General features: G+C 45.9%; 6 protein-coding genes and 1 long non-coding RNA gene across 7 annotated transcripts; 5 read left to right on the top strand and 2 right to left on the bottom strand.

Moving 5' to 3' along the window:
- The first annotated feature begins 4,378 nt into the window (after positions 1-4,378).
- LOC134144281 (G-protein coupled receptor 35-like) lies at positions 4,379-8,977 on the top strand. The gene is made up of 3 exons (XM_062583078.1): positions 4,379-5,309; positions 8,136-8,248; positions 8,570-8,977. Exons 1-3 carry the CDS (start codon positions 4,379-4,381, stop codon positions 8,975-8,977), a joined length of 1,452 nt encoding a protein of 483 aa, XP_062439062.1.
- Positions 8,978-11,753: 2,776 nt separating this feature from the next.
- On the top strand, positions 11,754-12,748 carry LOC134144310 (G-protein coupled receptor 35-like). The gene has a single exon (XM_062583111.1). The coding sequence runs from the start codon at positions 11,754-11,756 to the stop codon at positions 12,699-12,701; it is 948 nt and encodes a 315-aa protein (XP_062439095.1). The 3' UTR covers positions 12,702-12,748.
- Positions 12,749-23,174: 10,426 nt separating this feature from the next.
- On the top strand, positions 23,175-25,924 carry LOC134144280 (G-protein coupled receptor 35-like). The gene is given in 3 exon segments (XM_062583077.1): positions 23,175-23,201; positions 23,203-23,257; positions 24,963-25,924. Coding segments are annotated over 3 exon segments (1,044 nt in total).
- A 4,735-nt stretch (positions 25,925-30,659) lies between these two features.
- LOC134144358 (uncharacterized) lies at positions 30,660-79,551 on the bottom strand. Its single transcript, XR_009959336.1, has 3 exons — positions 79,474-79,551; positions 48,619-48,803; positions 30,660-30,796 (listed from the first exon to the last, which is right to left on the bottom strand). It is a non-coding gene; the product is annotated as an uncharacterized LOC134144358 (long non-coding RNA).
- On the top strand, positions 56,260-57,249 carry LOC134144224 (G-protein coupled receptor 55-like). Its single transcript, XM_062582998.1, has one exon. The coding sequence runs from the start codon at positions 56,260-56,262 to the stop codon at positions 57,247-57,249; it is 990 nt and encodes a 329-aa protein (XP_062438982.1).
- Positions 79,552-79,597: 46 nt separating the features above from the next.
- On the top strand, positions 79,598-82,037 carry LOC134144209 (G-protein coupled receptor 55-like). Its single transcript, XM_062582978.1, has 2 exons — positions 79,598-79,635; positions 80,417-82,037. The coding sequence occupies exon 2, from the start codon at positions 80,430-80,432 to the stop codon at positions 81,345-81,347; it is 918 nt and encodes a 305-aa protein (XP_062438962.1). The 5' UTR covers positions 79,598-79,635; positions 80,417-80,429; the 3' UTR covers positions 81,348-82,037.
- Positions 82,038-94,298: 12,261 nt separating this feature from the next.
- Positions 94,299-116,636, bottom strand: ITM2C (integral membrane protein 2C). Its single transcript, XM_062583016.1, has 6 exons — positions 116,522-116,636; positions 104,384-104,521; positions 102,312-102,500; positions 101,128-101,238; positions 98,332-98,482; positions 94,299-96,777 (listed from the first exon to the last, which is right to left on the bottom strand). The coding sequence occupies exons 1-6, from the start codon at positions 116,603-116,605 to the stop codon at positions 96,686-96,688; spliced, it is 765 nt and encodes a 254-aa protein (XP_062439000.1). The 5' UTR covers positions 116,606-116,636; the 3' UTR covers positions 94,299-96,685.
- Between the last annotated feature and the right edge of the window lie 16,271 nt (positions 116,637-132,907).

The following is a 132,907-nucleotide window of genomic DNA, read 5'->3' as shown; positions in this document are numbered from 1 at the left end:
CCTTCCTTCTTCATTCCTTCCTTCCTTACTTCCTTCCTTCCTTCCTTCCTTCCTTCTTCCTTCCTTCCTTCCTTTCCTTTCCTTCTTCTTCCTTCCTTCTTCTTCCTTCCTTCCTTCCTTCCTCCTTCACTTCCTTCTTCCTTCTTCCTTCCTTCTTCCTTCTTCTCTTCCTTCCTTCTCCTTCTTCCTTCTTCTCTTCCTTCCTTCCTTCCTTCCTTCCTTCCTTCATTCCTTCCTTCCTTCTCCTTCCTTCTCTTCCTTCCTCCTTCCTTCCTTCTCTTCCTTCCTTCCTTCCTTTCCTCTTCCTTCCTTCCTTCCTTCCTTCCTTCTTCCTTCCTTCCTTCCTTACTTCTTCTTCTTCCTTCCTTCCTTCCATCTTCCTTCCTTCCTTCCTTCCTCCTTCATCCTTCTTCCTTCCTTTCCTTCCTTCCTTCCTTCTCTTCCTTCTTCCTCCTTCCTTCCTTCCTTCACTTCCCTTCCTTCCTTACTTCCTTCCTTCCTTCCTTCCCTTCTTCCTTCTCTCTTCCTTCCTTCCTTCCTTCTTCCTTCTTCCTTCCTTCCTTTTCCTTCCTTCCTTCCTTCCTTCCTCCTTTCCTTACTTCCTTCCTTCCATTCATTCTTCTTCACTTCCTTTCCTTTCCTTCTCTTCCTTCCACTGACCACTGCACTACCTCCACAGCACTCTCCCACTCCCTCCACCACATGACCTCTCTTCTAACTGTGCAGCCACAGAGCATCTGCACAGAGGAAGCTCAAGTCCTGCAGAGCTGTCAGCAAGGGGCATCACATTTCCTCTGTGGCATTAACAAAACAGGTAACCTCATTTTGTTTTTTTCTCACTCGCTGAGCAGATAGCTGGTACAGGAGATGAGGCTTTGGCATCTTCTTTTCTTTAAGCCAGGGAGGATGCGTGGTACAGACATTTATTAATTAGCACGTTACCTCTAAACTGTTCAGCTTCTGCTCTTACACCAAGGCATTCTCAGCCATCCAATCTGCAAGAATACAGCATAGCACTGTACCAGATCCTGAGAGCTGGAAACCAAGGTCAGTGGAGATCAAATTTTACTGGTTCTGTACTTGTCTATGTTAAGCCTTACTGTTCCCTTTTACTCTCTTTCAAAGGAATCCCCCATTCAGAGTGACTGCATTTCCCTGTTCCTTGGCTTCGCTTACCTTTCACCTCTTCCTTTCTTCAACAGATTGAAGCTTTTCATAAGCAGTTAGTCAGTCACTGACCAAACAGGGTGGGGGCAGAAGAGGGGACCTATTTTTCTGTCTTGGCAGGAGGCAGCAGAAATATTCTAAATAATGTTTCCAGAGTACAGTAAAGCTTTTCTCACCTACTGCTAGCAGCTGCAGCTGACTACACAGCCCTTAAGGTTTATTTGCAGGGTTATTCTTGCAGGGCAAACTATGTATTTCAGCATGTCCTTCCAAGGCTAGCAGTCACAAGCCCTACCCTTCAGTATTAACAAACTGATGTAGTGGTAGAGAAGCCTGAATTAAGTTAGAATCAGAAATTGCTGTGCTTTAAGGACATTGGCCTTCAAAGAGCTGCCACTTGCAATTAAGAACTGAACAGCAGCAAGTTCAGATTGGGCGGTGCCCGGACCGATTTTTTTATGCTACCTCGAAGCACACCGAGGGCCTCAATTTCTGTGCTGTGGCTAAGCTCTCACCTCAGTACTCCCCCTCTGAAACATGCGTGGATGAGCTACCTCTGGTCTGGACACACTTCTCTCCCACTTTTACCAGCCACCTGGAGCCTAAGTAAAGAACCGAGATGTCGGCTTAACATCCGGACGGTCAGCTGTAGGGATACTGCCTTCCTAGCCAGAGCAGCGGACTACACTGACCAAGTGTGCTCGCTCCTGTGCGGGCAGATTCCCTGACCAGCTGGATGGGGCTTGGTCAAATCCATGGTGCTGCTCTGGAGGCGGCTGTGTTTGTTCGTATCCCCTTCTCCCACCAGCGCAAGGCACAGAAGATGACATGCTGCACTCTCTCCTTCGCTTCCCATGGTTCATCTCTCTCCCTTTACTCAGCTCCAAATCCCTTTCTGAGTCACCCTCACAAACCACCGTGGCTCCTGTGCTGTCCTTGGCCATTTCATCCATCACGTTCCTCCCTCCGTTCTCTGCCTCCTCCTGCAAGGAGCTGCCTTCCAGGCAGGAAGGGGATTTCCCAGGCCAGGCTCTCCCTTCGGCACAGGGCTGCACGCACCTTCTTCCGTGCGGGCGCTCGTGCGGATTGCCGGATTCCCCCGTGGCCGACCTGCTGGGAAACACACGGGTTTATTTGCCGCCACCATGCTACAGTAGCAAGCTGTCTCTTCAGCACCCCATCTGATTTCTCTTCCTTTTAACCGTCTGGAAGGAGCTTGCTATATCTTGAGCTGCAGGAGGAAAGTAAGCATAGCCCTGACCTGCCCAACCACCTGGAAGGGCTCCCGCTTCCCACCATGAGGAACAGCTGCTCATCAGCTTTCCTCACGCTACCACAGGGGCATAGTATGTTCCACAGTTGCCCTTCAAGCTCCTGCCTGCCCCGATTCCTTCGGAAGGAGGAAGGTACCGTTTCATAGCCATCACCCATCTTTTCTTCGCATACTTCTAACTCTGCTGCCTACCTAGCCCCTCTGCAGCCATTTCATCACCTTGAGCACTCACAGCAGCCACAGATACGCTAGCTTATCAAACGGCTTCTCTGAAGACGTTTGGGGCTCAGCATATCCTATCTATCATCTGCAGCGTGGCCAGCTTTGAAACCCTCCGCTCGTTTCCTCTCCCCTCATCTTTGATCCTGCCTGGAGTCCTGAAGCTTTTGCAAGCCCTGAGCTGCAGGCCGAGTCCCACCGCCGGGCAGACCGCTGATGCTGGGAAACTGATTTGGGCCGTGCCTTCGGCCCCAGAGCCGGCACGGGCTGGAGCCGAGAGCTGTTTTGCGCTGCTAAGTACGCTGGCGCGCTTCGCTGCCTCTGCTTGCACACGGAGGGTGCCGCTGGCATCGCGGAGCCGCCTCGTCAGGGGAGGAGCAGTAAACCTCTGCCCAGAGTCCTGCAGATGCGAGACTCAAAGAAGGGCTCTGCACAGCAGCTGTGAGCATCAACCGATCACTAAGGCAACACTTGCATGCCCCATCCCCTCCCCCATAACTAACAGACATAACAGACAAATCAAGAATAACTTGATGTACTTCACAACAAAGGTATTATTGCTTTTGTAGTTCATTCCTCTCGGCTGCAACAGCTGCATGTTTACTAGATCCTTCACCGCATTACAGTGCTAAATAACTTGTTCTAAATTAAATTTAACAAGTTACAAAATTCTTTCCAAAATTCAATGATATATTCTCGGAATCGTCCCTTCAGAGAATTCTCCCCCATGTGTACATTACATGAAAATACCCTCCACAGGATGTAGCCTTTTAAAGGCTGATTTTAATCATCCCATAGGTTTTTACCCCTCACACAGTCAATGCTCACATGAAACACCTAGTAGCTGGTACCACAGAGGCTCAGTACCTACTTCCTATGTTTTACGGGTTTCACAGGGTGGCAGGATGCCTACCTTGAGCAGGAACCATCTAAAGCAGCCCTTAGGCAGCTTCAGCCCTTGTTTGGCACGCATTTTCCCTTTATCAGGCCTTTCTTTCTGCTTTACATCTGCAAGCTTTAAGCCCGCTATTCCAAGACAGAATAAGAGATCAGTTTACTACATACACCCCAAAAAAGGGCAGAGAGCAGCACACCTCTGATTCACACCCTCGCTTCGGATTTTGAGCACGCCTAACAAGCTGCAGGAACTCAGGCTCAGATCCCTTCTCCTCAGCTTGGAGGAGGTCCCCAAGGCATCCCACAGACTCCAACAGCCCTGGCCTGACTCAGGCACCAGGACTATGCCCTTACAGCCCTCCATAGATCTACTCCCACAACTCCCAAGCCATCGCAAGTATCAGTTTTTGCTCATTGACTGTGCTGGGCTTTTAGTCGCCGAAATTCTTGCCTGGCTCAAAATTGAGCTCATTTTACCTAACTGGTGGAGACTGACTTCTGGAACTAATGCTCGCATGGCCAGAAGATACCTTGGCTAAATTGCTGACTGTAGCACAGGAATGCCTCACCGCTCAGGGCTCCTCTGTTTAACAGAGAGCACCTGCTATGCGCTCCTGCAAGCGCACCCTAGAATATTTACAGGGACATAAACACAGTTCAGAGTTTGATGCATCCCAGCTGATGTAAAGTCAAGTTCACATTTATAACAGAGTAAAGTTTCATTTTCATAATGAGCCCTGCATCTGTTCAGAGATCGGAGGAAAGTCTTACCGTATCTTGTCCCGTTTCAGGTCTCGGAACATCGTACAGCATCCGCACATCATGACAACAAATGCGTCTAGCAACTGCAATTCCACAAGCTTTGAGCTCCACCACCACATTCGTCTCCTTGAATTTACTCTTCTCATCCTTATTTTCTTTTTCGGAGCAATATTTAACGCCCTCGCCCTGTGGGTTTTCTTCTACAAGCTGAAGAAGTGGACAGAAACCAGGGTGTACGTAGTCAATTTAGTCGTTGCAGATTGCTCTGTGATCTGCACCTTGCCATTCACAGCCTATTTACTCTGGAATAAGTCAGTTCGAAACAAACTCTGCCAGTTTATAGAGGCGATGTACATTATCAACATGGTAGTGAGCATCTACATAGCTCTGTTCATCTCTCTCGATCGATACCTTGCTATAAAGCACCCCTTGAAAGCCAAGGCCTTTAGGTCTCCGCTGAAGGCTGCGCTTCTCTGTGGACTTCTTTGGGTCTTCGTGATAATCAGCACAACCTTACAACTTCAGCAGAGACAGGCCGCTTTCTGCTTTCAGAAGGATACGGCAACACCAGCTGTTCTGACCCTGCTTTCACTTTTCTTTGTTTTTACTCTCCCATTAGCAACCTTGAGCTTCTGTTCCGTAGAAGTCATCAGGACCTTGAAGAGAAGGCTGAGCAGAAATTCACTGGAAGAAAAGTTAATCCACAAAGCTATTTACATTATTTATACGAATATGACTGTGTTTATAATATGTTTTCTCCCAGCCTACCTTGCCCTACTTACCAGGTTCATAATGGAAAGCATTGGAGTTACCTGTTCCACGATCCAGGTTATGAGGAACTTGTCTTCTGTGACACGGTGCATCGCTACATCCAACTGCTGCCTGGATAGCGTTTGCTATTATTTTGTGACCAAGGAATTCCATGTGACCAAGGAATTCCAAGAGACTCTTTCTCCGTCCAAACACTGCATTACCAAAACAAATCAAAGCCGTACTGCTCTGATACGGACTTGCTAAAGAAAGATAAGAAAACCCACCTGCTGTGCAATGTCAAGACAAGATACAGTTTCAGTGCCGCTGAGCAACTATTGCTCTCTCCCTCCAGGGGGATCTTGGTTGGGTTTATCATTACTAACTGTAGTTCTATATTCTATATTTGTACTAAATGAGCGAGCTGTTGCACACAGATGTGTAAAAGCAGGCACGTAATCTCTGTTTGTTAACATGTCTCCTTTCCCTCCACATACGTTTTTTTCTCTCCTATGGACACGAGTCACCTGTCTTCCTATCTCCCTATTCTATTTCATTCTGTAACCGGTCAACTGATCCTTATTGCCAAGACATATATGAGAACATACCATGTTTTACCTTAGTGCTTTTTTCAGGTTGTTTGCATTATTTAACTAGGTCAGCTTCCTTTTATCTTCTTCCTTAGGGCTGAGGGAGGCAGCGGGGAGGGTTTTCACATTACTCAGTACACAGGCCTACAAAACAGCCTAGATTCTTCTAATTGCTCTTGCCCTTCGGGTCAGCTGGAGAGACAGCTGTGCAACACCTCCGAGATGAAAGCGAGGCTTCTTCAGGGCCGTGAAGGAACAGACTCGAGGAGACTTTTTTAGAGCCTTCATTAAATAGGGGCTCCTTAGAAGGCAGAATATGAAGATGTCGAGCTACCTTTCCTGTAAGAAACCTCAGCGATAGGAAACAGAAAAGAATAGGTCGTTACTTAACATATTTTCTTTACTTTGGAGCACAGCGAGCGACGATACCTTACCATCAGGAGAGGAAGCAGCCGAGAGGCCCGGTTCCTATCTGGAAGATAGAATCCGATAGAAAATACTTGTTTCAAGTAATAGGAGTCTGTAAGAATGAAACAATATTTTCAATTATTGTGCAAAAGAAAACTTTGTTCAGGTGTACCTGAGTATTGCCCTAGTCTGTAATACACTGTTGGAGACAAGCTCTGTTCCTGTTGATGAACAGTCTTCTTCACCAGCATTTCCAGTAACGAGGTAGCCCGTGCCCCACTCTTCAGATCACCCCAAACACTGGCTCTGCCCCACAACCGACCCCCGACAAGCTCGGGAGGGCAGAGAGCTCTCCCAGTAGAGCATCCCACCCCAAGACCCTGCTGTGGAGCACCTAGGAGCCTAGAGCACCATACCCCAAGAGCTCCTTGGAGCAGAAGGATTAGCTCAAGGTAAACACCTGTTTTCTGACCTCAGAAGAGTTTGGATAGACCCTGTGGATTCCCCACAGCTTTGGGGTGAAGTCTACCCATGCATTGATTCTGTGACAGCTCAGATGCCTATGCAGAGAAGGGAAAGCAGAGCCTTCTTCACTCAGAGATCCATTCAGTCACACATTACCATAACAACCCCAAGAAACAACAAGGTTTCAAATCAGTACAGAGAGAGTCAGCCTAGGTCTGAAACAGCACCCAAAAATCAGCATTTACAACACTTGGCGGAAGCAGCTTGCGGTTTACTTATCTGGGTCTTGCACTTGGAGGCCAAGGGTGCCAACAGCAGAGCTCAGAGAGGTCCGAGGCCAGAATTCCCTTGTGCGGCCGCTGCCCTCTCTTGCGAGGGAGACTATGCAGGAGAAGGCTCTCAGCAGTTCAGCACTCTGAGAAAGTCTCAGAAGCAGCAGCAGCTGCTCCAGGGCTTTAATCTCCCCTCATCAGTTGTTTACGTCCTCGTCTTGAGGCAGAGCCCTGCAGGACATAGACCAAGAAACGCTCTCTTTGGAGGCTGCCTCATCTGCCAACCCTGTGCACGAGCAGGCCGCGTTGCCCACCACAGGGGTCTCTCTTCTCAGCAGATCCAGAAGCACCGTATTTCCCACCAGCTTACCTGACAGGCAAAGCACGCACCAAACAGAGCCCTCCAGCTCCTTGTCTCTGGGTCACCAGACCTCAGGCTAGGGCCCACCTTCACCTGGCAGCCCCAGGCAAGGCACCCAATGTCACACACTCACTAGTGACGTTGACCCAACCTGGCACCTCACCTACCACCTCACACCAACAGCCCCCTTGCAGGGCTGACCGTTCCTCCCAGCCCTTCCGCTGCTCTGCTGAGCTCCTCAGTGCTCCCACCCTTCCCCCATCTCACCTTCTTATAGCAGCTGCACCTGAAAGCTGCTTACTTCCACCTGTAGAGACTGAGGGGGGCCTTCGTTAACCCTTTCTGGACTCAGCTAGCCGGGGCATTGCTGTTCCCTGGGTTTATTCTGTGGCACAAGGCTGGGTCCCCAATTTCCCCTCCCCAGTGGCAGCTCAGGGTTGGGGGTATCTATTTATTTCCACAGCCTGTCCACATCAATGCACCAAACCGGTTCAAAGGTGAAATGCATTTGTTTCGTGAGCCAGCAGCCTACAAAAGCTGCTTCTCTCCATGTTATTCAAACTCTGTTCTTTAGGCCTTGCCTAGGGCTGTGCTATTTTTCCTTTTAAATATTGAAAAATCTACCAAATTACCTCCAAGCTCTTCCCAGGTGATAAGACCATTTGTGGAGTTCCAGGAGAACTGGAATGATGAACATGGTATGAAGAGGTCAGATTATTTCCAGAGCCTTCCCTGCCCTCTTGTACATTTGCGACCTACCTCTACCATCACGGAGCCGACCGTCTGAGGCTAAACCTGCAGCCCTCGCCTTTGGAGCCACAAGCTCAGAAGACGTTACCTATCTGGAAAGATCCTAAGGGAGTCAGAGATGCATTCTTCAACCTTGCATTCCCATAAGGGCTCTTTGGGTGCCCCAAAAGGCCGTGTGCATTGCTGGCTCCATGGGGAGCAACAATAAATACTCCTTACAGACGCTCAGCTGCGTCTGCCACTGCTCACGCCGCTGATCACGGAAGGTCTGGAAATGCTGAGGGAGGACGGGGCTCAAAAAGAGTACAACGAGGGTGGGCAGGAAGGTGACTGCGTGGGTTCTTGCCCTAGAAATTCAACCTGACAGCTCAAATCTCCAAATATTGGCTGGAACATCACCGCCTGCTGACCGTTACCTACTCCTCTGGAGGAGGGCTGGGTCTCTGGGAGGGAGGCCGACCCAGCTTGCAAATCATACAGAGAGTCATGGAGCCCCTAATCTGACCACCTCATGGCCTTAGAATAACCAGCACGAAAGCTGCAGGGCTGATGGCGGGAGTGTGGGCCAACCTTCCTGTCCTCTGGTCACATTACGGTTCAACAGTGTGAAATCATGGAGGTTGCCGGGTGCTTCGTCGAGCCCGTCTTCTCCTAGGCCACAGCCCTCAGGAGGCGGCCCGTGCTCGCTGTGGCCGTGCCAGCCCGGAGGAACGTCCCCAGCCGTGCTCCACGGCAGCTCGCGGCCACGGATACTCCTGTCCTCGCCAGCTGTCTGGAGGGAACCGCGCTGCGTGTCCTGAGCGCCCGCTCTCCTACCGCCGGCCTTCAAAACACGGAAACACGGAGCCCGCGCCAGGCCAGGCGCTCTTACGCGCCGGCTCAGGCGCTCTGCGTTTTGGGGAAGGATTCTCCTGATGAATCCCCGGTGCCCTTACAGGCAGAAGGGAAGCGGGCTACGCGCTTGCGGGTGGCTAACGACAACGGGAATTACTCGGGGCTATCGCCTCCGCTCTGTCCTTTGCTGTGCCTCAGCCAAACGGCTTTTAGCGAATCGGACCCCTGAGGGCAGGGTGCCGGCTGGGTCGAGCTCGCCCCGAACCCGTCTCTGCACGTCCTCCGTGCGGAGTGGTACCAGCCTCCTTAAGTTAGCTGGCAGCGAACGGGCTGCAGCCGCTGCACGCGGGAGCCTTCGGCGGCGCCGCGCGCCTGCCCGGGACGGCTGGCGGGCCCGCGCCACCTCCGCGCCCGTGTGCTCGCGGGAGGATCTTTCACTGCCACAACGGCAATTCGCAACCGTTGCGGGCTTTCTTTTAGAAATGGTTTGTTTTCCCACAACGGAAAATATAAATTTTTAATTCTGTGGTCGTGTGAGGCAGAGGGACGTGCAGGCTGGGTGGGAAAATTTGTGGCAAAGCATTGATCTACTGTAAGCGCAACAACAGAGGGCACCAGAGATTCGTCAGGCCCGAAAAGGAGCCAATAAATGAAGCACTTTTGGGGAACAGCAGTTCATTGCTCTATCTCAGCGCTACCAGAGCTGCCAGCGACACGCTCAGCCGGCAGCCGCGCGCCGCGGCCCCGGCTCCCGCAGGCCTTCCCTCGGACTCTCCAGCCAGCCCCGCGGCTTCTCCAGCGGATCGCATCCCTCGCGCAGCAGCTGGCCAGAAGCAGGTAACTTTCATTTCTTTCCACGCTTGCGCACGGCAGCGTGCTCTGCTCACGCCCTCCGTGTGCGTTTGCTCCCTTCTTAGCTGCAGTCTAACCTGCAGCATGAGCCAAGTCTCAGCCGCACACGGCCGCTTCGCTTGCCTGCCGCGCTCTCAAGCCGTGCCCCGCTGCTTTGCGAGTGCACCAGTCCCTGGAGGCATTTCCTTCCTCCTCCCTCGGTTATGCACCCCTGCCCCTGCTCCCGGGCTCGCTGTTGGCCGGCGCCTCAGCGCTCGCGGCCTCCTCTGCGCGTGCGGTGTTTCCAAAGGGCGACCGCTGAGGTCCGCGCGGCCTGAGCGCCGAGATGCCCAGCACCACCCGCGGGGCTCGGCTGCTGCTCTCCGACGAGCGCAGCGAGAGCGACACGAACGTAGAGGCTCGCCTTTGCGCTGAGCACCGCCAGCGGCACGCCGGCAGAGGAAGGCTGCGGTTTACGTGACACTACACTAAAGCTAAGGACCTGTAAGGCTAAAAGCTCCGAAGTCAGGGCACTGACTTCCTATTAGTTCCTCTAAATTCCACTGTAAACATTACCTTATCCCTGCATGCCAAGAGATCTGACGCCAGGGCAAGTGCTGAGCTTTTCTCCACAGCTGCTGGATCCGGCTCCCTATCTCAGGCACTAAAAACACATCACCCCATTCACGCAGTTAGACAGTTTTTCTGCAGTTTAGATATGGATGCTTAGAAGCCATGACTTATAAGGTAATGTATTTATAAGGGATTGTAGGAATCCGGGAGTTTTCTTTCCTTGCCTTACTGTAAACACTTCCTAATGAGCTGCAAACAGTGTGATTCATCTCAGCCTCACTGCTGTAAGCTAATGCCCTCAGATATTTAAAGACATACCAGGAGGCCATCTAAGTTCTTGCTTTTTTTTTTTTTTTTTTTTTTTTTTTTTTTTTTCCTCTGGCAACATTTTGGCTTCCCGTATTTGCAGGTGGAGACCGAGTATCTGTTTTCACTTTCCCTTCCAAGGCCTTTTTCCTGACGGGGCGCTCCACGCTCCTGCTGAGTGAGCTTGGCTGCCCCGAGCGAGCCCCCGGCTGCAGGCACCCGCGCTCCACTGCCACGCCAGCCCCTGGGCCAACCTGTCCTCGTGCGGCGCGCATCTGCTAGCTCGCTTTCCTGAGCCCCCACGGAAGCACTTCCACGGCCCTCCTGTGAGTAAGACCATCCGACTTACTCGGTGAGCGGACAGGAGAGAGGCCTGTGTGTGGCCAGGACAAGCTGTCCCCGGCCTCTGTTAATCCCCCCCCCCTCGCTGTTGGGCAGGCTGCAGCAACAGCATTAGGTTGGGGGCTGTTTCGCTGGTGCTGCTGGGGCTGTGCGCTCTGCCTGTGCCAAGGAAGGTGCAGATGCCCTGCCTCTCACCGGCCCCAGCTTCGCAGAGCTGTACGGAAGAAACTCAGCAGAGTGCCAAGGGGCAGCTTTGGTGGCATGGCAAATGTCTCTGGGGGGCAAAGTAGGGGAGAAATGCAGGCTGCCTGAGGACAAAAATGAGGTGTGAACTCCTTGGGCTGACGCCAGAATGAGAGAACTAGTGGATCTATGATTACCTCAGCAGTGGCAAAGGTAAGGAACAACAGAATAATCATCCTCCTTTCTAGCCTCTTTCCTGTAACCAAGGTTTTGCAAACAGGGGCCACGTTAAAGGAAAGCTAGCCCATGATCTGAGACAAGCTATTACCCAGGTAACATCTGCATGAGGAGTTCACTCTCCAGCCCCTCGGTGTTTGCGATTCGCTGCTCACGATGCGATTGCACCGCTTAGGCGGGTGAGCGATGGACTCGGACGGCAAAGAAGGCTTGCCAGGGCTCCTACCTTGTTACGGAAAAGACGGAGTTGGTCACAAACCTGCTGCCTGAGGCAGAGCAGTAGCTGACGCAAAGGTCTGGGCATGAGGCCACAAACTAGAAAAGGTTATAGAGGAGGATGCAGGTGTCTCTTGACAGTTTGGGGCATCTAGGGTTAAAAACAACAGCAGCAACAACAACAAAAACTAGCACACAGCAGGTAAGAGGTCTAAGGGAGATGGGGGGGGGTGCTCCAGAAGGACTCGGTGCTGCACAAAGTGCCTGCTCGTTCCATCTTACACCTCTGTGTCCTCCTCTTGCAGTGACAGCCCAGCATGGTGAACTGCTCGCAAAGCAATGACACAGTGCAGGATGGCGTCCTGCTTTTTCAGCTGATTATCTATGTCCCAGTTCTTGCATTTGGGGTCCTGCTGAACGCGATTGCCTTCTGGGTCTTCTGCTGCAAACTGAAGAGGTGGTCCGAGACCAGAGTGTACATGATCAACCTGATGGTCGCCGACTGTTCCCTGCTCTTTGCTCTGCCTTTCCTGATATATTTTCACCAACAAGAGCACCCCACAGGCAAGCTTTGCTTCACCATACAGTGTATATATTTTACAAACATGCCTATGAGCATCCTCATCGTCACGATGATTGCAATTGATCGATACATTGCAATAAAGTTCCCTCTAAAAGCAAAAACTCTCAGATCCCCGCTGAAATCAGCTTCCATCTGTGGACTTCTATGGATAACGCTCGTAACATATGCCTACTTCCATCCAGAATTTGAAGAAGGAAAGGAACAATTCTGCTTTCAGAAAAGAACTGTTCAGCCTAAATATTCAACACTGCTCTCCATTTTATTTGGGTATTTTATTCCCTTGGGGATTGTGGTTTTTTGTTCCGTGCAAGTCATTAAATGTCTCAAACAGAAGATGTCCACGAGCCCGCATGAGACAAAACTAATCCAGAAAGCGCTCCACGTTGTTTCTGTGAATCTGTGTGTGTTCGTTATATGCTTTTCACCTTTCTACATTGTACTGCTCTTGCGGTTTGTGGTGGATGTTACTGGAGCCTGTTCTCTGATCCCAAATATTAGAGTCTCTATACAGATCTTTGCATGCTTAGCAAATGCTAACTGCTGTTTGGATGCTTTCTGCTATTACTTTGCAGCCAAGGAATTTCAGGAAACTTCCTCTCTGCTCCCCCATTGTGTTTTTATGAGGTTTAGGATGAATCAAAGCCAAGAGTCACAGCAACCCACAGACCAAGTCATGACCTAAGAAAGCTATAGTGCACCACCGATGTCAATTCCACCCCATTCTTAGGAGCTACTGTGTTGCTGAAGTTTCGAGGCAGGGGGACCACCTATAATATCTGTAATCTTTGTGGTATAGGCATAACCGCAAAAAGGATCGATCCCCTCAAAGGCGGCTGATGCTGACTTGACTTTTGTTCTTCTGACCTCAGTGACTTGAATATAGCTCAGACTATTGTCTCAAACTGTTGTATCTCTGATCAGATTCAAGTGTTTCCTCTTCAAGAGAGAGATTCACCTGGTCTAGAGAGTAGATAAGGTTGTTGTTTTGGTCATGCACTCATTTATATTTTGGTCATATACTCATTTACATGCATGCAGCTAAACAAGAGGGACTGAGCTCCCTTTCATCAATGCACAAATCTACTTCTAGTACTTTAATATATATGGTCATTAAAAAGAAAAAAAAAAGCCACTGTGCGCTACATAAACTGCAGGAGTCAGAAAATGGCATGAGAATATTATCCATTCCAGCCATATAACATTTGTATTAGCCTGGGGCAATACTCTGACATTTGTAAGATTAAAATAATTGTGAGTACAAATAAAGACATGACTGCATGGAAAAAACTAAGTTATACCCAGTGTTATTGACCATGCAACATCTAGTAGTACTACATAGCATTGTACATAGCAAGAAAACGACTTCGATGATCTGCTCTCGCTCAGCTGGTCACTGTCAACCCTGGTGACAAGACTGTTGCTGCTCTTGAACGCGGTCAAATCTCGTGTCCTGTCCGGTGAGAAGCGGTCGTTTCTGTGTGTGTCGTCACAGCGTCCCTGCTGTTAGAGGAAGGAAGACCAGAAGACATCAATGAGCACCACAAGCAGATACATCCCTGATCCCACCCTCACTATCTATGAATGGTGCTCGCGAGTATTTGCTGACGGGGGGTCTCTATGGCAGAGACCAGGTGGACCCGCAGCTGAGGGTTTCTTGGAGCCACCCTGCATGACGAAGCACTGCTTTAGATTCGGGGCTTGCAGCAGCGACTTTTGGATGCCCGGGAGGACAGCAGAGGGAGCAAGGCCCCAGCTTTGACCCTGAGGTTGGTCTATCATCACGAAAGCCCACAGCAGCTTTCCACAAGCCGCCTCTACGAGCAGGGCTACCGGGCTCCTTGCCCTGGTGGGAGGCTGTGTCCCACACCGGGCTCGCTGCCCAGCCAAGCACCCTGGGCTCAAGGTAGGGGCAAGGACCTTGTCACAGAGCTCATTTTGAGGCATTTAACTCTTTTCAGGCATTATATGGGAAGCCTTCATCTATCCTAGGAGGACTCCAGACCAGGCACCTATTCTAAAGCCTGTTTTTCTGAGAACCTAAATCCTTTATAATATCTGTGCTTGCTGACTCAGTGCACCAGGAATCACTTCCCTCCCTGCACGGAAGTGACACCAGAGCAGCTCCAAACAGTTAAGCCACAGCATAACACAAAGCGAGCTCCTGATGCAGTGGAAGTAAACTATACATGACCTGGTGTGAGACAAGGGTTAGCGTCTAATCTCTGAAGCTCAAGAGTAATCAGCCGCTGGTTTGTTGCTGTGAATCCCTCGTAGCATCACCTGGAGGAAGAGCTTGCCTTAAAGTCATTTCTTCTATATTTGGTGATAGCAGATTAGCAGGTAATGCTTGCATCAGCTTATGCTTTAGTTTCATCAACGGCTACGTTTCTGCAATGCCATTCTTTTCCCCTCTTAGCTAGTATTTATTAACATATACTTCAAATAGTGCATATGGAGAGACAGACATATGAACACACTTCGGCTGATATTTTTAAGCTTCTGTTAAGATACACTGAGAATAAGAGAAAAAGACAGTTATAGGATTTTGATTTGATAAAGTCAAGAGATGACGACCACACACATAATTGTTTCATATACACACCACTGTTTGCTTTGATTTTTCTGGGTCTCCTATGCCATGTTTCGTTGTGGTTCCCCCGCATCCATGATGGGAACCCCCTGGAGGGTGAAGGCTATCAGAGCAAGGTGTCTGCAGCCGTCTCTGTGTTTGCGGGCCCGTGAGCATCTCCATCCGCATTGCATAAATCCTGCGGCTCATGTGCGAGATGCCAAGTGCCTGAGACAGAGAGGGGGCACAGACGGCTGCCCTTCCCAGGCCCTGAGGTGTGGTCTCCCAGGTGGGAGCCATCCTTCGCCCGCTCTGAAGGTGTGGGTGAAGGTACATCCCACGCCCCAGCGCCCTCCACAGTGGGTCCTGCATCGCCTCGGCACCGCTCAGTGTGCTGCCCTGCACGTGGACCACCCGGGGAGGATCCCACCACCCTGGCACGCTCAGGACCTTCTCCTGTTCAGCTATCCCTGTTTTACTGCCCTCATCGCCTCTCTTGCCCTGTGAAAAGGCTGTGGGCGTTCAAAGAGAAAGTTCCCAGAAAGTGAACACAGTGCAGACTGAGTTTAAAAAGCAACACAAAGCCTTGGCCTACCCACATGGCCAGTGAAACAGACGACGTGTTACAAAACTGCATAAAACTAATCAAGACAGACCCAGATCTGAGGAGGAGGGCAAGGAACAGCTTTACCAAAATAATAAAACCCCCCAAAATAATAAGCCTATCAGCTCCAGCTTTCCCCTATGATTTTGTTTTGAGCACTGAACTGTGAACCTGCTGCTCCCACCACCACTCTCAGCCTTGAGGCTGGACCCTTTTCCAGGCCAGGAGCCCAGCAGAAGTACCTTGTCAGCAGTACCACTATAGTAAATTCACTATAGTAAATAACGTCTCAGATTTAGAGGGAAATCCCTGGATTTCCCCCACGAGAAACCAAACCTGAATTCTTCCAAAGGCCAAGTGCAGCCAGGTTGGAAGTCAGCAGAGAAGGTCACTTACAAACCTCCTAGGAGTGACTTTTGTGCAAACACAGTCACTGAGAAGGACTTCCCCGCCAGGTCTTACATGCAGGGCGCTTGGTATAGTCCCATGGCATTCACTGGAGTACAGGACTTGGTCATGAGCTGGCCCAGCAATGCTTGGAAGCAAGGACACAAATACTGGGGTCATTTTATGCAAGCTATATACCTTTAGCTATTGCGATTGGGCATGTCAGTCCTTTATTTGCAGCTATGTCAAGCAGATGACATGCTTGATGGCATGGTATACATGAGCGATACCACAACCTCAGGTAGCACATGGGCCAAAACCAAGTCTATCATTAGCAGTCCAACACTGAAAAAAAAATAACACGGGACAATCACTAGACTTACTCTGTGATCTAGGCTTTTTTAATATATAAAATATCCTTCTAGTGGCACATATGGGCCCTTTAAGACTACCATCAGAGGACACACACAGGACAAGTATGGTTTATTCCAGATATACAGTCAGCAAAGCTCTAAATAACAAAGTAGGAAATGGTCTTCTGGCTTTGCTCAATGATGATGAGAATACTTAGAAGTGAATCAGAAAACTGGATTTCCATCTCTAATCAGCAGGACAACATCAAGCACAAATAATGTCTCAGATTTAGATGGGATTTCCAGGTGCTACTGTTAATCTTTCCGTGAAATCACCAGCTTCACCGTGCACCTGGGCAGCATAAGTGAGTCAGAGGTTATCAAACATCCTTCTCCCCCATCAGCAGCAGATCACAGATTTGAGACAATATCTCAGGATGGTTAGAGTTTTAGCCCTGCAAATCCAAGCAGGATAAAGAGAGTCAAACCAATATCAGATACAATCAGAGCCACCCCGTTATTCAACTCCATGTAAATGCTGAAATCAAGCTCTCTGGAGAAAGACCATTAGATTAGCTACAGGGGCCAAAACAAAGGTCTGTAACTTGCCTCCAGTAATAACCCCCAGTGACTGCTTCTCCAGGAAAGGTGTACAAAGTGGCAGTTATGCAGTGATACTTCCTTTGAATATGCTCCTGGCATCCAGGGCCTTGTATCTCGGAAACCTCTTGAGTCAGGGAATGTTTTTTTTTTTTTTTTCTCTCTCTTTAACACTTATCTGTGATTTTCTTCATTTCTTACAGTTTCTTTTTTTTTCCTTTCAGTTCTTTCTGCATGCCTGTAAACCTTATTATCTACAATACACTAGGGCAAGGGATCACTTTAGTCTTACTAGAGCCAGGGCTTAAAAGTTTGTCTTTCTACCCATTTGTTACCTGCACATGCTGAAAACCGCTGTCTCGACATTGCTCAACAACGTAAGAAAGGACAATTCCCCATCACAGAGACTACTCACCACCCAAAAGAACGATTAGATCTGATCTGCTCGTGTCACTTTCCTTTTGCAGAACTCTCATCACGGTGGAAGCTTCAGGGAGCAACAGCAGCACAAAAAGGGATATAACTACTCGGGCCATTAAGTAAATCATTTATGTTCCAGTTTTCTTCTTCAGACTATTATTTAATGATCTAGCTTTATGTGTGTTTTACTGCAAGTAGAGCAAATGGACAGACAACGATGTACATGACCAGCTTAATCATTACAGACTGCTGTTTGCTCTTTGTTTTGCCCCTCAAAGTCTCTTTTCAGAGACAGGAAAAGATGCAAGACAAATATTGTATTGATCTGAAAAAACATCTATTACTTAAGCAAATTTGCAAGTATCTGTGTTGTCACCCTCATGGCTGTTAACAAACACTTTGCAATTAACTAGCTTCTGAGAGCCAAAGGCTTAACGTCCCCATTAGCCTCTATTCTTGTTTGTACTGTGGTGTCAATCTTCATAACAAGTATCACTTATGCATTTAGGCAAATGGTGTTCAGTAGGAAAAAAGACTTCTCTTTCTGAAAACAGTTCAAAGGGCCACCAAAAACACTTTTGGTCTTGGGATCCCCTTCTGAAATATTTTATCTCATTCATTATAATGAGTGCTTGCGCCACATAGATTATTGTGAAGCTTGTGAAAAGGACGAAGGTACGTTCACATGATGTACAGTTAACTCGGAAAGCTAACAACATTGTTTCCAAAACCTGGTTGTGTTTATAATGTTTTCTCCACGTTAAAGCGGGACACCTTCTTCGACTCACAAGGGACTCCAACAAGGTTGGCTGTTCTGAAATAAACATCATTAACGCTTCTGTGCATGTGGCTAACTGCTGTTGGGATGCTATTCGCTACTGTTTTGTAACTGAGGAATTTCAGAGCCCTTTCTTGTTACCAAAGTATGTACTTTCTCCAATCAAGGAAGGATCACAGGCTAGGTACTGTATTAAAATAAACAGCTGTGCTGAAAAATCCATAGCTAACCTAACCTCATTACGTATAACCAAGCCTCCTGCATACAGAGCTGTATGAAATTAATGGTTTTTGCCTGTAGGAAGTATACTGAAGTCTTCCACCATTCACGCTCTAAATTTAAAAAATCAAGTGTTCATTCTGCTTGTTGTAAAAGGGAAAGTTGGTCACTTCACAGTCTCTGCCATCACCAAGAACGATCTTTTTGACATTTGTACTAAATGCTACAAAAACCGAAATAAGGAAACATTCTTTCAGAAGTAAAAATAAAGCTATTTCATGGTAATACTTCTTTAAGAAAACATATACTTATTGCCATTGTACACCAGAATCCTCTATTATCCATGCTTAAAGCATACTAGAGGCTTTGAGAACTGAAGCTTAGCTACTGTGATGAAAGATCTGCCTCACAATAGGACATTTATAGTGCAAGTGGAAATTGAGCAAGAAAATCCCTGATTATCTGCAGCACTATCACGATGATGTAGGTACTACTTGGACTAAAAGCATGATCTAGTTTCTGTGCCAATACATGATCACATTTAGGATTCAGTTCCGACACCTTTCTGAGTGCTCCCAGTATCTGGGAGGGCACCTGGACCATAGTAAACTACCAGCTACCACACAGCACTGGAATAGCAATCCCTAAGGATAACCGCGTGGTCATCCACAAACCTTTCCTACTCCCCAGCCTTTAATTCTGACTAAGGCTAGCTCACACCCCCAACCTGCAGAGCTGGCACTTTGTTAAACATTTTGGAAAATCCAAAGCGAACAGAAGCTTATAACTAGACACTGTACTTTTTGTGCAGACCGTAAATGCTCTTTTGCCTGAAGAAAACACAACAGAAGCAGTGGAAAAAGTATGCCAATTGCTCTTACCTTTTGAAGGCACGGCCACGGAAATTAGCAAAAGCCCTCTGCACCAAGTCTTGCTAGGCAAGGACTCTCGACTTCCTTTGAGGATTTTCTTCTCTTTATCACAGTGTCACATGTAGCTTTCCTTACACCAGTTTGGCCCAGTGAAATCACGCACGCTTTACCTAAATTTTAAAACCTCTTTGAAAAATGTAGGAGTCCACATTGCCCTCCATCGTGCTTCTGGGCTTCTGCCTTGCTCTCTCATTCCTAAGAGGCTACCACCACTCCTGGTAAAACATAGAAAAGCGGTCAAAATAGGAAATGAAGAGCCAGAAGCACCTAAACGGAGGCAGAGTAGAGGAAGAAGGGGCCCTTGGGGTGGCTGCATTTGCAAATTCTCAACTGGCCCTGACTCTGCCTTACTACATCCTGGTTGATCTGGCCCCAACAGCTGGCTTTGCATCCTGTCTGCACAGTTAAGGATTCCCACACTATCTAGACCCTCTTATTCATGGCCACTATCACACCTGAATTCCCACAGACATTTAGGATTTTGAGCCCTACTCGTTTAGGATCCGGTGGTTTTCCAGGATATTGCACCCATGAATCTTTCCACAAATTATTTTGAACTGGCTCCACGTAAACACCTGTATCTTCTACAGATGCATAAACCGAGATGTATAAACCTAGCTTCTCAAGCCAAAAGGCACAAAACCACTGCATTCTCTGTTAACATTTAAGCCAGGTATAATCTCCCCGTCCATTAGAAGAAAGAGGTGCTAACAATGACCTGATCTCTACACGAGCAAATCGTTGCTGTAGCCAATATTCAGGCTTGAGGGAAAAACTACAACCTGAGGCTTTGTGAAAAGAGGATCAAGCTAGAAGAGAGGAAAAGGGGAAATGGTCTGAGCTGCTAGGAGTTGCTCACAGCGCAAAGTTTGTGCAAATTGGACTGAAACTGCCACGTCACAGGCTTTCCATCCTAAAAATAGGACTAACACATTCTGCTTCCAGACCCAGAGTTTCATTTTGGTCAAGATCTGTTGTTACAACATCACATCTTCCTATGAGAAAGCCAGGGGAAAGACATATAGAGCAGGGGCACTGCAGAGCCCCAAAACACCTCAGGGCAATGCAATGCCTCGTGCCTCCCTTGTGTGTGTGGGCAGGATGCCGATACCTCTCTCACCTCTCTGGAGGCCCTCAGCCATGCCAGCACCTACCTTGCATGCACCACAGCCACAAGGCTCACGGGGTGATGCTCATTCGAAACCAGACCAAAGCAAGCAGTGCTGGCAGTCTGGCTCGGCCCCCTGCTCTGCAGCATCCAGTGCCGGTGGGATGTGGTTTCTGGGCTGCAGAGGAGACGGAGGCCTTCCCCAGGAGGGGAGGGAGGCTGGGAACCCATCCAAGCTGACATATTTCAGCTGTCCTTGGTCTGCGCCAGGATCATGGAAAAGACTTGTGGAAAGGGCTCCCTTTGGCTGAGAAAACCTTGAGCAGAGCCATCAGGTAGAGCTTACAAGGAAAGGAAAGAAGGATTGTGCAGTGCAGAAATAAGTCTTCAAGATCAAGATGTGCAAAGATCAAGTGGCTCTAAGCAAAAATCAGGCTAACACTGAAACTGTTAGCAGACATTCTTCCTTTAAATCTAAAAACTTACAAATACACACAAATCACAAGCAAAGAATTGAGACTACCCTGTAACGCTGTTAATGTATATGAGGCTGCGCAGGTATGCCCTAAGAACTAGCCAACTACTTTGTCATGGTTTTCAGAAAGGATGAGGAACTTGAGAAGCCCAGAATTTTAGAGAAACAGGCACACAAAACTTCATGCCAGGAAATAACTCTTTGAAATAAGTCAGCCAGGATGAGGATAGAGGGCAGAGACCAGCAAATGTGGTACCTTCCCTCAGAAGGGGCAGAAAGGGAACGGATCTGGCCAGTCACAACTCTGCTACACTCAGATCCAGAAATTGCAAAATTTTACAAGTCTAAAGTAAATTAAACAGATGGGAATGAGTAAAAAGGCAGAAGTAACTGGCGCTTTAGTTTACAGGACTATTTTGTCTCATAGGCTTCTTTCACTAAGAAAATTGCTTTTCCAGGAGAAGGGTGGTAGACATTGGTGTCAGTAAGGCCTCTGAATTACTGCTCTATAGGTGACATCCTTGTGAGGAGAGAGCTGTTGGGGGTGGGAGAGCAGTTACAGAGGGGACTGGCTAAAGGTGCAGATTTCCAGAAGGTCCTCTGCAGCACCTCACAAGCCATAATGTACCTTGTACAGTCACTGCTACCCAGATGGTCTCAGAGGCCATAAAAAACCCTCCAGAGAGCTGCCAGGCAAGCAAGCAAGAAACAGCTAACTTTGCAACAGTGAAAGTGTCACCTGCCACAATGTTCCCAAGGCTAAAGCGTGCTGACAACTGCAACAGCAGGAGCGAATGCCAAATGAGCATCAATTGTCCACGGCAGATACGCTAAAACCCCAAAACCAACAACATAGCCTGGAATCCCCTACAGAGACATGTAAGTTCTCACCAAATACCAGGTAGTCATAGCTTTGCCTACCAGTAGCGCACGTTGAGTCATTTTCATGCATCCTGATAAACCATGCTAACAGCTCCATGCTTTGCAACGGGGGACACTGCATTTGTCCCTCTGTTGAAACCTCGCTGGGCTGACAGGGAGAGACAGCACCCCCTGGGCTGGTGTACGGCAATCGCAGCGCCTCGTTGTTAACAGGAAGCATCAGACACTATGAGCTGAGCAACCTCCAGACTCAATTTTGACTCAGATTGTGGTTAATGTTGGTAGCGATGGCCTTGGCATAGACATTAGAAGTATACAGGGAGCAGCTAAAGACGATGGAAGTGGAGAAGTGCTTTCTGCACAGTGGTGATTCTATCAAAATCCAGGAAGTGGATGATTTTGTAAACTTAAGCCCTAACAAGAATCGTGACATGGAAATAATGGTGGTTGGGTATCAAATATCTGAGCGTACTAAAAGATCAGTACACTCAGTACTGTAACTACCTATAAGCCAAGATGAAGTCACCAGAATGGTGAAAGCAGTCTCTGAAAACATCTGGAGAGGTATTTAAGCTCAGTGCTGTACTGACTACATACTGGCCAGGAGGTAATCTGAAAGGCCTGGCTGCAATGCACAGACAAGACTACACACAGGTACCTTCAAAGCTGCTCTAAAATGAACTGGAAAATGGAAAGGGGACATGTGTTTGTCCAAAACAGCAGTGCAGGGTACTAGAAGTGGGATCTAAGGAGCGTGTTGGCCAACTCTTTAGAGCTCTTCTTTGGAAATGGGCTTGAATGGAAGGCCAAGGGGAGGGAAGGCATCAGCCTTTTTGAATAGAAAAAGGTAAACAAAAGGTGAAGAGCACAGAAAAGCACAAACCCAGCCCACGCTTTGAGTGGTGCTGACAGTTCTGTTACAAAAGATGGGTTTTTGCACCTAAACCTGCAGGGACATCAGCTGAGCTTCTGCACTGATGCCACTGTGCTTTGCTTTAGGGGACTCACCAGGGCAATGGGAAGTGCCCTTGTACAGGCCACTGGCAAAGCCTTCTCTGGAGCCCTGATATACCTTGCTCAAGGTCGAACTCGCACAGAGCAAGTACCTTTGAGACCTTAGGTAGGGGAGGGCAGACTAAAAAAAAGCTGTGGGAAAGTGAGATCAGATGGTGGTATAGTCTGGAAAAACTTTTTTAGAGAGAGCTACTTAATGTGAATAACAACATTGGTAAAAGCCTAAATGATCTGTCAATGAAAGGGGCAGAAAAACGTGAAGATAATTCCTTACCTGGGCACTCTGTAGGAGCCTCTGACCAGCAGGCATTTGAAGCCCAGAGGGCATTTTCCAAATGATGACAAACACGTGAGGTGGCACAGAGAGTGACTAAAGTCAAGAAGTCACAAGGTCACAAGGTCATGGGTCCCACATTTTCTCAGAATTGCTGGTTTATGCGAACTACAGAGGATGAGAAAACTACTGTGATTCAGATTGAAATCCAGTTATGAAAGACAAAACTGCCTGCAAACCATGGCTCTCACCTCTCCAACCGTTCTGCAAAGAGGACCTGTGGCCCAGTGGGGCTGGCTCTGCCCTAGGGCTCAGTGTGCTCATAGCAGGCAGCATACTTAGCTCCAGACCCAACACGTGGGGCAGCAAGATGGCAGAGGATCTCAGGGAGCTCTTTGAGTTGGGTGCCAAACAACACACACAGTTTGGCTGGCCAGGAAGGTTGATGGGCGACTACCTAGTGAAGTACAAGGCACTGGAAAATAAATCAAAAGAAAAAAAAATCAAAGTTGTTCGATCATCAGACAAACTGCTGCAAATATGCATGGCAGACAAGCATCTCACCTCTCCGGCAAGGCTACTTAAGGCTCTCCAATCAATAGGGGGTGATACAAACCATGGCAGTAGCTACGGAAGAAGCTCTGCCCTGGGGAAATACATTGCGGAGGGGCGGGTGCTCTTTTTCACCTAGCTTTGCAGCTGCCACAACCGTAAAGAAATGGTCATCACTGAACAATTTCCTTGTCACATGCCAAGGAGCATCACCTGGAGGATTCATCCATGCCTGCGTGACAAACTGAAGCTGGTCTGGAGTAACACTTACTCTCTCAGAGGACAGCAAGCAAGCAAGCAGGTAATTCCTCGTGGCAATTTGTTGATCGGGTTATTCTAGGTCTGTGAGGCACTACCTTTCCCTGTTCACAGTGGGACACCGAAATGTTTGTGGAGGAACAGGTAGAAGGCTGGCTCCAGTTTATTTTCAAGGGATAATCTTGATCCTGGCCACAGTAGGCATGCTCTGGAGATAGTTCACACTGCTTAAGAGCTGTCTCAGCCTTTGCTAAGGCTCCCTGTTGTCTCCATATGATCTATATTGGTTTCTTCTGGGCTTATTAATTCGTTCCTCCTATCCAAAACATGTGTGAACCAAAGCACAGAGTTGCTGCAGACATAGGCTAAAGCACTTTTTTGCCTCCTGAGAGGAGGTGTCATGGCACGATTCTCTGGTAAGATGATTTTCAAGACTGCCCAAGGGCTACAGCCATGGGTAGACTCCCTAGCACTGGCCTATGGATTGCTTGCTCAGGATGCTTTAGAGCATGGGGAAGCTGCACACATATAGCCTTTTCCCACTTACAGGAAAACTCCACAGACATCTCACGGTCCTCACAGAGCTTTTCTATCCTTGAAAAATTGCATCTAGATTGCATAATCCTGCAGGAACAGCCAGAAGCAGCAGGGTAAAGAGCAATATTGCCCTTAGATTGAGGGTGAGAAAACCACCCACTGGATCAGATACAGCTCACCATTTTATTTCAGAAGCCTGCTGATCACATTTCTTGCCATGTGGTTGTTTTTTCTTGGAATTCGGCAGATTGCTCTAATAGTTCTGAGACACAGATTGACTTTCACGATCCTTAAACGCCCAGGTGCATGCAGCCCACAGCACTCTGAGTCTTGCTGCACTAAACGCTACCACTAAGAATAGGATTAAATGATAGCTAATAATAATAATAATAATAATAATAATAATAGAGATCTACTAAAAATTGCCCTTATTCTAGTAAGAAGAGATGCCTAGTAAGAAGAGATGCTTAGACAGAGCTCAGGACTGAAGAGGAGGACAGATACTCCTTTGCAGCACATCTCCTGGAGCACTTCATGTTGTTAGGATCCTGGCTGGCTTCTCCTGAGCACCACTAGAAAGGGAGGGATAAGAGCTGGGTTTAGACATCCCCTTTCCACTACTGAATAGGCTAAAAGAGCTCATGTAGCTCTTGGCTGCAGGATACCTGCTTCTTGCTAATCTGAGTTGGGTTCAAAACAAAGACACGGGGGTTTTTGCACTGCAGCCAGCCATCAGCAGTCTCTGCCTCGGCTGACCCAGTAATAATCTGCGCTTTTCTCTCCTCCATGACTGACGCAGGTCATGTCCCTCTCCTTTCCCTTTCCACTGGATAACCCTGAGAACAGTACAGAACAGCAGATAAGGTCTCTGACGATGGTTTTCACTATCCATGAAGCACTGAGGCCCACAAGGCACTATCTGAAATACTCACCAGTACAATCAAAAGTCTAGATTCTAATGCGTTTAATCTGCTTTTCCAGGAACTGTGCCTCTTAATACCTCCAAAATGAACCACACCAGCTGCAATATCACAGCCTCCGAAAGCTTTCCACTTGTACAGCTCTGTGTTTACATCCCAGTTTTCCTTTCAGGCAGTGTGCTGAATGCATTGGCGCTGTGGGTGTTCTGCTGCAAACTCGGCAAGTGGACAGAAACTAGAGTGTATATGGCCAACTTAGCTTTGGCTGACTGTTTACTGCTCTTTACTTTGCCTTTTAAAATACTCTCACAGTTCTATCGACTGAAGGTAGACAGATGGTGTTTATTTCTGGAAGGTGCCTATTTCATCAACCGCTTAATGAGCATCAGTGTAGTTACTGTCGTAGCAGCTGACAGATATTTCACAATCAAGTATCCTTTGAAAGCCAAGATGCTAAGGTCTCCACTGAAGGCAGCTCTTGCCTCTGGATTTCTTTGGATAGTCATCATCTGCAAGATTTCCCTCATTAAACAATTAGAGGCCCGAGAGCAAGGTGAATTTTGCTTTGAGAAGTCTTCCACTGTGCCCTCAGTGATCACACTATGTGCTATTATTGCAGGGTTCTTCATACCACTTATTATCCTGAGTTTTTGCTCCATAAAAGTCATTGCAGAACTCATGAGAAAGAAAAATGAAAACCATCACAAAGAAAAGTTAATCAGGAAGGCCGCCTACATTGTTTCCACAAATATGACTGTATTCATCCTATGCTTTTTGCCTCTTTACCTTGGGCATCTCCTTCGCTTTATAATGGACTCCACCAGCTCCAGCTGCTCCGCAATACAAAGGGTTAACAATTTTGTTCACCTCGCCTCAATCCTTGCAAACACGAACTGCTGCCTGGATGCTATTTGTTATTACTTTGTAAACAAGGAATTTAAAGAAGCGTCTCCCAAGCTAGCAAAGGCCAGATCTGAAGCCAGTGAAGCAGCTGAAATTCAGCTGCCATGCCTAACACACTAGTGCAAAAATACACACAATACATGTTTTATACTTTCTGTGTCCAGGTTCAACTGGGACTCAAAAGCAGGTTTTTACACTTTCTTTTTCTGCATACACCACACAAAGAGTGTGATAGAGGGACTTTCTGCTAATGGGAACAATTCATACACATGAAAACTGGCACTGATACTATCAACCGCACCAGTCCAGATCCTGACGCAGTGATCTAGGTTACCACAGACAATTCTTTGCCTTATGCAAATCTGAGTAAACTGACAGTTTTCTACTGTAAAAACTGTCTCTCATTTTCACCAAAAACTCAAGGCAAGTACAGCCAGTGGCACAGCTTTTTTGTCCCCTCTGACCAGTTTTTATGCAGCTGACTGAGAAACAGAGTCTTTCTTCCAAGCATCCAACAGGAAAAAAATCCTCAAAGTGAAACCATTACAGAAAAAAAGGAAGCTGTAAATTTCTTTGGTGTTTGGCAGGTAATAAGTATTCAGTCACAGTTGCAGAGGCACATTTATCCTGCTTTGGCCAAGTTTACAGCATCATTCATACCATGCAATAGCTGGGAAACTGTCATCAACTGCAATACAAGGTCCGAAGAATTTGCAATTGTACTGTAGAAATTTGGAGAGGACGATGAGAACTACGTATTAGGGGTCTCTTCAATGTTATAAGGCAAAGACTTGCCTAAAGAAAGTAGCAACAAGTTATTACAAAGTATTCGATATAAATAAAGCCCTTTTACCGCACAGAGTAGTCTCTTAATGAGTTAAATGGAAAAGGTGGGGGTCATCTCCTGTATCATCCAAGAAAAGGGTAGTGGGTACAAGCTGCTACCAAGACTGGGATTTTCAAAGGAAAAGCAACACATGCTATTCCACAATGTTCCACAAACAGCTAAGTAGGCAGAACAGCTAACTAGTCACCTCTGTAATTAGACTCAGATAGCACTCATGTCTAGCACGGATGGGAATCGCAAATTAGATATGTATCTCCGCGTACATCTTCCTACCAAAGCTGGGCTTCCCAGTCCCATGCAGACAGCCAGCAAGCAAATTGCAGGTGCTGATGGGTGCAAAAGCTAGGATCTGGATAGCTTCACGGGTTTGAGCCCAGCTTGCTATAAGTGAATTCTCTCATACAAGGTGTAAGAAGGCCCACGCAGAAATGATGAAGTCACTCAAGAAGACATGATGCTACAAACAGCAAAAGAGCAGAGCCACTTTAAACCCTCACAGGAGCAGAGAATGTGTGGCCATACGGCACACTGTCCCATGGCGAATGCCACATGCTGCCAAGGTGGAAGCAAAGTCCTGATGGCCTCTCTGCAGAAGTGAGATGCAGGCTTCTTGCCTGCCAAAGACTCAGAAAGAAATGGGGAACTATCCTCTATCATAATCAAAATCTGAGAATAGCAGCTGCTCTTTGCTCACAGCCCATTGAGAAGCGGGAAAAGAAGAGGCTTTGATTACAAAAATAAAAGAAAGAAGTTTTCTAAAGGAGGCTAGTTTCTTCCCTCCTCTGCCCTTACATTTTCTTTGAAACGATCAAAGAAGCAATGAACCGCGCTTTGCATATAGAGATGGGTATTTCCTGTCTTTCGGCCTGAGGTACAGCACGGGTCTTGTCAGAGACTGCATACAGCTCAGCTTGGCACAGTGAAGCCTACAGCCACCTTCCCTAGCCACATCTGCTGATACGTCTCTACTTCTGTAGTAAGATACGCATAAGATACCTTTGGCATGTTAATTTAATGACTGCTCCCCAATAAGATTTGCATCCCTTTAAAATTTCCTGCCCTATGTGGGATTTGCGCCCTAAGGGAGCAGTGATTTGTGAAAAGATCAGCCTGATTGCCAGCACAGGTCTCTTCTGCACCTCCACGCTCGCTGGCATCGGGGCAAGCTCTTCAGAGGTGAAAGCACTGCGCAAAACAAAGAGCTATTTCAGACGCAGCCGGAAAACAGTTTCTCCTCCAGTAACCACTAATTAAATGGGGTGGAGGGGGCACCAAGCTTCTTATAGCTCAGCGAGCACAAATGAACCTAGCACAACCCAAGAGCAGCTGTGCAACGAGAGGAGCGAGGGTAAGCAGGCAGGGGAGCATGTTTCACTCACAAAAAGAGGTATAATGATCTGTCCTTTTGATGTAGGACCAAAACCTATGCTCCTGACCATTTAAGCCAGGGAGTGGGGTCTACCAAGGTGCAGTTGTGGATAATCAGGGATTTGGCTGCATAAGTGCTAAAATATTTGGCACAAGGACCAAGGGCACGATGAGGAAATCCTACTAGCCAGTTCTGCTTGTTTGCAGTTTTTTCCCACCTGGAGCTTTTGGGTTGATTTAATAGAACTGTCCTTTGGCTTCCTAACGCAGATGGCCAAGTTCTCCCACACCATACAGAGAAGAGCTAAACACCGCACTAAGCAGCGAAGAGGCAGCAGCAAACTACTATCTCCTGACATTTCTGGTAGGCTTCGCTACATCCAGGAGACGAGAACAATCTAAGCGATTGCTAATAAGGCACCAATTCCTCCATCTCCTCCCTTCCACACAGAGGGGACGTCACTACTATCTGAAAGCGAGCCAGAACCCTGTGTAACAGCAGATGATAACCATCAAGGTGGAGTCTTGCCTGACTTGCTTCAGTCTCATTGCAAAAACACAGCAATCTCACCACATTCACCAAGCATTTGAATATTTGCATTTTAACTTTTATAGCCTAAAATGTGCTCTACCTTCCAGACTTTCCAGACTTCTCTGGACTCAAGTCTGGATAACACTAACCCTCACACTTGCCAAGTCCTGGCAGTGCTGCTATGAGGAGGGGAGGAAGGCTGGAGCCTGCATCCCATAGACTGGCCAACTCAGCTATCTAACAGTCTACATTGCACCTGACTTGAGTCCCAACCCCTTTAGGCCACAGAGCTGGCCAAGTCTGCCCTTACAAGCAGCTAGGCAGCCCAGGCAATAAAAAACTTCTTACACTGACATTTCCTATAGTATACTAACTCTAATTCTATGAATTAATGACAAGGCTGGACATAGCCAGCGTAATCCCTCTCACGAGCACCAAACAGACTTTTTGCAAAAGCAAATCATTTGAAAGTACGTGCGGAGGTCTTGCAGTGCACGAAGGTGGCTGCACAAACGGGGATGTTCACACATGCAGTGAAGAAGCAAAAGCAAAACTCTCTGACTTTCATGCCATTGCTCATAGCAGTCTGGTAATGCCTCATGCTCATTCTCTCACCGGGGGCTTTCTGCTTGCTGTTGCTGTCACACCAGGGCTGAACTCTGATGCCAAGCACACAGCCCAGGCAGCTGACCAAAGAGTGAGAGTTCAGACAAATGTCAGGCGGCGGGGGAGTGTGAAAGCTGTCACCCAGCATAGCATACTTCAAAGATGTTTTCATCGAAAACACAAAGAGGGCATTGCTAGGGAAATGACAATTAGGGTGGCTTATCATCAGCTAGATACAGAACCATTCCTGTGTCTTTTAGTTTCTGAATTAGAGCTTGCAGGCATCACTGGGTTATTCTGACCTGAGGAGCTAGTCTGTGTGGGAAGTGCATGCGTGAGTAGGGCGCAGAGGCTGACCATGCTTGCTCCTGACTCCCAGAGTAAAGTGATAAAAGGTTTCATCATCTTCAAGCCTGACCACAAGTAACCCCAGCAGTGATCTGCCAGCTCCTTTATTAGCTTCAAAACCCACAGGCAAACCCCAGACAGCTAGCAGCAGCACCGGAGGGCATCCGTGGATATCTGGCTGCGGCCCTCACCTCCTCCACATTCCCTGAGCAATGGTTTTGGGGGCCGGAGAACTTTCTGTAGCATCAAAGCCAAAATCAAATACCCCAACAAAACCCAAACTCCCAGCAGCTGTGTGAGTGGGCCTGTCTCACACAATGCCACCGTCCATTTTGGCTAGCTCAGGAGCACACACAAGCCTCCTGCACCCTGGTTTCTGGGCATCTAGGAGCCACATTCGAAAACACGGGCGTCCACAAGCACTCCTGGGGCTGCCCTGCAAAGCCTCATCTTCATTTCTTTGGCTTCCTGCCTTCCACTGCCAGGTCACAGAAACCACAGCAGCTTCTCCTCCCTGTACTTTCTGTAAGAATGGTAAAGAGAAGACACCTCTCTATACTTCAAGGTTTCAAGGAGAGGGTTTTGTTTGTCTGTTTGTTTAAAAAAAACCTCCCGGTTCTCCAGTCACTGCTGAGGCCTGAGGCAGACGTTTTCCAGGGGACAATGTGCGGCCCTCAGAAATAAGAGACCAGGGCACATGTCCCAGTAGACCAACGTAATACACACACAAACACACACGTATATATAAAATGTTACGTACATATATACAGCCTGTAACATGTCTGCCATGGACTACACCATCCAATTAATCACTTTATTACTTCAAAGCTATTCCCTTTCAGGTCCTGGGAACTGGCCATCTCTGACAGAGTGGCATTAAAAGTAGACTCACAGCACATGGAGGTGCCCTGGGCACCAAGCAGATGCTGCAGTGAGGGATAGCACCATGCCAGCCACCACAGCCAGGCCCTTCAACTTTGGTACTCGGTCACCGCAGGTGGAAATTGTCATCTCAGGTGTCACAGCTATATACACAATGGTTTGCACTTTTTTTTTTTTTTTTGAGACACAGACATTTGAAAAATTGTGAAGGTGCAATAAATTGTGCAATGATAAAAGTTATATTGGACTTTAATAGAATACCTTTTTCTCTTTTACCAGCTGGCCAGAGATGAACAGAGGATTTGCTGCCTCTGGAGAGAGCAGGTGCCATCTTCAGTGCGTAGAGAGCAGCTGGAGGATATTCTGCCTTTGTCTTCTGGAGGGACAATGGGCTGCAGCATTCCCAGCTCTAGAGGAAGGACAGAAGAACCCAAATACAACACTGCTGCAGGCTTTTATTTTTTTATTTTTTATTTATTTATTTCTAAAGCTTCATATCTCTGCCTGTTTTCAGAATATATGAACTCACTTGCCACAATTAAACACCTCCCTCTCCTCGAGTCCAGATACATCACCTGGCCAGCCACAATACTGATGTTTAAAATACACTTCTCTCAAGGACCTCTGAGCTCTTTCTGTCACTGGCAGAGACCAGCGCTTGGCAGACCTCCTTGACAGTTAAAGTACAATCCAGGAAAGTGGGTCTGACCTGCGTGCGCAGATTCTCTCCGCTGCCTCCGGCACACGCTGGTGCAGGTTCTCACTAAGGCCTGCCAAAAAGTCCCCTGGAGACACTATGCTCCCCTCCACACCCTGCACCTACCTCCTATCCCTAAAGCTCAATGCCAGGGTGCTGGCAGACCTGGCATGCAGGAGCTCTTGCAGGGTGCCCCACAGCCTCCCAGGTCCCACAGCTACGCCAATCAGAAGCGGAAAATACCAAAAAATACCCCAAAATAGAGAAGGATTCTCTAAAAAGGGGTGAAGATGAGAGAGAGAGACAGAGAGACTGAGAGAGAGAGCACGTGCACTAGGAAAGCACTTTGAAATAGTTTCCTAGTTTTCATATTTAAAGACACTCCCCAGTTTAAGACAGTACTGCTGGCGACGGTTTGTCTACATGATCATTACAGGAAAGAGTCAAGGCAACTGTACTGAAGGTAGGTAAGAAATCCAGAGCATCCTCTCAACTATGATTTTTTGATTAATTCACAATAGTTTTTTTTTTTTTTTTTTTTTTTTTGACAGGAAGCCCAAGGGTTATTTGTTTCTAGGGATTTATTACATTTTCTTCTCCCTTACAAACCCATAAAACCCTCACAATCTACTATAGTTTCCCCCAAAACATTTCCCTATTTATTGTTTTTTTTTATTTATTTTTTGGTACAAGCAGGTGAAAGAGGAATTACTTGGCTTTCAGCCAGAGCTCCCTGAGCAGGATGCTACAGAACTCTCACTGCTGTGCTTGGCCCATGTCTTGAGCCTTCCAGCCACACAAAGGCACAGTATATCGGTCAGCACACGCAGAAGGGAGAAATCATAACAGCATGTATTTGCAAACCGTGGACCAGCCCCCATGGTGCTAGCGACACAAGTGATATGAGCCACACACACACGGTGCTTGCCTCCCCACGGGTGGCCATGCAGGAGTTCAGCTTGTTGGCAGAACCATCAGACCCACTGGCCCACAGCAATGGAGAACAGCCCGTCCACTCCTCCAGTAGGAAAGGCAAGATATAACTGGGGCAAGGAGACAAAGGATGACAACAGCTAACATGGCTGGAGGAGACGAGGTGAGTACTGACCCTGCAGTCCCATTCCTGCAAGGTGAGCTCTTTCTAGAAGTCCTATGATATCCCAAATCCAGCCCAATGACTATCTTAGTTCACAGTGAGGAAGCACATGTAACACAGTAATTTCAATAAATAAGAAGCAAGCAGAGGGCAATGAAAAAAAATGAAAAAAAAACAAGTAAGTCAACCAGCCTACAGGCTTTAGAGAAGACAATTCATGCATGACAGGCTCTTGGGTGTGCAGAGGCACAAACATCAAATGCGGAAGAGAAAGATGTGTGCCCTAGACAACGCATGAGTGTTTTGAACAGTGGACCACATCCTTTCCTAGCCCTGGGACTCCTCTTCTGTAGATGAGCCCTGAAGGAGCACAGCCCTTTCAGCAGCCCTGGGGGCAAGCTTGGTAGCCAGAGCTGGTACCTCTCTGAGTTATTCTGATCAGTGCTGATTCCAGCCCCAGCATGGGCCAGTCATCTGCTCTCAGGCTATTTTCTGGCATGTTACCAACTACAGCAAAAATGACCTCCTTTTTATCCGGGTCCGAACTGCAGAGTCAGTCCTCGCAGCACTGGTCCCTCAAAGCAGTCTGGCCTGTTACTGAAACAGAGCCTTGGTTTCAAGAAAATCCAGTGCCTTTCTCTAAAAGAAGCAATTTTCTGGTAGAAAAACTGCAGGTGGGGAACCACAGAGAACACTGCACCCTGGACAGAAATCCGGGTGTTGAAATAGCTGTGGCTTCCTTTGTTCCTCCAGCTGACATTGCTGATCAAGAGCAGCTGACACTGTTAAATGATTTCCAGCAGATTTTACTTAAAAACAGTACAACAGCAACAAACACTAGACTGAGGTAACTTAGGAAGATCAATTCACCAGAAAACCATAATAAAAAAGAAAAGGGAAGGAAGACTAAAATATTTCAAGATTCGTTTTAAGACGACAGCAAAGAAAAAGTCTGCACAAGTAATCTCCTATCGCTTCTAAAATTTTTAGATCTGAGAAGAAACATTGTGAAAATCCTCAATCTCTGGCTAAATAGTAAATAACACATCAGTCAATGTAGAGAGAAAATACTGACTTTTTCTCCTTCCTTCCCAGTGCTGGCAACAAAAACTAGCGGTGTGGACATGAAGGACGTAAGCACAGGGCTATCGGCACGAACAAGAGGAACAGAAAGCAAGTAAGCAGCTAGGAAAGAGAAACTGTGTGACGGACATATGGCAGTGGTGGGGGTGTGAAGGAGGGAGCGAACGGTAACTTCTGTGTAAATTTAGTTCCTGGTATGTTAGACTTGTAACATTAGAGAAATTAGGAATTCCCCATGACTAATATGTCTGAAAAGTGGGCATGAGTAGTTTGATATGTTGTATTGCATATAAATTTGCTTTATTTTCTTAAACTCCTGATTCCAAGATGTTCTGCAGGAGCCAGGAGGTCCAGTAAATATTCTCCAGATGCAACTTCCTTTAAATTAGGTTTCTTTTGCAATACAGTGATTAATCTCTGTGCTTAGGCTGCCATTTTGAGTTCCTGAAGAAGTTATATTCCTACACTTCTCTCTGTTTGGGTCTTTCAGAAACATCTGCTTCAGTCACTGGTAGCACATGCTTTTCCCTTTGGCTCACATTCATCTCTGCCAGCCAGTATTAGCAATTTTTGTGAGCCTCCGGGCTCAGGAAGGCGGGGGTACAGGTGCAGATGGAGAAAAAGTGCCAGTATATGAACTGATCACCTCTCTTGGCACTGTGAGAAAGGAGGTCTTGCACTGAAATCAATCTCTTCCAGTACAGGCTGTCTCCTCACACAGGTTTTTCTAGTTGTTATCAGACTAGCAGGAACAAAAAATCCAGCACGTCCTGCCTCAGCCTTTGCTGCAGCTGCAATGTCATCTACCCAGGACAGCAAAGATCTGAACAGCATCTGGGTCCAGGTAAGGCCATCTTTGCCGGGTGAAAGAGAAGAACCTCTTTGCCATCATTCTCCTGTTCCTTCTCCAGTTATTCTGCAGATTTTCTGAACCAGTGCAGAGCCGCACACAGTACTGGGAGTGCTGCTGCACTCAGCATTTCACAGAACAAGGCTGCCTGCTTTGCTCTCTGTTCCTGTCCTAGTCAGTCACTCACAACTTCATAACTGCACCTGGATCCAAATTAGCTGCAAAGGAGAGTTGGGCCTGGTATTACACACCAGGTAGCTTTCACGTGGTAGGCAGTGTGTCCCCATAGCTGCTGAAGCTTAGAGCAGCCTTGGCACTGGGAACAGAAGGGGCCACCTTCAAACCAGGGCTGTGCCCACAGGGCACGTCTTGCAGAGCTGGGACACTGCTCTGGGTGGGCAACATGGCCAACACTTACAGCTGCCAAATGCTCAAGACTGATGGGAAACTCTAAAAGGTTCAATTTATGCTTTTACATGACAGGGCTGCACAGAAAATTTCAAACCACTAGAGGGAAACCTGGCCTCTGTCTAGAGCAAAATCTCTAGCACACCTGGAAGTGGAAAGGCAAAGAAGCATGTTCAGTTGCAGGTGAGACACCCAAATCGCTAAAGCACAAGACCGCAATGGTGTTTTGTGGCAACACACTTCAAAGAATAAACCACACACAGGGTACAATGCCGCTTCACTGATGAGCGTGCCTAGAGTGACTTTTGTAGGGTTAACGCCTGAAATTCTGAAAACTGAATTTCGTGCCTGATATTGCCTGATCCTTCTCATAATCTATAGGTCCAAAACAAATTTTAAAGTTTTCTTTCCTCCCTTCCCAAGTGAGTAGGGAGAACACTGCTAGTAACGTGCCTGAGCACAAGCCAGGGTGCTGCAGCCGCAAAGCAGCAGGGCCAGCAGCTGCCTGGCTGCCACGGGTTGGGGGTACACTGCTGCCCCTGGACCTTGCTTTGGGCTGCAGCAGAAGCAGCTATCAGGCAGGCAGGGAAAGAGACAACAGCAGATAGGCCGCGTTTCGCTGCGCTGCCAAGAGAAGAGCTAGTTTACCTACAGCAGCCCAGCTGGGCTCGACACCAGGGCGCGCTCCCAGCTCTCAGCCCATCCGGTGCCACTGCACGCCTTTCTCAATGGTTGTAAAGGGAGGTTTCAGTATTGTATCCTGTATTAGCCTGTAGCCTAACATGGCACAGTTCTCATCTGAAAGCATTCACATGAATTATTTAAAGTGTCTTTTGCATTTTCACTATCCAGGATTATACAGCTCTCAGCTTTGTAAACCAGTGACCCCTGCTGACAGCAGCCCTGTGCCAGCATCAGCCCTCATCAAAAGCTTCAAACACCGAGCGTAACCTTTCATTTCCCAAACACCAATCCTAACTCTAGCTGTAACCCTGGCTCTTCCCCACCAGCAGTGAGTATCATCCAGAAATTGACACCTGGATTAAAGAAAACAAATTGTAACTTCTTGTTTTTATCAGAGCTGTCTTCTATTAAAGTGCAATAGAAGACAGAATATAAGCTCCTTTTTTTTCTGAAAATCTGAACCCAACTGCAAAACTGGTATTTCTGTATGACTGATTTCATACAGAATTTCCGCATCTGACTGAATCAGAGTTTTTGACCTGTGACCATACTGCTCCCATCTACCAGCTGGAATAACATAAGATTCAGTAAGCAATATGTCATCCCTTGCCTTCCATATCCTATCTCCCCGAGTCAGTCAGAATCCATCAAAGACAGAAGTATGTTTTCTTCTGAAATCCAACTCCTACACCCATAAGGCTGCTCTGTGCACCTGTAGAAGCTCTATGCTTCAGAGGAGCTCCATGCTCCTACGCTCACTCTAAAGGGGTCATATCTTTACAAATACTGTCAAAGATACTACATGTACACATATAAGAACATATGATATTTGTACATATGTGTGTACACAGGCACTATACACACTGGCAAAAAGTTGCACTGAAAATAAACACAAACCATGGACTCATGCTGACATTAGCCTTGGCATTGAGTCTCCAACTCATGCAAAATCAGTAATGAGCCAGTTCACAGCTCCTAACCCTGATCGAGTAACTATCTGTTCCACAACTGCAGCACAGAAACCTGACACCTGAACAAAGACAAATGCCTTGTTTCAGGCTAAGATCACTCCGCTCTTCCTCAGCAGGAACTACAACGAGGCCTCAGGGTGGACTATTATGAAGCATATCACGAATGCTATGAAATTTACTGCCAGGAATAGTATAGAACCTGGCAGATTTGCCCAATGTTGAGCTTGGCTTTTGTGCCAAGCTGTAGTAATATATTCCTGCTATCATAATACTCCTACATTCCTGCTATTTTAAAATAGATGTGAGAAGAACATGGAGAAGTCTGGCTAAAGGCAATTTCACAGTAGGAGCCGTCATTTACTAGAAGTCACCATCACTGGCCGTTCCTCACTCTAGTGACATTCAAGCAAAAAAGTGTCAGCTCCTCTCTACCAGCATCGGCATCCAGCACCTTCATTAAGCAATTTCATCCCCCTCACGCATAGTTCCCAAGGCTTCATCACCATCCAGTGATGCTTGGGGGTACTGTGGCTCTGTGTGGCACTGCTCTGCCCCTCAACTCCACCCAAAACGGCCCCAGTCAGACCTCCTGCTGGAAAATGACCCTGGGAAGTGGAAGGTGGGTTCATTCCCCAGTTCCTTGAGCACTTGGCAATGCACTGTACTGCAGAGGCAGCTCTTTTAAGAAACTATTGCCAGTTTCCTGATCCTCACTGAAAATGGGAGCAATAGAGTAAGTATCCATTTGCCTATGAAAACTTGTGCCTATAACACTTCCTCATATGGGCTAGATCTGACAGTGAAGTGTATGTAGATGCAATTCAGGTATTAAGGAAACACTAGATAAGTGGCAACAGTTAAGAAATAACCAAAAATAAATTAATCATGGTCGTGATTAATTTTCTTACAATTCAAGCACAACTATGGGGTGAGTTCTGATCACTGAATTTACCACAAGCTGTTCTTCTAAGCAGTAGAAATTAGACATTTCTTATCCTGTTAAGCAGATACCTTATTTGTATTTGTTTACTAGATTACTATCCATGATAGGAAAAAAAAAAATCTGTGGATGCACAAGAGAAGAGTGACTTAGTCAACAACTAGTACTAAGCCCCATGGTTGCTATCTGTTTAACAGTAGTAGCATGGTATTCTTGCCCAATTCTTTTACAGCATTATTTTGGCTGTAGAACAATAGGCATTTAGACATCATTTAGTCAAATGATACAAAATTATATACAAATGTTCTTTTGCCAGAAAAAGCACCATGCAGTGGATATTACCTTTTGTTTTTTTTTTAATCAGACAGAATCAGCAGAGAATGTCAGACCCAGTGCTCTGTTGGTTGCCAACTCTTAAAAATTGTAATATAACTTAAAATACAAGCTCCTTTATCTTCATTTCAAGCCAGTGCACCAGAAGGGACTGCTTCACTGAAGTTTACTCTTATCTACAGATGACAGATTGTAAAAAAGCATCTGAAGAAAATGACCTTAATTCTTACCACATCCTTTTCCCTTTTCTCCCCATTTTTAAAGATCTCTGCTGTTGGGTTTCTTTTAGTATGATGGTCTACAGAACTGCTGACTTCCAGTCAGCTGTAGCCACTGCTAAGAGGAAGGAGTACATTTGTGCTAGATTAGGTTTAAAGTTTAATACACAGTTTAAAGCAGTCTAGTGATTATATCAACTTGTACTGGCCACTGTCAATTTGCAGTAAAGTAAGGAAAACTAACAGAGAGGTAAGAGTTCATGCCACTCTGCATTATACTGATTCACACTAATTGCCTACTCAGGGTCACCTCTGTACCCCTCAGTGCTAATACACAAGCAGCTGCTATATTATTCAAGGAAATCTTTACAATTCAGCCCAATCTGGTGCATGTGAGGGCACAGACATGCATAAAAGTCAGGAATAGACATTAAGAAGTCATGTAAAGAAAGGCCAGTTCAAATATTTCCATGTTATTCGTAGCAGAAGTTTGTCTAACCTGCTTTTAATAATACCCTGCAGTGCAGGGGTTAATTACTCTCTGTATTAGAAAGGTTTATTCTAATTTCTAACCACAGTATCTCTAGTTGCAGTGTAAGTCCATTATTTCTCTCCCCCCTCCCCACAGTGGATATAGCAAACTATTTATTCTCTTCCCACTTATAGCTGCTGCTTATATATTTGAAAATCTGTTATACACCATCCACACTTCAACTTCTGTACTCTAAATAAACTCACCGACTTCTGCCTTTCTCTATAAAGCCCTTGCTACATTTGCTCCTGTCTTCCATTTTCCAGGCTCTCTCTTAGGTTGGGGTGTTTTTTTTTTTTTTCATAGAGATGATTGAATACAGTCTCAAGGCTGATTACAGATCTCTAATGCCTTAAATATTTATATATCTCACAATCATGTTGGCTTTTTTCTAAAACAGTATAACATTAAGTCACTTTCCATTTGAAATCTACCGCAAGCCTCAGATGCCTTTTTTCAGGTCTGCTGCCTGTCAAGTTCACTCACGTCTTATATACGTGTAAAACTTTGCACGTGTTCTTGCACCTTATTGCCGCCTTTCTTTTCCAAGACATATCTTCAACTTGTCAACACCATTTCAAATTCTACCTATGGCTTCCATTGTCTTGCAGGTTCTCTTATTCCCACAACAACTAAACATGTTGTAAATAGACGTAAATCTTAGGATAGGAGGCTGCAAACAGAGAACATAATTTTCATAACACCCGAAAACACCCGAAGTATAGGGAAATATTGTTAGAAAACAGTTCATTCAGTCATCAGCTACATCCATTTGTTTTGCAGCACAATGAATTACTGTATTCCTTACTACTAGACAACCAACTGTGTTGGTTGAACCTACACAGAAGTGTAAAAATACTACTGTAACTATTACAGTTACCATTTTAGGCACCAATTTTTGGACCATGTAAATTGTCAGAAATCTTTGAAAGACAGCAAAAAGGTAAAGTCCCTTCACATGGGTTGCCAGATTTGAACACATAGAATCATAGAATTGGTAAGGCTGGAAGGGACCTCAGGAGATCATCTAGTCCATCTAGAGGCCCGTATGGGGATTGAACCCACGATTTTGGCATTATTAGCACCACACTCTAACCAACTGAGCTAAACCTAACAATCTAGACATTTCATCAGAGAAGCACAAAAAACACTGTACTACGAGGAGCTGTGCATTAGGTGAGCACAACATAACTGCCGACACATTTCAGAATATCAAAGCTGTGAGGTCATCCAGTTTGTTTTTAAATTAACCTCCATTTAGAATTTTTTTGTTAAACAATTCAGAAGGCTGTAAGCCATCTACGGGCTCACTGTAACACCACTAACCAGATGCCCTGAGGCCTGGAAGATGCTGCCATTTCACCCCATGCCTGACAGGACTAAATCTGCTAAAACCACTCAGAAATAAGAAATGTGCCAGTCAGAAGCTGCCAGACGAGTGAAAGTGCTTGTCTGTTTAATTTTCTATTTAATTAGCGACTGGATAACAAGTCACCTTAGCCCAAACCACAAAGGCCGGAGACACAACAGGCTGACCACCAACGGGAATTAGAGAAATAGCTATGAATCTGGCCAGTTGCTGGTCTATATCTAGGTGCCCCAGGAAACTCAAATTGTAGATTTAGACTTGGAGAAATCATTTGCTCAGGAACATCTCCATCTGGCCTAGAAAATCTAAGCTCAACATCACAACGAAAGTGCTGGTCAGTGGGGTTTTGGCTGGGTGACTTCTAATGAGTAGACTGATGGCATAGGTGTGCATAGGTGTGTCAAGAAACACTCTAAAAATCTACAGCCCCTTTTTGCTAAGACCAGAGATTTTACTCATGGTGCATGGAAACAAAGTAGTTCCTGGGGTCAGTGAGGAGGCCCAAGGGAGCCCAAGACTTCTGAAGACTCAGGGCAATGATATAAGTAAATTCCTACTTGATGACCTATATTCATAAGTTTCTTGGCCACCTCAGTAAAGCCACTATAAAACAGCACTTAGCAATCATCCTTCCCACCTGAGATAGGAAGAAAGTGATTATTTGGAGCAGCCTATCATGATAGCATGGTAGGTTTTAAGCAGAGGATAGCATTTGCATTCAGTTCACATGCCTTTCCTACCACAAACAGCCAGGTCAGCCCTTGACAGACAAGACAGGCCCTTAGGATAAGCCTGGTTTGTAGCTTTTGGTCCTACAAACCTAGCTGTCACCATAAATAAGGGCCTTTATCAGACTCCTCAGAGGCCCTCATCCCCAGGAGTGCAGCATAACAAGACCTTACCAATGCCAAGAGTTGTTCCCAGGAGCAGCCAGTCTCGTGTTCAGATTCCTGCACTGAACACAGACCAGTGCTCCTGCAGCTGGACATAAAGCAATAAAAATATATTTCAGAGTACTAAACATCCTGGCTGGTGCACACACACAGAGACATACACACACACACACACACACAGACATGCACACAAACACACCAAGCTACCCACACCAGCAAGCAGGCTGGACCACCCTGGGCTGTAGATAACTGCTGTGTCTTTCAGAGACTGCCTGTCAGACCCACAGGAGATCCTGCCCAAGGAAATTTAAAAGTTCTCATCTCAGGCTGATATTTCAGGAATCTGATGAAGTTAGTTGCCAAAACTTCTGTCCTCTAAGTTCTTCTGAAAATCTAAGTTTTGTGCTTTGTTCAGAAAAGTATAGACTATGCCTGATTCTATGACGGTTTCTACCATTCCAGTGTCAGATAATTTGAAAAGTTCTTTTTGTTTGTTAGGGGTTTTTTACTTTCCTGTAAATTGCCTTCTTGATCCCTTTCATGGTATGAGGTTTTTCTACTAGCCTGTGCATAGGAATGCATCTGTGCTAATGGAAATAGACCTTTTCAGTATTTCAAATAAATCTCTAGCGCTTGGTTTGCAGCTGAAATCCAGAAGGTGATCACTGTAACTGGCAGGTTTATACTCAGATGAAGTCTGGTTTTATTTCTGAAGCCTTTCATCACTCTAATGGGTATGCAAAGACACTCAGCTGCAGTACGCAGCCAAAACAAAGACAACTGCATCAACTCAGCTAAACTAACGTTACACACCACAGGGAAATGTAGGACCATTAGGCTCAAACACCACAACCTCTCTCTGCACAAACAAGGATGAATTTCCACTCTCAGTAAAACAAACAAATCACACTGGAGTGCATTTCCTCCCGAGGAGGCGGCTGGACTAGCAGGACAGTACAGCAGCTCCTGTTGCCCCCGTTCTGCCACACTAGAGATCTAGACAGGGACAAATCTCAAAGCATTCAAGAGCCTGAGACCATGAGTCTCAGTTATTTTTTTAAATACTAATGACAGATTGACAGGAAAGACAAATAATTGCAAAGAAGAAACAAGCTACAGCCTGATTGAAGTCACCTCCTTAATTTTCCTCTTTGGATGCCAGTTCGGATCAAGACTCAGGATAGCCCACACCTTACCTAGCCACTTGGCTCTTGCTGATAGGCAGCTGCAGAACAGCTTTTAAAGGCTCACCCTCAGAGCCAGGCTAGGGGTACATGAGGGGTTAGACTAAGACCTTGCCTCACTCCTATGCCAAGTGCTTGAGCAGAGACCTGGACCTGCGCTGCCTGAGGCACTCATAGCAGCAGCAGGAAGGGAGGCCACCCAACACAGTCCTCACACCACCTGCACCTCAGGCTAACGCATGTTTATCCAAGAGCCATCTTTTGAGCAGCATCAAATAGAGCTTCCTCTCTCAAAGTCTGGCTATCTTATTAAAATTACAAGTGGTAAGCAAAGTCAGCTTAAAAGAAACGGGAGCAAAATAAAGCTCAACAAATAAGCTTGCATGCAACCTGTACAAACAGGAATGACTAATGTTAGAATGTCATTACAACACATATACGCGCACACAAAAATATACATATAAAGAGAGGGACAACCACACAAAAGAGAAGCAAAATCTCAGCATGGTGCTTCTAGTCCAATGCATATACACAAACTACCCCGAGATGGCACTGCTGGGTTGTTTTTCTCTGCCAGCACAGGCAACACTTTAAAACTACCTCTCTTTGAAGTAAATGCATGGATTTTTTCCACCCATTTGACTAGCTTTTCCTAGACACTTTCTACTTCTCAGAAGCACTCACTGCATCTCCACATTAATCACTCATTGATTAAAATCGGGACTTTCACATTCTGGGAACTCTTGGGAGATACAACAGCAGCAGTAAGATTTAGGACAATTCTAGTCCTCTCAAACCTAAGCCACAGAACCAAAGGATACAGGCTGGAGAGCTTGCATTAAAAAAATGCACCCCTATCACTCAGGCTATGGCAGAGCTCATCACAGAATCACAGAATGATTGAGGTTGGAAGGGATCTCTGGAGACCATCTAATCCAACCCCCCTGCTCAAGCAGGGTCACCTGGAACATGTTAGACAGGATCGTGTCTAGGCAGGTTTTGAATATCCCTGGAGAAGGAGACTCCACAGTCTCTCTGGGTAACCTGTTCCAGGACTCTGTCACTCTCACAGTAAAGAAATTCCTCCTTATATTCACATGGAACTTCCTCCATTTCTGCTTGTGCCATTGCCTCTTATCCCATCACTTGGCACCACTGAGAAGAGTCCGGCCCCATCCCCTCGACACCCTCCCTTCAGATACTTGTAGACATTCATAGAACGGTAAGGTTGGAAGGGACCTTTGGAGATCATCTAGTCCAACCCTCAGCATAACCCTGTACGGGGTTTGAACCCACGACCTTGGCATTAGCAGCACCACACTCTAACCAACTGAACTAAACCTGCCCCCTGATAAGATCCCCCCTCAGTCTTTCTTCTCCAGGCTAAACAGCCCCAGATCTCGCAGCCTTTCCTCTTAAGAGAGATGTTCCAGTCCTCTGATGATCTTCGTAGCCCTATGCTGGACTCTCTCCAGTAGCTCCATGTTTCTGTTGTACTGGGGAGCCCAGAACTGGACACAGTACTCAAGATGAGGCCTCACCAGAGCTCAGTACAGGGGCAGGATCACCTCCCTCAACCTCCTGGCAACACTCTTCCTAACGCATCCCAAGATACCATTGGCTTTCTTGGCTACAAGGGCACATTGCTGACTCATGGTTAACTTGTCCACCAGCACTCCCGGGCCCTTCTCTGCAGAGCTTCTTCTGATAGGTCAACCCCCAGCCTGTACTGGTGCATGGGGTTATTCCTCCCCAGGTACAGGACTCTGCACTTGCCTTTGTTCAATCTCATGAGTTTCCTCTCCACCCAGCTCTCCAGCCTGTCCAGATCTCTCTGAATGGCAGCACATCCCTCTGGTGGATCAGCCACTCCTCCCAGCTTGGTATCATCAGCAAACTTGCTGAAGAGGCACTCTGTACCCTCATGCAGGTCAGTGATGAGTAAGTTGAAGAAGACTGAACCCAGTACTGACCCCCGGGGGGACATCACTAGCTACAGGCATCTAACTAGACTCTGCACCACTGATCACAACTCTCTGCCTTTCAGCCACTTCTCAGTCTACCTCACCGTCCACTCATCTAACCCACACTTTCTGAGCTTACTTATAAGGATGTTAAGGGAGACAGTGTCGAAAGCCTTGCCAGGGTCAAGGTAGGCAACATCCACTGCTCTCCCCTCATCCACCCAACCAGTCATTCCATCACAGAAGGCTCTCAGATTGGTCAAGCAGGATTTCCCCTTGGTGAATCCATGTTGACTACTCCTGATCACCTTCTTTTCCTCCATGTTCTTGGAGATGACATCCAGAATGAGCTGTTCCATCACCTTTCCAGAGATGGAGGTGAAGCTGACCGGCCTGTAGTTGCCTGGGTCCTCCTTCTTGCCCCTTTCTGAGACTGGAGTGACACTGATTTTCTTCCAGTCCTCAGACACCTCTCCTGTTCTCCATGACTTTTCAAAGATGAGGGATAGCGGCCTAGCAATAACATCTGCCAGCTCCCTCAGCACTCATGGGTGCATCCCATCAGTGCCCATGGATCTGTGGGTGTCAAGCCTGCCTAAAAGATCTCTAGCTCAATCAACCTTGACCAACGGAAAGTCTTCCTTTCTCCAGATTCTCTCTCTTGTCTCCAGGGTCTGAGATTCCCGAGGGCTGCCCTTAGCAGTGAAGACCGAAGCAAAGAAGGCTTTCAGTAACTGTCTTCTCTGTATCCTTCATCACCAGGGTCCTCATCCCACTCACCAGCGGACCCACATTTTCCCTAGTCTTCCTTTTGCTACTGAGGTATTTGAAGAAGCTCTTCTTGTTGTCCTTGACATCCCTTGCCAGATTTAATTCAAAATAAGCCTTAGCCTTCCTCATCACATCCCTGCATACTCTGACCACATTCTTATATTCCTCCCAAGCAGCTTGTCTCTTTTTCCACATTCTATTTTCTTTTTCTCTTTGAGTTTTGCCAGGAGCTCCTTGCTCACCCATGCCAGTCTCCTGGTCCCTTTGCTGGACTTCTTTCTCCTTAGGATGCACCACTCTTGAGATTGGAGTGATGCTTAAATACTAGCCCGCTCTCCTGGACTGCCCTTCCTTCTAGGGCTTTAACCCATGGGATTCCTCCAAGTAGGTCTCTGAAGAGCCCAAAGTCTGCTCTCCTGAAGTCCAGGGTTGCAATACTGCTTGTTGCCTTACTTCTTTCATGCAGGATCCTGAACTCCACCATCTCATGGTCACTGCAGCCAAGGCTGCGCCCAACCTTCCTATCTCCAACCAGCTCTTCTTTGTTGGTTAGGACAAGGTCCAGCAGCACACCTCTCCTTCCTGATTCTTCCACTACCTATGTGAACAAGTTATCACCAATGCTCTGCAGGAGCCTCCTGGACTGTTTGTGCCTAGCTATGTCATCCTTCCAGCAGATATCAGGGTTGTTGAAGCCCCCCATGAGAATCAGAGCCTGCAATCTTGAGACTACTTCCAGCTGTCTGTAGAAGACCTTATCGACTTCCTGGTCAGGTGGTCTGTAGCAGACACCCACAACAATGTCCCCCATATTAGCCTGCCCTTTAATTCTTACTCATAAGCTCTCAGTTCACTTTTCATCCACCCCTAGGCAGAGCTCGATACATTCCAGTTGTTCTCTCACATGAAGAGCAACTCCACCACTTCGCCTTCTCGACCTGTCTTCCCTAAAAAGCACATAGCCATCCCTGACGGCATTCCAGTCATGTGAGCTATCCCACTATGTCTCTGTAACTGCAGTGAGATCATGGCCGTGCAACCACACACAGATCTCCAGTTCCTCCTGTTTATTCCCCATGCTGCATGCACTGGTGTACACAGGCAATTCACAGAGATAGTCAGGCACGCAGGTTTCCCAGGAGGGGTGCAAGAGGATCTCCCATAGCCATGTCTCATATGTACGTCCCTGGCTGCATGCACGCACAAAAGGCATCCTGACTTGAGCTGTGTTTTGCTAACTACCCTGTCTCTAACTCTTCCCTTCCCCCATCCTTCCTAGTTTAAAGCCCTCTTTACCAGGCTAGCCAACCTGTTGGCAAACACACGTGTGTCCTGCTTAGTGAGATGGGGAGAATTTTTTGCTGAAACGCAAAATGCTCAAGTGGCCTTCCTACAAGAAACTTCAGAAATGTAAAACAGGAACCTTCACCTTGCCTGCAATCACCTAGGGTACATCTCAGCTCTTGGAAATGCTATTTTTAAGGCAAGCCTACAGTTTTCATTTGACTCTAATCAGTCCCCACCCTGAGAAGAGAAGGATGAGGAAAGGCTAAAGGAAATGGAATAAAATGCAGTTTTCCATAAATATCAGCTCTCTTTCAGTGCAAGCCATTTGACAGAAATGGGCTGTTCATAAAGATATAGCATTAAGAGTGCATAAACCCTGCAGATGAGGCAGCTCCTACTCCTTCGTGCGGGATGGTCTGTGAGAAGGTACAGGAATGACTGTACAAGACCTGAGTGTGCAGTACAGCTGCTGCCTCTTTTCTGTGCAGTGTTCCCCTGCCCCGGCAGGGTGTGTGGCATCCCACAGGAGGGAGGCTGTAGCGCTACACCAAAGTGAGCCCCAGCAACCCCCAAAAGCTACATCCAGACTGGCACAATGGTACCTTCCAGCATACAACCTAGGGCTAATGAAGCTATCATGCTGCTCCAGCTGCAGCCCCAGGATTAGCTACGAACCCACTTCTAACCAGCTGCCACCACATGACACCGCACAACAAGTTCCAGGTTTCCCACAGATGCAGCAGCCTGCCAAAAGACCTTGTCCAGACATCTGCAAGAGCTGAACAGGATTGAAGAAGTGGATTTCTTCATGACACTAAAAAAAGAACATTTTATGAGCTTTTATTCTTTACTACTATTTTATTCTTTTCTATTTTTAATTTTGTTCAAGATCATTTGTTGACTTCTATTGGTGATGTCTGAGTCAACAGTACTCAGCTAACACTTGGTAAAATGTAAATGCAAAAGATCTGACTACTCCGTGTGCGGGAAAAAAGAGCATCGTGCAATGACCATATATTGCCACTGGAGTGGCATGGCAGAGCAGAGAAATATCCTATTTGTTTGCAATATGACAGGAGCCTGAACAGCTCAGAAGCCTGCTAGGAACCATGGGGTCCTTCTACTTAGAGCCCAGGTTTGTATCCGCATGCTAGTAACTATTAAATCTTTTTTCTGGATGGCTGTGAAATTAAGCTCATGGCTTCCTTTGAAACTTCAGTTATCTGCACACACCTACCATTTCCCTTGGTAGTCACACTGTTTAGCGAGCATGACTTCTTTATTAAACAAAATCTCTTCCTCATTTTAAGAGAACAGCTCAGGAACCTCATATTTTTCTCTCTCCAGGAGGCTCCTGAGAGAGAGCGTCCTGACACACTACATGGAAAAAACTGTAAGAACTGCATGAGTTTGGTAGACTGCATCTGCAGTGGGTTGTGTTTCACTAGCACTACTCCCTCTGAGCAGAGCAACCATAAATCCTCTCAACTGACCAGTCACTCTCTTCATTTCAAACAGGTGGGGGAACTGGTGAATGTGACTGTGGCAGACTGCTAGACATATTCATGCAGGAAGCTCTATGTCTATTCTTATACAGTTTCATTAAAACTGAGCTTACAGCTTGACTTGCTGCTCCTGCATAGGAATGAACACACAGAACATGAACATGAACAGACATGCTCTTGACTAGGCACAAGGTCCTCTTCTGTGCTAGCTTTGCACAGCACTGCCTCAGAGCAGGGACAGATTAGCCCCTCAGCCCATGTCCTCCTAGGCACCAGACAGACTAGTACCTATTCAGTCCTTTGGCTTCTGGAAGACCAGTGCTGAAGTCTGGAGGGTGGGTAGGAGGAGCAGCATGTTATGGGCAAAGAAAGCCCATCAGGCTAAATCAAGTGGCATCCCCTATCAAACAGACCCACCAGTTGAGTCCTTCCCCCACCACAGTAAATGATTTCCAGAAAATAATTTTTTATCTAGATGCTAAGATCCCAACTACTGCTGCCCACAGAATATGTTTTGACTGTAGCAATACACACAAGGGAGCAGTGTCCTTCCTTATAGTGCCTTAGTAATCTCCATCACCACCAAGAGCTCTTTCAGTAGTTTAGGACAGATCTTCCCATTGGCAACATGGAGAGGTAAAGCTAATCATCTAGAGCTCTTTACAAGCAACCAAGAGGAATAAGTACCTCTGCAGTGAGATTCATTAAATCTATTTTAGATGCTTACCTTCAGATGAGAGAAACTATAGTGAATGAGATCATTTCCACACAGCTGCAGACTGTAGGTCTCTGAATTTACAAGAGAGATGCCACATTGCATGCTTCATGTCCCATTGATGAATTTTCTAGAGCAGATGCAGCTGAAGATATTCTATACCCTAAAATATTACTTTCACAGTTCTACTCACCCACCCAGAATGGCTGCTTACAAGATTGACAATTACCTTGTCTCCCAGCATGCAACATTTTCTTTGTAAGGTCTGTTACACGAAGTCCAGAACAGATCTACACTCATAGCTGGCCAGCTCAAGAACAACTGCACTTGTTCCTCTGTCCTGGGTAACTGCGCTGTCTGTTAAAGTCCCTGTCACATCTTGCAGAGGCTGCATGGGGCTGTTCTTCATAAAATACTGCAGTTGCCAGGTTTCCTGATTTCCAATTTTGCATTCTCCTGCAGTCATTGCAGAAAAGTAGCTACATGACTAAAATACATCCCCTACCCATACAAAATTCCCAACTGCACAGTTAAGATAACTCATTGTAAACCAGTCTTTGTTGAAAAGCATTCAGCTTATGAGGGTGAGGAATATAGTGGTGAGCAATCCATAGAGTGCTAGCATGAACTGAAAAGGCTCCAAGTAAAGTAAACAGTGTTTGTATTCCAATCCGGGTACAACGAACAATTTCTAAGTCACTACTGAAAATGGAACTTGTTCCTTAATTTACCTGTTATTTGGACAGAAAGAGCATCAAGGTACATCTTCTGGGAAGGTGGTAGCATCCTCCTCTCTTGGGGTAGGTCTCCTTTGCAGAAGTGCACTGCTGATAAGCTGCTGTTACAACAAGTCCTTAGCAGTCTCCCTTCTTAAAAAAGGGAGGCTATCTTCTTTGTGTTAGCAAGCTGCAGTAGCCTGTTCAGAATAAGACAACTTATTAGCTTAGCTCAATCTGACAATCCAATTTTTGAAGTCTTTAAAGACACATAAAAGAATGAGAAACCAGCCACAGCATAACACAGAAGATATTTTTGAGGTAGGCTCAGACTCAGGTCTGGGCTCACAAGTCCTTTGTTTCCCCACTGCAACCAGCACTCTTTACAAGGATGAAAACAGCAGGTTTTTTCACTCACTTCCTAGGTCTTGACTGAACAGTGTCTTTTCCTGACTCTTAATCACTCCAAATAATTAAGTCTCATTATCTGAGACTATGCTTTATAGATATATAGAAGAATAACAAGTCACATCAGATCTTGTCTTCTAAATCTGACCCTTTTGCACTAGAGTATCCTAATTCTAGATTCGAAACACAGCTTATCCCATTCTGGTCATTATATTCAAGTAAACACACATTCTAGACATTTGTAAAAGCTGAACTGCAAAGTTGCTGCGATATATTTTTCCAGTAAAAGAAAAGAACAGCAGAATTCATGTTGCTGTAATGCAAATGAATGTGGTTTATCACTGAATGAGTGTGTTTCCTCTGAAACAGATTCTGATTCCTTGAAAATGTCAAGTGCTCACTGCTGCTGCCTGACTTAATGACCAGCAGCATCTATTGCACAGAGAGGATTCAAGATGGAGAAAACTCACCAGGCATACACAAGCGATACCTCATCTTTGCCATAGCATTGTAAATTGCCTGCTTATATACTTCCTTTTAGTTACACAAAGTTTGGCTTAAGTTCTTCCTTTCCTGCCACCCTCTGTATGTGTGCTAACTGGCACACAATAATGGCGAAAGGATAACCAAACATACTGAACAGCTTGTTATCTCTAGGTAGGGTAAACAATAAACATTAAAGACATTCCTGTCAAAAATAAACTGAAACAAACAAAACCATGTCCTCTCCTTCCCACCAAAAACCGCAGAGCCTTGCAGCTGTTTGATACTCTGGAATTCAGCATTTATTAAACAGGAGTGTTGGTTGATAAAGGGACTGGAAGCGCAAAGGTCTCGGAAATATTTACTGCTAAACATACTCGTGTATAGCACCTGTTGAGAGAAATGACAAAAGCAGTCACCAAAGAGGGGGAAGCAAGCCCTAATTTCTCAGCCGATAATCTATCTGCAGGTGGCGGGGTGAGTCATTTTCAACTTGGCCTCATTAACTATGCCCTACAGTAAAGCTGTCCTAATTTCAACCACTGAAGGACCAGCCTGCAGAAGAGCAACATATCTGCATATCAACAAATAACATGCTTACCTACAAGCAGTGAACCCACACAACTCACATGCAAATTGCCAACTTAGCAAAACATGTGGTTGATGCGTGCAGAAATGCTGATTTTCAGCTCTGTTGCACCAAGCAAGGCAAGGTGGGCAGTTCACAGTCATGAGGAATGACATAGGCTCCATGACCTCTAGTGTTACGAATGAGGCAGAACTGAACATTAAAATTCATCTTTAAACTAAGTTTGAAATATGCTTGTGAGAGAGGACTAAAGAAGCAATCTGATTTTGGCTGTACTGTGATAATAAATAATTTACTCAAAGGTCACACACAGTTGTAAGGTATTTGTTTTCCGCTAGTATTTAACCATAGTCTCAGATTTCTTTCATGATCCCAGAACCACTAAAATCCATTGCTGAGACTCTAACTAGCCCACAGCTCTGAGAAGACAGAAGTCAAAAAGCCTCTGAAACCTCCCAATTCCATAACGTTCCCAAATTATATGAATCATGGTGGCTTCATTTGCTCTGCCACGTGATTTTGTTACAAGCTCGCCTAAACTTTCTTTGCACTCCACTTTTCTTCTTTTTTTTTTTTTTGGGGGGGGGGCAAATCTCTTTTTTAGGTGAGACAGGTAGAAAAAGAATGTTCTATGATTCTTTTCATCTCTTCTCCAAGTCCTGTGGTATGAACATTGGCGCTACACCTTTTGCAAGAAGAGCAGAACATCCCTCTGAAGGCTAAATTACCTCCAAAGCTAGGTGGTAATTTGAAAAATATCATTTAGAGGTTAGGGTTCGGGGGAGGGGGGTCTGTATTTACTGCTTCAGCGAAGGGTTGCAGCAGTCAGGTAAGAGCAGTCAGCTTTTAGCACCACATGAAAGAGTGGTTTGCAGTACTAGCAGGCAAGTTTCGCACTCTAGACAGGGTCTGAAGAAAGTCTGTTTGCTCTCATTCATATAAAGTTTCCATGTGGCATATACAAATGAGCCTGAACTTAGTTTTTTCCCTCTACCAGTCTGGTAGCTTGGAGACAGCATTATTACTTAAGAGAATGTCACATTCTCATCAAACTGCAATTAACTTTTTTTCAGTAGAATTATGTCAATTTATGTAATCTTGAGCATCTGTTTGACATTGCCCCCTACCAAGTCACAGCTGGCCAGCAGCTTCAATCTCTTTGTATGTTCCACTCTTGCCCACCATCTACCACAGACAACAGCAAATTAACTCTCCGTGTTCTTCCTGTTCACTCTTTGCAAGAGTAATGATCTTTCCAAAATGTTGTACATTAAACAGTACCTCCCAGAGCAGAGAAAGAGCTTCAGGCTCCATTAGGACAAAGCTATTGGCAGCAAATCGTTGCAAACACAAAGTGTGTCTTGTGAGTTAGATGGCTTGCTCACTTCAACAAGTGTGTCCCGGCTTGTATCTTTGTACTGTGAGCCCCACAGAAGACCACAGTTTTGTGCTCCATACCCTTCTACCTCTTGCCAATCAGCATTTGTTTGCCAATCTGAAGCTATGAATCCAACACCTGAACTGGCTAAAACTGGCACATGTCCTTTAAATAGTTTAACAGCTGCACCCATGCGAGTATCTGCATCTTTCAGAAGCATCTGAGTACCAAAGAGCTGATCTCCAGCATGCAAATTGGCCAAAAACGGGGGGGGAGCCCTATTTCTATGACAATCACTCCTACAACTTTCCACCTGCCCAGCTCCCCTCCAGCACATGGAATAATCAGTGATGTGACAGTAGCTACTATTGGCCAGTAAAAGCTCTCAGCTTCTTCGTACTAAGTAAAGACCAATCCAAAACTAACCCTGCCTTTGGAGACAAGCTGCTCTCCCCCTGTATCAACTACTGACTGGTAGCAAATGAGGATTCAAACCTTTACACTCTTTCACCTTCACTGGTCTATAGAAAGAAACACAAGCGGAGTGTTTTGAAATAGGAAAAAAAATAAGAGAACAAAAAAAAAGGATGTGGTAAAGTTTATGCCATATAGTAAGAGTAGGCTATCATCTGTAGGCAAATTCTATAGACTAACCCTGACTGAAGCAGTGCTGCTGATATGCTTACTGGGATTCAGGTAAAGTAATTCATATTTTAATCTTTCTCTAAATTTTTTCAATAATCTGATAGAAGCGTTGACTGTAGAGCACTATTTTTAACATAGCCTGATGATTATTTATTGTAAAGATCAAAATGCAAGATGAAATACGTAGTGTTGCTTGTCTTAGAACAGAAAAAGATTTCCACCTTCAGTGGTATGCATAAATAAAAAAAGAGAGAAACTATCCAACTACAAATTAAACATATGGCAGATGTGGGACCTACTGTTCTTTATTGCACTAACTCTTCTTACTTTTCTCTTGTGCATCTGCAAAACAGTAATTTATACCTAACATGAATAATGACCTAGAAAACAAATATAAACAACATCAGCTTCACAGCAGTAACATTATTTGGTCCGTATTGATTAGGAAAGTAACTGTGACAAATGCTGTAAAAGTCCTTGCTGAAGCAGTGACCTGAATTTGCCTCATTCTTTTGTACTGCAGCTAAACTGAAAAGGTTGGTTTGCTGTGTTCTGTGTCATCTGTTTATCATTTCCTTGCTATTAAAGCTACACCTACGCTTACAGTAGGCTTCAGTAGGAGAATGTTTCTACCTATGAACCTTTCATGGATAAGCATATTCTTAATCCATCCCTTCCAGTCTTTGCTAACATATTGACTTATCTAAACCAACTAGCATCAGATGAGCTCAGCTCTGAGTTCCAAGAAGAAACCCATTTTTTTGCTGCTTTGAAAAAAAAAAAAAAAGAAAATCATTAAAGGTAATACTGTAAAACCTTGATATTCCATTTCATAGATCAGTAACTTTGCTACCTGCTTAGCTACGAGCTCCTGCTCACCGTTAAGCCCAATTAATATTTAACTAGTCTATACGAAATGGAAAATCCTCACTCAATAGGAGAAACAGGGAGCACATGGAGCGGTGACAACACTGCGTCTGGACTGGCTAAAGCACTCCCTCTTAAGCAGTGTTAAGCATGGGCTCTGCCATTATTCTTTGAATTACAGAAATTGTCTGAAACAGTCCTAGAGCTGCTGGCAATTCTTTCAGAAAACTCGTGGAAGATAGTGGAATTTTCTTCAGAAGATAGGAAAAGAAAAACATGGTGCCTGTCTCTAAACGAGGTGAAAAAGGAAGAGCTGGGAAACTGTGAGCACTAAGACTTGCCTCAATATTCGGAAAAATACTGGAATCATCAATCAAAAATCTGTTTTCAAGCACCTAGAAGACAACACAGTGGTAAGTAACAATCCACACAGATTTGTCTGAAAATGACCGGAATCATAGTAATCCAGCTTTCTTCAGGGACAGACTGACAGCACTTAGGGACAGGGTGTAGGAGGGGGAAGTAGACTTCTAACGCTATCTCTAAAGTAATTCTCATTAGTAAGCTAAGGAGACACGATCTATACGAAACTTCTATATGATGAGTGTGCAATTCACCAGTACCCACTGAGATACCAATCAGTCTCAGGCATACAGGGAAGGTTCATTTTTTCAGGGTTCAGTATTCTCTTAACATACTATTAATAACTTGGACAATATAATAAAGAAGATGCTTTTTAAATGACTGTATGCTCATTTGTTAAAGAAAATGATCCTTCAAACAATTTTGGGCAAACATTACTCTGTGTGGACTGTTTGCGAACAACTCTCTCAGACTACTCAAAATGTGAAATTAAAATTTGAGACGCATGAAATGATTGAAAACATCAGACCTTTGAGAATAGGGCACTCCACCTGAATACTTGAAATTTCCATTTTTGAGACTGGCTAACATTTTCTTGAAACTAAGCATTTTCAGGACTAATGCTACATGTAATTGGACTAACAAATTTAAAGAAAATGCATTCAGTGAGATAGGAACTTGATAAACGTAGAATCAAAATTCATCCTTTTAATTTTAAAAGAGATCGCAAGCAATTTTCTGATGTCTATATCTAGGATGTGGAGTGTTAGATTAACAGGTGCTGTCCACACAAAAATATTTCTTGCTGTCTTATTTTTCTCCAACTAAAGGATGCTCCCCCCAATAGGACTTACATGCCGACATAACAGCACAATACTCCTATTTCCTCCTACTCGTCCTGTATCCAGGTGAGAACAGTGTCTGCATGCAATGATCCCATATACACATGGTGCCAATACATCTCCACCTTTAGTGGATTTATCTCACCTAATGTGTACCACAACCACATGATTTCTTTGAGCAGCTACCTCACATTTGTTGCTCAAAGGGATTGACTCAATTCCAGATCGACTAATAAACCAAAGTTTTCTTTTGTCTCATTTCTGACAGACAAATCCACTGATAACAATCAGATTTAATTTTGTTATTTCCTAAACGCACAAAGCTGCGACTGTCCCACTCACGTGGCGCAGACCGCCTGCCCACAGCCAGGCCAGGCAAGGCCCCGGAACGGAGGGCACCTCCCCATTCCATCTTGCTGGCAGCTCTCCCTCGCTCGCACCACAGGGTCACCACTGAACCGCTGCAAGGGACGAGTCCCATGTGAATTTGTGAAACACCCTAGTAACCTTCCCCTGGCTCTTTTCTATTCATCCGTTTTCTTGTAACCACAGCCTCACCTACTTAACAACCCTTGTTCTAACCCCCAGGCTTTCTAGTGTTACTTAGTTATTTCTAGTGTGATTTCCTGAAATCCAAGTGCCTTACACCTTTCCCTTATCTGAAAAATCAGGTATTTCATCAAAGACAACATTGTTCTGGCAAGGTCCGTCAAAGGCCTTGTGCTTCTTATTCCATTTACCATGCCTTCAGTTACTCTTTAATTTAAAATCTGTATGAAGCTTTGGGCTAAGAGATACAGAACTGCTTTAATTACATTTGCCTCTCTTTCCCGCACTAAACTGACTGTTTTCCAGATGCACTGATTCCATACCTACTTGATAGACTCCATAAAAATTCCTGGGTTGGACTTTCAGCTTTTTGTGCCAGTTCTGTTAGGAGTCTAAGCTAGCAATAATCGGGTTTCCCCAACCTGAGCATATTAAGCTCTGAGCTCATTCTCAGTTCAGATACAATTATTTCCACTATCACTTATTTGTTCCAGTAAGTTATCCTACCTCCAGCTTCCAGTATAACATCAGCATCCCTATGAAAAGCAGATTTGGCAAAGCCCAAAGCCTATCCATATTGTCAGTTAATATTCAGCAGCTCTGCTTGCTCTTACTTTCTCTCCCTCTCCTGCTCCCAGGCTCACACATGCATGCATGATCCCTTTCTCTCTCTCTCTCTCTCTCTCTCTCTCCTCCTCTCTCTATATATATGCATTTATGTTGTAATCATGAAAACAAAAAAAAATACTGTTCTTTTGCTTTCTTTAGTAAAGTCCAGCCCTGCATCGTATTGATTATTAGCTACCTGTCTCCTTCTGTCCTCCAAATCAGAGGCTCCTTTCTTAACTAGTTTCTCAAAACCCCTCTCCGTTGCTTACTCAATTAACTCCTAGACAAAAGCCCAGTCAGCCTTCTTAAACTGACCTACTCAAAAACTGCATCAAACACAAGCACTATATGAAAGAAAATTATCCATGTGAGTGCAGAGACAGTAAAAGTATATCACCAAAGGCTCCTGATGCATAGGGAATCACAGATGTGCATCATATTCAAAGTAAATTCCCCGCTATCACTTTGACCTGACTTAATAGACATAACACTCATTTCACAAATTTCTCTGTAATGAAAGAACTGAACACAAGCATTATGGAACTTTAAATAGACATACAAGTTACTTGCTACAAGCAGTGCGCTTCAGAATCCTTGAAAGAATGGGTTTGAAGGGGCCACTACATTCAGGATCTGAACGGGGTTATCCTAAAGGATCTGACAATCAATGGATGCTGACTACCTGCCTGCAAGAATCAGGCTCCTTTTACGACAGATTAAGCCATTGAGAATAGAAATAGAAAGATCTGTGCTTAAAATGAGGACTCGCTTTCAAAATTAGGCAAAGACTGATCAAGTGTCCAGCTCAGTTTTGCAGGGGGGAGAAAGCATTGTATCTGAAAGTATTCTGTTCTGATACATACAGAGACTAACCTGGGGCCTTCCGTGCTTCCAACCTATTCTCCCTGTGCTTTAGGGGAGAAATGACCAACCACAGCGAGGAATGTAACTTTACCAGCATCGACAGCTTAGCAAAGACTCTCCAGTTTGGGATTTCCATCCCCACCTTCATTCTTGGCTTGATTCTCAACACCTTGGCCCTCTCCATGTTCTGCTGCTTTTGGAAGAAACAGACTAAAACGTCAGTCTACATGATCAATCTTGCGATTGCAGATGTCCTGCTGCTTCTCTCGCTCCCTCTCAAGCTGTACTACTCTGTCGCAGAAGCGCCCGGGCTCCTGTGTGCATTCATTGAGTCTCTGTACTTCGTCAATATGTACGGAAGTATTTTCATTATTGTCTGCATTACTGTCGACAGATACATCTGCATAAGGCACCCCTTTAAAGGCCGAGCTAATCAGTCCCCTAAGTGGGCAATCTTTATTTGCTGCTTCATTTGGGCAATAGTCTGGCTTTGCAGCAGCCCAATGTATGTGTTTCACAAAGACGAGAATTTAAAGTGCTTTCACAACATGTCAGAACAGGCCTGGAGCATCCCTCTCATTGTTTCTGTGGAGATTTTTGGATTTCTGATCCCACTCTCAGCAATGGTTTTCTGCTCTGCTCAAAACATCTCTATTCTTCTGAGTCAAAAAAGCAAAGATAAAAAGAAGGAAGAAGACAGTGGCTCCTTACGAGTCATTACCATCAACCTCGTGGTATTTTTGGTGTGTTTCACACCAGTCCATCTCGGGATCTGCCTACAGTGCCTGGTACGACAGCATGTTATAGAGGACTGCAGTCTGAAACAAAACATCAGCTTCTTCATTCAGGTGTCAATGATATTTGCCAACCTGAACTGCTGCCTGGATGCCATCTTCTATTACTTTGCTGCAAAAGAATTTTGTGAGAAAATGAACATGAAGAAGATTATTGAACTATGTCCTGTCTTTAAGCCTTGTGCTACGAGATGGGATTGCTTGCAGTGGAAGAACGTCTCTTCCTCAGCTCCTACTTGCCTTGCAGGACTCTGAGAGTGTTATCCCTGACACAGTAGTAGAATCACCCCGGTCACGGCAGGGAAGAGGAAGAAGAAAGGACAGCATTTTTCTGGTGAATGGTGAACAGGTTCACACCTGCTACACATTTTTCTTCCTGTTAATGGTGAAAGGGAAAAAATTGTTAGGAAAAAAGGAATTTATTATCATAGTCCTTCATCTTCATGGTATCTGTTAAAATGTGAAAAGCTTGCCAGAGTAAAACAACACAAATCATCAGAAGGCCACTTAAAATCAGCCTTCACCACCACTGCACCAATTTTCCCTTTGCCAACATGACCAGAAACTTGCTAGGGCCAAAAATAGAAATAACTATTTCAAAACTTCTTTCTAACTTAGAAGATAACTGAGAGTTAAAAGGTAATATAGGACCAAAAGTCTGACTCCTCTTCTTTGCGTCTGTAAACGTTGCATTACATTACTGTCAGAACTCTTCCGGTGTGAACAGCTTGGCCAGCCTCTTATAACATTGAACCATACCTTCCGTAAGCATTAGGCACCAGTGTGGGCCATTACTGAGGAAGACCCTGTTCTGCCAAATGGAGGATGGCTTGCCCAGTATACATTCCTGAGCGATGTACATTTGTGGTTATCTACACTGAGGAATCAGCACCGTTTTCTCCAGCAATTTTAAAACTGGCTTTGCACATGGAAAACAGAACTGCTTCAAATACTGCATTTACTGAAAGATCCCACATGATCAGCTGTGGGTAATCATCACTATATTTATGCCAAAGATGTAATATGAGATAAGCATTAAAGCTTTCTGCCTGCCTTCTCATGCTTTCTTGGAAGACAGGACTTATGGAAGCAACCATAGCATCCCAGAAAAACAGGCTGGGACCACCCATCTGATAAACTCTTGTCTCCCAGCCATGAGACAGGATCAGCTCCATCCACCTCATTCGTCAGAGAAGCCTTCATAACTCTGCTTTACAAACCTCTGGAAGACTGATGCCTCACAACCTTTCTCAGTCAGCTCTCTGGTACCTCACTACCCTGTACCATGTGTAAGTTTGGCCTTGAGTTTAAACTAAAGACTTTATTGTTGCAGTTTAAGCTTTCTATTTCCTCTACCATGATATTGATATGATTCATTGTGCCTTAGCCAGAAACATTTTCATATAAAGAAATCTATCTTGGTGCCTTTTAAAAATAGCTGTAAAAATTGTTTAAGATTGCTTAGAACCAGGTCTTTGTTTCAGAGTAGATGTTATATTTATTGAAAACGTGAAAAGAAATTGGCTTCTTCTCTGGAGCAAAAAAGAGAAATGGGGTGGGGGGAGGCTAGTTTGCTGGTTTTGAAAATAAAATTTGCAGTCAACTGATTTCTGTACAAGTTACTGATTGTGCAAGTGGGAAACTGCACATATCTAACGTGTGAATGTTTGAAAACTTGTTAGTATTAAAAGCATGACCACACTTGAGCCATGGAGGAGCTCAGAGGAAAGAAAGGTTTTTATCCTCTTCTTCGCCATTATCTGCAGAGTAGCAAGAGGAAGAGCTTCCCAAAACAGTAGGTTCTTAAAATATTATTTACTATTGTCTTGATTATTCAGAAACCTGCAGCCTTTTCAATATGAGTTAGTCTTTCTTTTTGCACCTTTGATATTAATTTGTGTCTGAAAGACGTGTAGGAGAAAGAATATGTCCTAGCAAATAAATTGTATACATGAGCTCTGATTTTAAAATATATTTTAATTCCTCAATATGATGGCAGTGTATGATTCTTAAATTATTGCTTCATGCCAAACTTTTACCATTTTTCCCTTAAAACAGCTCCAAGACTTAACTGGCGATTTTCCTTTCCAGAAAGAACTCTGGGTTCATAACTATGGCAGCAGATAATAACTGAACTACCAGAAATAAATAAAAAAGTAAAAGCAGGAAAGATAACCACCCCTAGAAATTTGGTCAATTTTAAATATTTTCTCTCAGCAAATGCTTGACAATTCCCAGTCAAATCCCTACAATATCTTCTCCAAAGTGCTCGGAGCTTCTTCTTGCATGACTAGTCAATTATCCAAAACTTCAAATTAAAGTTGGTGCAATTTGCAACTCTGCAAAAACTCGGCACTTCTTAAGGTACAAAGTTTAAAGTTTATCAAGCACATGTGATGCGTGATGATACAGTAGGCACCCTGCGTAGGTCAGTGGACAATGCTAAGCCTGGGGTACGGCTGAGATGCCAACTGGCAGAACCTCAGTCCGGAGGGACCCTGATAAACTCAAGGACTGGGCCAGCAGAAACTTCATGAATTTCAACAAGTAAAAATGCAAACTTCTGCATCCAGGGTGGTATAATCCCATGAACTGGCACAGGCTGGAGGCAAGGGCTGATGCAGATGCCCTCCTGGAAAACTGATGGCGGACACCAGGCTGTGGTATGGTGTGCTCTTCATGTAAATAAGGCAAGGAGGACACCAGGCTACATTAAAAGTGTGGCCAGCACATACAGGAAAGTTATTACTGTCCTCTATTTGTGTTACTGAGGCTGCACTGGAATAGCATGTCCAGTTTTGAGTCTCACAGCTCAAGAGGGATGAGGAGAAACTGGAGAGGGTGAAGGGGAGGGTTAGGAAGATGACTAGGGCACAGGGCAGCCAGCCTGTGATGAGAGGTCAAGGGAGCTGGGCTTCTTTCGCCTGATGTGCCAAAGGGGTAGTAGCAAAACCAAATTCTGCCCAGCAGTTCCCAGCAAGATAATGAGGAGTAATGGCCTTTGGTTCGGGTTCAAGATGAGGAAGAACTTCTGCATTAGGAGGTAAGGCAGCACTGGCACGGGTTACCCAGAGATGCTGTGGAATACCCATCCACAGAGGATTTCAAGATGTAACTAGAAAAAGCCACAGCTGAGCTGCTCGAATGTTGGAGCTCTGAGAAGGAGCTGGACTCCAGAGGTACCTTCCCACCTTTCTGTGATTCTCACCATATGAAAGCTTATTTGTTTTTTGCTTCCAGGACAAAAGCTGCCTCCTAGTGCTGCTGCTGTCACAGCACTATTTGTCAACAGCTCCACTGCAAGCACAGCCCCAAAACGCAGAAATGCACTAACTGCCTAAAAATCACCAGGCAAGCATCTATGAGCCATAACCATCACGTAAGGTACTATATTTGAAGTCAGGACTAATGAAACAGTATTTATCACAAAGTACTTAAAAAAGAACAAATCATAATCTTAAAAAAAGTAAGTGCACAGACCTAGCAGCCAGAGAGAAAAAGTGCTTAAGGCTCTCAGAGCCAGGTATGCGGAAAAGCCTGATTCACTAGGCTTAGAGAGAAAACATTCATACCAGTGCCTGGTCAGCAGCAGAGTCCCAGCACACACGGGCAGGGAGACAGGAGCTCTTTGAGAAACAGCTCTCTTTGAATGAGACTTCCACTTGCAGAAAGAAATCAACTTACTTTTTTCAATGAAGGAATCAGTGGTCTACCTTTGAAATACAGCTGTAAGAATGGGACCACTATGTACCACTGGTCCACAGACTCAACCTGCTCAGACCATACACCACAGCAAACTCAGACAACAGATACCAGAAGTTAAATTGGACTATTTTTCCTCCATTTATCACTACCAGCAATACTGTTTTGTTAGTCAAAGGTGATTTTTTATACAATCCCATTTGTCTCAAATTTTGCCTGTTATATATGTAAATGAGAGCAGCCTGCCTAAGCATACTTTAAATTTCTGATAATGAAGGAAGAGAAAGAAGGAAGAGAGTCCAGCTGTGCTGGTTTCACAGGGCTATTACAATAGTCAAATTTTTATCATAAAAAGTAGATCTTTTGAGTAAGAGGGTGTCACTTTCAAGTCACTGCTTTTCAAGATGAACTTATATATAAATAATAAACTTAAATTTTGTCCTTGACTTACAGCTAAGATTACAGTTCTTTTGAAAATAGAATTTTCCAAGTAGACTCCTCTAATAAATTTACTGTTAATTCTGCAGAACCTCCAGCTAGTTTTATCTTTATAGTCGTAACAAAAACAAGCAAAAAATTCCATGCAGCTTAAGAAGGTGTACACTTTTGACGATGAATAAAACTGAAAAGTGCTTGACATTTTAAAAACAACAACAAAAGCCTTCCTGAGTCAATATAAGCTCACAATTTCAATTTTCAGACTGCACAACAGAAGCACTTTCTTTTCTCTTGATGTTACTCCCAACACACACGAAGATGGTGGGAACCTGACTGAGAACCCCTTGCATACCTAGCCCTCCTTCCAGTAAGTCAATTGTACTATAATGTCAAAAAAGGATTGGCCTATTTAAAAAAGGAAAAAGAAAACTCAAGTGCTAACCAAAAACATCCGTAAGAATGCCTTTAAAAATTACGTTTTCAGTTCTGCTCTCTTCTGCGTGCTGAAGCTATTAACCACAGATTTTAAAGAGTAGCTGTATTTAATATGAATTCTTCTGGACAAGATTGTTTCAGAATATCCAGGTGAAAATACATACAAAAAAGCTATTTTGTTTGTATTCTATCACATGCCAGTACAGGAATTCACAGGTATTAAGGCAGATTTGATGAAGGTATTACCTATGGTTACTTATCATATAAGGCAGGTTAAAAAAAAAAAAGAAAAAAAGAAGTCACTTGCACTCCCAGTAATCTGACCAAAATTTTGACAGAAATCCTGCTTAAACAATGGAACTCCTTAGAGAACAGGATATTGAAATTAATTCCTGATCTGAAGATTTCTATTTGCTGAAGAGAATGCACTTCCTCTCAAACTAAGCAAATTACCCAAACAGATAATCAACCATCATTAGCCTAAAAAAAAAAAAAAAAAAAAAAAAGTCACTTCATTTTACTCAGTTTCTGATTTCAGCTGTGAGCCAGTGGATCCTATCATGCTGTATTCTACATCCAATCCAATTTTCCTACACATTTTCACAATGCGTAAGCATTATACCTGCCCTACATTGACTTTGTTTCCCCTTTCTTAAACATCTACGCATCTACAGATCATACTTATCCTCTGAAGTCCAGTGTTGCATAAGGAATGCATATGTAGGCAGCTATTAGATGAGGTACCACTCTGATCCACTGCCATGGCTCTGGGGTCCCATGGGCTGGATCTAGCTTGGGATGTGCCACCTTGCAAGAAAGATTTGACCTTTGACTGTGCTAAAATGAAGGTCTGTCTGAGCAAGAAAACTGGCCAATATGCATGAGGGAGCCCCATCTCTATTTGTCTGGCAATAATCAAGTGTGACAAGTTTTAATCCATTTTAAATGGATTAGAATACTCCTGCATAAGGACTTTTTAGAAACAGAGTATCACAGTGGAATAAACCAACTACAGCAAGGAAATCTGCACGTGTTAGGTTCACACACTTACTTCTGTTGACTAAACACGATCTTTTTTTCTTTTCTTTTTCCAAAAATAATTATTATGCCTCTCATGTCTCCTGAAGCCCACCCAGTATTACTGCCCCAAATGGCGTATTTTCATGCAGCCTCTTAACATAAAAGAAATAAAAGAGCCCACAGTTCCAAGGCTTTGTTTTCTCTCTCTTGTCACGTGCAGCTCGCAGGTCATCCCACTGACTTTCATCTGCGATTCAGGGCCCATGGAAGCAAGCTCTCCATTCCTGAATCTGATAGCATGCTACCAGTAGCCCACTGGCAGGGCTTTCACCGATGTACCTTGCAACGCTCCTTCAAACCATGAGATCAGCTCAGCAGCTAGGCCAGCAACCAAACCCTGTGGGTCTCCACACTGCAGGAGAGCACCGCTGCTGTGTGGGATATTTCATCAGATCCATCAACCTTCTACCATCAGTATTTGTTCAATAGTGATGTGATCCCCAAGCCTTATTTGGCTGACCTTAGTAGTAATTGAAAGCATACACAGAATGAAAGTAGTTTTGGACAAAATAAAATACATTTTTCCAGAAACTCTTTTCTCGTCCCTTTGCTAGGTGAGTCATATCATTTTAAATTCTCCAAATTGTACATCAGTGTAACTCCACTAACTTCAAATGCTATAAAAGTACCAGCTTAATAATGCTGGATTATTATTAAAGAAAGTAATGCTGCCCTGAAAGCCATTTTGAACTAACTTATCGGAATGATTTTTAACCAAAAAAAGATTGCTGTAAATTCAATCAGTTTAATAGCAAGCAGAAGATATAATATGAAAATTTTTTTTACAGCCTTCCCAAAATTGCCTTCATGATTCTATGTGATTTGGGATCTGAAAAACCCCTGAGGGATGATTTCCACCTTCCCTCTCACACTGGGCTGGAGTGGGCACAGTTGGGGACATGCTCTTCTGGGGCTGTTCTGCAGCATTTCATTCTGATTAAATAGGTTAGAAAATGTAAAATGGACCAAGCTGTTTCCATGAGAGAATGATCAGCAATCTCAAACTTTCTTCAAATAAAGCCTAATATTCTTAATTAAATGTTGCTTTAGCAGTTTATCTCAAGTCAGTATACAGAGCTCTGCAGAGTGAGAAAAGCAGCCACCCCACTGCCTAAGACTGCCTGCAGATCACAAAACAAAGTTAAAACAGGTTGAGACACTGAAACTGATCTTCAGAGAGATATCTTTACTAAACCTCACATCTTTGTGGGCTGCTCTAAACGATACCTCACTCAAAAGTTATTCTCCAACACCACAATTTAATCTGTCCAAAACGCACGCAAATGAATGAAAGAGAAACCGATACTATGGTTTTCTCAAATGCACACAGCTTTCAGAGTATTGCATGAAAATGACTTTTCCCACATTCAGCATGCTTTCCACCTTAGACTAATTCCTTCCCACAAGTCTTTGGCACCTTCTCAGTCCTTCCACCCAAATCAGAAGAGAGGAGCTGGAGAGAGGTAGTGTTTTCTGAGATCCCCTAGTATAATGGGAGAAAACACGTGAGCTCCTGGGTACACAAATTCTGTCAGGCCTTTTCACACAAGCACAGCCTGCATGCCTGAAAGTCTATTCACTTTTTCCAGCCATGAAGAGCACATAAGATCTATTCACAAACTTCTCGTCTCCTTAGGTGATTCTGCTGACAGCCATGCTACCACGAGGGCTTGCTTACACCCAAGTGGAGAGCAACAGCAGCTGAGACACCAGTCTTGTGGAAGACAAACACCTGGAGGACAAGGAGACATTGGCCACAGCACACTAAACACGAGTTCAGTTTTCCCAAGAAGCTGTTCTCAAGGAGAGGAGCAGGGGAATTGTCACTGCAAAGAAAAGGGCAGAAATGTACTCTTGCTGAGCAAATCAAAGAGAAATCTATCTGACTGTTATTTACACAACACTAAGAATTAGAACCCATATGGGTTCTATCCATATCCATATCCAACCATATAGGCATGGTTGGATTTCAATTTTACATGTTTACTAAGCACAGAAACATAGAGGTGAGCCACACAGACACGGTCTCTGCTCTGGCTGCTCTCCCACCACTGCCAACACAAGAGAATGAGAAGAATTGCTGAAAGGCTCACAGTTACCAAAAGAAAGAGGTAGTATCTTTTTTTCTTACACACTAGCCAGCTCTCTCTGTAGAAGGGAAAGAAGGCCCAGAGGAAGAGGAAAAGAGGATGCTGCAGCGTGTGGTGGAAAGTGGTTGTCACCAAGGGTGATCTGAGACTGCTGCAGTTTGACATAGGAAGCGACCATCTGCACAACGTTCAGTCCGAAGCTTGCAAATAATGACCCAAATCTGCTCCAGGAATAAAAACACTGGAGACATAGAAAGCTCCCGCTTTCAGCCCAAGGCAAGATGTTATACCTACCCAGAGATCTTTCCAAGCTGCCGATTCTCACCCACAGCCTGAGTGCATGCGCTTGCCCCGCTCCCCTGAAACCCTTGCCCTTTCCCACTGCATCTCTCCCCGTGGCTCCTTCCTGACTCTCATAACTGTTCCTGAGTCTTTCCCCCTGCCCACAGTGCCTGCAACAGGGCAGACTTGCTCCACACCAGAAGAGGCATACCCTGCTCCACTTGCAGGATGGTGTATGAGACATGCACTGCCTCTGGGGCTGGGGCAAGTAATGCCTCTGGGGCCATGGCAAGAAAAGCCTCTGCAGTGGGGCTGCTACTGGTGCCTTACTTGCTATCCTACAGACACGGCAGCAAGCAGGGGGCTATACACAAAAAGTCTATCCACACAGGTTTGCAATCTCCTTCAGCTACCATTAGCGGTTTCAAAAATGGCTAAAAATATTTGTCCTGTAAATGTGTGTGTGGGGGGGGGGGGGGAATTTTACACTGCTTCTAAAAGCATACCTGACTTTCTGTTGCTAGGAGAGCTAGTTACATTTGAACAGAATTCTTAGGAACCGATTGCCACAAAATATCACTGTGCGATCAGCTTTTGCTGTTTTGTTACCTCAGTGCTAGCTGGAAAGCTGTAGAGATGCAAAACCCACCCCTCCAGCACGGACATTTCAAGCTCACACAAGCAATCTTCTGTTTATCTTTTTACATCTGGCAAATATAGAGATTAAAGTAAGCGTTAGCAGTGAAGCACACATCACCAAACTAAGAATAGTTGAATTTCTACAGTGTCTTTCATCTGAGGAACTTAGAATGACTGAAGATGAGAAGCATTATTTCTGTTGTGTAGACTGCTCTTCATCCAAGTCGTAAAAATGAGGAGCAAGAGAGTGAATTAGACGGAAAGTAACACATTAGCCACTGTAACCAGGAGGCCGTACAAGGCAATTCTGTGTCCCTGAAGTGGCATGACTCATTGCCTTTGGCCCTGTTGGAAATTTTGTTCTCATTTGTTTCACTTGAAAATGTCTATAAAATTACAAGGAAACTTGGCGGTTCTCATTGCAGCATACCACATAACAGAGGGATCACCTAAGTCAAATTCACGCAGGAACAATTGATTTCTAATATATATATATATATATGTATATATATATATTTTTTTTACATTAATGCCTTTTCCCCCTTGTTGATGCAGGTTAGGGAAGGCACTGCTTTCCTCAGCAGCTGCACCTCTACACTCAGGACTCATCTTCTCAGGAGCAAACTCAGCCATCACTGCATTACATGTAAATTTAAAGTCAGTCAGAGCTGCAGTAAAGTCTCGTCTTGGGCACCAGGATGTCATCTAAGGCTTAGACAGCTGTCTGATACTCTTCACCACAAGAAAGCCTCATTCAGCACCTGACACCACCTCCATACCACACAGGTTGCTTTCATACACTCTGAATGCCTATACTAAAGTCTTCAGAGACAGCCCAAGTGGGAGGCAAGAAATACTTTTAGACTTCAGGACACAGCTCAAAGCATGAAGAAGATGCAGCTGCTCAAAAGTAGCTAAGTCCTGGTGCTCCCCTTCTCCTCCATTCAGCTCACCACTTCTGCTAGTCCTTTGCAAGCCCTTGGTTCAGGACTGAGTCCTTTGCACAAGAGGTGTTGGCCAGCTGCTGCAGGGTCAGGGGCAGCCCTCACTTACTCAGCGCTCCTGTCTCAGCTGACAGCCATCGCATCATCTGGGCTGGCACATCTGCTGCTCCACAACCGTAGGCAGAAAATAACAACAAAAGCCTTGAAGGTTACTCCTTGGAGGATGAACCAGCAATTTCAGCAGTCTGCAAGCCTCTGTAAGCTTCTAAAATAGCCCTTCACAACATGCAACCAGACCACAGCCAAAACATCCACAGGTGCTGATGTACCGGCTATATCACAGCACCATTTGTAGCCTGCACTCTTGGACTCCACACTCACATCTGGAAGTACAGCAGAAAACATGCTGTGACTTGCAAGGCATTAGGTTTGCAGAAGATTTTTAAAATACAGGGTTTCCCCCCACACACACACACACAACTTGCTGCAGAGCAACAGCCTCAAGGACAGATTCCAATTAAAACGCAGTGAGAACTGCTCATTTTTGCTCGGTTTTGAGGCCCTAATACCTTCCATCTTTTTTTTCTACTGCCTGAAATAAGGCACTCTACACCCACATGTAAGTGAGGGATGTTTTCCACAATTTATCTTCATTCAGACCAAGCCTGCATTTATCTCATTTAGTACATTGGTAAAATCCTGTTCTGGAAAATGCCAAAAACAGCTTTGATGCATACATCAAGATCACTGCTCTTGTTTAAAAAAAACGCAGCCTGGAAATAAGGAGGTATTCCAGTGAAAAACTAACAGAGAGAGCAAAGAATACGGGCCAGGTATACGAGCAACATATTTCCACCTTTTGGACAATGTGCTGAAACGAAACTAAGGTTTAGTTTTGGCCTCCCACAGCAGCATCAAGGCTCAGCTTCCCTTTCCGTTTCCCAGCGTTCTTCTCAGCTGCAGTATTTCCTAACTAGCTTTTACCAAATACACCACACCATCCTGAGCAGGGAGACTGCTCCCAGCTCCAGTGAGGCAACTAGGGGACAAAAAAAGACACAACCGAGCCTCCCTCAACAGACAGCGAAGCGCTGCGGCTCTCTCTAGAGAGCAATTCAACTTTGCAGGGTCTGGCTTGCTACTTCGCAAGGTCTGGCACCAAAACGCAGGAAAGTGTGTTTTCTTTTCTGTTTTTTGTTGTTTTTTTTTTTACAGAACATCAAGCACTAACCTCAACAGTAAAAGTATTACATAAAGTATCTCCTCCTAAACCAGCTTCCCTTCAGATTTTTGTAGTGGAAACACAGAGACATCCTGAGAATTAATTTTTTTTGAAAAGTAGATGGCATGATTCGTTTTGAGTCACAGGCTTCTGTAGATGAATCTAAATCACATTTGCCTGATTTACATAGCAAAACTTTCTGTTCTCTTTTTTTCTGACTTTCACTGCTGGAAAGTCAACCTGGGAAATTCAGCTGGATCATTTCTTATTTACACATCGCTGTCAAACAGATTACATGCTGTCTGCACTTTGTAAAACCTTGCTTTACTGCTGTTTGGGGGGAACCTGGACACATAAGCAGGAGCAAAAGCCAGCGCTGCAGCCAGAGCGCAGCCAGCCACGATGCCGATGGCATGCGAGAAGCAGCATACGATCCCTTTCCACACTCATGCTGGAAAGCAGAAGTCTGCTCTCTCTTACACCATTATTCATTTAGAGCACAGTCAGAGGCTCCAAGCGTCATCACTTGCAGATTTCAGTCTAACTCAGTGGGAATTGCCCTCGTGTTGGCTCAATAGCGCAGACAGGACAAGAAAAGTAGCACGAAATGTCTCACAATGAACTAAAAGTGCTCCACTGTCCCCTAACTGCACCCAAGTGCTAGGTCTGTTATGTAAAGGTGCTGTTTGGGATGATCTTTAGGACAGAGTTTCACTGTCACATTTGGCTCAGCTCCAGCAAACAAACCAGTAAGAATTCTCCCCTGTGACAAGCTGGTAAGATTTAATGCATAATTTTTTTCACACAGAACATACAACATGCCATGTATTCCAGAGCCCAGGAGATAGAAAACAGCAAGGAGATGCTGCCTTACCCTTGGTCCCCAGCTCAACCGCTCTGCCAGCTTTCTGCCCTTTACACACACCAGGTCAGGCAGCCGTGGCGTTTTTGTCTCCTGCGTTTAAGCGATTTTCATCTTTCTGCTGCATTCTGCTTCCTGGTCTACCCTTCTACAAACTGGTCCCTGTGACCAAATTAATCTTCCCATCTTGTCTGCATGGTTCACCCACTGATGGAGACCCTTCTCAACATCTAACCCTGAATTTATTTTCAAAGGAACTAGAGCTCAGTGTGTCAGGATGCTATCCAAAATTTTGGTCCATGATAGAGTTGGCATCAACACCAAGGACTCTCCATCAGTAGTCTTGTCTTCAGGTCCCCGTTTTTCCAGTTCTCCCTGAAAAATGAGCAATCTGCCATTCCTTTGTTTGGTTTGGCTAGAAAGTGAAGAACACATCATGAGCTTTGGGAAAGTCTGCAACTGCCCAAACACCAGAAACACATGGGCAGGAGTCACCCAAGATTCAACATAATTTCAGACAATTGTTGTTCCTAACTAAGTTTTTTTTAAAATGATTGTGGGATTTTGGGTTTTTTTAAGAGAAGGTGTCAACATAGCTGAACTGGGTTTTTTGTTCCATTACAACTTCCCCAGCAGTTAGGACAGTGGCACAGCTGGCCCCAAGCATCCATTTGAAAAGGAGATTTGAGGAAGAGGTTGCAGAGTCCCTGGGAGTGCTTGGGGCCTGGCAGTGACACCCGTGGCCAAGCTACAGTCCTTCACATATCAGCAATGTCTTTTGCAACCAGAAGCATCTCTAGCAGTGTCAGGTATTGAAATTTTTCAAAACGATTAAAGATAGCAACTCCACTAATTTTATGGGGTACTTTTGCATACATCTTCAATACAAGCACAGATTTTAAAAGCCCATTCCCAAAGGACAGAGCACATAAATCTACTCAGGGCACGTTGGAAAGCTGACACATACCCTTTAAATCCAGTCCTCTTCAAAGAGCTTTATGGAGCCAGAGACTAGCAGGGAACTGAGAAATGTAAAATCAATCTCACCACTGACAGCAGTAAGTCAGAATAAAATATGTCATGAAACAATCTAAATAAACTGCTGTCTGCTCACCATCACCACAGGCTGAGCTACTAATGACATGGCCAGGACAATCTCAGGACCACATTCAGCCTCTCAACAAATGCACAGTTTCCTATGAAACATATGCTGGCCAAGCCATGCTCTTAGACTGAGATTTCTTTTATTTTTCAAGGGCCTATGCTGTCTAGAGTACCAAACACATCCTAATTCTCCTCAGCTTTCTGAGGTAATGCCCATTGCTCAGAATTTTACTATTTCAGGCAACAAATTTCCATGGCCTTTGCTGAAACGCAGGCCCTCTCTCATTCTAAAGTCTTTCACCTAAAACTCAGCACTTTAAGCTTATGTTTCAGTTCTCCAACTTGCTTGTGGCTGAGTTGCCATAAATCGAGGAAAGTTCCTTACTCACCTTTTCCAGCTGATCTGCCCTCACAGGCTGCACCCCAGTCAGGAGCCCAGCCCTTGGCTGGGGCAGGGGAAAGGCCATCCTGCCAGCAACAGCCCCAGGAGCAGCTGTGGCCATCACACATGTCCCAGCATGGCCCCGCAGTCTTCCTGCTCATAATCCCCAGCCCCATCTTTGTGACTCAGCACAGCACCTGGCCTCCTACCCACTTCCATCTATCCTTGGCATGCAGGAACTTTCCTCACCTGCCTTCCTCCCTCCGTGCAGTCGCCTCTTCTCAGGGCTGTTTCCCCTTTGCTAGAGAGCCAAGCCGGGACTCTTCGGAGAATCAGCCCCCGATTTCCCACATCAGTGAGAAAAGGCTGCTTTTTTCTTGTATGTTGAAAGGCACGGGACTGAGTCACCTTTCTTCTTTCTCATTTATGCAAGCAGGGACACCCAAAGGTAGTATGTGTACCCAGAGGTAGAGAACACGGTGCTCGCAGAAAAAGGTAAAGAACAGCACGGTAATGAAATGACTCTGTGTAACATGAAAACATAGCTTTTGTTTCCGTCGTCAAGGAAGGTTTATTGTGTGGCATTGAGATCTCATTCTCTATTGCTGCCCCAAAGGACACCTGGTAGCAATTTCAGCAGCCAAATGCCACCCAGTTGCCTCTTGCATCTCAGTGCAGAGCAAATAGGCAACCAGATATGCCTGTTTGGTAAGAAAGTACTTTAGGACACAATCCTTCATTACTGGCAGACTGCAGAGAGACTGCTGAGAAGTGTGCCCACCTCCAAGCTGCAGCCCACCACGAGGAACGCACAAGGCTGCAATGCTTGGGATCACATAGGCTGCTCCTCAACACAGCCAGTTCCCAGGTTCGTGCCTTAGTCTTGTCCTCTCCCCTTCCTTGCAGTGATAAGCCCTGAGAAGCCCTTGCAAGCTGTAGTTAGGTGATGAAGGTAAGCCATGCACTTTCTGCTCTCTATGTGCTCAGCAGCCAAAGTGCCTCTGCCTTCCCTCCACTGTGCCTGACCCACCTGGAGGGGAATGGATTTTTAACTTCCAATTATTGCTCCAGGAAGAGACTTGGTTGAGATGTGACATGCTCTGTGTATGCTAATTAAGCTGCAGTTGCAGAGGTTTGGATTTGCCTTGATCACAGATTTGATCTAATGTATGTTTCACAACTTTATGAAGAAGAGAAAGAATGGAAGAAACAATTTGCTGAATCCCAGAACAATTTACTCAGAAGAAATCTACTGTCAACTCTGCAAAGTGAAATAGACTATTAAAAAAAAATCCTGCAATAAGAAAAACAGTTATTCTAACACTTTCCCTGCCTCCCCCCTTAATTCAGATCACAAGCCTGATTGCTAAACAAGCATCAAAGCTATAGCTCTAGTTACTTTTGCTTCAGTGATTGTGGTTATTTACAAAAAAATGCTCAAGACCAGAGAAATTTTATGCTAAAATGTTTAAATACTTGACTTTAGAACTGCTTACCAGAAAAACAACAGGAAAAGGATGTGGCCTGATAAATGAAGTTTGTAACAATTTCATCAGTGTTGTATTTATTCATATGAATTTCATTTTGCTAAGAATTAATACTCATTAATTCTGAGAAGTCCAAAGTGTACCTCTATCACCGCACATTTTTAGCAGTTAAACGTGATTCACTTTCAAGCAGAAAGACAGACCTTCTTAATTCACGGCCAATAATCCTCGCTAAGTTCTTCAAATCTTTTACTGAAGGTGCAGAAAAAAGAAAATCCATCAAAACATTCACAGCTTGTGAAAGACTAAACACAGCTCATGTCTTCACAAGACTCCTCCTTTCTTCTCCCATTAGCAGCAGAAACCTGCGCGTACTCACATACTCATAGCAGGCATTAAAAGGCAGCGGCAGCTATTCTTCGTGCCAGCGCAGGAAGGGGGAGAGACAGGGCACACCGCTGCTGCGATTCTCTTGCTGCGCCACTCTCTTCCCACCACCTCCACTGCACCAACAAGCACCTCCACGGAGGCAGAAAGAGAGGGCGGAAGGCTGTGAAGAAAGAAAAATGCAGCTCCTGGTGCTAACTCCTACCCAAGTCCCACCAGTGGAAGAAAACACCCTGCCAGGCCACGGGAAGAGCCATGCCTCTGTCTGTAGGGACTACATATCTAATTGCATATATACCATAGCATACAGCTATTTCTCTATTATATATAGATATATATATTTTTATATATATATATATTTTTATATATATATATAGTTATAGAGGCTACCTCAGTGTACAGACAACCTAAGCATTTCTGTCAGCATTAATCTCTCCCTCCCTAGCCCTGCAGAGCAGGGATACTCTGCGCCCACAGCAAGGACAGATGGAAAAACTTGGAGAAGGGAAAGTAGGAAGTGCAAAAAATCTCTCATAACTTGAGCTGGCTCTGTGCTGGTAACAAAAAAAAAATCCTTTTTACATATTTATTTATTTATTTATTTAATTCTAGAGACACGAGTAACTGAAACACAAATACCCAAAAAGGCAAAACTGAACCAGAGGGGCAGCACGCAGAGGGTATGACGTGCATCCAGCTTGCCTCGGCAGGACAGCACTGCTGATGCTCAGCAGCGCAGACATTTGCCTACCTTCCCAGTCTGGTATTTGTGCCACACCAGAAAGGGTCATCAAACCCACTGGCTACCCCTTTCTTCTCACAGTTATTGTCTTCCATCCCTCCCCAAGAGCAGCCAAGGAGCTCTATCATGTTGGGTGCATCAGCTGTCTGGGGACAACAAGATGGGGGTGACTGCCACTGTTCTGCTTTTGCATCCTAGAAAGGATAAATGGCCACAAATTTGGCCTGAGTAAACAGCTGAATTTAGAGTGGAAGAAAGTATAAAGGAAATACTAGGAGGAGTAATAGGATGGAAAACTTTTACTTGTAGACTTGATATAAAACTGTCATTTACACAATGCAAAAATAGAAAATGTTCTATTAAATTGCATTTCTTCTAGACACAATGTTTCAAAGCCAGTGGAATAATACACAATGATGCTAACAACTGGCTTCAGGAAGAACTGGTTCCTTAAAACCGGTTATTTAAAGCTATTCCTTGTGACAGTGCTCAAACCTTTCTCTCCTCAGTCTACAGTACTAAGGGCCACAGACAATTAGATCTGTCACTTGCTATATTATTTTCTAAATATATTTTAAAGTCTGTCAGTTATATCCTGAATGTGGTTCAAGAAATGTTTTTCTAAACACAATGTGACAATAAAATTATTCTGCATGTATAGCCTCACAAACATCACACTACTTCAGTTCCTCATTTTTAGGTAAATGAACATTAAAGGGATTATTCGAATTACCAAATTCTAGGGGCCACTGGCTTGCTAACTTCTTCTTCAGCCACTTTGGTTCCCTGATTTGGTTTACCACATAGCTACATGAGCAGTTGTGCCAGCCAGCAAGGCAGGAACAATCAAGCAACTGCTGCTCAAATTGGTTTAAAAAGTCCTGTCAGATGTACATCATCAAGTTCACACTAGGTTCCTACCCTGAGTGTCCAGCAGAAGAACCTTCCTCCACCCCAGCTCCCTGGGGAGCTCTCCTTATTCACCTCCCCCTACACCAAGCAACGTGAAGATGCCCATGAGGCAAAAGCCCAGGAGACTTTTGAAGGCAGCAAAGTCAAAAGTATGACTGGAACTTAGCAGTTCCTTTTCTGAACCCAAATTTAGTCATTGCACACTAGTGCTTTTGAGAAGAGCGAGTAGCTCAGAAGCCAACCCTTGTGACAGTATCTGCAGCCTAACGCACACAGCAGCGTTCCCAGGAGGGACACAAAGCTTTGGACGTCACCTGCTTCTCTGGAATTTCACATCAGCACGGAAGTAACATGAGACTGTCCTTCCTTCAGTGTAAACTTCTTGTGGCTAGCAATCACAGCTACAAAAATCAGTTACAGGGGCAGCTCCAATAAAAAGACACTTTAAAGTACTAATTGTATCAATGGTGAACAAATTAGAAATGTGTGAAAAGGAAGCAAAAATGTGCTAAAGTAAGACTTTTCACTGATCCGGATACATGTGGGAGGCCACACACGTTTCACATGGGAAAGAGCAAGTGCATTCACCACTGCTTAACAGTAGTCTAAACACTATCACCAGCAGCACCACAACAGGCTTTAGCTTAACCAGACTGAAGTTACAGCACCTTTGCCTATGATGAGAGAAAATCTGTTTGCAATGCAAGGCAAGTAAAGTAAAGAAAGCCTTTTGTTAAATACACGATGGATTCTTGGCCAAAGAAACCAAATATTTAGATGTACAGAGTTCCAAGCCGGATGGTTTTAATAGCCATAATAATGGAAAAAAAGAGATGGTGAATTACAAGTGTTTAGCAAATTTCCATGATATGTCAGGTGACCAAGCGATAATGCTTCTGCACAAACACCGTACCACTAACAACTCTACAGCAGTGCAAGATCTGCTTGAAGGCCACTTCCTGAGTTCAATTACGGGGGAAAAAAAGAGGGAGATAAAACACATTCTTCTCCTAATCCTCATTGAAATCTGCATACAACACAACTATAGAGACTACACTGCTTTTACCATAAATAAACAGCCTCACCCTAAGTAAAGTGTTCTTGAAGTTAAATAGATTGAGGCTCAAATGAATTAAGAGATCATTGTTCTATGGTTTGATATATGGAAAATGACATCAGGTACCTGTTGTCTTATTCTTGATTACTTCTCTTGTCTTGCATATACATAGACTAGTCATTTCCAAAGAATGCAGGACTTCTGGAAGGCACGTAAACATCCATATACAATCAGTGCAATGCTATCTCTCCTGGGCCGCACAAAGGGAGCTGGTCCCAGGGAACGGTCACCCTAAAAATAATGTGTTGGCCTTAGGAGGAAGGTATCTGAATCTAGGAAACTCCACCCCACTGCAGGTTACTTGCATCACCTTTTTTTTTCTGCTTCAGTTCCCCTACTGGTAAAGGGGGGAAGACAATAGACCTTACCTATGACACCAGGATACTTGTGTTTAGGAAAGGATGCAAATACCCAGCCACGGAAACACTGACTGTGCAAGAACAGCGTGGGGCATCATGATTTCATGTGCAGACACTCAGGCTGCCTCCAAAGGTCCTGATTAGGCACAGCGAGCACTGTGCTACCTCAGCACAAAGCTCTGAACAGCTAATATTTGATAAACAGGGTATAAGGTTAGTGAAGCACCAAACTTATACGGCCAGGCTGCTGCCGGGACCTGAGCCAACTGCAGCATTTTACTGGGCAGCACTGCTCTGCACACTGCACACATAGCTGAAGGCAGGTAGAAAGCAGTAGCCTTCCCAAGAAAAGCAATTTTATTAACACCCAAATCCTCTACAGGTGCACTATACCTCCACTAATAGCAGAGACATTAAATCCAACTAGTATGTCATGATATAGTGAACACACACATTACAGCTGGCCTGTTAATGACATGCTATACTATAACTTGCCTTTTGGCACAGCACCTTCCTACACAGCTGATATAACGAAGTAATACATTAAAATACAAAGACAGCAAAATGAATTGCAAAAATAAAACCAAAGTTTCTACTTTTTTTTTTCAAGTATTTTCCCCAAGGGAAATATTTTTACATCAAAATGACATCAGTAAATATGCAGGAAAAAATAGTGTTACCAAACTCTGATTACTCTGACTTTATTTCTGACTAACATCTCTTGATGCTAACAACCTGACAAGATCCACTCAGAGATCTGCTATCCTTCAATTTTAGGAAGACTAAAAGCCATCATCGACCTGACAACCTACCTGCTGTTTCTGTTAACAAACAAACCATCTAACTTTTCCTTGATCCTCATCTAACCAGCTAACAAACAAACCATCTCTACTAAATGCTAGAAAGTTTAAGTTGTAATATCATATACAAAATTTTAAAAATATATATTCCTGAAGCACTGTTTGTTAGGCAACATAATTCATACCTATCCAATTGATTCTCCTAAAATACTAAAGAAATGCCAATATGCATGAATAAAACTGCTATTTTCAGTACAAAAATGTTAGAATTGTCTGCTAAATAGACACGTGTATCATGTTAAATGCATGGCATACATCTCTAAGATACCATGAGAAAAACAACGTAGGAAACGGAAAGAGGGAAGTCACTACTGGAATTTAACTGAGAGGTTTTATAACCAACCTTTTCTTATTTTTGTTTTCCTAAGCAATGCCAGCAAGAAGATCCCTGTTTCTTAAGCTCTTCCCCTGCACGTCTGCTGCTGGATGCTGTCAAAGACAGGACACCGTATTAGATGCATTTTTTTCTCTCACTTAAACATCTGCTCTTATCTTCTTGTTTAGTTAATTACCTTTTGCAATGACCCGCAACGATCTTCCATCCCGGGCTGAGAGTCCAACCGCTCTGGTTCAGGGGCGCCGCGTGGGATCTGCCACGGATCTGCCTGCCACGAGCCCGGCGCCAGGCGCAGATACCCCGCAACACGGGCAGCCCAGCTGCCTGGAAACGCGTAAAAGTACCTTTTGGACGGGCATTCAAGCTGCGTAGCTACTTCCCTAGGGATGCATATGCATTTCAACTGAGGAAAGTAACACGAAAAGTCTCCTTGGCCGTCCTTGTCTTCAGTTGCTGGTTCTTTCCCAGCTTGCCAAATTACAGCTGATTTTTCATGTTGGGGGGGCAGGAGTCTTACTATTTTGCAGGTTTGTATGGTCTGCTTGGAATTAATTTATTCGGGCAAAAAGGCTGTTTCAGGCCTTTCAAAGGTAATTATGAGTTGAAGGCAAATGTAACTAACAGTATGTGCAGAAAAAGGTTATACAAGTATCTCGGCGGTGTCACAGCGTCCCCGTGAAGCGGCAGCCGGGCTCCCAGCTGGGGCACGCGAGCTCAGCCTGGGCACCTGCTCCAGCCATTTCGAGATTAACCTCAAGCGCAAAAGCTGCTGCCGGAGAGACTGAGACCTCCAAACCGCCGCCCGCTGGTGCTGCCGGTCCCCACGCCGGGCCCGAGAGCTCAGCAGGACAGGGCCTGAGGGGGCTCGAGAGGAAGGCCCGCACTGCTGGAGTTTTAGATCGAAACGTGTGCGTGGAATTTCACCAGTCTCCACAGCGTCGTCGGGCAGAAAGCCTGTCCCCTCCACCGAGAGCTTGCGTCAGCGCAGAAAAAAGCAGAAAACGCCTTTCCCGCGGGAGCGGCCTCCGCAGCGCTGTGCTGCCCCCTGCCACAGGAAAGCCCTCGGCGCCATTTCGCGTGCCCGCTCGTTGCCGCCGCGGCCGCAAGATGGCGCCGCCGCACAGCGAACGGCGCCGCGGCCGCCGGGGCTGGAAGCGCGGCGAGAGCCGAAGGGCACCGGGCGGCAGCCGCGGGGTGGCTGGAGAGCCCAGACCAGGGCGATGCTGTCTGCGGTCCCAGGGCAGGATCACGTGTGGCCCGGGACGCGTCTCTAGCCCTCGAGACCAGCCCAAAAGGGGATGTGAAACAGCCCCTTCCTCGGGGAAGGGGAACCGGCGGCGCGCTCGGAGTCACTCCGAGTGGGCCACGCCACCCTGGCGCAGCCGCCCAGACCTGCGTCTGGCACCCTGCCGCCCGCAGAGCTTTGCCCCTTGGGCTTTCTGTTGTTCAGAAAAATCAGTTCATCCGAAACACCCTGGGGAAAGCGCAAGCACTGTCTCTCTTCCTTTCCACCCCTCTTCCGCCTCTTCCACGAGCCCGTAGCTCGGGCTCGGGCTCGGGCAGGACGACGCTGCGTTGGGATTTTCAGGGGCGCAGGCAGAGGACGGAGACAAACCGCCCTTCGGTCCTTCCTCCCCCGGGCTGAGGCAGGTCTGAGGCAGACCCGCGGCGGGGCCAAACGCCTCTTCCCGCGGCCTCGGCGCCACGGTGCTCTTCCCGCCGCCCCGCCGTGCCAACACCCTCTCGAGTAATGCTCATCTCCGCCGTTAAAATACCCGCGTGACACGAACACATCGCTGCTGAAAACCTCTACGAAAATCCCCTTCCCTCCCCCCCCACATGGTGTCATAAAAAGTGCGAGAAACGATGACGACAGTACCTCGGGTTTTAGCTTGAAGCACATTTTCGCAGCTAACACTCCACCCACAGATGTTAAATACAGTTTATAAAGTCCAGCCCCATAATAACATCACACACAGGGCCAGCCTGCCTGGCCAGCAATTCCCTCTCTCTTACTGGGAACTATTTTTAAGGGGTGACTCAGAGGTGCTGGCTCCGCAAGGAAACCTCTTTGCGCCCTTCAACGAGCTCGGTGTACGCAGCGCGCGTGCACCAGCGGGCGCCTCGCGTGCAGCCCGCTCCACCGCCTTAAAAGAAAACACGACACTCGGGAAGCACAGCAAAGGGGGAAGAGTCCGCGGCCAGACCTACGGACGGCCCAGAGGTAAGCCGGTAACACAGCGATCAGATGCTTCCCCGGTAGCGAAACCTTGCCTTAAAAGCTGTCTTCTTGCTACAAGATCTGAAAAGTATATATATTTTACCTAGCTTGCTTTGCCTGTAGCATCACTGGCTTTTTATTTCTTTTGGGAAGAAACAGAGCTACTCTTTGGCATTTGTGCTTGAAAACATTTTGTTTTGTTTTGTTTAGAAATCTGCAAAACAGATGCTAGTCTGAAATGCCTTTCTGTCACAACAAAATTTAATCTCCAGCAGAAGTCCTGCTATAGAGCTGAAATTTTATTTCTTTGTTTTATTCCTCTAGACCCAGAATTTCCTAGATACCCTTCATACCAAAAAAAAAAAAAAAAAAAAAAAAAAAAGGCAAATACTAATGAAATCTCCTATACAGGCAGTTGAGTAGAGGACTTTGTCAATATTTATCACTTCACAGTAATTCCCAAGTTAGCTTGTCATCCCTGGACGCCCAGCAATGAGTTTGCTCCTGAGAAGTGTTTTGCAGGAGGGCAGCTGCCCCTGGGGTAAATGCACATCTGGCCGGCAAAGCAGAATGAAACCTTTACTGGCTTCAGCAAGGCACAAGATATGGGTCCCTGAACCTGCCTCAGTCAGAAATCTGCCTTTGTGCACCCATATCCCTGCCACCATCCCATTTTCATACTCACGCTGTATTTCTGGGGCTAGTTTGCTCACTTCTGTAATCTAAGCTAACGATTTACATTTCCCTGCATCAGTGCTTTCTTAAAGGAGCAAACAGCAAACCTGCATCTGCCCTCTAACAATATTTGCTGGTTTTTAGGTAACATACATTTCCTTTGTGCAGATCTTCTGTCAAACCACAGAGCAGGACAGCTTACCTCTGAAACACTGTGGGAGTGATTTGATCTGAGGAACAGGAACTTTTGCTTCACAGCTGACGACAAAAAGCCAAATCTAAAATGAAACGACATCAAGATCAGTAACTCAAGTAGAAAAGGAATTAGCTAGAAGCAAAAATAATTTCACAGCAGCAGATGAAGGTAATTTCTAATCAACAAAAGAAAGGTCTTTAAAATCATTCATTTAAAGGTTATGGTCGCTGTGAAAGAACTGATCAGAATAAAGGACAAGGTTTTCCTGTGTGTTTGCATTTGCAAGTGATTCTGCCAGAGAGCAGGATTGCAGGAACAGATTAGAGCCTCTCTGTTTTCCATAAGGAGAGCCTCTGAGCGTGAGATCACACTAGCCCCCTTTCCCAAAGATGGGAAGTGAATTTCTTCAAGACTCTTACCCAGAGGGTACCTACCTCGATGTTTTTAGTTGCTTGTTTGGTGAGGGGAAACAAGCTGCAAGTTTGCTGCCACCTCTGTCTGCACAGACAGCAGTTTGTCAGCTGTGTTAAGTTTGGCTGGTTTAGGCAGAAGCTCATTTTTGTTTTAAAGACCTAACCTCTGCTAGAAATAGTCTGTTTTGAGATTTCCTGACTGCTTCCTTTCAGCAAGCCTTCCGGAAAGGCCAGATGTAACCACAGCCTTGTAGGCCAGGGGCAGTGGAAAGGTGCACAGGGTAGCAATGACTGTTTGGGGTCCTCACATAAATGAATTTGAGGGGCCCTGGTGCTCTGGGCTAAACCTTGCAGTGAGATCCCTTGGCACAAGGCAGCTCCACATTACTGAGAGCTTGAACTGGACACATGGCAGTCTGAGGGGAAAAAATATCTCTAGGTCTGTGGAAGCCTACTGACCTCAGTAGCCTTTGTGCCAGCTCTTAAATGTGACATTCATTCTTCTTTGTGGTGAATATGATCTTCTTCTCTTCCAGTACCTGTGGAGATATGAATGATACCCATGCTCAGAGCAGTATCAGTGCTACAGTAGAACTGTTCCAGCTGATTGTGTACACTCCCACCTTTACTCTGGGATTGCTGTTCAATGTGATGGCTTTGTCATTCCTGTTTCTTAAGGTTAAAAGGCTCACTGAATCTACAGTCTACATGGTAGCCCTTATTTTCCTGGATACTTTGCTGCTGTTTACTCTTCCTTTTAAAATTATTTCCTATCACCTTCAGAACAACTGGAACTTGGGGTCTGTGTTTTGCTCAGCCTTGGAAAGTCTTTACTTTGTAAACATGTATGGCAGCATCCTCGTTTCCCTTTGCATCTGCATAGACCGGTACATTGCTATCCGGCACCCTTTTGTGGCTCCCGTCCTACGATCCACCAAGAAAGCTGCTATGGTTTGTGCTGTCATCTGCCTGGGCATCTCAGCTGGGACTGCCTCTACTTTCCAACTGCACGGACAGGACCACAACTTCTCATCTTGCTTCCATAACTTCTCCAAAAGTACATGGGAAAACAAAGGATTGTTTAGCGCCTTGGAGACCACCTTCCTTTGCAGCTTGGCAACGATGACCTTCTGCACCATCCAGACCGTCAGATGTTTGAGAAAGCGCAAAAAGCCTGACAACCCCCAAATGTACACCAACAGGGCAGAGAAGATAGTGGTGACAAATCTCGTCACGTTTGTGGTCTGTTTCACTCCTTACCACGTGGCATTCCTCTTGTATTTTTTGGTAAAGAATAATGTCATTCACAACAGTTTTCAGCAAGCCCTACGAGCCATCCTTCAGGTCACACTTTGCTGGGCAAATATGAACTGTTGTCTGGATGGGGTCTGCTATTATTTTGTCTTAAAGGAATCTTTGGAAGACTCATTGCAAAACAGTCAAAAAACATCCAGGCGAAAGCGTTGAGCTATGTGCTGCACAGTGGTCACTCGGAATGCCTGCCTGGAAAGCGTCACCATGCCAGGCAGGCCTGCCGCTCACTGCAAGCACATCAAAGGCCACCACCTGCCGATGTCCTAGGGCCTACATACACCATATGGCAAACAGGCACACCTCCTTAGATACAGACAAAAAAACTGCTCTCAAAAAAAAGTGACTGCTTGAAACATCACTGATGGATGAAGATGCTTTGGTTGATGCTGCAGGGTCCTGAACCACTTAGATAAATGATTTACTTAAAATACTCAGGTCTGAAAATATCTCAGGAAAATCTGCTCCTACTTTATCTATCTTGCATAATGTTTTGTGTTGGCATTTATGGGTAAAAAGAAACTGAATGATTTTCTATAAATGGTCATACATATCTCTTTGGATGTGATTCCTTTTTACTTTGAAGAAAGCTTTATTCAATTTAGAAGTGGGAGCAAGAGGAAGGACAGCACTGAAGCATGGCTCTACCCCGCTTCTTGCACCAAGCAGCACTTTACTCTGTAAGTAGGTTCAGTGACCTGAACACGCGGTCCTTGTGCAATGCAGTTTTTCTTTGTGTACAGAAAACTGCAAAGTCTGGCTCTAGATTTGTGCCCAGATATTCAGCTCCATGCCTGAAACCTTTAGGATAATGTCCCCCAGCCACATCCTTTCCTCCTTCCTGAACAACAGAGCACATGATTTATTTAAAATCATTAAAAATGTGATTATTTCTCACCAAAAGCAAGGTTGTCTGGTGTTGTCCAATTTGCAGCAGAGGAAATAGAAGTACCTTTGCTTGCAACAAGCTGTTTACTCCTGGGCTGAACCCAGTCTATGTTTTTATGCAGACTCATTGGGAAACTTAGGCCACCAATCTTATTCTGCCCTGGACAATATTTGGGAGCATCTTTCACCCTCCCTGTCCACACCTCATCTGCAAATCTCCCCAGGCCTTCAGTCACTACTGGCTTGGGCTGCAGATAAAGAAAGACTCAGCATTTATGGTAGAAAGATTCAGACTGAATTCTATTGTCTTACCCCCCCTCATCACACATGCTTGCACAAATGCACACTCACCTGGCAGGCTTAATTTTGCAAGCATTGTTTAAAATACTGGGTTTGTAAATGCAAAGGCAGCTGTAAGTTAATGCAAGTATGGCAAGGATGTCCTGCCATGACTCCACCACGTGCCTTCTTGTGTAACGTGTGCCCCTTCTTTCGTGACAGGTCCTGCCCTACCACATCCCCCTACTCTATACTGTTCCCACCATCTCACATCCTCAGATAGCTAAGATTTACATTCCAACTGTCCCAGTCCTAGTCCAGACTCCTGCACATGTCTCATCAATTCCTCTTTCCTGCTCGCCAGCTTCTCACACGTCCACTCTTTCCCAGTTGGCTACAAAACCTAGTTTCATGAACCTAGCCAAACCAACCAAGAGCATGAAATAAAAAGTCTGAGCCAAACGTCATGGCAAACACATGAACATGAAAGAACAGTCCTCACCTTACTGAGCAATAAGGCAGCTCTGATCCCCCAAGCAGCAGCCAGCAACATAGGATCCTGGGGGAAAACAACTGTTAAGATTTCAAAGGAAGCTGAGCACTACCAACAAACAAAGCAATAAAAAATAATCTGACAGTTAGTTACTTCCTACCAGTGCTCCCAGGCATGCAGATAACCCAAGCAACAATCTGCACTCAGCCCAAGGAGAAGGGCTCGCTCCCACCGGAGCAATACCGTGGCCGGCTGGAGCTTCCCGGCATTCTGAGCAGGATGGGACATGGCAGGGGGTCTCCAGTCAAGCCCCAGCGCTGTGCTCCCCCTGCGCCGGGCACCAGCCTTCGACTCCGTGGCAGCCTGGTGGTGAGTCGTGGCATATGCTCTGGGCGTAGGTCCAGCCCTGCAGCCCAACCCCATGTCTGCAAGCACAGAGCTACCCAGAAAAGGTGACGTTAAGGAGCGCTGAGCGCCTGCCTCAGGTATTCATCAAAAAGAGATTATCAGATTTACCATGGTTCATTAACTGAAGCAACTAGTTTTCACATTTATGTTGAGCTAGATCCTTGCAATACATCCTCTAGGCAGGGAAGCGAATCCTAGCCTTTGAGCCATTTTTTCGCTGTACGTTTTTGTGAAGAATAACACGCAGTGTAGTGATTTCCTCCCAGAACTAGTGATTTCACACTTGGAGACTCTAGCCTTAAAACCAAAATTTTTTAAGTCATGTATGGTACAGTCTCACACATCTATGTATGAGATTGTTCCAAATAAATCCAGTTTCTGAGAAAGTAAAACGCTGACCCAACACAGACATAACTCTGTGTTCGTGTCTGCAGTGTCCTTTCAGTGTTTGGCTGATGAACCATGCCTCTGAGGGTACAAGGGCTGTGCCTTCATGCAAACAGTGTCCTGCACATTGCAGACATCAAGAACTTTCCATGAGAATCCCTTCTGCATATCATTTACATTGGCTCCCTCAAAACACTGACAATATCTACATAGCTTTCCTGTTGGTGGACACTGAACTGTCACTATTTCTCTGTTCATAAAATATCCCTGAACCAACTGCATCTCAGCAGACATGAAGGTTTTGACTCCTGAGATTTCAGGTTCCTTTTGGAAGCAGGGTGAACAAATAATAGAACAAAATAGTGCTGATGCAGAAGATTTATTTTACGTTTCAAGACAGTGGGCCATGCCAAGGGGACTCTGCTTTACCTGATAATGCCTGCACATAGGGAACAGTGATTTTATCAGTACATCAGGAGGCAGAAAATGCCAAAGTGTATGAGGAAACTGGTCTCAATTGCATTTCTATAACCTGAGGCAGCTCCATTAGTTTTACTAAAGTTATTTTGGGCTCGCACCACTATAACTGAGTCCAGAAGCTGACCTGTAGCTTTATACTTTCTCTGTTGCTTTTTTTTTCATTTTTAAGTGCACCTACTCTTATTTGTTTATTATTCTGTTATCTTTTGTCTCACAGATTGTACAGAAGTAATTTGCCCTGTAGTTTCACTTAAAGTGCTGGTAGACAGCAGCAAGACTCACATTAAATTTAGGAAACTTTGGCCTCTTGGCTTCCTCCACACTGCTTAGAAGAGTCAGAAATTTTGGCCAAATTAACCACAATTAAAATTGTATGAAGGACAAGTTAAAACTGCTTGAGACATTTTGTCTTTCTCAAGGTCCATCTCATAGGTTTCTCTAGGTTTTCTGGCCATTCCTGTTATTCCCCCAATATTACTCTTTTCTGCAAGTGAAAATTTAAGCAGCAGCTCTGACGCTAGGTCCCCACACACCTGCCTCAGGTCCACATAGCTCCTCCATTAAGCTTTTATACCTACATGTGTCATACACATACTACATTGCACATTGGTCTTCATCTATTTATTCTAGTATTTCTGACTGAAATGAAGAATCAAGGCAATATTGGATATATGAGAGGCCATGATGGCTGAGCTACTTCCTTAGCCTCTGGTCTGCTCTTCGAGCCTTTTCACTGTTTTTTTGTGGAGTGGGGGGCTGTGGTGTTAGAATTCAATCCACCAAAGCAGCATCTAGCTGCCTAACACATTTTTCGTCAGTTTTATCAAACTGATTACAAAAGGACCTTTTAAAAAGAATGGCTAGACATCACTGTTATTAAACCTGGCTGTGAAAATTGAAACATCTTACTTCCCCAAAATGTTTCAAAACAGGAATCAAACAGAGATCAAACATGATTATCAATGGAGGGAAATAACTTTCATTGCAGAGTTCCAGGGGGGAAATGATAATTTTGCAAAGGAGACATTTTCCACTCAAAAATTTTCTACTAGATCTTACTGCTTCCAGGCCTCTGAACGTTCAGTCTGCAGCTGCAGTCTGGTGTGTCCTGATCATTACTGCTCAGGTAGTCCTGCAACAGCTTATTCACTTGATGGAGCTTTATATCCAAAGCGTGACGCTGGGTGTCTAGTGAAACTGCAGTGACTTCTCTCTGCACAAAAAGCACACTAAAGATATACAGCGCTTGGAAATAACAGAAAAAGAAACCGAGAACTTCAATCTCAAGCGCTCACAGGCTTTCCAGAATACAAGCAACAAAATCAAAGAAAGAAAAAGAAAAACTCGGGCTTTGTTTAGAAACGATTCACTCCCCAAGAACTGGAGATTCATTCTTAACAAACACAGTTCTTAGCCAAAATCCAAGTTAGTTTATTCTGAAAGAATGGCCATGGGAGGGATAGCTCTTTTAGGCTTTTCCTACTCACTTATTTGTATGCCTCACCGAAAGGCTGGATGTTGCATTTCAGTTTCAAACTTGCTCATGTCTTTGGCACATCACACATGAAACCCCCCAAACATCTTCACTCAGCTGATAAAGCAGAGCAAGTCCGACTCATGTATCTGTCAGCTCTGGGCATTTGTCCTATGCTTTCCAAATTCATTTTCTTCTAGTACAGTTATCAACTCATGCTTCAGGCCCTAGTGGGATTGGGGAAGGAGAATGTTTATAAGAAAACATCACTGATAATATTTGCATGTAAACAAGAACATCCCAACCAAAGAGTTTATGCCCCCAAAAGAATCAGTGCAGGTCTCAGACATGAAGCATCCCCTACAGAATTTACTATTGCCTTTTATGTTTTATGAAAGACATCCACATACAATGAACAAAACAACATATTTACAATTATTGATGCTGCACCTATGGTCAGTGATAATGAGGAAAACAGCCCACAGGGAAGCAAATCTCCAGAGGATTGCGTAGACCTGTCCAGAAAGTTTCACATGCAAATGCTCCTCCCGGAGTAATTGTAACATGTCTGTTGTCACCGGTCAGAGCACAACCACAGCACCGAGTGCTGCAGCCCCCCTGGCGCAGGCCCATCTTCGCACTCCCCTTCCTCTTCCCATGGCTCTGTCTTCAGTTCCTTACAAGCACTGAATTCCCTGGAAAAGGGAAGACTTTTCCCTCCTTTGAGTTTCTTACTCACTAATAAATTTCCACCATGGCAACAAATGCCAGTGAATCAGTGTCTATTAGCTAGTGTGATAAATGCAAATGACACCTGCTACTTCCCTGCTAATACTGCTTCATTTTTATCTCATTCATTCTTCTTCTTTTGATTTTTATGCACTACCATTCTACTGAAAATGTGGCAAACGTCACTGTTAGTGGGATAAAGCAACTGCTCTGGCATGTTGCCAAATGAGTACTTTTTTTCCAGAAAGACAATTAATTCCACTTACCGTCAGACAGAACATAAAGCGGCTGCAAAGGCTGTCGGCTTTAACAAGGTCTGGCCTGACTCATAACGTCCTCTTGAGATGAGGAAAGAAGGAACAGCCTGCCAAATCCCTCGACGCTTTGAGGGAATGCCCCTGCTACGATCCTGAACAGACGAGGCGGAGCTGAAGGGCAGGACTTGGGGCAGGACGTGACAATCCCTTCTCCAACATGATAAAAATCAAAAAAACTACAAAGAATTGTTTTCTAGGAAGAAAAGCTGAATAATCACTGCCATTTACAGGTAGCAAAGGAGGTAAAACCTCATGTCTGCTGTATGCCATGGATTCCTGTTAATTCTCTCTATTCCAAGACAAATAGATGTTAAACTGGGATTATACCTCAGAGCAAGTATCAGCTGTTTAGTTAGAAACACTACAAGACAAATGTTAATACAAAACTAACCATTAGAAACCCAGGAAATCCAGTTTATATTACACTTCAGCGTATGCCAAAACAATCCCAGCTGTTCCTTGTTAAGTCTTTTTTACTATAAGCAAAACTATCTCCTACAGACCAGCATCTGACCTGATCTCCCCTGGTCAGCTGTAGTATCGGAGCTACTAAGAGATGCCTTTATTCAGTTTGAAGAGGAGCTTAGAAAAGCATGAGGACAGCTTAGACAGCGGAGTCTGGCTTGACTTTATCCATGCTAATGGGAAGTGCAGTGGCTTGAAAACATCACAGGTGGGAAGGAGGCAAAATAAATGATGGACCTTCCGCAGGCAAAGGTCAACACAGCTGTTAAAACCTTGTACATGGATTTGTTGGCTTCCTGCAGACTAAAATTGCAAAAATAGCACCATCCCCCTCAACCCGGAGCAATAGCCAGCAAGGGCTGCACCCTCCCACCCACGCTGCCTCCCCACTGCTCTGCGCCCCGGTCCCCCATCACCATGCAGTAAGGGGCTGGTCTGCCCTGGCTGCCCTGGCAGGGGGGAAGCTCTGAACAGTGTTGTAGACCATCAGTGAGATCACCCAGATCAATGACAAAAATTAACACAAAAAATGTATGAGAAGAGCCAGTGCAGGTTTATAGCTGCAAGACAAAACTCAGCCCGACACATGCAACTACAGCTCTCGCTAGTGGTAGCAGACCCTCAATGCCTCCCACGTCTGCAACGTGAAATACAGATGCCTGAAAAAGACATTCCATTGACTTGGACCAACGGGGCAGAAATCAAGCCGTCTCACACAGCCCTTAGCCCAGCTGCCATCTTCGGATGTAATCATGCCTTTCATATAATTATTATACACCATGCTATTGTGTAATATTCTCTCCTAAATCAGCTGGCGTCACTCATGTGCCTTGGATTGCCCACGTATGCTTGCTACTAATCATCTTTAAAAAAAGTCCTAAATCTCTTTCCCTCTTTCCTACGAAGATCTGATACTGTGGGCAAGTATACCCAGGCTAACACTTCTTCCCTGCTTAGTCCATCAGGTTGTCCAACTTTCACAACGTGACAGCTGAAATTTACTTTCTTTGTATCAGATGAAGTGGTGTTTTTTCCAGGACTTAGCTGCATTCTTCTAAGAATCCTATTTTCAAAGTTCTTACTAAGCACATTGCATCTACAATCTAGCTTTCAGCTAACATTTCCATGTCCTTTAAATACAGCTGTGAACAGAACCCCCATAAGTCACTGTCCCTCTTACCAAAGTATTACAAAATTGTTTAGGCTACAAATATTTTCTCTGATAAATACAAAATGTCAGGCAAAGCAGCAGAGCTTGCATGTGACCCCGGCAGGGAGCTGCAAGGAAGGAAGCACGTTGCAGGTCAGCTCGGGGGCACCTAGAAAAGTCTTGGGACATTTGCAGTATTAATGAACTCAGCACAAAGTAGCACAAGGCAAGTTTCCAGAACTTGGAGCAGTGCTGCAAGCCCACAGACAGCCGTGAGCAAGCGAGGGACCAACAGCGGGTGCGGGCCGACCTCTGCAGCACCCAGGCAGCAGAGTAGGCATCAGTGGCCCAACAGATGCATGGCCTTAGAGGAAAAAGTAGGGTTTCAAGCATGATAAGAATTAAAATTTGCATGTGCTATTTTCTAAAAGTTACATTGGCCCCTTGGAGTCTGAGAAAACATCCCAGTTTGAAAGACAGTTCACTAGTATAAGTTACATCTTCTGTGTTGCTGCACCCTGCTCTTATTACAACCACTTTCCCTCAACTTCTGCTGCATATTTAAACCACCTGAAGTTAGGAACCCTTTCTCTGCCACAATTAGTTGCTGTGGAAATGAGGCTTGCACCCTGGTGGATTAGAGTTTGAAAGGTCTGATTGCACACATTGCATCCCCAAACTCAGACTTCAGTGCGCAGTGAACAAATGAGAAATAAGTAATAGAAATGGATCAGCCCTTGAGAAACAAAAGGTCTTGTTTTCATGCAAATATCATCCACTGGGCAGAACAATGAAGGAGAAATAAAGAAAAGACAGAGACAAAGCCACAGAATGCTTCTCAGCCGAAGGCTTTTCAAGAGGCATCAGCTGCTTTTTAACAGTAAACAAAGATTTCAGGGTTTTTGCATCCCTAGGTGGGAGTCAGTAGATGTAACCAAAAGCAAGTGTCAGATTTGCTTTAACTTTCTTTTTGTCACTTAATTCCTATTCATATCCTGAGGTGGGAGCAATTCTTAACATCTGTTACCGAATTTTTAAAGCAGAAAGCATTTTTTAAAAAGAAAAAAAAAGAAAGGAGGAAAGAAAAATGAACTAAAAAGAACAGTGGTAGCAAATAATGGCAGATCTCCAAGGCAGATGCCTGGCTCCAAAAAGGTCCTTGGGGCAGCTCATGGCAAGAGCATCTTTGCCTTAGTGCAAGTCAGCACCTGGCAAAGGCTGGGTGTGGGGACCAGGTGGAAATAAGGGAAGGTCTCAGAGCCAAGGCAGTCACAGCGGACAAGGAGCTAACAGCCACCAAAGCCTGCTGTAGAACGGGAGTATTTTAGGCCTTGTTCAAAGTACTCTTAAATAGGTCGGGAAAACTCCAGCCCTTAAACCGCTGCAGAGGGAGAATGTCTGTAACAGGCATGTGCAGTGATGGTTCTTAGGATTAATCATGAATTTTGCATGTATTTCTCTCAATGGCATTGTAATTTTTGATCTGTCAAGCCCTGGTGAGATAAGACAGCAGCCAGCCCACGCACCCTGACCCCTGCCCCACGCCAAGGACCTTCCCTGGGTCGAGGCCCTGCTGGGACCACGGACATCCCTGGCCACAGTCATGTCCGAAGCTTAGGGGGCAGCCCGCACCATCTCTGCTTGTACAACCAGAACTCGTACAAGTTTCTTGCTTCGCCCCGTATTTATGTAGCTCTGGGAGAGGGTGGTTTTAGGTGGCAAAAAAATCAGCAAACCTGCTTTAATGACAAGGAGATGCTAGACAGCATTTCTCCTTCGGGCACCTTCCTATTCAGCCTTGGCTTGGCTGCGTGAGCAGCATCGGCGCTTGGGGCTGCACCACATCTCCTGCACAGCCCTCACCACCTGCCTTGGGGGAAACAGCCCAAGCTAAGGAAAAGCACAAACAAAAACTGTGGCAAATGCCAAGAGATGCCTGGCTGTTACCTTTCCTACGTTTTTTACAGCATATAAACTGAATGCACTCAGAGGCTGCTAATATTAAAATGCGTTAATGTGTTTAAAGTCTGAGCTGCAACTTTTGCAAACAGTCTCAGGTGGAACTACTTTTCCAGTAGTCCTAGCATTAAAATACTTGAGCACTTAATGAAAAATTCAGGGCAAAAAATGAACTGTAAATATAAAGAGCTCTGAAGTCCCTGTGGGCAAGCACAAAGCATTGCTGCTACAGAGAGGCAGTGTTTCAGGCACAGTTACACTTAATGCTGAACACATTCGAATTGCCAAAGAGATTAATACCAAATATTTACCTTCTAGTGCCATTAAACAACTTCATCAAAAGCGTTGAATGAAAGCAAAGTGCATTTCCTTTGCAAACCTCATTACAGAATTGACATGCCTTGCTCTCCCCACTTTAACACTTCAACCAGAGCAGGTTTGTTGTTTGGTACCCGCTATTATAAAGGCAGCTAGGTTTGATTTTCTCTGGTGTTTGCTTGTACCTTTTCTGGCCAAACAGTAAAAATACTGCAGGGGCGTGTGGGGGGGGGGGGGGGGAAGAGTAGCCTGGGGAAGCATTTATATCCATGACATCTTAACTGAATCTTTTAAAGTTGTTTTAAAGCTCAGAGTGAAATGGTCTAAAAGGCTTATTGCAAACATACCTCACGCTCTGAACGTTCCCGAGCTACATCGCTACTCGTTGCACTTCCATAGGGCTCATTCTCCTTGAAAAGACAAATCAATCAATCATCAATTTTAAAAGTCTCCTTTCCAAACACTCTAAAACATTTCTCGAGGTACTTTATTAGGTGATTCGTTTTCTAATGCTTTACCAGGACGGAGACAGCAGAGTCTCGGGTGGCTTTGGACGAGCTGGGTGCTCACCACCCTCGCGTCAGCACCTTGGATGAACCAACGGCCGACACACTGGTGCTGTGTGTCCGAGTGGGAGCCAAGGGCCAGCTGGCAGCCGTGCACACCGCTGCATTCGCCATTGCCCAGGGGCTCACGCGGGAGGCAACCACCAGAGGAAGCAACAGGCTTTAGCAGCGCTACTGTCGGGGCTGGGGTGGGAAATCAGCCCTTGGCTTTCCCACCAAACATACTGCGCAAGCCAGGAACAGGTGACCTCTTTCCCGGTGCTCACCCCAGAGTTTTCCAGCGTTGCTCAATAAAGGAGAGCGAAAAGGAGTTTTTTTCTTTTTTAGGAGGAAATCATGTCTGCAGCTCATATCCCAGTGGGCAACCTGGAAGATGAAGCGTTGCAAGCCCTGGCGGTGCGCACTGGGCCAGGGCCACGGCACACACGTCCCAGATGAGCGGGAGCTGCTCGGCAGCTGCGGGAACGCAAAGAGGCATCCGGGGGAAGGGGATGACAGGCCCACGATGACAAGAGGGGTTTGGTCATGCCACAGGTGGAGATTTAAAGCCGTAAAGAGCATTACCTTACTGTATGCTCAAAACCAGAGAGGTAACTCTCTTTCATTTCTCAAATCCAGCTTCCAATCTTCCTAACGACGTGCAGTGCTGGGTCACCTATGCCCTCACCAACAAATGCCTGCCAGGCCTCGTCCGCACCGGGGGACACGGCTCCGTTTCCAGGAGAGGGTGTCAGCGGACCAGGGCAGCCGGCGGCACCACCGCACGGCCAGGACCACGGCTCCCACACCGCCGCTCCCCACGCTGAACACCCCCGGGGCTGGCACCAGGGCGTCTGCAGCAGATAGGTCCCATGCATTTACTGTGCTAAAGAATGCAAGCTTATATCTTTTGTAGTCTATGTTTTAACAGATAAAAGTTTATGAAGAAGGGAGAACATCCCATGCCGACTGGCTTTTGCTGCGGCAGTGGCAATACTGGTATCACCCTGTGAAACCAGTGGAAAATTAGCAGGCCCTGCTCCAAAGCCATCAGCCGTCACTGCCTTACAGGAGAGGAGAGGAAAAGCAGCACAACAACAGGATGAAAACAATTTGCTTCATGAATAACAGATGGGGGAACAGAGCGACATCCTAGAGAAACCTGTTTAAAAGCAGATGCATTTTAATCTGAGAGGATTCCTTCTGCTTGCTCCCATCGGCTGCCTCCTCCTCCAAAACACCCTTCCCCAGGCAGACAGTGTTTCAAGCATCACATGCTGTGATTTCAATTCAATTCAAATACAGATCCAAAAGTTCAAGTATGAAATTACATACTTAGCCTTTTCAGATTAATTAATCCAAATGCATAGAGTAACTTACTGGCTTCCAGGAGACAACATCTTTGTGTTAGCAAGGACAGTTAATTAGAGGTGGCACAAACAAATCCCACATCCGCTACAGTATTAGTTCCGAGGAAGCACTCTCAGCCAAGCTAAGGGAACAGCTGATTCTTCATTCTTCACCCACCTGCTTCTGTTAAGGTTTGAGCGTGAGGAAGGGCGAGGCCTCGGGATCCTGGAGCCCGTGGCACCAGACGCAAGAGCCACAAGCCAGCAGGCGAAGAAACCCTATTTGTACCTCTGCTCAGCACTTACCTGCAGAGAAAACGAGTCGGGCCAAGCAGCCCGAACACTCGCACCAAGGGAAACACACGTGTCCTATGTACACAGCTGCCAGCAAAAGCAATGGCCAGTATTTCCCTGTCCTAAACTCAGCCCTGTTTTATAAAATACCAATACTAAAAACACATGCTGCCAAACTGCGGGGTTGATCTGATGTTTATCGGAGAAGGCTGGAACAAGCAGGGAAGACCGAAGTGCAGTAATTCCTGCTTTGCCTTTTGCCGGGGTGCTCACACCATCTAATTCAGGAGGCTACGGTATGCAGAGACTCCAAAGCTGAGCATTCAAAATCACCCTGCGGCGATGTCCCGCAAGCCCACGCGTGCAGCAGCAACCCGGAGCACCCTCGCTTTCCACCCCGAATGAGCGCATGCTCCGTGCGTCAGAGGTAAAAGACTTCATTTATCCCATCGATGTTGCCTAAGAGGTAAGAGACCAACCAACACAATATACAGAGCAAGTGTTATAAACAAAAGGTGAATTGTGTTAGATGCTAGCTGCTATCCCTTGACAGTGAGACTGCCCAAAATAAGCATCTGAAATGATTATCTTGCAAACTTCTAGACACACATGGTCATGATGAATGAATTTTAAGCTCAGAGTAGTATATCATGTAACCATTTTATCCTTTATGCACTAAGCTAAATGTAAGAATAAGAAATCAGCAGCTGTGAAGGAGAGTATTCAAGACACTGGTAGTCAACAGGCAGAATATTCCCATTTCTTGTTTTGAGTAATACTGTGATATATGGTCCGAAGAGGTACATACTGAAATCTCCTCAGCATTCAACACTTGTTTCTTAGGACAATATGTTTTAATTTTTACAGTAAATCTCATGGCAGTGCACAATATAGGTCACAACTTTCTACCTGCTACCCTCTCTTCTGGGATGGCACAGGAATTGCCCAAGAGACAGACATAGAGGAACAGAGCAATTTCCAGATACAGCTCCAAAAATCACCTTTGCCAGCGACAGCATTCCCACTTTTATGTCTGTACGAATACTTAGCTCCAGAACCAGCTTTGGCAAATGCAGTTACTGTAAGATACAGATCACTTCTGCAGATCCCTAATAATGGGAAAAGCACACAGATGCTGAAGAGGTAAATGCAGTGCTAGAAACTAAATAAAATGGAACAGAAATGACTAAAGCTAAATTTCTCAGGTTTAAACTCCTCCCTAATCAACTAGAATCCAATTTTAGAAAAACCTCTAATTTAGGAAGAATATTCTTGACACTACCAGAAGGATGCAGGAAGGGGAGAGAAAGCGCAGAGAAGAGCCCTGGGAGCATCCTCAAATCTGCCACATCCCCGAACGCAGCGGTCAGAGGAGGGGCGTCCTCCGAAGGGGCTTGCAGAGCTCGCCAGCCCCAGGAGCAGCGACAACGTGCCCCTTCTCAGATCTCAGTTTGTCAGCGACTTCCCGCTCCTGGGTCTCCCGAGGAAGTGCGGGGACACCAGGAAAGCAGCCACGCGGCAGCTCCCGGCACACCCTCGCTTTCCACCCCCAATGAACACGTGCTTTGCGCATCAGACGTAAAAGATTTTATTTATCCCGTCGATGTTGCCTAAGAGGTAAGAGACCGACCAGACCCAACATACAGAGCGCTTGTACGTTCCCTTTCTCGGCGGTGGCATTCTCGTCCCGTGAAACGTTAGCTCCTCGTCGGGAGCTAGGGCCCCTCCTGACCGCGGGGGATTGCGCAGAGTTAGCGTACTCGGTGGCCAGGGAGTTCATGCAGAGCCAGAAGGAAGGGGAGAAGGTCCATATGCTCGCCCGGGTGCAGCCTTAGCCTCCCAGAAACAAAAACAAATGCAGGGCTTAAATTTACCAGTCTGCTGTACTTCCACTACGAGAACCAAGTGTCCACCTCACTTGTCACCCACTCTGCAACGAAAGGTTAGAGCAAAGAGCAAGCTGTATTTGGAACCACGCTATAGGAGAGCAAATGTCCCTCTGGCAGTGGGAAACCTTCCTTACCAGCCTGCAGGGAGCACTTGTGATTCTTCATTTTACAGTAAGCTTTAGGCAGAACAAAACCAAAGCCTCCTCCTCTCTCTATTGAAATTTCATGTTTATGGTTGACTATACATTATACAAAAATCGATTCTCAGCCTCTAAGGACACAGTCCTGTTGTACTAGATGACCATTTTGAGATCCCATTCTCTTTTTCTTATATTTAGCTCACATCATTATTACTTAAAAATTTTATTCCATAATATAGTTGCTTTTTTGGTTCTGCTGAGTTAATGATTGTACTTGCATTTCCTTTTCCTTCCTCTTCCTGAAACAGTAAACTCATTTCAACAGATGGTGAACAAGTCCGGATTTGCTGGAAACCAATTAACAAGATTGTGCCAATTTGAAATCTACCCTGTTCTTTTAAGCCAAAAAACTGCCTGCATTTCAAGAGCCTAATTAATTTTAGCTGTATTTATGGAACAGAGGGAAGAATATATAATTACTCTACAATTCCACTCTCTGATGATCAATAGAAATGCAGTTTTGTTCACACAATTTCTCTGCAGTGTATTGATCTGCTGAATCTTGGCCTTATACACATATCTGTACTACAACAGCGCCTGCAGATAGTGTGAACATGGCTGCAGTAATCATTATCAAAACAGCTTTCATCAGAGGGGCTATACAAGAATACACTTTTTCTCTCTAAAATCAACAAAAAAAATCTGCTTCTGTACACACCACTAACTACCAGTGCTGCTGCTGACACCGCTTCCTACATATGTATGATGCCCATCAACCTGCAGGTGGGATCTCAACACCCAGGAGGAGAGATCTGTGTGAATGTAGCTTGTCTTCCCTCCTCCAACTTTCCCTGGCAGCTGGAGGTGCTCAGGACAGAGCCTGCCTAGAGGGAACTGCTGCTCCTCCAGTTGAGACAAGGGACATTGGTGGAGTTTCAACAACTCACATCCCTTCGAGATTCACCTATTTGCTTGGGCAAAGTGAGGGCAGATCTGCCCCAGACCTCAGATGATGTGATGTGTGTTAGAAGAAAGGCTGGGGAATTGTACCCTCCAGGTAGTGCCACCCTAGTCAGCCAGGTCCCTTCACAGCAAGGACATGGAGGAGGACTCACACCTCGTCCTCTGCTTCATGGCCAGGGTGCAGGGACATTCATTTGTGTCATTCCTGCTCCATCTCCTCACCCTGTGCCCTAGCCTTCCGCCTCCCCTTACAGCAGCCAGGTGAAGGGCTCAAGAGGGGCCCACCACACTCCATGGGTGACCCACGTGCAGGGTAAGACTGCCAGGCAGCAAGGGGGGAGTCCAGGAGACGGCCATGAAAAGAGCAGGCAGAGGCCGCTTCCTGCGGTGGGGACCTGGTCTGTTGGGGAGACAGCACACTGCAAGCTGGGACCGCTATCACCAGAGTTGGGCAGACACCCTCCCATCTGCTGAGCTTTCCGAATCACAGTTTGTAGCCTCACAACTATGTTTCCTCAGCATATCTGATTACTTATTTCCAGTCATTACAGCAGCATCAAAACGGCAATCCTCCTCCTGTGGTACACCTCGTGTCTCTGCGCCCTGGCAGCCTCAAAGCGTTACGCCAGCGTAAATCACTGTCAGGAAAAGAGCAGCCACTTCCAGCACTCCTGTCCCCTGGCCTCCTCCGTTACCCCAGCCCTGCGGTGTTGAGAAGGCTGCTTCTACTCACAGGTCATCTTTGATCACTGCATAAATTTAAGCCCAGCAAAATGTCTCGAGTAGGTAGTACAGAGAGAAGAGAATCCGCTGCAAGGCCACAGCAGACCCAGGAAGTTAGAGCTGCACAAGCAGGAGAGGGAGTGAAAAAAGAAAGCAAGAGGGGTTATGTCTGACGAGAGGGCTGAGAGCGTGTGTGCGTGGGTGTGCAAGCAAAGCCAAGGAAAAGTACATCTGGACAGGGGCTTCATGACTTCTTGCAGATAACAGTTTCAACCACAAAAGTGTTTTCAAAATGACGAATGCGATGACAGCTCCCAGCCTCACGTCGACTTATACCTAGAAGAGATTAAAAAAAGAGAGTGAAAGGGGAGATAAAATTCAACAAGTATTAATTTACAAGAGCTGCCTCAAGTGGAGGAAGGAAAGCAGATGAGATGCAACCCCTGAACACTGAGACACAGAAACTACACAGCCCATATAGAAAGCAGCAAAATCCTGTCTTCTCTGGAAGAACAGCCATATTACCCAGGCCACCGGACTTCAGTGATAACCACCATGAGCTAATGGAGCCATATGGAAACAGCTGATGTCAACTGACAGCACCTCAGTGTTGCACTTCTACAGGCAAGAAACTGCATCATCCCCTGCACCACTTGTTACTGCCAAAGGCCCCTCGGATTTGCAGCCAGAGCCACTCACGTTCTTCAATCAGTTTTAGTCAAGAACAACGAGCACGGCTAACTGAAGTCTTCTGCTCAGTGTACCAATCCATCTTATGTTGACAAAAAGGTCTACACAGGACATTCAGATGAGCAGATGGGAGAGGGCAGCGACTCCAGCCAGCACAGCTGGCTGTAGCAGGGGACATCCATCCACCATCTGGGGGGTCCAATGCAAGGAAGCAGCTAACAACATATGCACCCCAGAGCCACGCGTAGTGCAGAAAGCCCGGTCAGAGGCAGGGCAAGATGGGGCACACAGCTGACAGGCGGAAACCCTTCCACTGCCTACCGACACCTATCAGCATCTTGCAGCTACACCATCTCCCCAGTACCCGTGGAAGTGCAAACAGGTCAGGGGAGGAAGGCAGGCAGCCGGATTCGCCTGAGCCGGATGCACAGCTTGGGCACCACGTGTTTGCCACTGAGCATTCGCATGGAGATGGCACAGAGGGAGGCAAAACCTGGAAAGCTGCGGCTCCCACCAGAAAAGCAACCAGGCACTACAGCTGTGGTGACTTCGGTACCCACAGGCTCTCAGCACCCTGCAGCTTCCCCAGCGATACAGGTTAACATCTCCAATGAGGCTTTAAATACCCCAGTATATAAAACCAAATACACAGGAGTACTGAAATTAGAGAGTTTTTGTAGCAATGTAGATAAGATGCACATTGCTGATTTTCATGAAATCGCTGCCAGGTGGTCTAAAGATCCCTCTTCACCGCTTTTTCAATATTATTAGGAACCTAATTAATTAAAGGCAATTTGCAGATCTAATCTACTCTGAATAGCTGCCACTGAGGCGGCTGTCTCCATCAGGGAAATTTTCCAAGCAGTTCCCCACAGCACTGCCATTAGTTCAGCCCCAGAAGCTCACATGTAAGTGAACTGCTGGCTCCTACAAGCACTTTTATCAGTGTTTCTATTAGGCTGATGGACAGAGCAATAGAAATATTTGAAATAGTCAGTACCTGTTTGCAGTAGCACTGTTATAGATGTGGGCACAGCTGAATTAGTGGGGAAACATCTCCAACAGTCTCCCATGGGCTTATACTCCCAGGGAAACCTCCCCTCTGGCCACAGAGAGGGGAGTACAGCGGTAAGCAGCAGACGACGACTGCACTGCAGTGGGGAGGTGGGTTAGGGATGACCAACACGACAAGGCTCTTACGTCGCCTCGCGCTCCTCCGCTTCAGCCGGTAAGTCTCCTTGCCGCTGCAGAGGCGGTAGATGAAGGAGCCGAGCTGCTCCATGTCCCGGATGTGCTCCGTTGCGATCATCTCCTCCTGGATTATGTACGTTTGAGGCAGGTATGTCCCTTTCTGAAATGACACCGTTTCCATCAAAATAAAGTACAGTTGTCGCAGCGATGTGACGTCATCTCCCATTCACTAAACTACTAGAAGGCCCAAACTCCCCTTCTGAGGCTGATTTACCTGCTCCCCTGTCCTCACGCTAAACGGCCCGATGCAACGAGCACCCAGACGGGGCAAACCAAACAGACTGGATCCAAAAATCGAATACGCACATGTAGGGGGCAAAGTCATGGTAGGATCACCACTGTTACAGACTAAACCACGTTTCACAGGAGGGAAGGCCAGGCTGGGAGCAGAATGAACCCGTCTGGAAAGGGATCAAGGCTCGACCGACACGCCTTGTACAACCAAAAACGTACATTTTACATTTGCTTCAAAAGACAACCTTCCCCCCCACCAGCTCTGCTCAGACTCCAACTATTTCACAAGTTCTCCACATTTCCCTCTCCTCCTTCATCTGTTCAGCCCAAGCTGAATACAACAGTCTCCTACCCTGGCACACAGGCATGGGGACTAGAAATGGCCCATGAGCACCACATTGAGCAATGACACCCTGCTGGGGAGCGCTGAGCAGCCAGGGAAAAGGCAGCATTTTGCACTTCACAATCACCCCCCACACAAGCGGAGTCATTTATGGTCCCTTCCACTTAGTCAAAGAGATAAAAGAATTAACAGGCCATGAAAGAGAGATCAGTATAAATATTATTGAGAGAAAGAGAGGCAATAATAGCACATCAACAAGCATCATCTCTGCCTTCCACCGTGGGACTGATTACCTCCGTACCAGAGCACCAGGGAACACAGTGGCTTAAGTTCACACCGTGATGCTGGGCTGGCATAACCTACGGTTCAGGGCAACTCTCCCCTCACGCTGGAGAGCTAGTCTATCAGTGGAAGGTCAGACATCGATCCTCTGCGAGAAACCGCAGGGGAGGGCAGGCGCCGTGTGCGGTTATCAGCATGAGCTATCGCATTAGAGAGTTCGTAGGGCTGGGGCTCAGGACTTGCCATGTCCTTGGCACGGTGAGAGGCTTCAAGAGAGGAGGACAACGTCCTCCAGTCTCTGCAGAGTTTCAAGAAAAATAGAGCTTTAAAGAGGTTGTGCAGGGCTTGATCCAGTCAGGCCTTGAAAACCTCCAAGGATGGAGACTGCCCAACATCTCCAGGCAGCGTTCTTCACTTCTTGACTGTCCTCAAGGTAAAAATTTTTTCCAAACTCAAAAATAAGCTAAACAATTAAAAATATTGTCTCCAAGGTGCATTTTAAAAACTGCATGGAGAGACTGGACACTCTACACTCTTAAAATCAGACACATAAGGCTACTTTAACTATATTTTTTCCCCTTAGTAATTTAATCTCTGATAAAGACTTCTTTTTTTTTTTTTAACTGTGATCTTATGTTTATTATTCTAGGTGCAACTGGCGATCCCAATTTCACACCTTTTTGGCAGCTCTGTGATCCTGGCTCTTCCATTTTCCTCTGTCCCGAGGACTGGCCACCCGCCACTGCCAGAAGCTGTGGCTGGTCTGGGACAACCTGTAAATAACCGTGTGCTGCGCCCCAGCGGCGCTCCCAGCCCCTTTACCAGATGGTCACAGAGGACGACACTGCGAGGACTGCCGGCAAGCAGAGCGGGAGCGTGACAAGGACTGGAGAGCAGGCGCCTCTCCAAGGGAGAGACCATCAAAGCTCCCTCGGAGGCACAACATTTTGCCTCTCAGCTTAACCCTACAGAGTTCACCACGCTGCATGGCTCAGCAAGCACAATTTAGGAAATTTGAGAATGAATTAGATTTTTTTTTTCTTTTAAACAGACTGTCAAGGACAGCAGTAAGAGATGCTGACTCTCAGTGCTTTGCTTTACCTGCAGGAGACCTTACAGGAGACAGACACGCACCTTCTGCGGTCCTGAAAACCCTTCTCGTTAGGTTTAGCTCAGTGGGTTAGAGAGCATGGTGCTAATAATGCTAAGGCCACGGGTTCAGTTTCTGTATGGGCCCTTGTTTGGGGTTGGACTTGATGATCTCCAGACGTCCCTTCCAGCCTTACCAGTTCTATGATTCTATGAAATCTGGCCTTGTTCCTGCTGCTAAGATGAAACAGTGCTCTATTTTAAGAAGGCTGTTTTGGGTCGCTGCAATACACCCGCACAGACTTCTGAACTGAAAGGGACTAAAATGCAGGGACTAAACCCAGTTAAAGCCTGCCGAGAGAAAAATTGTTGTTGGACCAGGTGGCGCATTTCAGCCCTCGGTGCAGCGCAGGGAGCAGCACCGAGCAGCATGGCACCTCGTGGGACATCGAGAGCTCTGCAAGCGGCAAACATGTAGCTGCAGTCACAGCAGGAGCGAAGCGGGGGTAAATATTTTTCCTTTGATTCCTACTATCAGTAAACACCAGAGAGCAGGAATCTGCTTCTTCTCCATGTCACCTTAGCCAGGTTCATCCCTTGTACCAGTGTTAGTGTGCTGCCTGCAAAATTAGCGTTTCAGCTAAAAACCCCGAAGCCATCAGTGAACATGAGGACTCAGCTGTGTCAGGGCCAAGGCTTATTTTACAGACATAGCAGCTTTTGTTTGCCAGGATTTTCTAACTGGCACTCAGGAGCCAATTCAGAGGTATACAAAACCAACACGATGCCAGCGGTACCTTCACGTTGACCAGCAGCTCCCACAGGTTGCGTGGAGGCATCACCATAGTGGTGTTCAGCTCGATGACGTAGCACTTGTCCAGCGTTATGTCGTGGTAAGCTGTCAGGCCCTGCGTCCCAAGCAGAGAAATCAAGGAATTAACCACTTTGCGATGAAACACTTCCGCGCAGATGTGTGAAAGGAAGCTGAGGGTGGGAACGGGGCAGGGAAGAGGTCTCCTTCTCGAAGCAGGGTGCCTCCCAGATAGCAGCCTCAGACTCTCCTGAGATCTCACCGACAGGGCTACCCTTCCTGCCATCAAAAACGCCCTTCGATTGCCTTTGTCTCCGCGCTCATCCCCTCTCAAAAGCTCTAGCAAGAGATGCCACAGAGAGAGAAACGGCCGGGGCTGCAGGACTGACGGCGTGCGCGTGCAGCCCCGCGCGCGCCGGGGGGACGGGGCTGCAGAGCCCTGCCCTGCAGCGGTGCAGGGAAGAGAAACGCGGCCCCCACGTCAGGACGGGCACGCTCAGCAGCCTGCAGGCAGACTCCCAAGCCACGGCAAAGCAGCACGGCTCCGAGCACGGCAGCTGGCCGGCACCCGCGAGGCCTTTGGCTCCAGCTGGCCCTCCAAGCCTCGCAGAGTTCACAAAGCTGCCCTTCGGATTACCCAAAAGCAAACCGGAAAGACCTGCCAGTATTCCTGGAGACAGAAATAGCACCAACATGCTAAAAAGCTAAAATTGCCATGCTATCAAGCACACTGCCGCCTCCCAGTGTCTGCCAGGCGAGGAAGCACGTGCACTGGGCTGAAGGCTGGTTATTAACTGCTTCTCCCACTGCTGCATTAGCTGCTTGGGGAGCAGAGCCTCCACGACGAGCAGCCAGTGCACCAGTCCCTCGGCATTTCTAAGCTCGTAAGGACCTGCCTCACACTCAAGTGTTAAATGGCCAAAAGAAAAATTCAGGGAAGACTGTAAATTGCTTTAAGCAACAAATCTGTCCAAGGGACTCACTACCGAGACATAACAAGGAAGGCAAGCAGGTTGGGAAGGAGGACGCTCATTAATACGACCAGTGGAGACTGACGTGACATTAGTGACAGCACCACACGAGTGCCACCATGCCGGCACACCCCAGCTCTTGCCCTCCTCCTCCACCCTGTGCTACCCATGCCACGGAGGCAGCCAGAGATATTCTTACTCGCTGGAAGTCATGGATGATATCTGCAGGGTCACTTCCTCCAAACTGGGGTACAGGCACATTAATTTGCTCGTAGTTCTCCTCAAGGTAAATCTTGACGTCTTCGTGCAACTCCAGCTGCCCTTTGAACGGTGAGTACAGGGAGTCCTCGTAGAGGACGCCGCAGTGGAACATGCTCTCGCGGGGAAGCTGTGGGGACAAGACTGAAGGGCAGACACCACACATATACATCCTCGCTTCCCATTAGCAGCCACCGCAAACACTAAGAGAAGGCTAAACACCATTTGAGGCATAGACACCTGGGAATGTTTCAGTCATTCCATCATCTAGAAAATATTTGTGATGAAAGTGGGGCAAAAACCCCCTGTGACATGTCCCGGACCTCTGCATCCTCTCCAAGCAGCACTGTCTCCCTTCTCACTAGCCAGATCCAAATGGATTAAATTCCCTGTGGGATTCCACAAGGGGTAATTCAAAAAGGCAGACTGCCAGTCTTAAATTTTTTATCTGGGTTATCCACATCCCTCCATAGATAATTTCCAGCAATCACACTTTTCTACATAGGGCATATAAGCTCGTGGTGAGCAAAGCACCATTTCTAAGCACACCTGTAGCATGTACATTGCAAAGTCACCAAAACCAAGAGTAACTTTGCCTCACTACAGTACCAGAGCTTCTCTCACCAGTGGCCCAGGAGCACAGGCTACAGGCCAGAGAGGCAGCACAGGGCAAGGGATGAAATCTGGTCACTAGATCACAGGTAGCCTTTGCAGACCTGGAACATAAAGGCTCTGGAGCCCTGGTCCCCAAAGCACCTCTGTGCACATGTGTCATTGGATATAAGCTGTGTTTTGGTATCACAGGCAGCCAGAGAGGCTGAGACTAGGAGGCCCCAAACAGACCAGCCGCTGCTTTCAAGTGCCACACTACGTGCTTGCCCATCACCTTTTCCTCGACCACAGCCGACACCAAGGGCTGTCCACTAACCTACCACCCACCCACCCTAAGCATCAGGGTGCTGCCACCTCTTCATAAACAAGTGTCTCCATCAAAGGCACAGCAAAAGGGCCCATCACATGAAAATTCAGGGACAGGGGGAAGGAGATGAACAATTCTACATTTGTCTTAAGCAGTTTGTCTTAAAGGTGGATTATAAATAAGCGTGAGTTATGAAGAATTTACAGATCTGAAAAGAAAGATTGCAAATTAATTTCATAGCAAGAAGATTTATGAAGCAAGGTAGCCCATAAAACAAGACTATAGTGCGGAGTGGGTAAGTGCTGGCTACAGAAACCCTGGCAGTCAGACCAAGCCCAGCTTGCCGAGCCGGGCGAGCTCATTCACCAACAGCTGCAACGCGGCAGGACGAGGCTTAAAGCGATGCTCTGTGGTTCCTTGGCTAACCACTCAGCAAGCCACAAAGCTCAACAGTTTCCTACCTAAAGAAGCAGCTCTACCTTGTCTTATTCCTAATGTTTTGACCCGTTGCTACTTAAATTCACAATGCTGCTAGGCTAGGCTTTCCAAAGACTGCTTTGGAGAAGAGGTGCTGAATTTAACTGAGGTTGAGAGCCCACCTTCTGTAGTATCTGACCTGATTTTCTGAATCTATTCTCCATTTGCTTTATTCATAGCGATATTTATTTTTGCTATGCCTAGGGTTTTGCTGTGGTAGGGCTTAAAAAATTTGCAAAAAGATGCTGTCTTGCCTGTACCTCCCTGCGCTCTCCAAGTTTTTCTCTCCCCCCACAAAAAGTCACTCTTTGAAACTGGTTTAGAGTTAAGAGTAGTAAGGTTGTGTTTACAAGGAAAAATTGGCAGGATATTTTTATGAAGTTATAAACAAAAAGGGAGGGAAGAGGAGAATTTCTGTGAGGCCCTTCCGAGCAGTCGGTGGAGGTGAGCCTGAGCCGACCACCTCAGGCATGCCCCACTTCTCAGAGCGCTGCAGGGCCTGGAAGTGTCAAATTACCACAGTACAAAGCAGCAAGTAGCACCTCCTCTTTTAAAGGCTGGAACAGCTTGGCTGCTCCAGTTCGAAGAGCCAGCAGTCCTTCCAGATGCTGCCATACCTGGGCGACGAAGAAGTATCTGTACACATACATCGACGCGAAGACCAAGCCAAGGAGCAGCACGAGGAGGCCCATGGTCAGGTAGCACACCCCGCTGAGCGATGACCGCCGGCCCTGCACCGCCGGAGGCGGCTCCTCCTGACACACAAGAACAGAGCATCAGTCACCTAACTCTATAGACAACACATTATTCAAAGCGTATACATGTGTGTGTGGTGTGCCGGTGGAGAACGCAGGCCATGGTCCTGCAAGGTGACCTCCCGTGTGGCAGCCCCCTCTGGCAAAGATAGTAAAACACTTTTATGCACTTCGCCCTCTGTGTGTGTGTGTGTACATATATACATATACATATGAAATATGAGAGTGCATATATGTGCATGCTTGTCCATGTACATATGCAAATATATGCATACTTTGCTTCGCAGCAACTGCTCAAAATGAAGTCAGGCTTTGTTTTCGGGGGTAATAGGGATCTACCAAAAAATCAAGACGAAAGACCAGGTCTGCACAACTCACAGTTAATGACTGGTCAATGTGTTTGCATTTCTATCTATGACCAATATTTTTTGTTAAAATGCTACCACCGTTGCTGCATTTCTCAGGGGAAATTTTTGAGGTGGGAATTACTGGATTCAGATAGGGCCGTATCAGCCACGGTGAATGACTGAGTGAGTCCACCCAAAGAGCTACATCGTCTGCCTTAACTTTACTTTCAAGCTGCAGACTCCTGCATACCTTCCACGACCATGCAGGATGGTCACAGCGTCACAGGAAAATAAATCTGCCTCTTTTAGAGTGTTGCCCACTGGGTAGGAGTCAGATCACCTAACAACTTCCCCCCCAAAAGAGAGGCCTGGAGAAGACAGCTTACTTCTTAGGGGTCAGTTATCCTTGCCTACGCTCTTATCTTTGCAACCAAAATAACCCTCCAAAACATGAAGCACGAAGATGTAAGGCCTTTCGGAAGCAGGTGAAAGAAACAGGTTCAGAGAAACTCCCATTTCCAGGCAGAAAATTCAAAACTACCCTCGGCTATGTTGGTGGACGGGGCGATGGCCCAGCAACAACACCTGCAGGGCCACCATACGCTTGGCAGCAGGAGCTCAAGCACCTGCTTAAACAGTCGGTCCCTTGGTGGCCAGCTAGGGAATGTTACAAGCAGAAAAACCTGATCTGTAAGAAAACCACCACCTCTCATTCTTAGGATCTACCACTTTTTCTCACCCACAACATCAGCAATGGAAGAGGGGCTTCTGCAGAGTAACATGGCCAAAGTCCCCCTTGCCCCAGGCACAATTGCAGCTCACACGCAGCGTAAATCACGCTGCAAACAAAACGCCATCATAGAAGACCAACACCTGCAGAGACCAAAGTGCTCTAGGAGAGCTTCTGTCCCAGAACCCTTCCAGGAGAAATCAAACTTTATTTCTTTCACCTTGATCCCCAGCTTTCATAAGACTTGCAGCACCTCAATCCCTTGCCAGCTTCCTACACCAAAGCATCAGTGCTTAATCAATGCTTGGCTGCTCTTCCTGCAAATAAGGGCATGAGAAAGCAGAAGAATATCACTATTTTAAGGTCACTTTCTCTCTTTCTTTGCCTTCCCTTCACAGATGAGGGCCAGCAACTATGACAGACCACACACACACACACACACACAAAATCACATTCATAAAGAACATTTAAGGCTCTCTGACCAGAGATGCTGGGATGGGAAAGTCATGCTGTACATCAAGTGCTCCATAACCCAGATTTCCCCAGACGGTTGTCAGCAGAGAAGCAGTGCAGACACCGGAAGCAAAAGGGAAAGGAAAGCTCCTGCTGCTAACACTGAGGCCAGGCTGAGAAAATGCTTAATGTTCACCAAGGGGGTTACACCCCGAAGATGCCAGATTCCCCTGCGGATAACGCACCGCTCGCTTCCTCGGCAGACTGCAAGTGCTAGCTCCACGAGGAGGTTTAGGGATGCGGCTCAGAAGGACCTAGCAACTCAACAAAATATACTCCCGCTAAAAAGGAAAACTTGGTTTGAAGAAGAGGAAAGGGCTAATAAGCCCTTACTGGTTTGTTGTTTGCAAGAGCAGGTCCATGCTCTTTGCATAGCTGAAGACACAGTGAGGCATCTCGCCCCTCACTGCAAATGCAGACGAGTTTGGCTCTCTGCAAAGTGTTCCTGACTTGGGGAGAAACGCCCAATTTTTGCATTTTGGGAAGAGGCAAGGGAGGCTAAGCAGAACTTTGTTCTGGGAGAAGCCAGTAAAGGCCACAAAAAAAAATGAATAAACCTCCTCAATTTCTAAGCGGGGGGGAGGAAAACTCAACAGGAACCATTCTGCTGGAATGGAGATGAAGGTGCTGAGATTATAAGTGCCGTCAGCCAGGCTAAGGGGAACAATTAACCGATTGCAATACTGAGAAGCTGTGGAAGGAGCAACTTGCTTTAACAGCATTTCACTCAGGACAAGTAACCTTCACCAGGTTGGAAAAATCCATGAAGCTTCTTCCAGAACTTATTACCTTGCTCTTGTTGCGACACACGTCCTTCCCAACAGGACGGCCGCTTCTGATTTCCATCTGTTCTTGCCTGGCTCCCTTTCAGGAAAGCAGTTTTCCCTTAACTTAAGCTTATTATAAAGAGAAGCAGGCCAAGCCAGCAGCTGGATGCAGGACAAGCATAGGATGAAGCAGGATGCCAAGGGCAAACACAACAACCCACCGCAAGCAGGCTGCCCTGCAGATTTTGAGGCTCTGGCAGTGTCGCCATCCTTCCTCTATTTCTGCCACAGAGAAAAGGAGGAGAACCAGCAGCCCAGTTCTCCTGGAAAGATGATTATGCCTTTCAGCCATTCCTTCGCATTGAGGATAAAAATCAAAATATTAATCGACAGCCACGAGCAAACTGAGCAGCTTTTTGCCAGAGGGAGCAGGTCCACCCATCCCTGCAGGGAGGGAGCAAAGGCAGCCCAGGGAACTTGGCCAAGCTTGCCGCTGCTGCAGTCTCAGGTGGGAAGATCCTGCCACATCCTTTCCTGCCTCCACGTTTCTTGGCATTGCCCTCGCTGTGATGGCAGCTCCTTCAGCACCGTAAATGCTTCGTGCCACCGGTGAGAGGCAGCGGTGGCCCTGGCACACAGTCCTGACCAGCTAGCCACAGTGACTCAGCTGCACCTGGAGGACACCCGACCGCGCCGGGTTCCTCTTCAAGAGGCAGCCGAGCAAGGCCGAGCCGGGGCAGCTGGCCGAGCAGCTCACAGGCGGGAAGCTTCAGTGCCAGACTAGCCGTTGGCAAACCCTGGCACAGCACCCAGTTCCCTCAGCCGCCGTGGGGATCCCTGATATTACTTAGGAAGGCCGTACAGGCTTACGAAAAGTAGACATTTGGTTCAATCCTCCCTTCCTCACCAACCTCAGGCTGAAGATGACAAACACAAGTGAGGAAATCCACGGCGTCATGTCACGCCTTGCTCTCTCGCGGGCAATACACCACGTTAGCAGAGACGGGCTCGGCTCCGTCCCTGTTCATGCGCTCGTTTCAGCTTCTGAGCCGCCCTGTCCGCTTCGCTTTGCCAGCTGCTGCCAGGCGATCCAAACGGATCCAAGTGGAGTAACCGCTCCTCCAGAAAAAGAGCTAAGAGCATTCAGCTTTTCCGAGTTTATTGGTTTTCAGTAGTCCGTTTCCACCACGATGACATATAATTGCACAGAGAAATGTCACATTCATTTCTCTCAAAATCTGCCACTTGCTGTTCGCTCTGGGATTCGAGCCATTCTCCTTTCATGTCTGCATAACTTGCAGTGAGCGTAAAATAAGCACACATATTCATATCAATATTCAAATAAGCCGAAAGCCAGATTTGCTTGTACATGTCTAGCTGGTTAACAGATGCATTTGTCGAGTTCTCCATGAAGCATTTTCTTTACAAAAATACGAATTATGTATTTTCATTTATGTATTACGAAATAGGCTGATATGCAGTCTTTCACTTTAGATCTAGCAGGGCCTGATGAACAGAGGCCACAGCTTGGCAAGTGTCTAAATATACACCTCCAACAAGAAGCTTGCAGAAACTAAAAATAACAGATGTGATTCTGATGACTGACAAGTGAGGAGAGAAATACGATACAGGCTAAACACTCAGCAAGACACAGTTTTGAGGGGAACGCTACCCAAAAGGCAGGAACACGGTGATGGAAAGTCATCCATCTCTAGGAAGCTGCTCGTTACTCCAAGGAAGAGTGTGCGCTCTCACAGAGGAAGGTGCACTCAGTAATTACTGCCGCACCACGGGCAACTACAGCTTCCTCAAAGGGAGCAGGCTCCAAATCTAAGACCCAGGACCAGAGCAATTGCCAACCTCTAGCTCTGGAGATGAGAGCCTGCACAGGAAAAGGGCAGATGCATCAAGACAGGCAGGGGAGTAGATGAACTATTACAAGAAGGCAGCTCACTCCTGAGTCCACTCAAGCATCTCGCACCTTTCAAGAAATCTCCCCTGCTAGACGAGGAAGAATGACTCCTGGTCCCAAAAGCAGCTGAGCTTTGAGGTAGAAAAGGAGTGAAATCAGGAGAAATACCAAGTGACACTAAGCAGGGAATGATGTAATGATGTCCTGGCTATTGCCTCGGGAAGACTCATAAGGGCCAACACTTCGCACTGGCAAGAAAAGGTCTATAAGCAAGCTGCAACAGAACGGGACCACCATCCCACACTGCCAAGCATTTCTAAGGCTTTAGAAAAGGGGGGGGAAAAAGTGTGCATGTACATATTTACACACACACACACACATATACATTGTATACGTATACAGTGAATAGGACATACAGTTTCCAAGGCAACCGAACTTCCAGCACACAGGACCTGAGCAGTGCCTGCGCAGGGCCATGCAGCAGCATTTCCACAGGAACACAGTGGCTGGCTTTTGGACTCAAAAGACGCCCTGAATCCAAAAAATAAAGGCTGTAATCAAGAGATTATCACAGCCAAAGGCAAAAAGGTTGCAATAAATGAACCTTATCACATCTTTGAATGATGCTGCCACATGTGACTAGCAACAAAGCCACCAGCCCAGGAAGCCACCTCACAGTGCTGGTCTCTGACACCTTAAAACACTTCTTCGACCTGCACCAAAAATGTTCAAGACACCGAGGAACTGAGGCAAGGAAATGTCGTCAGTTTTCAACCTGCTTTTAACATACCTGAGCCTTGTTTCTCAGCCTGGTGAAGTAAAAAGTGACAGCTACTGCCGGGTCTACAAAACCACCCTGCCTTAGTCCACTCTCAGGCATCACTAAGAAAGCCACCCACAAGCCTGGGTGCCTGTTGTACCGTCACGGCTTCTCCCCACGCTCCAGTTACTTGCACTCACGGGAGGATGCAACAGTGCTTTGGGGCTCAGTGCACTCAGAAGACGGCTCTGGGGAAAGACTCGAAAGGGCTAGTTTTATCCATGTGCCCAGGTGTGTCCCCAGCTGTGAAAAAGTCTAGGGCTCCACACTAAGAAACCTAAAATACAGGACATGCTGCCAAAGCAGTGAGCTGTCACATGGCAGGACAGCAGGACCGAGCACTCGGGAAAGAGCTGGACACACTTCCATCAACTCACCAAACACTCATCTGTTCCCAGACCCAAACCGGACGATTACTCCAATACGCAAGAGAGCAGGGAAGCCTGGGAACCAGTCAAGAGGGCTAGCATCCAATTTTACAAAAGGAGCAAAGATCGCAAGCTGTCTCATCACATCTGAAAGCAGAAAACAGGACAGGGAGAAGTCCTGCACACACAGAAAGCTTCACACTACACCACACCAAGCTATCCACCCACAACTGCAAATGCTGATGGAGCAAAGGCGGAGGGCATCATCTGGGATAATCAAGACCAAATTAGCCATTCTGGCTGTCCCCAAGGGCCAGGCAAGTTCTGCTGACCCGGCTGTGACAAACTAAGCCCTTGCCACCCCTAGTGCCCACCTCGCTCTTCCATGAGAGGTGACAGACCCCCGGACAGGCAGCAGCAAGTGGCTGCGCCCGCGACGTGCAGGATCAGGAATAGCTGAGGTACAGGCACGTGCTGCCTTCACGGCTCTGCTGATGGCAAAGGGGAATTAGTGCCTTGAATCAGCGCAGATTGCTCAAAGATGAAGCAGCAGAGTCCAGAGCTTCCCCAAGCTCAACTGAGGCACCTGAGCAAGAAACCAGATTTTCAAGCCATGACATTTGCTGCTCCCTACAAATCAGGGCTTACAAAGTGTCACGCTGCAAAATGAAATCACTGCTCCCTTTCAGAAATGTTGACAGTGATTATCTCTACTTCTCCTACAGCAGCATCTCAACGCCGTGACAGAGTCAACCTTATGCTTGAAAATTCACCACCTAAAGAAACAGCGTCTGGTTTAATATCAGCAAGAGAGAGGCCATGCCAACTCTCCTCGGTGTTATTGTTCAAACTGGCTTGGAAGGTAGGCATGGCAACAAGGAAGGAAACTCTGCAAATTAAATTCAGAGGGAGCGATTAAAAAATAATAACAATAACCAAAACAATCCTCCTCCCCAAACCCTACCATCTTGTACTTCCCCAAACTCTAACAGCACTAGCATTACAAAAATGCCCAGGATCCCACACATCACCCAGGCATCAAACACCAGTCCAGAAGGTAGAACACCTTTTCCATCTCCTGTAAACCCAAAGGCTCAGTAGCACAAAAACAGACTGCAAAAACGCACACAAGGACAAGTCATCCTCCTCGCAAGCTCAGGTTCTCCAGCTCTGTAATCGGTTTCCTGTACAAACCTGTACAGGAGCTTCCCTTAGCAGAGTAGCAAGGCACCGTAACTACCAGCCCATCTCTGCCCTGAACAGTCATGGGAACAGCACGGCGCAAGGCCGGATCAGAAAGCTGGCGTCCTGCTTATCGCAGGGACAGACTCCTCCTAGCAGATAAAGGAGTCCCTGTCCCATGGAGAGGGCCCGCAGCGTTACAGCATTAAGACGTTCAGCATACACAAGTAAGCTTCTACCTCTCGCTTACATCTGGTTCGTTCACTTTAAAAACTGTTGTCTTTTAAAGACATTTCCTGGTTATTAGTGCTTCTGTGCATCACCAGCACTCAAGGCAGGCATGCAACTTGTTCGTTTACATGTAAACGACACCTACATGCAAATCAACTACCAAACCACAGAATTGCTGGAGTTGGCAGGGACCTCTGGAGATCATCTGCTCCAGTCTCCTTGCTCAGGTAGGTCAGCTAAAGCAGGTCACCCAGGACTGTCAAGTTGGGTTTTGAATATCTCCAAGGACAGAGACTCCACAACATGTCTGAGCAACCTGTTCCAGTGCTCTGTCACTCTCAGTGAAGTGTTTTCTTATGTTCAAGTGGAACTTCCTGTGTTTCAGTGCCTATCGCCTCTAGTCCTGTCACCGGACACCACCCTCCCATCAGGTATTTATACAGATTAATAAGCCCCCCCTCAAGACTTCTCCTCTCCAGGCTGAACAGGTCTATGTCTCTCTCGCATTTGGGAGCCAGCACTGGATCTGGCACTCCAGATGAGGTCTCACCAGGGCCGAGTAGAGGGGAAGGATCTTCTCCCTCAACCTGCTGGCAATGCTCTTCCTAATGCAGCCCAGGATACCACTGGCCTTCTTTGCCACAAGGGCACACTGCTAGGCCATATTCAACTTGTCGAAAGCTGTGTTGGCTTAGGATCCCCTCCAGCTTTTGAAGAATATTCACCTTTAGAAAGTTCAAGATTTCCTTTCTCCAGTTTTTTTATCTGCATCTTTTTGCTGAAAGAGCACTCTGTTTCCAAACTCAGTAGCATTTAACACCACTGCTAGAAATAGTAATTCTCTCCCTTAAGCTGCTCCTCCACTTTTAGCCAGATCCTTTGTCACGTTCAGCTGGAATGTCAAATATTAACACCTGGAGTCCAGCGCATCATATAAGCAGAAACTCAAGTCTAGCATTTCACTGGAATGAGTCCTACAAGGGACAGGCTCTCCAGCAATGCTTCTGCAATTCAGTCCTTTTCCTCCCCTTCCAAGACATCCTGACATCACAGAAAACTAGTAACGATGTTTGTTTTTAAGCTGATGACCCCTATAGGTCACAAAAGAAGTCAGTTCAGCCTAGGTGGACATAGGAGGGTTGAGAAAAGGCCAGGAAAAATCTTGTGATATGGGAGTCAGCTTCCTGAAAGCAAAATCTACTGTGTTCAGATCTTCAAATTAAGACCTCAACATGCTGAAAACACCCATGCCTCAGAAGCATCAACCTATCCCACATCCAAAGGGCAGCAGAGAGCTGCGTGTGGACTGTAGGAGCTGCTACACCTGTACCTACTGCAGAGCCAACATCACGGATGCTCAAAGCCCTGGCCAGAGCAGTGCTTTTCCGGAGCATCATTGCTCACAACATCCCAGTACCTTCCGTACAGCTGGGAAGGCCAGAAGAAGCAGAGCAGCATGAAATGTGCTCATTCTTGCTGTCACCTGCAAGGGAAACCCACGTCACCAAGGAAACGAAGGAGGCTGGCAAAATGGCGAGGCTGGTGCAAAGGAAAATCAAAGCTGCTGGATTTTCTGAGGGGGAGAGCACATCCTGGGCACAAAACAAGCAATCCTGTGGCTCCTCTCTGCAGAGATGGAAAGGTCATGGGGTTCCAGCCATGGGCAGCAAACACGTCATTACGAGATGCATTTGCTGCATCTCAGACTAACAGGAAGGGTGTGATCCAAAGCCCCGAGAAAGGAGGAGTCTTGTGGAGTTCCAGGGCAGCGGGATGCGATGAAGGGCATGCAAACAAGGCCCGATAGCACTGAAAGCAGCAGCAAGACACCAGTCACACTTGCCGGACATCTCTGGGTGCACGCTGGAGAGTTCTTCACAGCCCTTGTGCCTTTAACCCACTGCCAAGGCTGTTACTGGTCTTGCTGGAATCTACAGCTATGGCTATCTGTAGGTACAGCTCGAGTCCTTCCCAGCTCCCCACCCGTGCACGAAGCACGGCAACCTCACCAGTTACATCCAGCAGCCAAGGCCCTGAGCAGAAGCCATCTTCTCCCAGATGCCCATCCTTCTGGGAAGCAGAAGACAAATACAGTCATGCATGCCATTCTCAGAACAGTCTTCTCCAGACACATCAGGACAAGTTGTGCTTCCTGCTTCTCTTCAAAAAGGTTTAGGGGCAAGCGAGTTTCCCAGCGCACACAGCCATTTTCCCATGCGCAGCAACCTGTCCTGGATGTCTGCAGACACCCAACGTGGCACCCAGGCTGTGCCAGAGCGTTCGCCGTGAGACGTGTTTCACCTCTGGTCAGCAGAGATGAGTGTTTAGCAGAGATCTTGACAAGGAGAGCCGAGTAGTTCATCTTCATTACACAGAAAGTGAGGGAGACCAGCGATGAGTTTTCCCCCCTATTCTTGCTAAGGTAACCCTTACGAAGCAGAAGATTTTAATTAAAATCCCTTCTCCTACAGATCCTGTATGATCTCGGCAGAATATTTAATTACTAATGTTAGAGGGGTTTACAAGAAAGTAACAAAAAAAAAAAAAACCAAACTAAATTTGGATTGGAGAGCTATCACCATCTGAGTTTTACCTGTTCTTGTAGATTTAACAAACAAGTAGTATATCTCCCAGGGCCGTTAAAGACATATGCATACAGATTTATTTCCATTTCAGACTATGAACCAGGAGTTCAATTAAAACTCACTGAATTCTATTTTACTTCTGAAAATATTTTCCAACAAGTACAAAAAAATATTTTGCTGACTGCATAACCTCAATCTGTCTTCTACTCAAGGCTGCTACATTCTCCCACCTTCTTCTTTCTAATGACAACAAGATTGCTTTTATTACAAGACCTTAAAATGTTGAAATTGCCTCAAAATTACATGGATGTTCTGATTGTTTCAATTGCTTATTCTTGCTAACTCAAATCGAGCTGCACAGCAGAGAAACACAAGGTACCTCACATAGAGGCTTGTGTCAGGTCTCTTCATCTACCACTTTTTGGGACACATTAGTATCACACGTCCTCCCGCCTGCCACATCACTGTGCTTACAGAGCACCTGCCAAAACTCGCAGGCTGCAGAAGCCCCAGCTGAATCATTTCCTGGCTCTGGGATCGAAGTTCAGAAATCAAAAGGGCCAAGAATGCCGAGCATCTTGTTTGCATGCACTTTCAAAGTCATTTTGCTGCAAGGCAGCTAGAGCAAGACACATGCAGACAGGAATCACTGGCAGCACCAAGAGCGTACTGCAAGACAGCCCAGATGCTGAAAGATCAACCACACAAGCTTGACATTTTATGAAGGCGCACGCTTGCCTGGCCCAGTGAAGCACAAACTACACCCAGGAGACTGTTGCCCAAGAATCTAGTGTCCCAAATATCCTGAAAAATAACTCTGGACAGATCACCTTCTCATCAGTAGATGTGGTCCCTGAATACTGGCATGTCTCACTGACTCACTGCAACCTGCTCCCGCCGTTTTGTTACAGGTCTTACACCGATCTGCTTCCATGTCCACCTGCTGAACTTAAGAAACTGCTGAAGAGGTTGTCTGAAATTCCTATTTTTAACTTCCTTTATAGACTATGTGGACTTCAAAGAACAGCACAGTGCTCCCCAGAGTCAGAAAAACACCCCAGGCAATGAAAGGAGTCCAAAAAACACTATTTGCTATTCAAGCCAATTTCATTCATCTGGCAGGACCTGAATCAGAATGATTTTGATTGCTGGAGTCCTGTAAAATTAATGATGGAAATAAGTTTGTTACATTTTTTTTATGTCCTGTTCTCACCAAGCTCATGAGAAGGAGCCAGATCCTGCCTGAGCTGTGTAGGATCAGCAGAATGAACGAGTTTCCAGATGCAGAAAGCTGCTTTTATGGCAGCGTGGGCCAGAAGTCCAGCGCGATAGTTAACTTTCAGACTGCCTTCTCAGGGCTCGACCTCAAAGGTGGGAAGAATCCAACCACCTTCTTTTGCTCATAACTACAGAAGGTGAAAGTCTGGAAATCACTGAGGGATCACAGGTGGCCACGTTCCCATTATAGGTTCCTGTACAGTTTCTAGAGAGTTGGATTAATAGATGCAATAACGATACATGGAGTACATTCAGACCTCATTTAATAGAGTTAGAAGCGATCAATGTCTGATGTTAGAGATCATTACGATATAAACAACTCCTTGAGCTCTCTGTAAAACTGAGCAGTCTACTAAAGCACCCACTGCAGAGTAACACCGGAGAGGCGATTCCCACCCGTTCGGTAAGGCAGGAGAAGGTAAGGAAGGATGCTCAGCAGCGAAGAACACAGAAACACTGTTTAAATCTCGTGCTCAGGAACAGAAGCATTTTAACAAGATGGATCCGATTCTGTGGGTCAGCACATCCACGGGCAAAGCCCTCCCGCTGCCTCATGCTGTGTTTACGGCAGCGGGTCTGTCCTTACAGAAGGACTTGTGAGCCGGGGCTCACCGGCAGGTGAGGCCTGGGGAGCCCCCAACTCCTCGCCAAACGCGACAGCGCTGGTTTTTCCCTTTTGGGAGCAATTCCTCCCTCCGGGCGAGGGGCTCCAGCCACAGGGCCGCGGGTAACGCGCTCAGCGCAGCCAGGGGAGGTCTGGTCGGGGCTTGCAGCACCAGCCCGGGCCCCCCTCCAGACCTACCAGGGTTGCCCTACCGCTTTCGTGCGCTTCGCGCCTGGCAGGATCCCAATCTCTGCAGGCACAACTAGCTGTTTCTTCCTTGGGTACCCGTCCCCTGAAGTACAGTACAGCAAATTCAACCCGAGAGGGTCAGCCCCCATCTCGAAAACTGCCGAGAGGACCGTGCCGCGCTCTTAGCTCTCGTCCTTACCGCCGGCTCCTTCCCCTTACTTCGAGCCTCATTCCTGGCAGCCTGGTTCCTCTTTTCTGAGGTGCTGTGATTTTAAAGTCACCTACGAATGCCAAACGCCAAGTTACAGCCCCGGCGGACTCCTAACGCCGCGGCTACCCCGCACCCTCCCCTCCCCGCTGCTCCGGACGCTGAGCTCCGCCGGCCGGGCGCTAGCACCGATGGGTTCCCACGCTTCCACCCGCACCGGCGAGGACACCGCCGGCTCCCGCAGCCCGCGGCGCCCCCGCACTCACGGCCGCCGCCGCCGCCCCATCGCCCGCCGCCGCCTTCTCCGCCTTGAGCGCGGCCGGCGCCTGCTGGAAGCCGATCTGCACCATGGCCCGGGCCGCCGCCGCCGCCGCCGCTCGCCGCCCGCCGCCGCCGCCGCCCCCCGCGCCCGCCCCGGGGCGGAGCCGCCGCCGCCGCCCCTGCGGCCCGGGGCGGGACGTGCGCGCAGGCCGAAGGTGCGGGCGCTGAAAGCCGGGGAGCGACGCAAATAAAAGGGGGGGAAAAAAAAGGAAAAAAAGATTGCAGGTTTCTCCCACGCAGGAGCGCGGGGGGGGACCCCGAGGGGCCACAGGCCGCCCCCTGCCACGGGCTCCGCCACGCAGGGAGGCCCAAGGAACGGCGGAGCGGGGGCACACGGAGGGGAGGTCATGCCGGGGGAGCGGGGGAAAACCCAGCCGCAGCTCCTTACGGGGCCAGAGGCAGCAGCCGCGGAGGACGCAAGAGGATGGAGGTGGCCGCTCCGCCCGGGCCAGCCCTGGGCAGCACAGCAGCAGGCGGATCATCTCCCTCGTGGGGACGGGGATCTAGAAAACGCCTTTCCTGACAAAAGCGGGAGCGTGGCACGCAGCAGAGGAGGCGGGAGAGGGCCACGGAGATGCTCTTGTGCCACCGATCCTGGTTTTGTGCCACTTGACTCCAGGTTTGGGACTAGGGCTGCCGGGGGGCTGGAGCATTGCCCGAGCGCAGCAGCGCTGCTCACTACCTGCCCGTACGCAGGATTCGCCAAGGCACCTGCACAGCAAGGAGTAAAGATTGCACACTGGTAGTCTTGGAAAGGTAGGAAAAGGAGGAAAAACATCAGCAAAACCTTCCCTTTCACCTCTGCTGCGAGAGCAGCAAACTGTCAGCAGTGAAACATGGCAATACGCTAACATCGATTTGGGCCCCTTAAACATACTATTTATTTATTACAAAGCTGTTAGGAACATTTTCTTTCGATCCAGAAGGATTCATTACGTGACTGACCGGTTTACGTCACGTTACGAACTAACCCATTGATAAATTAGTGCTAAATTTTATTTGCAAAAGGCATCTTTGGCAGCGATCCAAAGTCGCGTCACCACAGCAATGTCTCGCAGCGCTGACTTACGTTGGTCGCTTCTCAGAGCCACTAAATCCTCCAGCACCTCGGTGTGTGGGTCAAAGTTACATCAGCGCTGCCAGTCTTATCTCACATGCAAACACGGGGCAGCCCTTCCAAAACGGCCACAGATTTTAGGGGAGCAAACTGAGATGCCACCGTCCCGATTTTCTGCCATCAGGAGCACTTACCAGATCCAGACACCTCCGATTCAAGTCTGCGGGGCTCATGGGAAGAGCCTGCACGCTCAGGAAAGCGAAGACGCTCCGGTAATACCCGGGTTACTCGTGAGAAATGAGCACGAGGCCCCCGACGTTCATCGGAGGGCCTGGCGGAACTACTCTCGATTTTCGCAGAGGCAGCCAAAGGAAGGGCAGCACCGCAGCAGGCCAAGGTAGCACCAGCGCACGGGGAAGCAGTGAGGACACCTCTTCCCTTTTCATGCAAATCAGGTGCTGGCCAGAGCCAAATACTGAATCAGTCTGGATCTTCTCTGGAGTAAAGCAATTAATTTCCTGTTTTAAATGGAAAGCAGTATTGATCAAATGCAGCTGCACATGTCAGGGGACAACACTGTTTTTGGCTGGGATGCGGTAGCTTGTTCAGATCAGTCTTGCTGTTCTCCACCAGGAAGGCCCCTCTGAAGCCCCACTGTCCTACCTGGCTGCTGGTGCTGCTGCTGGTGCCGAGGCACCACTTAATGTCTCCCAGCAAAGCATGAAGCAGCCCCTAGGCAGGTCAGGAGCTGCCGATGTTAACATGCACTTAAAAAACCCAAATAAACAAAAAAGAAAACCCAAAAGCACCACACACTTCTGCAATTCCGTTAATGGAAATGTACAACAATCTACCAGTTTGCAGCGTTTGTGAATACAGCTGGAATATTTGCATCATTTTTACTGTACCACAGAAAAATTTGCAGTATTGGTGGGGGAGGCAAGTTATTCTCAGAGTAGCAGATTAAAAAAAAAAGTGGCAAAGAATCCCAAAATGCATTTTTTAAAAAAACTTATAGAAAAGCATCCAGAAGATTATAAAATGGATCATGTTACAAATCTAAAATTGTAATCTCCATTCCTTATTTAAAGGTTTAAAGTGTAGTATCAGTGACAGCCATGTTGTTCTGAAACATGTCTTGATTTCAATTATATATCTGGATGAATGGTTTCCTTTCAAAGTATTAAGAAAAATCACGATAGTCTTCATATGCCAAGTTTCAGACTAAAATAATTTTTCAGTAAGAAATGTCCTCCAGCTATAGGCCCTTTCGTTTGAGGCTGAGAGGATAAACTCTGAGACAAATTTACAGTCTCTCACTAGCACAGCTTAAAACATACGTCTCTTTCCTTGAAGCAGAAAAGTGACATGCTGCATATGAAAGACGTTTCTCAAATCTACTGTCTTTTCTGTTTTTAAGCAAACAGGTTTCAGTTTAAAACTGCCACCTTACTGACATTATTAAAACCACCCGCTATTTTATTAGACCTCAATAACAAAGTTTCTCTCTGTTGCAGGTAATTAAGTTGAATCCCAGTAACAATTTATTTGACTGATCTTTCACTAAGCCCAGCAGCATGATACCACTTCTAAAGTAATGTACCCGTAGGAATTTTATCAACCTTTATCAGAGAAACAGCCCACTACATTACCACTTTTCACCTTTCAAAAATGTGCCACTTAATGGGGGAAAGGGGGGGTGGAGAAAAAAAAATTAAAAAAATAGCCTCCCAAAGTGCGCCTTAAGATACGCTGAGCTGACCAGAATTTGTCTTTTACTGAGCTGCATCTACTTCAGAAGTTCATCCTGGTGTATTAATAGTCCATCACTGTATCAGGCTGGAAGAAAATGTGAATTTTAGGGCCCTTAAATCATTCTGTTCTCCTACTGCAGTTCTAACAGTGGCTGGTTCTAGTTGCCATGCTGTAAGAATGAGCAAACTAAATAACGCTTAAAAGTATCCCTTTATTTTCCCTTTCCTATACCATACTGATTACAGATTAGCTAAGTAGAAAACAGAGGCAGGTTGGGTTAACGAAAAATAATAATAAAAAATAAAAACACATAATAGGGAGGTTGTACCGATAGTTTTGTTCTGCTTTGTGCAACCTACGTCTAATTGCCCCATGTAATTGCATGAGGCAAAGCAATTACCTGCAGCCAAGGGCAGAGAACAGCCCTGCGGGTTCCCCGGGACGCAGCCGCGTGCGCCTGCGGCCGAGCTGCGTTCGGCGGCAGCTCCCGGGCGCGCGGGCTCCGACCGGCCGGGGAGCGCCTCGATCCCCGCTAGATCTAACGCAGAGCGGGTCTTTGGTTCCTTCCCTCCTCCTCCTCAACTCAGACTGATGGTTAGGCAGCAGCAGGAAGCACTGGGCCACCTAGGAGGGCGAACGGAAGGCTGTTACCATTACATACCTCAAAAATAACAGGTCAGTAATTTTGTCCTAATAGTAACAATTATCCTGGCTCAGCCTCGCTCCTGGAAGCTATCAAGCTCCAGATCTCTCTCTTTTATAAACTCTAGTCTATCAAAAAAGCTAATTCTTACCCTCCTTTAGGCAGTATTTTCAACTAAAAAAAAAAAAACAAAAAACAAAAAACAAACAAAACAGGGCGCACGTTTCAAGGCCATGCGCAGACGTGGGCGCACCCAGACCGCAATACTGACAAAACCTGCGGGCACTGGGCTTGGAGCGGGCGGCAGAGGCAGAACGGGCACACGCAGGACCCCTCGCAGGGGAGGGACCGCCTGCGTGCCGCTGGCGGCCAGGCCTGGCCGCGCGCTGCACAGCTCAGTCCAAACGGCGACGTGTTGTAGGACGCAGCGGGACGCGGCCACGACCGCTCTGCGCAGGCTGGCTGTGCGCTGGCTTTGACGGGAACCACTCAGTTCGGTGATCCACTGTCAGGGCCGGACTGTCCGAAGCCAGGGCCAGGATGGTTCTTTGTAGTTGGTTACCCACCGTGGCACCAAAACTCCTCTAACATCCAAAAACCGGGGTGGAATGGTGAGAAAGGGAAGGAGAAAGGTAGCTTGGAGACAGCACTCTAAATACCCAGTCTGAATTTTTATGACATAGGAAAAACAGGGAGCATCTCAGAGATAGCAAAATTAACAGAACTGCTGTATAGTTAATACTCTTTGTGATTCAGAGGGCATTTTCCTATAGAGTTATCCACAACTGAATTCAAATCATTTTAAGGAGTCCACAAATCAAAATATTTTGAAAAACCCCTGCACAGACTATTTTGTATCGCTTCTAGAAAGCCTGTGACCAGCAGCGAGAGCATTCAAGTTAATGCACTAATAAAAAACAGGGTAGAAGCATAAAAAAAAACAGAGATGGTGCAGGAAGTGAGAGGCCCTGTTGTTTTACTGTTTTATCTGAATGCAAATATTAAGATGCATATTACGAACATAAGCAGGAGAAAGGGAATGTGGCGGGGATGCTGGTTTAAGATGATAAAAGGCATGGGACTAGCTCAGATCGCTGCGCTTTAAGCGGTGCTGTGGGAAAAGGCGGGTGGGGGTCTCGGCCCCACACCAGAGTTCAGCTCCAAGAAAAAGCTGCCTTCTCCCCTAGCTCCCAAATGTTCCCGAAGAGCAGTTCCCGAGCACGAGAGAAGACGTAAACTGAGCTCGTATTTTCCTTTTCCCTTCTGGCATTTTGTTTCCTGTTCTGTATTCAACAACCGGACTTTTTGCTTCACCTGCACAGACCTGGTAACGTTCTGCTTGTCTGATGTTGAAAGAGGCCGACTGAGGTGGAAAACCCCAGAGCGCACACGTTCTCTGCAAGCAACAGGTCAAAGCAAAGCTGCCTCCTCCCTGCCAAGGACCTGCAAGCTAGTAGAGTGGGATCTTGGGAAGCTGGCTGATACCTCAACTCACCATAAGGACCAATCTCAGTGGTGACAGTGAATATCAGAAGTGATTAGGCCTGGCAAAATCAGTCTTCTGACAGGTGGAGATAAGTGTTGCCATGGTAATGAGATTAGCCAAACTACTGTTGGAACCAGCAGAGTCATCATACAAAGTCATTTAGCACAGATGTAGCGTAACATCTGTCTTAAATGTAAGGGAGTAAAGCACTACTGACTCCAATTTCTATGGTGTCAGATGCTTGGCTCCAAGCAATTACAATTGCTGCAGTTGCAATTCTCAGTGCAATGCACTTTTTAGTTGGTCACAGAAGGGCCAGGTAGTTTCCAGCGGAGTGTATAAGCTTGCAGCAGCAGCCCCAGTTTTCACCAGCTCATGCCCATGAATGAACCACACAACGTACTGTGAGCAAGGGCCACTCACCCACCATCCTCAGTACCAATCACTGCCACAGTCTCTACCTTTGTAACGTGAGTCGATCACTTACTACAGCCAAAATAAACTTACCCTACCCTCCACAGCATTGTACAGCCAATTAGATGCATTAAACCCAAGTGAAGCAGCAAGCTCAGCTTCTGTAAGCAGTAGACACAAAGCTGAACACACAATGGTCCGATCCAACCCAGTGATTCCTATTTTCACCATTTTATCTCCCAATCTTCCTCTTTTCAAGCCAGCAACCAAAGAGGCAGAAGAGATGACTGTTCTCCCTACAGAGCTTGCTATGAGTGAGTGACCACAGTCAGCTTGAACAAAATGCTTTCTGGCAAGAGCAGAACACAATGAAGGGAAAGGGGCACGAACCTGAGAGTCAGCACCAGCTCTCCGGCAGAGTTTTAGGCAGGGAGGGAGAGAAGAAAAGGTGGTCTCTCTCCAGGACTTTGGCTGTTGAAGGAATGGTTTTCAAAGTTCAGAGAAAAGTGCTGTGATGCTCTGTGACAGCCACATCCTCATAAATCAGTCTACTGTCTCTTTAAATAGCAGATCTTGATAAACATCTCCAGGTTTTATGTTACATGCTCAGAAAATTACCATTACCCTGAACCCAGTAAGAATGAAGTATCACGAGACCCCATATTCCTATTAGCAAAACTTACATGGTGGAGACCTCAATAGTAATATGCTGTAGGACTGAGCAAGACAGAGCCTGTATCCCCCTCTTCCCTTTCACCTCTTCTGTCTCTACTGAAATTTTTGTCTGATGTCAAGTCATTACGCAAAACATTTGCAAAATTTATAGCAGGTGCTGCCCTCCTCATGCTAGTTCCCTAGATTTTGGTTTCTTGCCTTTGACCTCAGTACTGAAAACACACCCAGAAAAGATGAAAAAGACAAGAACAACAAGACCACAGCCAGCGTGTTAGAAATGTGGACAAAAAGGTCTCACTGAGAAATCAAGCCAAACAACTGCTTGGAAATTTTCCGATTTACTTCCTTTTCGGGAAATCACTCAGTGAACAACCCTTTTGTTCAGACACCTGGGAAATTGCCTTTGCCTTGTTTGTTGTACCCAAATACTTCAAATTGGATCAACCAGAAAGAACCAGCCGTCTCTGAGCGTGCCCTCCTAGCAACACACGGCATTCTAGAAATACCAGTAACACAATTAATACCAAACAGAATCTCAGTATTTTGTGGTTGACAAAGAGCTTTCAGTGCAGGAGACAGAGCTGCTTTTATTTATAGCGTCAGCACACATTATACAAATTCATGCAAGCTGGGAGTCAGTAATTGGCAGAAATCAGTCTAGCCTTTGCTACATAAGTGTCTTCTGCTTGACAGCCCAAATGAAGCAAGCAAATTCATCCACATCTAGCAGTTGCCACGCTCCTGTTCAGAAGGCCTCAAGGAGAAGGGACCAAAGATTAGACCTAAGAGGACCTTCGCCACAATAATTTTCATTGAAATGCTGAGCACGGACGTCTAGATCTAGGATAGCAAATTTCTCTAACTTAGAAGCCACTTTTACTCCGAGGCCAGCTGCCTTTGTACAGCATTGAGCATGGCCTAATTAGCTCCACCTTCACCTACAACTGCTCCTACCATTGTGGCTGGCTCACTCACCAATCAGCTTTTCTGGTGAACAAATACTACTGCTTTGTAAGCTACTGCTTCCCAGCCTTGAGAGAGGAAAATTCCTGAGAGGAGAAAGGGCACCAAAATTTATTTTTAGTCTTGATTTATGGGAATGATCTGCCTGCCTTCCCTTGCACTCACCAGCTGAACATCTTTGGTTCAAGCTTTCAAGAAAGTGAAGGCAACACCTGGTCTAGGAACCTTCAGCTTTCCTTGCCTCAGTTCCACAAAAGCAACTTAGAGACTCTATCCAGGAGAGTTCCTCAATTTTATTAGTCACTATCCTAGCCAGCTTTAAGATGAGAGGTAAAATCTGAAATCCAGCTAACAGCATGGAAGTTGGGTTTATCTTCCAAGGGATTAAGGAAATGTGGGTGGATTTCCTCTGGAGAAAACAATGGTTGAAACAACTCACTTCTATTTACAGTGCCTGGTACACTCACATGACAAGGCTCTGCAGCTTCACGAATGTGGCAGCTGCATCTTGGCCTGGCAATCTTACAGAACACGGATTGAGAGCTGGGCCCTTTGCAGCATTCAGTCGCGGAAGATGCTTTTCCCCCTCGTCTTTACTCGGCTTGCCTGCAGGAGGCACGTTCTTTCTACCAGAGCAGCAGTCTTGCTCCTAAGGGACTGAAGAAGAAATGACATTTCATGGTAAAACTGTCAGAAGAGCAAGCTGCTACGAAACTTTTCTCAAACACACACACACTTCACTGTTTGTTGTTCTGTTTTCTACAGCTGACCTAATCTCACGTGACGCGCAGGGCAGCTGCTCATTGATTAGAGGAAACTGCCTCACTGGGTCAAGTGGAACACCACCACAACTAGGAGCCAAGAGTGCCAACGGAAAACTAAAGAAAAATATAATTAGATTAGCTCTACACCAGTTAATTACACAGAACCAACAGTACTGCATCTAGAGCAAGCTCCTCTCTCCTCCACACACTCATCTTGTCCAGCCACACTTCTTCGCATCGTTTTGCCAGGAGCAAGACCACCCAAATGAATACAAGTAGATGACTAAACTAAGCTGCAACCTGTTTCTCTATCTGCCCCTTCTTTGTGTCATGGATGCAGTGAATCCAGACAACTTATGCATATAGGGACCATCACTGGCAGGCCACATTTCCCTGTGTTTCTATCTTCAAGGCCTATTGAATTCTAGCCCCGCCATTTCCCCTGTTCCCAAGAGGTTGTATGATGCTTTAATCCTAAATCTGAGAAAACAGCTGCTAGCAGATTATATCGCCACAGCTCACAGAATCACAGAACAGTTGGGGATGGAAGGGACCTCTGGAGGTCATCTAGTCCAACCTCCCTGCTCAACAGGGTCACCTAGAGCATGCTGCCCAAGACCTTGTCCAGGTCTTGGGCAACACTGCCCAATGGCAAAACTTGCCATTAAGTTTTGCCTTATGTTCAGACAGATCTGGTCAGTCAAGCATTTAAGGAGTCTGGTTAACGTCCAGAGGAAATATTTCCAGGGTTATGATTACAACTAGACTGCCATGAACATATATTCTTCACGGGCTTTTTCAAAGCATTTAACAGAGCTGCACTAACAGCCATGCATTTGGCTGTGTCAGAAGCAGAAAAAACATCATTAACTACAGGATGGGACATCAGAGCACTCTGTCATTTTATGACATGCATGACTACAAGTTATTCTCTATGCAGTTGTCCTTTCCACAGATTTACTCCTGACAAATGGGCCATCCTGTTCTACTGCTCTCCATTTCTATGAGGATTTATTTCTGAAGATCTGCTTTATCAGTTTGGATAGTAAGATCCAGCCTTAGGATCACAGTTATCAGGCGAGGAAGGGGAAGGGAGGTAGTACTCAAAATACCAAACTCACCTAGTTAATGAAAAAAAAAAAAAAAAAGGTCTCTGCCATGGGCCAGTCAGGGTCACTAAGTCAGGAGTAGACAGGTTCATTCTGGAGCTGCATGTGACTACAAATGAAGCTCAGGCCCCTCCTGGTGTCTACATTAGATGCTACATTAGAGGCCTACAACTAGCAATAGCATTACGTTTCTTCAAAGATCTGCTCAGAAATAGCCTAAGTTCAATGTTTGGCATAAAAGACAGGTCCTTCCCAGGACACAGTTTGAAAAAAATGAAATATGAATGAATAAAATCTTTACTTAGAGACTATGATTTTACAACTCCTGTAAATATTTTAAAAGGGCAGCAGATAGTTACAGGAAGACAGAAGATACAAACACCTTAAAGCATTCCTGTTTGTTAAAATTCATTTTTGATGAGTAATGTAGCCCTCAGGTTACTATAGCAGTGAGATCCATCACCTAGGTGACCAAGCACTAATGATACTACATTAGCCTATCCCTCCCCCCTACACACACACTCACACTGTGCACGTTATCAGATTTCCACTTCTCCCAAGATGTTTGTCTTCATACCAACAGATGGACAGTAACAGACCATATGGACAATCTCAGTTATGAGTGAGCTTTCCTGACGACATCCGCCTACATTAAGGAGGGTGTTCGCAGGGGCATCACCTGTTTCAGAGCTGGGCACCTTCAGCATCCAACACAGGCAGTCTGATTTACTACCAGAGTAACAAGCAGCAACAGAACTTGCACAAAAAACACTCAGCAATGCTTCTGATGAGCAAAGAAGCTACTTAATACAGAGACTGAAGTATAAACCTGCACAAAACAGCAGGAATCTCTTGGAAAATGCAGTAGCAAGGTCTCCCCCCAATAAGCATTCCTGTTGAAAACTCAACCTGGGATCACCAAATCCAATAAAATACATTTCCAAATCAATACACTATTTGTTATATGGGGATAATCTACTCCAAGTAAATCTTCGCTTTCTATCCTTGTTATTTTAAGTCCTTACGAGAGTCTTCACAGCAGAGTAATGCATGACTTAGCCCTGACCACACTAACTGGGAAATGGAGCACGAGAGCTGCATTAAGTAATCAGACTCATGACATAACTCAGAGAGTGTCTGTCTGGGTGTCTCCACACAGTACTGCATATGCTTGAGGACATGCCCTCAGTGACAGGTACTACATGGTTTTGCTAATGTCTGCTCAACTCTAGATACCCGAGATACACCCATGAATACAGATGTGTTGGTTAACAACTGATCTCATCACTTAAATTACAAAGAAGGATTAAACTTGCGCCTCTTGACAGATAATGATTCTTTGGGTAACAGCATTAGATTATTGACAACTTCCTCAGTCTAAAGGGATTTTAAAGGGAATTAAAAGGAATTGGGATTTTTCTTCTGTTAAAGGCTGCCTCTATACCTCATAGAGAAATTAACAGAGGCAGAAATCTATTCCTCTCCGCGTTAACAAAAGCAATGACTCATTTATTTCTCATTTTGCTTAAAATACCCAGTCGTTATTGTACTTTGCTTTGTTCAGCTATTCTATCACCTTCATACAGCACCTGATGAAATGAAACAAGAACTGAAATTAGTCCTCTTTGTTTTCTTTGCCCTTTCAATACCTCTCTCATCAGAGTGCTCTGACCTTTAAACATCACTTCTTCACTAGTCCTGCACAGATACTTGCAACCCCAAAAGAAAGGTTTTCTTTGATGACACTTTCCTAGATAGTAAGAGATTACATTGTCTTGACAAAAACACAGGAAAAGGCCATAACTTTCAAACCAATCCTTTACCCTGGCCAAAGCACACTTGGATTTTGCACCACAGATTAAATTTTCCATAAGCATTGTAAGATGTTACAGCTTCACTGACTCCAGTAGGTAGGGCAACCACTGGAATCTAATTCACCCATCTGAAATCTAAGTGTTTGCTTCCTTATCTCTTGACCATCTTTCACTGCCTCTAGCCTCATGTTCCTTATGTTAGGTAAAGAGCAGGGTCTTTAGCTTGCTTATCCATGCACAGATTAAGCAAAGACCATTAGTGGCCAAGCCCAATGTAATTCTGGAGAACAAAAGACTTATCATGTCATAATAAAGCCAGTTTTCTTTGTATATTCATTCTCTCCCTCTCTCTGAAGATGGAATAAAACTGACAGGGGAAAACAAGGTCAAACTAGTGCTAGATCTTAGAAGATCAAAGAAGAGATGAAATTCAGAGACAAAGAAACTTTGAGCTGACGAGAGGAACAAAGAGCATATTTTTACAGCAACGAGAATTTTAGACTAACACCAGACAAGGACAAAACATCCTAGGAGAAAAAAAAAGAGACTGTTTCAGAAAAAAAAACCCAGGCATCTGCTGGCAAAGGGCTGCTGGGCAGAGAAAGACTGAAATCTCAACACAAAGAATACTGTAGCAGTGGAAAACAAAAAATATGAGCATGGAAATGAGTATGTGTTTTGTTGTTTGCTGAGCACTGTATATTCTTTGTCATAGATAAAAACAGCTCAAGTTTTGTAAAAACTTTCCTCTCTGTTTGCTTCCACCATTAAAAGGCCTTTAAAGAGGTCAACTGCAAACCAAGAACCCACAAAGGTTCCCACCAGGTCAAAGTAGGGGCTGAAGCTCAGCCCTAGTTGTGAGACCCAACAGCAGTGATGTCCAGAATCCATGAAGTAACAGAAGGACTGACACCCCCACCCTCAAAAAATTGTTGATACCAGACACAGTTAACAGTGTCACTTTGAAATTTTCAGATGATCTAACCAACTAAGGATCAATATACGTCTACGTAGCTAAGTGGCCAAGGAAATCTCCACTTTTTGGTGAATTTGTGAACATCTTTTTAATCCATATCCTTAACAGTCCCATTCAGTCAGAGGATTTTATATCTAAGGTCAGCATGTCTTTCTGGACAACTGAGTTCCTTTAATAAATAACTGAATTTTAAACAGCAAATTTAATTAAAATTTATCACTTTGACAGACAAAATATCCAGCACTTGTGACATTATGAAGACTGCACTCAGTGCAAAGCAAAGACAACCTCAAAACACAGTGGAAAGACACCTGGGCATTACCACATCTTGAAACACTTTACCCGCCTTTCTCCCTCATTTTCCCTTCTTAACATGAAATTCTCTCTACAGTTGCCAAGCCACACTGTTTCCTTCCAGAAGCCTACATTTTTTTCCCCAGGATGTCTCCTAAATTGGGCAATGCTTCCACAAACAGGCTTTAAGGTACCTTTTGAGACAGGTTTGAATCACAAATGCTTTTTCTGCTGATGGTAATAGCACTTTCTCCACTGCTGGACCTCTTTCTGAGTAGTAGCTCAGGAGCAGCAGAGCTGTGGGAGGATGACTAGAGTATTATTTCTTGAATCAACTTCACCATTCAAGTCTGTTGGGCCTGTAAAAATGCCAGATAACTTTCTCCACAACATAATTTTTATGAGAGAAGGAATGAACTCTTTTGTCTCTCAGACTGGTTGCTGGTGAAGTTATCTGTTTAAAAAACATGTGTGCTTTTGGTGGATTGCCTCCTGCATGCTGAGTTAGGGATGCATGAGCAGGCACCCATGTTATCAGTTTCAGGCGGAGATGTTGCCCTAGTTAGGATTAAATGATACATTACACCCTGAGTCACTCTCTGCTAAAGCCTGCAAGATGTCTCCTGGCATCAACCTTAGAATTAGAGTTCATTGGGAATCTTCCAAATGTGAGTTTTGCTGGGAGAAAATTCTGTTTCTGATAAAATGGAAATTTTCCATGAGGGAAAAAAGTTCTTTCTGGGAATAAATAAATAAAATAAATAAATAAAACTGTTGATTCATCAAGAAGATCAAAACACAGTATTTCATTTTGAATTTACTTGCACTAACCAAACTGCACAGTGCCCCAGAGGAAACACATCAATTCTGGACGCTTTCAGATTGTGACAACCTGGTCAGAGATCCCAAACCCAGACAAACACCAGGGCAGTGACTCCAAGTCCACATGGGCCTGCATGAACAAGGATGGCCATGTTTCTGACCCCCACAGCAGTGAACGCCCGACAATCACAGGTGCCTGCTGTGCAGGACAGGGGATGCCACATAACCCTCTGCATTTAGGGAGCGGAGCGAAGCTTACAGCAGCCCCAAGCACAGATCTCCATCTGCAAGACAGCCCCAGCATCAAGTTCTCTAGAAGTGAAGGAAGCATTTCCTCGTAATCTCCAAATGCTTTCTGAGCTAGCATTTCTAGCTCCCTTTCCTTCTCTCCTCCCCAATCCCCTTCACGCACAGAAATCTCATTTCTCCCAATCCCTTCCTCACTCAGCTCCCAGCTCTGCTTCTTCAGTGCTCGTTGCCCAACTCCCACTTCAGAGTAACATACCTGCTGGCTCCTGCCACTCAGCAACTCCACTTCTATACTGGCAAGGAGACACCAGCTATTTCCTTGTCCCCATCCTACTTCTTTTGCTGGCTACCCTTCACCCATCCATTGGCTCCCCACAAAGAGGCAAAAAGTCCAGTTGACAAAAGCAGACTACAAACGTGCACGTATAGAGCTGCAACGGTCACCTCAATGCTGCTTCCTGCCCATAAGCCTGTCACAGGGATCACAAATGGGAAATGGCACAGACAAAATACAAATCCATTGGAAAGCAGGCTTCATTCATCCCTTTGCTCATGGAGCAAAAGTTTCGCTTACAGCCATGAACGTTCCAAGACTTGTTTTTGCTCTTTTTTTGCGTGATGAATAATATAAGTAACATGCCATATCTCCTATACTTGGCTAAAAGGAGGCTCTTCTTCCCCTACTCAAGACTGACCGGGAATGGCCTTGAGACCTGGACTGTCCTAAAGGTCAACTCAAAAGCCCTCCAAGTCATCTTCCTGGAGTTTCAGGGGGCTCTGGATCAGGCAACAATATGCACACAAACATCAAGCCAGCTAGAACCAAAAGCAGACAGGAGGAAAGTAAAAATCTAGCAAGCACTGAGAGCCAGTAGTTGTTAGGACCTATGAATTTCAAAAACACTAAACAGGCAGGTAGACAACAATCTGAGGTGTTTCTGGTGCAATAGTTAATGGAAAACTACCTGGATGTTAGAACTAATGTTGTCACCACTTCTCATATTCAGTCGGTAAGAGACATCCTGCCAGCTCACTAAGGTTCCCAACCATAAGCACATATCATGAGACTCGGACACCTGTAAAATGGGAATGATGCCCAGCTTGGACAATGAACTCAATTTAGACCAACTCTTTTTACATTCCGTGAAAGGAGGAGGTGAATGATCTGAGAATCAGATTTTGGTTAATGTCTTTCTTTCAGGTTAATTAATGCTTTGAGCTTTGGGGGAGAAAAAAAAAAAAAAAAAAAAAAAAAAAAAAAAAAAAAAAAAAAAGCATCCCATTTTAAGGAGATGGCCAAACAATGTCAGAGGCAGCAAAGCTGATGCAGCTCTGCAGCAGCTTCTGTCATCCAGGTTTCATTACTTCCACCTTTACCTCCCTAGCAGAACCCCCAAAACATGGCCCTGAACAGAAGGAATAAAGGCAGCTGCAGACTTCACTGCAGCAGGTTCGTCACACTGCCCTTTGCTGATAGCTACTGTCTGTCAGATTCACTGACTAAGGTGAATTGGGTCCTCTGAATGCATAAGATGCAACCGATATAGGATGACCTTTGTTTCTCTAGCAGACACTTGTCTAGCAGGATATCACAGACCTACACAGCCAGCAGAGACTTCCTGGATAGGATCAGGAAGTTTCAAAATCTGAAGCTGATTTCACCATGAACAAATAGTGCTTTGTCCAGTTCTTCTTCTTCTGCTGCTATGGAGGCAAAAAGGAAACAACTACCCAAACTGGGCCCAAGAATTTTCTTCAAGGCGTGAAGAACATTAGAAACAGCTAGTCCTCTAACTGGGTAGAGATACTTTCTCACGTACTTTCTTCATCCTGAAGGAAAAGACCACACCGCAAGGAAAGGATAATCAAACTAAAACCATCCCCTAGCTGCGACAGGAGTTTTGACCTTCAATTTGTGGATTCTTTACTTAAAAAAAAAAAAAAAAAAAACTTTCCAAAGCAAGCAACACATCCCTGTACAGGGAACATAAACCTGTAGATACTACATATCTCTCAGAAGATGATCATACATGTCTGGAGCTTCAACAACAAAAGGATGAAGGACCCTGCTCCAGCAGATTACTCCGGGGACCATTTCCAGCAACTTTCAAATAGCTCTAAACCATGCTAAAGGATGAAGTTGGAAAGATGCAAAACTGTTGGCACAAAAGACAATTTTGTTCAAGCAATAAATGAGAGTGATAGGGATATCATTACCATGTGCTCCGTGGCAGGGGCTGCAGGTCAGTCCTGAGAATAACTTTTGTGTCAGGCCATAAAGCCAGCTGTCTGGACAATATTTGAACTTGTCCGCCCCTGTAGTGTATCAGTTTAAGCACTCATTTGATTGGCAATTCCCTTTCCTTATCCTTAGCATGCTAATGAATAGCAGTGGAAGGAAACAGAGCCTGGCTGAGATATTTGTGTTGCATGCAAATAGCATGGATGAATCTGAACCTGGGCATCAGGAGCATTGATTAGTCCTTACAACCTGTCACTTTTGGTAGTTTGCTGCACAGAAAAATCAAACTGCTACTGCATTAAAAACAGTCTTTCTAGAACTAATAGACTGAGAGAACAGCAAATCAAAGATCAGATCTCCTCTGTTAGGTCAGTGCAGACTGCTGTACAGTCACAAGATGATACAGATACCATTCAACTATTTGAAGATCAAGGTTCATCTGTGACAACACCCTGTCAGCTAGCTCTAGATCATGAGAAGATGTCCGATCCAGCTACCTACTGCACAGAAATGACAAGAAAGATTACAAAAGTCAACTTGCTGACAGAAACCATCACTGACACCAGATACCCAAATACAAAAGAAACAGGTCCACCTTAGACTTTCATGCAAACAGGCAGCATTTCCAAAGCAGAGGCTGCTTCATAAATTCTGAATCCACTTCAGGGATTTAGTGCTTCACATAGTTGTACGTGGGGGGAGAGAGGTGGTAGCACCAGGCTTCATAACAGTAGCTGGCAAACCAACCCTTATCCCAAAGCTGTGGAATCTCCACCATTAGTAAGGTGCATCCTGGTCAATCTAACCTAGTGCTACTCCCACCCCTCTCCAAATTGCTGTCAGGATTTTCGTGTGCCTGGTAAGTACCCTTGTGTGCTGTAGCTACCATCTACTCTTGCTTTACTTATTTGCTGTTTACTAACAATATTCAGACAGTGGTCGATATTCAGATAGTGGTCTATAGGAATCACATACTGCCTGAAACAAAGATGCTGATAAAATCTTTAGAACTGGAAAAAATGACTAGACATGAATAACAACACTTGTCAAATGAGATTCAGCAATTAG

The sequence above is a fragment of the Rhea pennata genome, chromosome 9 (genome assembly GCF_028389875.1).
Source record: "Rhea pennata isolate bPtePen1 chromosome 9, bPtePen1.pri, whole genome shotgun sequence".
Lineage (NCBI taxonomy): Eukaryota > Metazoa > Chordata > Aves > Rheiformes > Rheidae > Rhea > Rhea pennata.
Note: the sequence above shows the minus strand (reverse complement) of the source record. Positions and strands in the feature narration are given on the sequence as shown.

Bases quoted from the DNA above. Each gene is read 5' to 3' on its own strand.
- LOC134144281 (XM_062583078.1), top strand. From the start codon at position 4,379: ATGACAACAAATGCGTCTAGCAACTGCAATTCCACAAGCTTTGAGCTC. The intron at 5,310-8,135 runs GTACTGCTCTGA...TACTCCTTACAG, and splicing joins TACCAAAACAAATCAAAGCC to ACGCTCAGCTGCGTCTGCCA. The intron at 8,249-8,569 runs GTGGGTTCTTGC...GTCTTCTCCTAG, and splicing joins GTGGGCAGGAAGGTGACTGC to GCCACAGCCCTCAGGAGGCG.
- ITM2C (XM_062583016.1), bottom strand. From the start codon at position 116,605: ATGGTGCAGATCGGCTTCCAGCAGGCGCCGGCCGCGCTCAAGGCGGAG. The intron at 104,522-116,521 runs GTGAGTGCGGGG...CTTGTGTGTCAG, and splicing joins ATGGGGCGGCGGCGGCGGCC to GAGGAGCCGCCTCCGGCGGT. The intron at 102,501-104,383 runs GTATGGCAGCAT...TTGTCCCCACAG, and splicing joins GATACTTCTTCGTCGCCCAG to CTTCCCCGCGAGAGCATGTT.
- LOC134144310 (XM_062583111.1), top strand. From the start codon at position 11,754: ATGGTGAACTGCTCGCAAAGCAATGACACAGTGCAGGATGGCGTCCTG.
- LOC134144209 (XM_062582978.1), top strand. From the start codon at position 80,430: ATGAATGATACCCATGCTCAGAGCAGTATCAGTGCTACAGTAGAACTG.
- LOC134144224 (XM_062582998.1), top strand. From the start codon at position 56,260: ATGACCAACCACAGCGAGGAATGTAACTTTACCAGCATCGACAGCTTA.